This window comes from Falco biarmicus, chromosome W, assembly GCF_023638135.1.
Source record: "Falco biarmicus isolate bFalBia1 chromosome W, bFalBia1.pri, whole genome shotgun sequence".
In the NCBI taxonomy this organism is placed as follows: Eukaryota; Metazoa; Chordata; class Aves; order Falconiformes; family Falconidae; genus Falco; species Falco biarmicus.
In genome coordinates, this window is record NC_079310.1 from 22,687,255 (window position 1) to 22,809,150 (window position 121,896).

The 121,896-nt window shown below is 39.0% G+C and overlaps 2 protein-coding genes across 12 annotated transcripts; one reads left to right on the forward strand and one right to left on the reverse strand.

The window, feature by feature from the left end:
- Positions 1 to 38,580: 38,580 nt before the first annotated feature.
- On the reverse strand, positions 38,581 to 121,588 carry LOC130142017 (splicing regulatory glutamine/lysine-rich protein 1-like). 11 transcript variants are annotated; one of them, XR_008819262.1, is made up of 14 exons: positions 121,356 to 121,585; positions 111,819 to 111,952; positions 103,683 to 103,798; positions 99,318 to 99,482; positions 98,099 to 98,277; positions 97,054 to 97,184; positions 95,101 to 95,215; positions 92,739 to 92,858; positions 82,063 to 82,590; positions 77,163 to 77,249; positions 76,201 to 76,336; positions 69,275 to 69,389; positions 63,757 to 63,906; positions 38,581 to 39,500 (listed from the first exon to the last, which is right to left on the reverse strand). XR_008819262.1 is itself a non-coding variant. In XM_056323411.1 (12 exons), exons 1-12 carry the CDS (start codon positions 121,514 to 121,516, stop codon positions 69,360 to 69,362), a joined length of 1,902 nt encoding a protein of 633 aa, XP_056179386.1. In that variant the 5' UTR covers positions 121,517 to 121,585; the 3' UTR covers positions 68,406 to 69,359. The 11 variants fall into 11 exon arrangements, 6 of the variants coding, with proteins under 6 accessions (XP_056179386.1, XP_056179382.1, XP_056179384.1 ...); XR_008819261.1 differs by lacking the exon at positions 38,581 to 39,500 and adding an exon at positions 51,573 to 51,937; XR_008819263.1 differs by lacking the exon at positions 38,581 to 39,500 and adding an exon at positions 57,430 to 58,480.
- Positions 45,701 to 58,810, forward strand: LOC130141928 (uncharacterized). The gene is given in 7 exon segments (XM_056323226.1): positions 45,701 to 45,707; positions 50,609 to 50,651; positions 50,653 to 50,750; positions 51,851 to 51,944; positions 54,575 to 54,647; positions 58,327 to 58,587; positions 58,589 to 58,810. Coding segments are annotated over 7 exon segments (792 nt in total). The 3' UTR covers positions 58,805 to 58,810.
- Positions 121,589 to 121,896: the final 308 nt, after the last annotated feature.

The window sequence follows — 121,896 nt, forward strand, 5'->3', positions numbered from 1 at the left end:
GTAGTGCCATGCTACAATTCCAAACACCCAGGCACCGCACTGAATTGATCCACAACATATAGGGCTATTCTCAGAGATTTTAGAAGGGCTTCTACCACATCACCTCTGAATGCACAGTCAACAGAATTATTTTAAGTGCTATGTCTGCAGGAAAAAAGCCTTCAAAGTTAACTTCCTCCCATTTTTATTTACATAATTTAGATCTTTTTTAAAAATGTGTGTGTTTATGCTTATAAAAATCTTGCAGGAAGAGAAGAGTCATAACTGTCCTAAAGGAAATTAATACAGCTATACATTTCTATGTACAACTTCTGTCAATATACTCTCCATACTATCAAAAACAAATTCAAGAAGCTTCTTCTGAAGGTTTCTGATACATAAGTATCATTAACCCATGAAAGACCAAATATCTCCTACACACATACACTAAAACTGCAGTGCACTCAGTGAAATCATTAAATCCTGGGACCTAGCCTTATATTTACAGTAAACAAGTATCTATTGTTTTGGGAATGTCTTTTGCCCACAGGTTTATTTAAGCAGCTTAACTGACTTTATTTGAATGCTATCTGAACAAGTACAGACACTGTATAGTTATTAACACCAAACTGCAGGAGGCATCTGTTAGCAGTACCATCAGAGATGAAAACAGGCCAAGCCACTCTATTTGTCCACACCCCTTAGAGTATAGGGAACACTATGTAATTTTTACATGTTTATTTATGTATGTATAACATCTTTAAGGATTAACATCATGTGCAATGGTATTGCTTTGTGTCCTAGGAGACAGGCAAATCTGTTTAGAAGCAACTCTACCTAAACATAGGGAAGAAGCTGCCAAGTTCCTATTTGAAAAAAATCAATGCAGGCTGAAATCACAGCCTTTGACAGGCAAGACATCTAGGAGGTGGATTACTAAACTCAAATCTAGACAGAAAAGATTAATATACCAACCAACTGTTAATTCTCTCATGAAAGCACATTATCTCAACAATAATCAATGAGGACAGAGAGATTAATGACTAATTAAAGCCACCACATCCAACCAGAAATTTCAACTGAAATGATTTTATGTTTAGAGTATAACCAAAGCTACAACTTCAGCTCTTGCAGACACACTCAAGCTTATCCAGAAAAAACAGTTCATGAATCAACAGCTGCATGAAGCTCAACACAGACTAGAAAAATCTGTTCAGGCCCCAAACAAAAACTTCAGGTGGCTAAACTGGGCTGATCCAGGTACAACACCATCAGTGCCCAAACCAGCGAGGCTCCCACTGCCCTTCTGACAGTCCCTGAAGCATACCAAGCTCCTGTACAACTGGCAGTGTATCAGGACATCAGCCCATGGGATTGGAGTGGAGCTGGCCTGAAGTCAGTTCCCCCAAAACACATAGTATGAACACTGTCATCAACACCAGCTGTTTCACCCTGCAGATCCATTCCCCTTGCATTGCGCTACTTGTTTATGTAGGCAAGGCTCTTTCTACTGCCTCATTCATTTTGTAGGAACAGGATTACTGTGAAAAGTCTTTCTTCATATAAGGCTTATCATTACATAATTGCAGGATCCTTTTTTCAGAAGCTGCACACAAGAAGTTTTAGCGTCAAAATAATTTCTCTGCGATACAATCTATTAAAGCTCTCATACAGAAAAAAATAAAGGCATTCATGTGGTTAGGGGGAGATGACTAGCATTAAAGCCATTTGTTTATAACAATAGCAGGGGGTTTTGTTTGCTTGTTTTAAAGAAATTCAAAAAGCATGCAAGATTTCAGTAATCTAGCTACAGGCGTGACACCAGCACACACGTACTTTGAAAAATGTTCCTGACTTGTCCTGGCTTAGAGTCCAGGCTCTCAATAATGTTTAGTTTGCTAATTCAAATTCTGGATTTGCTTTCCACAGACAGATCTAGGACTTAGCTTTATCTACATTTGTTATCTGCAGTTCCCAAAATTTACTTTCTTCTTAATTTAATTACCATGCTAAAATAACACTTTTACAGGAGTCACATTGGGAAAGAAGACCTTGAATGAAAGTGTTTTAGCTCCTACACCTATAAAGCCTGTCTCTACCTGCTTGTAAGTCACCAGGGCACATATAGCTGTGAGGCTTTTCCTCTGCTGTGCACAAGGTACATTGTCACAGTTCCTGGCACAGCTGCTCTCTCCAGTAGCATGCGGGTGAGGTAATGTAGGGCTGTAACAGCATCTCCCAGCTGTTTGAATGGTTACCAGCATACCAAAGTTCCAATGTACTTTTCCTCACCCTCAAACAAGCTTACACCTAAAGTGCCTGACTGTGTAGCTTTTTTACGTATCTTTAATATTATTCCTTCATTTTGTGTATAATGGCCCTGTTAACACAGTGAAAATAGTCACATACTTAGAAGCATAAAGGTTATTGAACACTGTGGAAAAGGTTTTCCCCTAGTACAAGTCATACCCTAACTGAACCTCTCTCCTCCTCCCTTACCCTACCTGTAACTGTCCTACTTTAACTGTATGATTAGTACTGTCTGAATGTAACCCTTAACATCAGTTGCTTCAATTCCCAGACAATAGTTATTACCTCTGATGAGAATTTAAAACTCAGCATGATGATTTTGGATAGAAGTAAACCAGGGAAGATCACAAAAATAGCTGCCAGGAGGAAAGGTAATATACAGCATAGTGTGATAACATCATAAACCACTATATTCTTTAACCCTTATCTTCTTTCTGAGACCAGATGCCATGCAACTACCTTAACAAGTACTCAGTTTGAGCATATATACACTCTCAGCAAAATTCAGTGCAACCCTGAGCCCCACTCTATAATTCCAATACACAGTTCAGCAAACTCAAGAACTGTGCCAAAGCCAGACTGTCACTGTTCTGCAGTGATCAATAATATGTCCAAGTTTACCTCCTTGCTGTTTCAGCTACTCAGCCTGGAATTTAGACCCATATTTTCTAAAAACATGTACAGCCCATTCAAAATGCAGTACTATGCTTACTGCACAGCTCCTCCAAGGAAATCAATGGCAGCTTTAACTTTGAAACATAACATCCAGTGATGTAACACGTTAACACCACTGTTCCACAAATACAATAGTAGTTTACATTATCCCATGCACTTAACAAAACGATAAAGACCAAATTGAGCTAGATGTTTTCCCTGTAACTTATTTATTCTGTTAGCTAGCTCAGAACAAAACATATCAGGACCATTTTCTCCTGCCCTTCCCTGTCATGTACTACACACAAAACCTGAAATACAGCATGAAAGGCATCTGAGACATTTTTTGTTATATGGTCTGAATATCAGCTTTACAATAAAAGTATCCACTAAGCTGTAACTACAGCATTATTACATTCTAGAAAAAGTTTCCTGAGGTAACTGCTAAAGAAAATGAATTTTGAATTAAGAAATTTAAAGTGCTGAAGCTGCTAAATGGCAGAACCAGGCCTCGGCCCTTGTACAGCCCTAATCCAAGGCTGGTTTAAAACCCAGTCAAGCTAATCAGTGGAAGAATAGAAAAACAACAGATGATCAATTTGTGTACACAGGTGCTCTCAGAAATGCAGGTGTTTTTAGAAAAATTAGTATATGTGAATAGGAATTGCTTGTTCAAAGACTAAGTGGGCTTGAAGGATTGTGTGAGTTAAAGCAGCCAGAAAGAAGATCGCGGCCCGAGGAGGACCTTGGAACCGAGGCAGAGACTGGAACCAAATAGATGAATCAGCTGGGACAGGGTCAGGTGATGGATTCGCAGAACTGACAAGACCAAAGGAAACTTCTAAAAACTTTGGACATTGATTAATGATTTGATAAGTGTATATAAGCTGTGCTGTGTCCCTTTGTTCTCTGCCACTCACTGAGGTGGTGGCCCAACTCCGAGTTGTGATTAAAGCAAACCCAGTGGTACCCATGTCTGTGTAAATTTCTCCTTTAACAATAACAATGAAAATCAAACGAGCAGTTTAGTACAGTAGATCATGCACTCCATTCACCCAAAACTCTCTCTTTCTCAGGATTGCAGAGCTATTAAAAACAATGGGATCATTAAAAGTCAAGGTGCAATTAATTATACAGTCCCACCAGCATGGCTTTACAAAGGATGTTTGTTAGTATATAAGCACTACCCTCTGAGAACTGAAAATAAATGAAAATCAAAAAAGTAATTAAGATATATAAAGTTGTTACAACTGTGCAAAATGCCTCTAATACACAAGTTTCTCTGCCAGGCAAGAGGGAATTAATCTTTCTTGATTGGCTATACAGGTTGCTATCCTATAATCAGTTATTTTTATCCACACAATCATTTTGGAAGAGATCTTTTTAGCTTACGCATGGCTTTTTTCTTATTTTGCTTCTTCTGAAAGTCATTTCCAGAGCTATTTGAACAGAAAAGCAAAAAAAAAATAAATTCTTGTTTAAGACTGTAGGTGATATTGGTTAATTTTTTTCTTTTCTTTTTGTGTTCATCCCTGGTTCCCACTTGAAATGTAGAGGCACTCAGCAAAGAAAAGCTGTGGCAAGGGCTACCAAGCTATTTATACAGCAGAACACTTGAGCTTTAACCCTCTGATGCAATAATTAATTACTTTAAAAAAAGAAATATGTAAATATCTATAATGAAAAACAAGAAAGAATTTAAAAAACAGAGGATGTTAATTAATCCTTACAAATAGTTAACAAGACATGGCCTTGGGAGAAGGAATAGACACCATAAACACATCAAGCTAAGAAGTAACAAGATAAGCTCAAGGAGAACCAAATGGTTAATGAAACTAAGCAGAAAATTACTTGACTATCCTAATTAGCATACTAAAAGATCCACCCTCGGACAAAAAAAAGCCCCCTACTAACAAAGCCTCCTCCCCACAGAGCATTCGGGTGGGAAAAAAAAAACTGTACCTTTAAATGGAGCCGAGGCTTGTAAGAACCAATGAGAATTAAGTTTGACTAAATGTAATTGTAAACAATTGTTCAAAGTGTATAAAATGTTTTACTATTTGCTAGTTTTGTGGATTTACCATCTAAGCACTCATCTTTGTGCAGACATGCAATAAATATCTTGACTGTGTGTGTGGATCAGCTCTTGCATACCGGGTGAAGAACCCAGATTTGGGATAATGCCTTGACATACTTCTCGAAAAGAATTTAGAACTCCACAGTTGCAAAAGAATGGCTGAAAAAAACACAGATCTGAAGGCTGAAGCAAGAGATAACAAAAATTGGGTGTGTGTGTGTGTTAGACTGCAGAGTATTTGAATCCCACATCACAGTTTTTAAAGGGGCTTAGCAATAGCATGCACAGTACTGCTTGTGATACCGTAACACTGAGAAACTCCAGTCACAAGTTAGAATGCTGCTGTACTTGGTACCATATGAAAGCAAGAAAACCAAAATAAATAAAGCCACCCCAAAAAAAAACCCCAACAACCAAACAGAAAACCCCCAAACAAATCAAAACAGAAACAAAATCCCTAAAGAATATTTGTTCATCCTTCCTTCTTTACTTATCAGGCTGTTAAAATGACTGATATTTCTCAAGTGAGAACCTGAACAGGCCATTTCCCAATGCAGCAGCAGAATAGGCAGAGCCTGCCTCACTGAAGTTTTTAATAACAGGCATCTGCTTCACTGTATTGGGCATAAGAGAAAACCTTCAGCCTGGTGTCAGAATTCTGCCTAAGGAAGCTTTAATAGAAAAACTTTAAGAACTTTGTTCACATTAGTAATTGTCTCAGATTTATCACATCCTTTTTGTAAGTCCATGAATTTTGCATTTCAGATTTTTGCCTCCAAAATAAGGGTAAATATCTTCTCATGCCTTGTACAGAAGGGCATTGCTGGTTAGTGTTTGCCAGCACCAGGTAACCCAAATAGCAAGATCAGAAACCAAGTTAGTTAATATGTATTAATGCTTCAGCATGGCAATGTTTGAGACTGCAGTTGTGCTTTGGGGAGGAGGGGGAGAGAGTGCATAATGTGCAACAAAACCAAGATGAAAGGTACCCCATTACATAGATTGCCACAGTAAAAGGCTATCTAGCTGTTCAGCTTGCTAGCTACAGTACCTTTCTCATTTGCACTGCACTTGACAGTGCTTGTATTTTATGCCTCAAGACTTAGCACTCTTTTATCCCTTTGTGTAAACCCAACTTTAGACAAGCTGTTACTGCTAGCAGTGCAGCCCCATCATATGGAACTTTTTCATAGTACAAGAGTAGCACCACATTGTTACATATACTGACATTCAGTTCAAAGCAGCTTACATCTAGACAAAACGCCATCAAAGCAAAGGCAGCAGACTACACTGGACTAAGGCTGTCCTTGGACAGAGCTGCAGCTTTTTAGGAAAGATATTTCTCTACATTTGATTTCACAGTTGTACAGATACTAAGGGATCCTGAAGACTAGCCTCAGGACTATGTCCTCCTGCCCGTAAAATTTAAAGGGCTCAAAATGCCCACTCAACCATTTTCACAAATGCATTCAAATTTTGTTTTGAATTATCAGGTCCTCACCCACCTCCTTCCAGGAAGTATTAAAGTATCTAACTAGTTCTGGACCATAAAAACAGATATGCAACTCAGTATATGAATCTGCTTCTTCAGCTTTCGTTTATTCCAAGTGAGAAGGGAGATGCTCTAGTTATAGGCTTATTTATAACCACCAAATGTCTTGAAAAGAAGCTCCAAAGAGCTGCAAATATTACTATTGTACAGATAATCTAAAATCTCAGACAACAGCATGCAGCTGTATTAGATAAAGCCCACAACCACAAGGCTCTCCTCCTCACAGTGTATTTCTGGTATAATAAGGGTGCTCATCAGCATGTACCTTAAAGGCCTATCCTGCATGCAGAAAGTTTAAAGTAGGAGAAAAACATCAATTTTTTTTTTACTAAAAGCAAATTAAAAAAGTGTTTTAAATTACTATTTAGACAGCCCTACAGACTTAAAGTGTAAAGTATTTAACTTCATAGGTAATTTATTACATGTAGCAAAAAAAAAGGCATTGTTGTTTTGTGGCGTATGAAGGCATGGACTCAGGTTGTGGTGCAACCAGAGACACCTTATTGTACAGAGAAGGTCATATTTATATCTCTGAGCCCCGATACAAATTCCAGCTGTATGTACCACCAGGCTCAGGGCAGAAACCATTCATGCAGTTACATAGCTATATATCACTACAAGCATGCAGGCACCTATTAAACACTAGATAACCATGTTTATATTTCTTCCTTTCCTTCACAATACCCAGTTGTTCTCTCATCTCCTGTCAGATCAGACATTCTCCATCCTCCTCTCATATATCTCTCTTCAGACCTTCTCTATCCTCCTCTCTCTTATCTCCCATCAGTAATGGTTAGATGTTCTCTGTACTCCTCTCACTCATCTCTCTTCAGACTTTCTCAGTCCTCCTCTCCTACATTGTTTCTCTGGCTCACATGACACGAACAGTTTTGTGGCTCCGCTAGGCTAGATGAATGTTTAGTTAATCCCGCTGCAATAATTTTAAGATGGAGAAATATACATTTTTTGACTGCATTACTATTCCTTAGTATGATCTAAAGATCACACTTGAGCAATTAGGCAATTCATCTTTAGGTAACTGTAGCATTTAGGGTGTGCTACAAAAGGGAATGATCCATCACTGTCAGAGACAAGAAAATCTGAAACAAAATAATAATTATCTATGATGTCACCCACACTGTCTAAGCATGTCCAATGGTTAGTACTTTGGCAGGACAAGCAGGAGGGGAAAAAGAAAGGTAACAAAAACATTACCACCAGTTAGGCAACAGTGACATTTTGACAGAAATACAACCATCTCCATTATACATGAATGCACATGTAGACATTGCCATCACTTCACACACTCATTGCTTGCTTTATCCCAAAGCATTTTGATTTCCATCCATCTCCCAAATTACATTACAGTTTTGTTGTGGTGAAGATCTGGCAGACAATCTGTAATACTGGAGGTACTGTAGCTCTCTAGTGGACATACCCCTGGCTGCCCTGTCCCACCACCTGTCCCAGGTTGGTGGCAGCCCATGGTGTGGAGAGGGAAGCAGGATCTACCAGAACCCGAGGCCACCCGGGCTTGCCCCGCCCAGCAATGCACAAGATACACTGAGGTAGGATGGGGGAACAGCGAGCCATACTCCCCTCCATTACAGCATGATGCCACAGGGTTAAGTAGGGGCAGGTATTTCATGTGACAATGGGATTTTCTGTGCCACTCTGTTCCTTTAAAAAGGAGATATCAGCAGTTTATTGCAGTGGCTTTACTAGCTTCATATCACTTGCAAATCCTCCTAGACAACTCCTTCATCTTTAAGTATCTAAATGGCTTTTAAATCTAGTTACCCTGACAATTTTTTTAATATTCTTTGAAAATACTCTTTTGAAAATATTATCCTTTTTTTTTTTTTCCTGAGGTGTCTATAATGATAACATAGGTCTTAATCTCATGTACTGGTATTATATAGAAACATAGATAGACAGATATGTGTCATGGTTTCACCCCAGCCAGCAACTAAGTACAACACAGCTCACTCCTCCCTCCTCTGGTGGTGGTGGTGGGGAGAACTGGAAAAAGGTAAAACCCGTGGGTTGAGATAAGAAAAGTTTAATAATTGAAATAAAGTAAAATATAATACTAATAATAATTATAATAATTGTAATGAAAAAGGGAGACAACTATCATGGTTTAAACCTGGCTGGCATCCAAGCACCACGAAGCTGTTTGCTCACTCCCCCTCACCCAGAGGGATGGGGAGGAGACTCGGAAAGGAATGTAAAACACAGGGGTTGAGATAAGAACAATTTAATAGGTAAAGCAAAAGCCACATGCAAGCAAAGAAAAATAAGTAATTCATTCACCACTTCCCATGGGCAGGCAGGTGTTCAGCCATCCCCAGGAAAGCAGGGCTCCATCACACGTAATGGTTACTTGGGAAGACAAATGCCATAATGCCAAATGTCCCCCCTTCCTTCTTCTTCCCCCAGTTTATATACCCAGCATGATGTCATATGGTATGGAATACCCCTTTGGCTAGCTTGGGTCACCTGTCCTGGCTGTGTCCCCTCCCAATTTCCTGTGCCCCTCCAGCCCTCTCACTGGCAGGGCCCAGGAAACTGAGAAGTCCTTGACTTAGTATAAACATTACCCAGAAACTACTAAAAACATCAGTGTCCTATCAACATTGTTCTCCCACCAAATTCAAAACACAGCACTGAACCAGCTACTAAGAAGAAAATTAACTCTATCCCAGCTGAAACCAGGACAATAACAAAAAGAGAAAGAGAAATCAATCTCAAGAAAAAAAAAAAAGTGATGCACAATACAGTTGCTGACCAATGCCCAGCCAGTCCCCAAGCAGCAATCCTCCTCCCTGGCCAACTCCCTGCAGTTTATACACTGAGCATGATGTCATATGGTATGAAATATCCCTTTGGCCAGTTTGAGTCAGCTGTCTTAGCTGTGTCCCCTCCCAATTTCTTGTGCTCCTCCAGCCTTCTCATTGGCAGGGCCTAAGGAGCTGAAAAGTCCTTGACTTAGTATAAACATTATTTAGCAACAACTAAAAACATCAGTGTGTCATCAACATTATTCTCATACTAAATCCAAAAAACACAGCATTGTACCAGCTACTAAGAAGAAAATTAACTATCCCAGCCAAAACCAGGACAATATGCCAGAGCCTTATTTGTTTATGCCTGTACAGCCCAGAGTCTCCTGGGCTAATCCAGTTGTGGAACCAAAAAAGATTAAGCACTTTGGTAATGAATAAAGTCCTACAGCATCACTATAGAGTAGATATAATTTCCATTTTATAGAAAAAGAAATGTGAGCACAGACTAGTTATTGATGTGTAGATAATGAACGTAAGAACCAGAATGCAAGTCTCCCCTTTTTTCAGATTTGTAATTTGAACATCTTATCCTATATTCCTTGATGGTAAAAGGAAAAAAAAACCTTTTTTTTTGTTATAATGATTGTATGGATTATCAGATTGATAGTGGAAGGAAAAATAACTCTATAAAAATTCTCCAAATCTCAGTCCTTCTCTACTTTGAATGAGCTATTACAGATGGATATTAGGTTGTAACAATGCAGATAGTTCTCTTTGATTTCTTGTGACTACTTAGTTCAGGCTCTTCAAATGCCTATAAGTTAATTTGTTGGGAAAGAGGATTATAATAGTCACTAGGGACAGAATTTGACCCAGCCATTTGCCTATATCAACATTTAATGATAAGAAAATATGAGATATATGCAGGAAACACAAAATGAATTCTACACGTATACTACTCCAAACCTAACTATAATAATTTTAACTAACCAGGGAAAAGAGTTCCTCCTTAGTACTCAAAGTTCTGCACACTAGCTCTTGCATGTCCAAAACCCTGGACTTTCTCGTAATTCCTGAATCATTGGATTTTAAAGCCAAATATCCTCCAGTCTTATTCTGTCTCTGGTTTAGTGTCATTCTCATAGCAGAACAACTGGCTTAATTTCCTACCTGGGAATTTGCAATTTGTAAGAAAATTGCCAGGTGGTGAAAAGCAACACTGCAGATCTTTGTCACTTCCTTTTCTTTCTCTTACTGCCTGAAATGAGACTGGAAAAAATAGAGCCTAACCAAAGCACTTCTACACTTCAGCTATTACCAACTGCCAGAACAGCCCCTATAATCTGGGAGCAGGAAGGCATATATTAGAATAGTCACTGAACTGCTCTAATTTTTGTTATAAATTGAAGTATAAGAAAGCACTCAAAATTTACTATATCACCCCAGAGTTACAGAAGACAAGTGACAGTATTGTTCTGCTCTAGCCTATAGACTATGCCAGATCATATACTCTGCTGACATTATCTTACACAAACAGAAGAGGGATGCTATGCTGCATATAGTTGTTAAAAGGGAGCTAAAGCTAAAAGCAGCAAAGATAGAAGTTTATATTGCTTTCCATGCCAGGGAAAACACTGTTACTTGCACTTCACTTTCACAAATCAGTGATGTACTTCGTGGCATAACACTGAATATCTGGCATGACTTGAGAAGCTCATTTTGAAAACATTTTTTAAGATTATGTCCATATTATGGACAGGAGTCAGGTTCAGCTTTGGGACATTCACCCATTCACATGCTTTTGTTCTGCCTGTATGTTTACAAGCATCCATACCCTAATGTCTTCCTCAACTTTCCCTTTCTGTCCTCCCCCAGTACACACAGCAGTCACCCACTCTGCACCACACAGCCACAGCAGGCTACTCCTACACCACTGCTGCTCTTTCCCTCTCCTGCCTCTGCACTTCAGGAAAGGAAATGTCCCTTTCCTCCCCTTCCTTCCAGCAGGGTCTTACCTCCTCTCGACAAGTTGTGGTCAGCACCGCACATATTGAAAGTAAAACAGAGTCCTCACATAATTTATAATTAAGGAAAATAGTCCTATGGTTTGGTATGGCTGTTCACTGTGTGCACAACTCAATGCTTTCATGTCAGCTAATTGAAAACAAAATACAAGAAAAGAAATAAAATGCATCTAAATCCCCTTGATTCTATACCCAGTTTTTAATACTTGGCAAATGCTTACAATCTATGTGGTCTTGAAGGACTGGAAGAATGACTAGCTAACAGATTTATTGACAAATTTGGCACAAGATCACCAGGTGTAAGGCAAACACTGGAAAAAAGCATGAAGAGGTGTAAAAAAAAAAAGGTCAGTAAATCATGCTATACATGAGACAGCATAAAAAGACACATGAAGAGATAAGCATTGGTTTTGTTATTGGACCTTGAAGATAAGGATATGAGTGCGACAAGCGAGGGGAAGCAAGCAGCCGACTCAATGTGAGTGATAAAGCAAGCTTCGATTTATTACGGCGCAATTATGTCTTATATACAGTTCCAGTTAATTATGCCTACTAGTCATCTGCTGATTGGCTAAGCTCTAAAGGGTTACATTTTCATACGTCCTCCTACTTGCGGTTTCTGCGGATAGCTAGCTACATATTTTTTTTTCCTCTCTTGTCTACGCGGATTCCTCAAAGTTATTTACAACATTAGGCACAAGGTCAGTGTTTTTCTCAGCTTCCTTATCAGCATGCCTCAGCATAGCTGCAAGGCCTGCTTCAGCTAACTTACGCTAACTTTGTTTCACAAAGATCTTTAAGGGAGTCATGGCCATGATCACACAGCCATTCTGCAACATATGAGGCTTTCCCAAGAAACGATAGCAAGGAATCAAAGAAGTAGATTTATGGTTAAAATGACAAAGAAAGTAAACATTCATAGAATCATAGAATATCTCAAGTTGGAAGGGACCCATAAGGAGATTTAAACCAGAGAAAAGTCAGAGAAAAAGAATACACAACTCAGGACAAAATTAAGAGGTGGATTTTAGCAGGGCAAGCAACTGTCCTGTGTTATAGCTTTAATGGGTCAAATGCAAAAAGTAGTTTTATAGTTGCTATTACATCAGTTTTATGACATTAGTTGACTTCAAATCATTGCCTTTTAGAACTAGGCAGTGTTTTGCCGAATTCTTTTTTATACTGCTTAGAATGTTGTTCTTTCACTTTGATTCTGTGTATTTAGGCAAAAGTCCACATCTGCAAAAAAGCAATTTTCAAAATATAGAGTAAGGTTAGCACCTGAGACAATCCCTAGACAAGACTGACAGCTCTGGCAGTTGCAGGGCTCTTCAAAAAATACCAGTAACAATAATGAACTGCTTCCCTTTCTGTATAGTATATATACATCAATGCTGACCTGGAAAAACCACTTCTTTGGATGAATAGATCTCCATGCTTACTCAGTTCTTGCCTTCCCTGTTGAGACTGCAAACAATATTGCCAGTTAGTGCCAACCCTGAAAGCAAATTGTAATACGAATAGGCCTTTCGATTTTTAATTCCAGACTTTTGCATTGGTGATGTATAAATGTTTCATTAGTGCACACTCTTTTCTATGAGAGGTGGTTCATTCACTTGTATTTCTGCCTTACCTCTGGGAAAAAAGCTGTCTACCTGAAGTAATAGCAGAAAATGGGCAAACAGGAACTTGCACTTTTGAGTGCTCTTCCCAGTTCTAGCAGTAAACTCTGAAATCAGAGTCCTTTTCTTGAGAATCTAGATTTGTTGAAAAACCCATCTTATGGTGCCATGAAGACCACCTTAAATTTTTACTTTATGTGCTTTATCTCTACACACTTGCTCTCAAACAATATTCAAGAACAGGAATTCAAAAGCTTTTATTTGGTGGGGTACAATCCATTGGTGTTAGTGGCAGGAATACCCACTGATGTCAATTGCAGTGGTAGGTTGGAAGCAGGTGGCAACTCTCATTTCTGGGCGGGGCAGGCACCACCAAACAAACATACAGCATGACTTAGATGTCCTTTCTTCTCATCTTTGAGGGTCATCTTAGATCTTAGGATAGGATGAATTTCCTACTTCAGCATAAGCAGAACCCACTTCATTCCTTCCCAAGAGAATCAATTCTGAGACTCTCTCCATTAAAGAGCTTTTTTGACAATGAATGTGAAGCACAATTTACTTTCAATAGCACTTGCAGAGCATGAAGCAAGGACATTTGAACATGCTGATTAGCTTTAGATCATCTCAAAAGGCATTAACAGGCTGGTCATGTTACATTGTAAATCCTTAGGTATATGCATGAACAGAAATATCCCATTCAAGTCAGTCGAACACACAATAAACCTGAGAAAAATATAACATATTAACTGAATATGTTACCAGATGTAAGGTGTCTCTGCCAAGGGAGGAAAAATAGTGTAGGCCTCCATCTGCTGCAAGTGCATGTCCAAGTAGCGCCACCATCTTGTCAGCTAGAGATGATTTGATCAGGACTAAACAGTGTAATTGCTAAAGACACTTTCCCTGATTACTGGCACCTGAGGAGCTGCAGGAGCACTGCATGAATCACTGTCAGGAGACCTGCAGAAAGTTATGCTTAGAGGAAACCTCTTTACCTTCAGGGTAAAACCCAAGAATTCTGCCCAACGCTCTTCAGGCCTTTATATATCACTGAGCATCAGGAGGTTGTATGGGAATAGAGGGAAGCATACTCCACTGAACCCCATTTTCAGGTCTCCCTCAAGGCACTGCCATGGGGTCATACCATCAGAAACCCCTGCTCTCAGTTTTAGGCAGATTCAGGGAGGCTGTCAGGCTGTGTGCCAGCAGGGACCAGTAAAAGTTATACTGTCTTAGTTTGACTTCAGCCACAGAAATATACTGCCAGCACATTGTGCAGAGTTTTTGCACAAGTCCTGCTGACATGTGCTAGGTTTATTGATGGATAACCCTCGAGCAAGGAGCCTTCCACAAATTCTCCTTTACCTTCACAGCATCTGTGTAGCAGGGGCATATAGTGATATGCTGGCAGCAGGGAAGAGCAGTGTGAGCTTGGCACAGGCCTGTTACCAACTGGCATATGAAGAGAAGGTTACTCAGTCTGAGATCCCTGTTCCCAAATTCACATTCTGTTTTAGGAAGTCTGGTTTTTATAAAAAGTCAGTCAATGTTATGACTCTCATAAAATTATTGAAAAACTGTTGCCTCTCACAATACATTTTAACAAAGGTTATCACTGTTCTTTCATAGTGTTGTATCTGGGGAAGTAGGAAGGATATGATAATTTCTCATTTTACCATGCAGTATCCTAGTGCCCAGTCATGAGTTTTTACAAAGAACAGATGGACAGGAAGAGATGGTCCAGACTCAGGATGGAAATTAGAGATAACCAAAGCTCCAGCTGCAGATAGAGTGGGGAGAAGAGAGTAGCTCTTGAGACCCTTCCTGTGCTGTGGTTATGTAGCCAACCTCATGGTCTAGCTGAGAGGCATAGTCAGCTATGGACTGCTAAATATAATGTAGACCTGCATGGATACATCCTGTAGTGTATTCTGGTCACTATTTTTAGCATTCCCAAACCATGTTTTAACCTTTAGCTTGATAAAGTAAACCAAATTTACACCTGTAACCTGAGAAATGCTTGATTTTCCAGGCTCCATGGGGTAGTGGACTTCCCTGGGCAGGTTTAGATGTCCTCAGTTGGCTATACAGCATCCCTTCCTTAAATGTCAAGGCCCTAGTTGACAGTGTTAGTATCGGCTGTGAAGTTTATGGAGAGAAATCCTCCTCAGCAAATGTTAGTCAGAGCCTCTTTGAAAAACAACATGAAAATGGGGAACAAATATGAGATCCAGTGATTGCCCTGAATTGTCAGACTGTCCAAAGCTCCATGGCAACAACTGAGGCAGAAACAGGTTTGAGTCAGCCCACGAGGTTTCCATAAGCTCTGCCTGCCCTCATCCCAGGCCTCACAATTCCAAAATAGAGCAGGCACAGTGTTTGGGGAAAAGTTGTGATTTTCTCTGAGAAATCAACTATTGTATGGGAGCCCTAAAAATGGTGCCACAGTACATACACACTATGGTTTTGTTTGTTCAGACATTCTTGCTGACAGCAATAGTAAAAGCTAAGTACTCGTACATATAAATAGGATGAATATTCTGAGTTTCAGTCTTTTCTGCTCTCTCTCCCATTAATAACTAGGGTAATCTCTCAAAATGTAATGACTGCAAAGCTAGGAAGACATTACATGCTTAAGATGCATTCATTTTTTTAGTGTATATACCTTATGTGTAAAGTAAAATTTCCAAAAGGTATTTTTACTTGCTCGGTCTACCAGAATTAGAAAACAGGTGGGGTTCTCTGGTTTGGCTTTTTTTTTTTTTTTTCTCTTCTTCTCTTTTTTCTCTCCAAAGTATTGCTTTACTTTTTTTTTTTTTGCCATAAGTTCTTAACAGCAAAACATCCTTTGTGGCCTACTTTCTATTTTCAAAGTAAAACAATGACATAGGGATTTAGTTTTCTTTATTCTATTATTCTTATATTTAGTTGACTATATCTGCCTGTTATGGTTTAACCCCAGCCAACAACTAAGCATCACACAGCTGTTTGCTCACTCCCCCCAAGATGGGACAGGGGAGAGAATTAGAAGAAACTGAGAAAACTCATGGGTTGAGACAAAGACAGTTTAATAGGTAAAGCAAAAGCTGTGCATGCAAGCAAAGCAAAACAAGGAATTCATTCACTACTTCCCATGGGCAGGCAGGTGTTCAGCCATCTCCAGGAAAGCAAGGCTCTATCACATACAACAATTACTTGAAAAAACAAACACCACCAGGCATAGCAGTAGCCATAGCAGTCCCTTCTTCTTCCCCCCAGCTTTATATGCTGAGCATGTCATATGGTATGGAATATCCATTTGGCTAATTTGTGTCAGCTGTCCTGGCTCTGCTCCCCTCCCAGCTTCTTGTGCACCTGCTCACTGGCAGAGCACGGGAAACTTGAAATGTCCTTGACTTAGAGTAAGCACGACTTAGCAATAACATCAGTGTGTTACCAACATTATTCTCATACCAAATCCAAAAAACAGCATCATACCAGCTACTAGGAAGAAAATTAACTCTGTCCTAGCTGAAACCAGGACATTGAGTTAGCATTGCTCTCCTGTCCCTTTCAACATCCTCTCAGACAGGGGGTGCTCAAGCAGAGTAGAGGGGGAGGATAACCTCCCTCAACCTGCTGGCCATGCTCCTCCTAATGCACCCCAGTCTCCCATTGGCCTTCTTGGCCACAAGGGCACACTGCTGGCTCATGGGCAACTTGCTGTCCACCAGAACTCCCAGGGCATTCTCCACAGTGCTGCCTTCCAGCAGGTCAATCCCTAGCCTGTACTGGTGCACGGGGTTGTTCCTCCCTAGGCGAAGGGTCTTACACTTGCCTTTGTTGAACTTCATGAGGTTCCTCTCTTCCCAGCTCTCTAGCCTGTCCAGGTCTCACTGAATGGCAGTGCAGCCTTCTGGTGTATCAGCCACTCCTCCCAGTTTAGTATCATCAGCAAACTTGTCCCTTCATCCAGGTCATTGATGAACAAGTTGAATGAGACTGGACCCAGTACCGACCTCTGGGGAACACTGCTAGCTACAGGCCTCCAGCTAGACTCATAATACGGGAGTGTTTTGTAAATGAATTAATTTCTGATTGCAACGGTTCTGTGAGTGAAATAGATTTTATCTTTATTCAGTGGGAACAAGAGTTTCAACTGCTAGAGACACACTGATTTGGTGAACTTTGATGAAGATGCAACAGGCCAATTTTTCAAAGTGATTAGTAAAGCTTATTTAAAGTTTTCCAGTGGAGTTTTCCAATTCAATTTCTTTTTGACAGTATTGACTGAAATTAAACTTTGTCTTTTTGAAAAAAGAAAAAAGACAAAAAGACAGACTACCCTGACATTTCTCCAGGATATTCTGATTAAATTTTTAATTTTGCAATTATTTTGTTTCAATGTATCTTTTTAAAGTTTTATTTGAATTGTTTTGAAATACCTTAATTGTAGTAAAGCATAGTAATAAAGCAGAGTATAGGGTTTTATAGTTTAAGTAACACAAAGCAGTAAAGGATCGGAAAGCAAAACATATTTGCATTTTAATTGTTGCACAGGAATTTCTGTTCTTTTCCTTCTGTACAATTGCAGTTCTTGCCGAGCTCTAAGAGTTTTGCTTAGGCAGCTTCAGTGTCTGCTCACTTTCTCTCTAGCACACTGTTTTGCAGTCCCCTTATTCAGTACATGTTTTCCAGCTTCTGTTACAACTCCAAGAGGAGGCACCTACGTGATTGTCTCATTCCCCACCTAAATCAAATTAATTCATGGATTATCATCTTGCAGTGCATTGAATGGGGCTGAGTTTTTTTGAAAAGACTGAATGTTGAACACATTCTTAAAGATCACAGTAAGCACACACACAGACAGAGGCAAGCTAAGGTTACCAGGGAAGCCTCAACTTGGATACTTCCTAAATTTGGGGTGCTTAACTATGCAGCTATACTGCTTTTCCATACAGGTTGCATTGCAGAAAACCAACCCAACCTGCACCCACCATGAGAACTTTGCTTTCTCCCTTTTCAACCTCCATCTCAATGGCTTCTTGTTGAGCTAGTTTGCCAATTGTCAGGCTCCACAATACAGTCTTCACTCACTTGAATTAATATAGCAACTAAAACCAGTAGGGTACTGGGTGTGGGTGGCACAGGGTTGGTAGCAGAGGGCTGCAGGGGCAGCCTCTGTGAAAGGAGGTCAGGGCTGTCTCATACCAGCAAATTCCAACCATCTCCACAGTGGACCCACCACAAGACACAGCTGAGCCCATCAGCCATGCTGGTGGTGCCTTTGGGAAAAGGTATTTAAGAAAGGGTAGAAAATGGCATACAGGCAGAGGAGAAGGGAAAATAAAGAATGAGAAACAGCAGAGGGAACAGAGAAGTAAGAGGAGGAAAGGTGTTTTCCCCAAGTGTTTTAATGTTTGCTTCTTTCCTTTTTTTTGTTTCCCAATACCCAAATTAGTAATTAACAATTTATATTAATTGGCAATAAATTAAGTTAAATTACCTAAAGTTGGGTCTATTTTGCCCATGACAGCAATTGGCAAGCCATCTCCCTACCTGTATCTTGACCCACAAGCTTTCTCACTCCTGTTCTTGGGAGGGAGCAGAGGGACAGGCTGGCTGCTAGTCAGCCAGCCAGCGCCAATCCACCACAAGCATGTTACCTTTGATATGAATGAACCAGTAGCAGGGAAGAGACGCACTCCTTAAGCAAAGGATTCACCACAACTGTTTGGTCTCAACCTAATTGTAAGGTTTCACACCAGTTGTTTGACAGATAGATGTATTAACAGAGTGTGAGATTTTGGAATTGCTTGCAGGTGCTAGTGCAGGTTATGCCCAAGGGAGTCTTGACTCCCCTGTCCCTGTCTCCTATGGCCTGTAGCATTTTGGGGCTTGTACTTCTCTTTCTTCTTGCCTGATATCCTGCTCTTCCTTCTTTCCAACAGTTTCTGCACATATTCATTGCACCTGCCACACTTCTTTCCATGTTCTTGCTCTGACCCACTTTCTGCTCTTCTCCTTCCTGTCTCTGGTGTCTGATCTCTGTTCTTCCTGTGCTCCTGCTCCTTTCACTTCCCTCCAGTTTGGATCTTCATGCCCTTTGCTACATGGATTCAGTAGCAAAGGCAATGAAAGCACAGGAAAGACAACCCACAACAATTTTCAGCATTTTAAAAAGCAGTGTCAGTAAAAGCCTCTCTCATATATGGGTGAATAGCAGGCTGATTTCAGACAAACTGATCCAAAAAATTTGGGTTCTGGTTCTAAAGCATAAAAGCACAGGAGCTTTGTATTGAATGGCTGTGGGAATTTTATAGTGATTAAACAGTGTATTTCCTCTGATGTTATTCTTGGAAATGGCTGGATTGTGTTGGTTGAAAATTCCACAAATAAATAAATAAATAGAAATAGCCACAACAATAACAACAGAAAAAACATGTAGATGATCATAACTTCAGCTAAATTCTTGTCATAGAAAACTTCAACTTGATTTGGTGAAATCGTGCATAACTCTAAGCAGCCCAAGACAGATTCTTATGATACTGAAAATGTCCACTACTACATTTCAATCTGATATAAAGAGTGGATCACTCTTTCAATACATGTCCTTAATTATTTTTTATGTATTTTGTTAAAAAAAAAACAAAAACCAAACAAACAAACAAAAAAGCAAAGCTTAGGCTGAGACAGTAATTCATACAGGCAGCTTTTCTATTAATGTGTATGACTATATTTTTCAGTCTGAATATTTTTACCATATCTCTGAGGTCTGAGAAATCAGTGCATCCCCTATCATCCTCATTAGTTATAACAGAGAAAAGCTATCATTGGAGAAGCATAATCTCTCTAAAATTAAAAAATGAAGACAAGTTTGCTTAAGCACTTCAACTTTATTACATTGTTGCCATAAACAGGCTAGAAAGATGAAATATATATGAAAAAAATTTGGAGCACAAAAAATATTCAGAGTTTCTTTGAAAAGAGAGAAGACATTGAGAAGGTGCAAATTTGCTCTGCTGAATTATGGAATTAACTATAGAAAATTGCATTTATACATTAAAATCTTGTATTACTTCAGAATACTTTAAAAATTATTATTATTTATCTCATTTTGAAGCTCTTACTCATTTTTGCCTGAGAGAAAAACTTGTTTCATTAATACATTTGACAGTCTGGGTGGGTTTTCAGAATCTAGAACGATCTCCTTGGCTAGGAAGCCATCTGGCACTTGCCCTTAATCTTTTCCACAATTCATATTGGACAAATGAGCAACAATGTCTAATATTTTCACAGCTAGTTGCCTCAGATTAGCTCCCTACATAAAATTAACCTGGTTTCAGACTTGTAAGTCGCCTTTAAAGATTCTTTGTAGGTGTTTAGGAATCTGACTATAAGTATTTAATTTTTAAAGTGTTGATCACTACTTCCAATTTGAAACATAAATATGAAATGTTTGTATTTTAAGCATGCAGTATTTGGATAAATTGAGAGTTTCCTACATCCGTATTAAGTGGATTTTTTCCTTTTAAACTGGCAGTTACTAGTATAAATAGTACTGAAATTTTGGCAGTAAGTGAATCTAAGAATATGGATTTGTCAACTTCAGCTCCCAAACCACTACTTTAAAATACTTATTTTTAAACCTGTCTTAGTATGAAACTGCTAAGTGAGCAAATAGAACATAGAATAAAAATTGAAAAATGTATGCTTTAGGTAATTTTGTCAGCAAAGTATACCAATGGTCACAGAATAGTACTAAATTTTGATCTAGAATCCACTGAGTTAGTATTTATCCATATCTTAAGTCATGCATAAAGCCTGGGCAAACATACACAAGATCTGGAGACCAAGCTTCCAGTGGAGATAAGGTAAATGGAGAATTCAGTCATCTTTAGAAAACCTTCCCCTCACAGAAGTGTTTATATCATAGTGAGAATGATGGTTACAATAATGAATTTCCTCCCTGCTCAGTATCCCCATAGAAATATATAACTCAGCTTTGATATATGGTAGGACACTGTGCTGGTTTGGGCTGGGATAGAGTTAATTTTCTTCATAGTAGCTAGTATGGGGCTACGTTTTGGATTTGTGCTGAAAACAGTGTTGATAATACAAGGATGTTTTACTTACTGCTGAGCAGTGCTTACAGAGTCAAGGCCTTTTCTGCTTCTCACACCACCCCACCAGCAAGTAGGCTGGGGGTGCACAAGAGGTTGGGAGGGGACACAGCTGGGACAACTGACCCCAACTGACCAAATGGATATTCCATACCATATGACATCATGCTCAGCATATAAAGCTGGAGGAAGAAGCAGGAAAGGGGAGATGTTTGGAGTGATGGCATTTGTCTTCCCAAGTAACTGTTACGTGTGATGTAGCGTAGCTTTCCTGGAGATGGCTGAACACCTGCCTGCCCATGGGAAGTGGTGAATGAATTCCTTGTTTTGCTTTGCTTGCATGCACAGCTTTTGCTTTACCTATTAAACTGTCTTTGTCTCAACCCACGAGTTTTCTCAGTTTCTTCTGATTCTCTCCCCCATCCCATCTTGGGGGGAGTGAGCAAACAGCTGTGTGGTGCTTAGTTGCTGGCTGGGGTTAAACCACAACAGTCCTTTTTGGCACCCAACGTGGGGCTTGAAGGGTTCAAGATAATGACAGATTTGACTGGAATGTACTAGTTTGAATTTATAGCTGTTATTGCTGTTTAGTTATTAAATGACAGGCTCCTGTGGCTTGCTTGCCTTACTGTAAATTAGAATTTGGTGCTCATTAGTGGCTGCTTCTTGCTTTCGGTGCTTGCTGCACCACTGTGCTGCTGCTCATCATCTCACTGTGCTGGGCCCAGGAACGTTCTGATAACAGCAGTGGTGATGTGCCTGGGCTGGCAGATGGCCAGGGCATGGCTGCTTGCTGCGATAGAGAGACGGGACACAGCTTGATGCAAGCAAATGTTGTTTTATTGTACAGAAGCACGAGTTTCTATACACTTTCAGAAGCTGCGCGTTTTAAACAGATTGGTTCTTGAAGCTAAGCATTGCATACTAGGCAATCCTCGATTGGTGGTTAACTACCATCAATTAACAGCAAGGTGTTACCTTTCCTTGGCGCCATCCTTGGCGCCGTCTGTCCCCCACTCCCCTATGCTCTCTCAGCATGACTCATCATGTTAATTGTTGTGTGTCTATTCACACTACTTGTCCTCCTAGGGTTTGTGACCTACAAGCTCGAGCACATTCCCCTCAGCTAACTGATTGCCACGCATGGTCCTAATTTCCAGCCCACTCCTGCAGCTGCTGTTTCTGTGCTGCTGTACTGGACAGGATGGAACTCCAGTGTGAACTCAAGTGAAAGGGTCTGTGACCTGTGGATGAGTCCACGTGGGAGCAGGACACCCCAAAGCGTCTGTGGCCATGGACAAATCCCTGCTAGAACAGGTACATCTCAGAGCATCTGTGGCTGTGTTTATGTCTGTGCCACAGCAGGTATTCCTCTGAAGGAATTGTGGTACAAGGACAAGTCCATGTTGGAGAAGGTACACCTCAAAGCATCTGTGGCTGTGGATAAGTCCATGCTGCAGCAGGTACAGCCTGAAGCATCAGTGATTGTGCATGAGGTCATGCTGGAGCACCTCAAAGCATGTGGCTGTGGATAAGCCCACAACAGAGAAGGTACAGCCCTGGAGGGATTGCATCCAGGGGAAAGGTCACACTGGAGCAGGTGTCTCTCTGAAGACATTGTGGTCCATGGATAAGGCCACATTGGAATAGGTGCACCTCAAAGCATGCCGCAGCAGGTATAGCCCTGGAGAGAATGTGGCTCATAGCTGAGGCTCCACTTGGAGCAGGTACACCCCTAAGGGACTGCAGTCTGTGGATAAGTCCAAGCCGGAGCAGGGGCAAGGAGAGGAGTTCATTGCAATGTTAAACCCTACAGGCTGGCCCAATGGGACCAGGGGTGGAGATTGTAATGGATATGCCTTTAAATTGTTGTAACCCATGATTTGAGTTTCATGTTATCGGAATGACTATAGCAGCAACCACCTGAACCACTGGAGGACAAGCCTTACAAGAAGCTTGCAAGTGCAGCAGTGACCCAACCTGAGCTGGCTCTGGTGCCTGATAACTTCACGCAACACACCACTTCTCCTGCCCTGAGTGATCACCATAACAGATGGAACCCAAAGTCATGGACTAAATTAACTCAATGGACATTTTGTGGACATTTTATATATATTTTTACAGGGGTGGTGCATAGACTAGGGGAGTGATGTCTGTGTATTATATCAAAGTATAGGAAGGATGGTGGTGGTTAATGAGGTTGTATTGGATAGTGTGGGGACCCGAGCATGACGTAAATGGTATGGAATAAGGGGTGGATACTGTCCTGGTTTCGTCTGGGATGGAGTTAAATTTCTTCTCAGTAGCTGGTACAATGCTGTGTTTTGGATTTGGTATGAGAATCATGTTGATAGCAATAACTAAAACATAAGTGCGTTAAGTCATGCTTACTCTAAGTCAAGGACTTTTCAAGTTTCCCGTGCTCTGCCAGTGAGCAGGTGCACAAGAAGCTGGGAGGGGAGCATATCCAGGACAGCTGACCCAAACTAGCCAAAGGGATATTCCATACCATATGACATCATGCTGAGTATATAAACTGGGGGGGGGAAGAAAGGAAGGAAGGGGGGGACACATTTGGAGTTATGGCATTTGTCTTCCCAAATAACCATTATGCGTGATGGAGCCTTGCTTTCCTGGGGATGGCTGAACACCTGCCTGCCCATGGGAAGTAGTGAATGAATTCCTTGTTTTGCTTTGCTTGCACATGCAGCTTTTGCTTTACCTATTAAATTGTCTTTATCTCAACCCACGAGTTTTCTCAATTTTACTCTTCCAATCCTCTTCCCCATCCCACTGTGAGGGGAATGAGTTAGCGGCTGTGTGGTGCTTAGTTGCTGGCTGGGGTTAAACCATGACACTCAAAAAAAGAGTAAAAAAAGAAACTATACAAACATCTCAGTTTTTAGAAACAAGCTGTTATAATATTTGCTTGTCCCCAATCTTCAAACCACTGATCAAAGTTTTAGAACAAAAGCTTTTGACAGTAGCGTAGAGATGTTACCTAACCACATCTCATTAATATACTGCTACCCAATGGTAACGAAAAAATAAAAAATATTCTCCCCAAAAACTATCACCATGTCTGCCAGAGGCCATACAAAACAGTCAGAGGGTCTGGTCCCCAAGATGCAGGATCACCACCCCTGCTTTAAAGCTTTAGTCATGGCATCCCCTTCTCCCAGTGAACATCAAGAGCATTTCAAAGGAAGTCACTTGTCTACCAGAACAAAGTCATGGTGCAAACCATGGAACCTAAGCACATACCTGAACTGAATCCAAAGGAGGGTCCATCAAACAAAACAAATAGAAATACTTAAAAATAGTACCTCACATAGGGCTACAAATCAACCTGTAGCTTCTGATAGCAGCAGGTAGGAAAACAGAGGTAACAGCAGGGAGTTGGGAGGAATCTTCTGGAGGTACCATGAAAAGTCACCTATATATGAAAATTACAGAAAAACAGCATGCTGCTGAATTTCAGGAAGATTTTTATGCAGATGGAGATTTACACCTGCTGTCACTATGCATTAGACCACTGTGGTGGATTGATTTGGTTTGATGCCAGGTGCCCACCAAGCCACTCTAACACTACCCTCCTCAGCTGGACAAGGGAGAGAAAATATAATGAAAAGATCGAGGGTCAAGATAAGGGCAAGGAGATCACTTAGCAATTACCATCACAGTCAAAACAGACTTGACTTGGGGAAATTACTTTAATTTATTATCATTCAAATCACAGTAGGGTAATGAGAAATAAAACCAAATCTTAAAACACCTTCCCCCCACCCCTCTCTTCTTCCCAGGCTTACCTTTACTCATGAATTCTCTACCTCCTCCTCCCAAGCGGCACGAAGGACAGGGAATGCAAGTTGTGGCCAGTTCATCACATGTTGTTTCTGCAGCAACTTCCTCCTCAGAGGGAGGACTTCTCACACTCTTCCCCTGCTCCAGCACGGGGTCCCTCCCACAGGACACAGTTCTCCACAACCTTCTCCAATGTGAGTCCTTCCCACATGTTACATTTCTTCATGAACTGCTCCAGCATGGATCCCCCATGGGGTCATAAGTCCTGCCAGGAGTATGCTCCAGCATGGGTTTCCCACAGGGTCACAGCCTCCTTCGGGCATCTACCTGCTCTGGTGTGGGGTCCTCCATGGGCTGCAGGTGGATATCTGCTCCACCATGGACCTTCATGGGCTGCAGGGGGACAGCCTGCCTCACTATGGTCTTCACCATGGGCTGCAAGGGAATCTCTGCTCCAGTGCCTGGAGCACCTCCTCTCCCTCCTTCTTCACTGACCTTGGTGTCTGCAGAGTTGTTGCTCTGACATATTCTCACTCCTCTCTTCTGCTGCAGTTTTGTTGCGCATATTTTTTTCCTCCTTCTTAAATATGTTATGACAGAGGCGCTACCACTGTCACTGATTAGCTCAGCCTTGGCCAGAGGCGGGGCCATCTTGGAGCCGGCTGGCACTGGATCCATTGGACACAGGGGAAGCTTCTAGCATCTTCTCACAGAAGCCACCCTTGTATCCCCCCCACTACCAAAACCTTGTCACGCAAACCCAACACATTCCACCCCTCACCTCTGTGAACCACATATTTAAGAATTATCCTTAAAATCCACATTCATTACATGAACTTCACAGACTTCATTCACATCAACAAAAAGAATTCCCCAAATCAAAATCAAAATAACATCATCACAACACCAAATGAAAGTGGACAATTTACACACAACCCACACCTCGTCCTTTCACCACAGTCAGAACATCAGAAATTCCCCACAATTATTCTGCTGTCTAGCAATGTTCAGTCCATGTTTTGCCCATTATCTCTCCCAATTACTATCCTTATCTTGAATTCCTTGTGCCCCATGTTGGGTGCCATAAAGGACTGTGGTGGTTTGACCTTGGCTGGATGGCAGGTGCCCACCAAGCCGCTCTAATCACTCCTCTCCTCAGCAGGATGGGGGGAGAAAATAAGATGGAAAAAAACCCTCATGGGTCAAGATAAAGGCAGTTTAGTAAAGCAATAGCAAGGGTTACACACACAGAAGTAAAGGAAAACAAAAGATGTTATTCTCTACTTTCCATTAGCAGGCAGTGTTTGGCCACTTCCCAAGAAGCAGGGCTTCAGCATGGGTAGAAGTTGCTCCGGAAAACAAACATCATAAATAACGAATGCTTCCCCTTCCTCCTCCTTTCTTTTGGCTTTTATTGCTGAGCATGAGGTTATATGGTATGGAATATCCCTTTTGTCACTTTGGGTCAGCTGTCCTGGCTATGTACCCTCCCGAGATCTTGCCCACACCCAGCCTTTGGGGGTGAGGAGGGATGTTGCAGAGACAGCCTTGATGCTGTGGGAGCACTGCTCAGCAGTAGCCAAAACACTGGTGTGTTATCACCACCTTTCTGGCTACCAATACAAAGCACAGCACTGTGAGGGCTGCTGTGGGGAATAACTCCATCTCAGCCAGACCCAGTACACCTATACAGCTGAATTATTTGCATGTCTCCTCAGACACTGAGATGAGAATACAACGAGCAGCCAGGTGAAGCATCCCTGAAGAGCCAGTAGTTAGAGAAGGGTCAAGGTGAGGGTCAATACAATACCTGCTAGAACAGCAGTGAAGTCATCATTTTGAATTTATTCTCAGCTGAGGGACAACCCCATTTGCTCCTGTATATTGAGGGAGGAGAGAAAAAGGGAAGAAAGTAGGCATAGGTGGAAATGATAAAAAGGGCAGGGAAAGACAACTCATGGAAAGAGGGAAGATGCAGAAGAAACTGTGAAAGTGGGAAAGAAATCCCTAAAAAAGCAATATATTCTGAAGCAATGTCAAGAACCATCAGCTCAATTTGCTCTTCACTATCTCAGTTATCTTTCTGCGTCCGTCTCCTGAATGTATGGCTCATGCTGGGGCTGGAAGAGACCTCAGGAAAACCTCCAGTTCACCCCTCCATCTGAACAAAGATCAGCTACATCTGTATCTGTTTCATTCCTGGCAGATGTTCATCTAACCTGTCCTTAAATATGTCCCCAGAGACCACATATCATCCCCAGGCAGCCTAATCCAAACCATTATAAACAGTTTCTAGTCTCTAACTTGGTGGTCTTAAATATTTTCCTTGAAAGACTGCTATACCTTTACATTTCTAATTGCAGGTGCAGGATGTAGTCAAATGAAACCCCACACCACAGCTTGCTTTTCTTAATTACTTTTCACAAATCATATTAAGGCAATTCACTTAGCAACTTTTGACATAAGTGAAGAATAAAACAAATTAATTTAACCTGTTTCCTCATAAGTAACATTTTCTAGACCTTCTAACATTTGAATCCCCTCTACTCCCACTCCAAATGTTTTATTGGACTAAGGCAATACTCCAGTGGGACACAGCAGTCTAGCTGAGACATTGTTGGCCCCAATGAAAGGAGGAGTATATCTTTGCACATCCCCACAAGCTGAAGTTTACATTATTCGCTGCAGGGTTTCTGTTCTTGGGTTTGTTTGTCAGAGGAGGAAAGGTAGGGCATGATGTTGTTGACTTGCACTCAGCTTGTGAGCCATAAAACCTACAAATAAGTATCTGCTACTTAAATAGTTGTTCCCCTCTTTTATTTGTGCAGCTGATTATTCCTGCCTAAATGCAGTTCCTTACATCTATCCCCAGTGAATAGCATTCTATTTATTTCAGACCATACCTTCAATTTGTCAAGATCACTTTAAATTCAAATTCTGTCCTCCAACATACTCACAGTCGCTTGCAGATTAGTATCATTAGCAAATCTAATAAGCATGTTCTCATTCCTTTCCTTTTTGGAGATCCCCTGAGATTACACTTTTATGATTTTGCTAAATTGTAAGGATAAGGTACATGCTTTTCTGTAACACTTTAAAACAGCAACAAATAAATGGAGTTTGAAGACATTTGTCCTCAAGAATTCAATACAGTTCTCTAGGAAAATGGGGTATGTCTACACTGCCTTTGACGGAAATCCCAAGGCCAGTGTCAAAGTGTTTTCTCCAGCTCCCTTATTGACCCTCCTTCACAGGCCCAAGCATGCCCAGCTACCCAACACTCTCTTCTCATACCAGGAAGATCTCATCAGGAAGGCATGTCCAGGGAGCTCACCCACAGTTTCCCTTCAGACAATGTGCTAGCTGCCTTTACAACGGCTTTCTCAAAATGGGGAAGGTTCAGCCATTCTGACACAGCAGAGAGCTAAATCTCTAACAGTGCAAGACAGTTTAAAGACATTTGGCCTGCACCACAAAAAAGGCTGCAGCTGCCTGCTGGCTACAGAGGTGGCCAAAGATGCCAGATATAGCCTGCTCTGGAGTCACCAGTCCCACTGGGGCTGGGAAAGAATCCAGCTCCCTGCTGGGAGCACACAGAGCCTGCAGTTCAGGGAAGCACTCCTGTACTGACTAATATTTAATCTGACTGTGACTACAACAACAAGCTACAGATCTGGATCTGAGGGTACCTGCATGTTGTTCTGGTCATAATAAATCATCTCTTTCACAGCTAGTTCCTTCAGGTACTGGATACCTCTCTCTATTGCAGTCCACTTGCCTGGGAGACATGAAGGGATACCTTTCCTTAATGCTTGACAGGAGTTGCCTCCAGAGACTGAAGATTTGTGTCCCTCTTCCAATTGCCTTGTCAATGACCCCTTCTCTAGAAAGTGATCCCAGCTACTTAATTTCCTACCCTCTAATTCCAAACTATTAGCACCATTATCCCAGCATCAAATCAGCCAGGTGACAATGTGCTCACCTGGGTGATGGCTGAAATCTTTCTGCATATCCCGCAGATCACTCAGGGATAGGGATTTAGTGACTACCTCTTGTTATGCCTCTTCCTCTGGTTCTTGTGATGGCCCTGCTTCATCCTCCTTTACTAAATGAGATGATTTTCATGTCCATTTCTTCTTGTGTATAGGGGCAACTGATACCAACACAGGTTGGTTCTCAGGTTCAGCTGCATCACCCATTGTGGGAGTTGGAGTAGCCACAGTGCATGTTGTCAGGGTTGGAGTAGCCGCAGTGCTTGTTACTTGCTTTTTATAGACGTGTTTCTTGGGTGAAAGGGGCGTGACTGGTAATTGAAAAAAGAAGCAGCAGGATTTGGGGTTTTGGTTTGGGCTCTGCATAAGATGCATCAAGACAATACGCAGCAGGAGCATATTTTTTTCTACGCTTTGGTGACGCACGTCTTGGGTTTTGATGTATTACATACATGTTTTCAAACTTGGATTTTGAATGTGTGTGAAAACTTGGGTTTGAGGTGTATGCATTTGTAATTATAGTGTATGAAACATTGTATAATTATTTTTTTGGTACTGAAATGAGTTCCTCCACTTCCATAGAAAAACCCCTTTGCATTCCTTTAGAATGTGTCCTGAAAAATTGGAAGTATTTTGATGGGGATCCCTTAACTAAAAGAAAATTACACAGATACTGTAATCAGTGATGGCCAAAGTATAAGCTGGACAACAGCGAGAAATGGCCAGAAAATAGGACTTTGAACTATAATACTATATTGCAGTTAATGCTTTTCTGTAGAAGAGTGGGTGAATAGGATGATGTACCATATGTTGATTTGTTCTTTGCCTTGCGTGATAATCGTGAAATGAGAAAGAAATGTAAATTGCTAGACAATGATCTGAATTGTATCTATGGCTGAAAGTGGATTACAGAAGACTCAGAGGTGCTGTTTGGCTTGTGATATTGGGAAGGGGTATATTAAGAGAAACGAGGAGCTGGAGGATGTACAGTTGTTGGTACCACTGATCAGACAAGAAGAGGCTAGTAACAATTTTGATGAACAATCTCCTCAAATGGAAGAGAGAAATTTCTCTCCCATTTCAGAAGAACTCAGGCTCAACACCCAGTGATACAGGCACCACTCCGGCAGGCAGTGGGAGTTGAAGGTTTACCAGTGTTTTTGCATGTCCTGTTTACCAGCTCAGACTTACTAAATTGAAAACTATCAGTGGAATCGTATAGAGATAATCCAGATAAAATGTATCAGTTAGAGGAATCAATTGTGCTGAATCATAATCCTATCTGGAATGACATGCAAACACTGTTAAACACTTTTTACTCCACAAGAAAAGCGATTGGTTTTGGAAAAAGCCAAACAAGAGAATCAGAGGCAAAATGCTAATGATGATCCTGCCAGATTTATGTCTAAAACTGATCCAGAATGGGACGCAAATTCTGGTGCTGGGAAGGAAATGATTAAACAATATCAGCAATTGATTTTATATGGTATACAATATGGGGTCCAGAAATCAAAGAATGTGTCAAAGTTATATGAAATTAGACAAAGAATTTATGAGAATCTCTCAGTATTTTATGAGACATTGTGTGAGGCTGCTAGAAAGTGGACTGATTTAGATCCTGAAGATGAGACTAATAAGAGAATGTTTAATAAGCTGTTTATTGGACAATTGGCTTCAGATATAAGAAAAAAGTTACAGAAAATAGAAGGGGTAGGAGGAATGACTATCTCTCGATTGATAGAAATAGCTTATAAAATATATAATAATCGAGATGAAGCAGAGAAAAAAAAGAAAGAAAAAGAAAGACTAAAAGATCAGAAAATGCAGGCTAATTTGTTGTGACTGCTGAGAATTCAGTGAGAGGCAAGGGAAGAGATCAAGGATGTTATTGAGAAAATATGTGGGATAGAGGTAGAGGCTGGGGCTGGACTCCATTTTAGAAAGTTCCATGGGGCCGAATCAATGTGCCTATTGTAAAGGAGAGGGACATTGGAAAAACGAGTGCCCAAAAAGAACAACTCCCCAAGGGGTGTGGGGTGTGGATGACCCCTGAAGCTGATCTGATTATGCTGGAAGCTTCAAATTCAGACTGAAGGGGACTGGGGGACAATATTAAAATTTGCCCAGCCAATCCTCTGGTTCCAGTTCAGCTGGGGAGTGAAACTATTGATTTCCTGGTGGATACAGGAGTGACATATTCAGTTGTAACTAGTTATAAGGGTCCTTTAAGTAATAGCTATATGCTGATTGTGGGAGTCATGAGAAAGCAAGCTTTGAAACCATTTTTAAAACCACTGGAATGCAAAATTGGAAGTAAAACTGTAACTCATTAATTCCTCTATATGCCAGAGTGTCTCTTACCCCTCTTAGGGCGAGATCTGTTGTGTAAATTAAGAGCACAGATAGCTTTCTCTGATAAGACAATACAGCTACACCTGCCAAAGGAAACAGCTTGGAAGGCTCAAATCTGTTTATTAATAGAGAAACAATGGAGAGATGCAAACATCCCAGAGGAAATTTTGCATGCTGTAATACCCACTACATGGGCAACCAACAGACCTGGAAGAGCAAAGAATGCAGCACTGGTAAAGGTTGAATTAAAACCTGGAGCACAACTGGTAAGAAAAAAAGCAATATCCTATTAAGTTAGAAGCTCATTTGGGTTTAAAACCACTAATAAATGATTTTATTCAATAAGGGCTATTGAAGGAGCGTCAATCTGAATATAATACCCGATCTTACCAGTTAAGAAATCCCAGACTCAAGAATACTGATTGGTGCAAGATTTGAGGGAAATTAATTGAATCACAGTCAATGCACATCCTGTGGTTCCAAACCCTTATACTTTGTTATCTTTATCTAATAACGATGTCTATTTTACAGTACTGGATTTGAAAGATGCCTTCTTTTGCATACCCCTGGAGGAGGAAAGTCAAAACCTTTTTGCATTTGAATGGGAAAACCCAATGACAGGACAAAAAGTTCAACTCTGCTGGACTGTGTTACCCCAGGGATTCAAGAATAACCCTACTTTGTTTGGTAATGCATTGTCCAAAGAACTGGAAGATTGGTAAGGTAAGAATTCTTCGATTACCTTGCTTCAATATGTAGATGATATCCTACTGGGAGCCACAATGAAACAGGAATGTTAGGCAGCCACCATTAGTTTATTGAATTTCTTGGGACTTGCTGGGTACCCAATATCACAGAAAAAAAAGCACAAATTGCTCATCTAACTGTAGAATATCCTGTTTTAGAGATTTTGCAGAGCGAGAGAAGATTTGGAACAGAACAAAAAGAGGCGATATGCTGCATAGCCCCTCCAAAATCAAAGAAAGAATTAAGAAGATTTTTAGGAATGACCAGATGGTGTCACCTGTGGATACCATATTTCAGTTTAATTGCTAAACTGTTATATGCTGCTATCAAAGGGCCTGAAGAAATTCTTGAATGCACTCCTGAATGTTGTAAAAGCTTAGATACTATAAAATTGGAACTTATGAGGGCCTCTGCTCTGGGATTGCCAGACTTGAGTAAGCCTTTCATTTTATATGTATATGAAAAACAACATGTGGCCTTAGGAGTTCTGACTCAAACCCTTGGAGACTGGAAAAGGCCGGTGGCATACTTCTCTAAGCAATTAGATGAAGTGAGCAAGGGATGACCAGGGTGACTCAAAGCTGTGGCAGCAATGGTATTATTAATTACAGAAGCTCGAAAAGTGACTTTGGGATGACCCATTATCACTTTTTGTGCCTCATGCTGTTTTGGCAGTATTGGAGCAGAAGGGTCATCACTGGTTGTCCCTAAACAGATCGATTCAATATCAGGCATCCTTGATCAAACAAAATGATGTCACTTTGAAGGTGACTTCTGTCCTGAATCATGCAAACCTACCTCCTGTTAATGAAGATAATGAATTGGAACATGACTGTCTACATGTCATAGAACAGGTATACTCCAGCTGACCAGATCTGAAAGATATACCCTTAGAGAATCTGGACTGGGAGTTATTCACTGATGGAAGCAGCTTTATGGACAATGGGCAGAAAAAAACAGGATATGCTGTGGTAACTTTGAAAGATTAAATAGAAATTAAGCTGTTACCTTTCAATACATCAGCTCAGAAAGACGAAATTATTGCACTGATTGAAGCCCTATAACTGTCTGAAGATAAACAAGTAAATATTTATACGGATTCAAAATATGCATTTGGGGTAGTACATGCTCATGGGACCATTTGGAAAGAATGAGGTCTTTTATCCTCACAAGGAACACCAATCAAACACAGTAAAGAAATGTTAAGACTCTTAGATGCAGCTCAAAAACTAAAAGAAGTACCTATGATTCACTGCAAGGCTCACCAGAAAGGAAAACCAGATGTAATTAAAGGTAAATGAAGATCAGATGAAGCTGAAAAACTAATAGATCTATCAAATTCTGTAATGGGAGCTTTGATTCCTGTTGAGAAGTTAGCATTAAAGAGCCTCCAAATTACTCTGAAAAGTTTGATCAATTGGCAAAACTTCTGAATTGTACCAAAACTGAAAATGGATGGTAGACAATGGACACTTGACAGATTATGGTTACTGCTCCATTAATGAGGGAATTATAAAGAAAATCCAAGAGGAAACCCACATGGGAGCCAAGGCAATAGTGGCAAGCATAAGACATTATGCTGTACGGCCGAGAATGCAACAGCTTGCTAATATTATCATGAAACAATGCCTGATTTGTTGCAGAAATAATCCAAAAATAATATTGGCAAATAGATTTCTCCAAGTTACCAAGATGTAATTGGTATGTATAAATAGCTGCTGCTATTTGTAGATACATTTTCTGGATGGGTAGAAGCTTTCCCATGTCGAACCAACAAGGCAAGAGAAGTAATCAATGTTATTTAAAGAAATTATTCCTAGGTTTGGAATACCCAAGGGGACAGCATCAGATAATGGGCCTCATTTTATTACTAAGGTAGTGCAGGAAATTGCTAAGTTTTTACAGTTTGATTGGGTCTTACACCTTGGAGACCACAACCTAGTGGGAAAGTAGAAAGAGCAAATCAGACTCTGAAAAGACAAATCTAAAAATTATGCCAGGAAACACAAATTAAATGGATAGATGTCTTACCCATAACTTTATTATGAATCCAAATTACCCCCGAGATTTGAGAAGGAATTCGTCCTTTTGAAAATTTATATGGCAAACCATACCCAGTAAGTAGCTTAACAGGGAAAGGTGATCAGATGCATATAAGCGGAAATCAGATACTTACTGAACACATGTTATCATTGGGATGTACTTTATCTTCACTTCATAGGTGCCTGAACAAAAGAGCACCTGTACTTCTGGACACCCCAGTACATACCTTCCAACCAGGATATCTAGTTTATATCAGAACCTGGAAAGATGGACCTCTGAAAGAACGTTGGAAAGGACCATATTTAGTATTATTAATCACACCCACAGCAATCAATGTAAAGGGAATAGACTCTTGGATTCACTATACTTGAGTGAAGAGTGCCCCTCTGGAAGAGTGGAAGTCAAGAGAGACCAGACGTTTGAAATTAACATGGAATCAATGAACTGCACCTGGACAAATTGGGAATCAGTAGTTCATTTAGAGAAATTTTATTATACTTTGTATTATTAGGAATAGTAACATTGTTATTGTATCTTTACAAGTATACCAACTTTTAAAATTAGAAAAGAACAAACTAAACAGGTTAGTAGTCTTCTTTTACTTGATATTACCAATACTCAAAGGGAGCAAGAATAGTCTTCCAAGTCCATGGGACCATAATGTCCACCTCAAAATAATTGAGGTAGCAATTAAAATTGCAAATAAGACAAATTTTTGGGTCTGTACACACTTCCCTGAAATTCAAAAAAAGGAACCTCACTTACAGGAATCCTCATTCCAGCAGAAACATCTTGGCAAAACTTATAGAGAAATACTTCTTTCAATACAAGTTTAGATAGCCAACAAGAAGAATGGGATATAGACATTCCAAATCACCAGAGTGGTTATTTTAAATGTGTCCAGTTGTGTACTCCTCTGAAAGGCATTGGTAGATTTGACTGTAATAATAACATGGTAGGAAACTATTCTAAGTGCAGTTAAATTATTAATTGGGGAGGGAATTTTCAAAAGTCCTGGCCTGCTCCAGAAGGAAAAGGCTGGTATTAGCTTTGCAGGAAAAAGTCTAGAAAAATTTTACCAAATAATTGGGCAGGAATATGCTATTGTAAATATCTCTGCAATTATAGAAAAAAATTGGAAATGAAACTGCTGATGCCCTTGCAGATTTACAACAGGAAGTTAGACAATTAGCTGACATTACAATTCAAGATAGAATGGTTTTAGCTATGCTTTTAGTTTCATACGAAGGAGTGTATACTGTACTAAATACTAGTTACTGTGTATACATGTATCAAAGTGGACACATTTCTACTGATTTGAATGAAATTTGGAAACTAAAATTTTACAGGAAATACAAAAGGATGATACCTTTAGGATTTGAAGTGATTTAAAGAACGAAGTCAAAATTTCTTGGTGACTAAGTATCCTTTATTGGCAGCGCTGGATGCACGGGGGATCCTTCCGCCTAACGTGCATGTCTAAAGTAACTAACTATCTTATATTTATACCATAAAACAATGACTACTCAATTAATGCCTATACATAGTCATTACCTAAACCCGCCTACTCTTGCTTCGTATGTTAATTAGCTTATCAGTCTTTTGTGCTTGTGCAAATCCTTCCAAGAACTGTGGGCAGGGGTCCTCGGGATGTGGGTGGTGGTCTTTGGGAGGAAGGCCGTAGGTCTTCCTCAAGGTGTACTTTTCACCTTTTGCCAGAAAATGCTGAGTTGGGTGAGTTACCAGTTTCAACCAGCTCTTGCTACCCGTCTTTCCTCCTTGGGTGTGTTTTAGCTTAGGATGCCGACAGATAACAGGATGTCCACAGCCTCACAAGATGTTGGCAGACACAATACACAGGGGATGTCATGTATCTTATATTCATTACATTTTAACTACAAAATTCATTCTATCCTAGACTGAGTTCATACAATATCAGAAGAAACATGGAAATGGTTAATATTTTGGTTCCCTAATTTAACCACATGGATAAAAAGGTTTTTAAGCATATTAATAATTGGATTGTTAGTATTTGTATTATTTATGCATTGATTCAATGTGCCTGTAAATGTCGTTCAATTTTGATAATGCGATCAGGAGATAAGGTGAGACTTATCTAAAGAAAAGTATTCGTAGATGGTCTCAAAGGGGGGAATTATAGTCAATTGGCTCACAGATACGTGATTATATAGAAGGCCAGTCTGTTATTTAACTTGAAATTTAAACAAAATATGTAAATATCTATAAGGAAAAACAAGAAAGAGTTTGAAAAGCAGAGGTTGTTACAAACAGTTAACAAAACATGCCCTTGGGAGAAAGGATAGACATCATAAATATGTCAAGTTTGGGCACAAGATAAGCTCAAGGAGAACCAAATGGTTAATGAGACCAAACAGAAATTTACTGGAACTAAGTGTGAACTAGCCTAATTAGCATACTAAACGATCCACTCCCCGAACAAAGAAAGCCCCCTACTAACAAAACCACCTCCCCACAGAACATGTGGGGTGAAAAAAACAGAATACTGTACCTTTAAATTAAGACGAGGCTTGTAAGAACCAGTGAGAATTAAGTGTGACTAAGCATAATTATAAACAATTGTTCAAAGTGTATAAAGTGTTTTACTATGTGTTAAGAGGAGAGTTAGTTTTTGTGGATAACCACCTAGCTCCCTAGTCTGTGAAAAGTAGAATAAAAGGATAGAAATACCTCTACTTGGTGTGTGAATTGCACTGAGCCCCATGTAATAGACCCACCTACAGGACATCAGCTTTGCCATCAGATCCAGAGACCTTCTCTTCCCCTTAAGAATACTGAAGTGTTAAACAGGACTTCGTAGGCATGGGCATGGCTCCAACACATTGCAGTAATTTGTGCTCCTCTGGAATTGCCAGGGTGACAGTATACTTTTTCCAAATATTTCAGTAGTTTTTCCAGATTCTGCACTTGTTCAGGGGTGAAGCTCCAAAACACTGGACATGCCCACTGTCCTAGGCACTTGCCCATACTATCCGACACACCCTTCCACTCAACCCCATCCAACTTTGGGCCAGATCTTAAACAGTTGCTTAAACTTTAAAAAGACCTGGAACATATTTGGTATTTCTAGCAATAGGTTCATGCTGGTTTCAACAAACCAAGGGTATTCAAAATTTTCAAAGTTCTCAAACGCTACTGTTATTAAACTGGTGGGGAAGGGCAAGATGTGGAAGGACATCTCCTTCATAGATTGACTCTCCAAGGAGAAAAGGCAAAAGTTGTAATTATTAATAGTTCCCATTAGATGACCGAAGAGGGTCCCCCGTGGAGAGTCGGCCAAGTCATGACAATCACACCAATATGGCTACATACCGTGCTCACTTTATTAAACAAACAGGTCATATTTATAACTTAAACCGACCGCTCACACGACTTTACACACAGGTGATTGGATAAAAGTCTCTGGCCACGTGGGCATCCGTGTCGCTGATTGGTGAGCATGCTGCAGACGCCTGATCAGAGTGTGCCGATGAGAGTGTGTTGATTTCGCAGTTCCAAGGACTTGCTCTGCACCTGGCTTCTTGTTTGTGCATAGCTTGTTTTCTTTCTCCCACTGCTTGTCCCCGGGACAATTTAAAGCTGCTCTGCAGCTTCAACTAACAGGCCTGGGTTGTCCAACCCAGACAATGGTAACATATGTCTCGGTCCTTTAAAAATCCCTCTACATATCCCCCTTTTTCTTTTTGGACAACCCATGTCTGTTTCACAATAGATGTTAAACCTTTCTTCAAACAAGAAAATAAACAGCTAAAAACTAAAGACATTACAATAATGATTATAACAAAGCGTATTCCTTCCATCAATAACGTCTTTAACCAACCTGTTATCCCCAGTCCTCTCAACCATTCATCAAAAGGATTATCATCAAGAAGATTATTTCCCTTCATGTTTCCCTGCAGTTGTGACAACTTCTTGTGGATAGATATGGAATGATCGGAAAGGTTCACACAACACATCCCTTCAAAATCCTCACAACCGTGTCCATGTGCTAATAACAAAAAATCTACTGCAGCTCTATTTTGTAACGTAGCATGCCTAACACTATCTACGTCAAGCGATAACGAACTTAAAATCTGTGACGTAAGATTAAATTGCTTCTCTCCCCAACACGCTAACCTTCGTATATTCTTAGCGTTTAATGCAGCCATTGCCCCCGGCATAAATATGGAGGCTAAGACATTTGTTGTTACAGACTGTAGATCGACTCGGTCATTACATGTTTCAGCAAAGGTGCGCAGTGCCCTCCGTGATCTATGAAATTGTGGAGTCATTTTCAGTAAGTCTTTCATACGAGGAGCAAACAAAGTTAAACACCCTAAATAACATGGTCCACCGACAGGATTCAAAGGAATCCCTGGCCATGCTCTATCTCCACATATCAAAAAGACTCCCGGTGGCACCTGATAGCCCCCTGATACATTTACATGTAAGCCTCCAGCTTTCAGTTCACCCCAATTAGGTAAACCAATTAAATTTTGAAACTTAGTATCAAACTCCCATTCACCTTGTCGTGCTAGCCAAAATCGCCACGGTTCACCAAACCAAATTACTCCAGTGCCATTTACAGGTTGAAGTGGTGGTACCGTGTCCTCGCATTCTGGCATTCCCGTTGCAGTCACGTTAACGTTTTTAACGGGCGTAATGCTACCTAATAGGTCTAACTCCTGCAATGGCAAATGATATGGTCGATTCAAATTCTCAATAACCGTTTTCTGCCACGCTGCATTACACATAGAAGGCCAAACAAATTGCCCATTCGGACTCATACATGTACCATTCTGATTGGAAGTCAGATCCACTGTTTTAACATTTCAAAAAAACATCAAAATTTGTTTCATTCTCTTGCAGGGGAATACCAATTAAACAAGTTCTAAAGGGGTTGTCTGCTTGCTGCAAACTTAAACAAAAGTCTGTTACCCCTGTGATATTTGCCCATGTCACCCATATGTTTGTTCTAGGCAAGATGTCAAAAATACTTTGGCCAATGGGTAACATATTCATCAAGACCGTAAACCAAGACCACCACTTAAACATGTTTACTCCTACAATTTCCACCTTTTTTTTTTTTTTTCTTTTTCATTCCACCCCACACAATCTGTGGTGCTTTCACAGATTCTGATGATGTATACTGTCTCCAATCAGCATGGTATTACACTAGTCGTATGCTTTCTCTTGTTTCATATGCCCAGTTACTAATCAAACACATACACCCTTCACACCATTTACATTTAAGCTTTGGCTTACAGAACCGTTTTACCCCACATAGCATACATCGGCACAATACCCACGGGTTACATCCCTTACAACATAGACAGTTTATTCCGTCTGCTCGCTCTGAGTCTTCTCTTCCGACTTCTGATCTTGACATACAGGTCGCACAAACTTGCTAGGGACCCATATAGGTCCTTTATCTGTGGAGATACAAAAATAACCTCTACCGATAAATAACACCGGATTAGGCCCTTCCCATACGCCTGAAGCCATATTTTTATACAGAACATTCAAACCAGGAACTGTAGTTGCTTGGTTCCCCTCTTCTGCATCCCCTCTTCTGCAGCAAGTGTCATTATCAGCCGACTGACTACAGTACATCAGGCAGTTTTACCAGCTGCAGTTCTCGTGGTATGAAATGGACAATTGACAATCTTGAATTTATATTGAAGGAGCCCACAAGCAATTTCAATGAGCAAGGTGTTACTAGAGTTGTTTGTGTGAAAAATAATTCTATCTAGATTCTGAGAGAAAGAACGTCTACAAAGTCCAAGAAGTTCACTATAGGGAACATCCCCAGCAGTAAACACAGAGTCTGGCAGAGTTTTGAAATATCAGATGATGTAGAAAGTTTTGTAGTTGCCCCTTGAGTTTTTGTTAAGGGAAAGAAAAGACAGCAGAGGAAATAAATACCTCATATCCTGATAAGGATGAAATATCCCCCTTTTCCCTTATCTCCCAAGAAGAAAGAAAAGCTGCACAGTAAATGATTCATTTTGTAATAAAGCAATTGATTGTATATGCCAATTTAAATGTTAAGCTAAGAGAAGAAATTATTCTCCATCAAAATGCTTTAGTTAAAAATTACATAATATTAAATATAAGATCAGGCTAGGACCTTCATTCAGGTTAACACTTGTACTAGTCTTATACTGAAAAATGTTCAAGTCCATATGGCTTCATCAAATATCAAAGGGGCAGAGGGAAGGACTGCACTCAATAATTAATATGTTAAAGGGGGAGGGAGGGGAAAAAAATAATCTTGAGTTCTGCTGCCATATTTGTTTAAGCCAATCTGAAACAAAAAAATAGTTCTAAGATGTTAGAGGCTAGCCATAGCTCCTCTGCTTTTTTCAACATTAAGTGATCCAAACTGTGTAGAGGTTACTGAACAGGCACAAGATAGCTGTCTTCAGCTCTAAACATACAACCAGGCAGTGTGTATTGCTTTCATGGCTGCAAATAACATGGAGCCTTCTACAGGATTATTCAAGATAGGGCAGTGCTAGCCTTTTCCAGTCTCATTTTGCTAAGCTAAGAAAGCTAAATTCTACTAGTTTCTTCTTGTGTGATAGACCTCATATTTCATATATCCTAGGAATCATTTCTCCTACACAGAAACCTTTTCCAGTTTCAAAGCCTGGTGAGAGAACCATAACACTATTCCCCCAGCAGCTTTACCAGAGCTTCAGATAATGGCACCAATTCTTCCCTCCCTATCCTGTGAAAGATTTCTGTTTCCATTTTAAGTGCTTCCAGCTTTAGCAGAAATTCCTCTCAACATGTATGTCTTGGCCTTTTAAATTACTGAATGTCATCCTACATTACTCCAAAAGTATCCAATTATTCATTAAGCTAACCCAGTCTCCTAGCTCTGTGGAGTTTTCACACTATTAATTTTATGCCAAGAAATAACAGACAAGCTTGATATCAGAAGTAACCTTTGCATAATTCCCAGACCTTCATATATTGAGTTCAGTTTCTATCTAGACTGCAGCAATTTCCATTTCTGTGCACTCATTTCCTAATCTCTCATGAAGATTAGTACAGTAAAATAATGAGTGAACCAGAACCACTTAAAAATTTGGATTGATATATAACATCTTCCAAAGTTGTAGTATAATTACTAGCATTTATCCACAGAGATCAGATGCCTAACAGAGCCTAGTAGGTGAAGATTCCCAGAGGCATATATTGCAATTAAACACCTCTCATTAACTTTCCAGTTCGTTAATTATGAGGGGTATGTTCCAGTGAAATGCAGAGAACATTACAGCTGCTTCACTGCCATTATTACTAATTGGCTACACATAACTAAGATCCCAATTAAGCAAAACAATCCTGTGCTTAAATCCTCTCAATCTAAACATGCTCTTAATTTTAAGGACATGCTTTGGTTCATTGATTCCTAATAATCTAGTTAAAAGTATCTTATCTTCATCATTAAAGGCGACATACTGTTTATATAATTTCTCTTTATTTTCTGCACAGGATGTTATAACATTTGTAGAATAATAATCTTTTTCCTCTTACTAGGTAACACAAAGCAAGAATGTGGATAACTGGCTAGCTGAAAAAGGTCACATAGACATAGTCCAGCTGGCTGGACAAAAATGCACATCGCTCTCAGCTTATCTGAAGTAAAGCAAAAATACACTGTCTTTGGCTGTCCTTGTTACACAATAACAGGAAGATTTTGGTGGGAAAAGAATGTTGCAGGTGGGAACAGAAAACTACCGAAGAGAAACTAGGGATGGGCTTGGTATTTAGGCAACTAACCAATAATGAGCTTAACTTTTGTAATATGTATGAGCTAATTATAAGAAGGCATAAAAGGTGACTGTAAGAGACAATAAAGGAAGTCTGCTGATCACTCATATTGAGCGACTGCGTCTTCCCTCCGTCGCAACACAAGAACATCCCTGGATATTATGTTAGTGTTGAAAGAATACCCAACAGTTGCAGGGATTCACCAAATCACATCATTCTGAAGGACAGAAGAGTTCTTCTAAATCTCTCCATGGCTTATTATAGAGTTAATATTTCTGTCTATAATAAAGCAGGACAATCTCCGCAAACCATATTGTCCCAGATTTCTCTGCAACAGGTACTTACCTTATCATTCATTCGAGTTTTATGAGCAATTTCTATGCTACCTTTTGACAGTCTTTGGGATAGGGATAAGCATTGTCTTGAATATTCATTAGGCTTATATTTTTGCATAGTGAGTGTCAGTATTGTTTCTTAAGGATTTTGATAGAAATTAACAGAATTAACAGACTGAGCAATTTAACATTCCTTGTAGCACTTGTTTTCTCAAGCTAGAGAAATAACTGTGCACTAGATTTACCTATCAAAAAGGCTTATGGAATGTACTCAAAGCTAAGTAGATGCCAGAAGTTTAAACAAAGTTCTCAGAGTTATGTGCAAATCTAAGGTTTTTGAGCTTAGTAACTATTAAGAGACCCGCTACTGTCCTTTATTTTAGTATTACCCCTACTGGCACATGGGAAGAGGAATAGATAGGATGTACACATATTCCAATGAAGATGTAAGCTTTTATGATGCCTAAATACACAGGTTTTTCATTTAAACAATAAAACTACCTAACAATTTTTAATAAGTTAGCTATATAAGAAAGCTTCTTTAACTGCTTCAGCACTCTCCTGATGAAATATGTACTATCACCTCAAGCCATCTTTTGACTGACAGTTGCTTGTTTACCGAACCTCTCAGACCATGCTTCATGGCTCTCTCCAGACACCTGTTTTAGTTTTGGTTTTACTTCTATGCAAGTTCTCCATATCTATGATGAATTACTGGGAAGATACTTGCATTAAGTGCGTTCCCAAAATAAATTCCTTCTCAGCATGCACAATTCTTTCTTGGCTAGAACAGCCATTTTCTTTAATTCCACTTAATTATATTGGTTTTCAGATAGGAGATAAAATGAAGAATTTTGTCTGTCTGCCACAAGATCCATTTCTTATCCCAAAATGACAGGTTGTTCTTCCCCCTCAGTTTCAGTTAGAATGTCTTTCCTTCCTAGTTTGATAATCTGTCTTTAAAAAATTGTCGAAATGTTTAGAATTCTTGCAGAAAATTAAAAGTATATAAAAATACTAAATTATATAACTATAATCCATAATTAGCTCCTCCTCTGCCAGGTAAGCACCATTTCACAGTTGCTCCATGTTAATAGCAGTTCACAAGAGGTTATTTAGCAGTGTCAGGCTTCCTCCTCTTCCTGAAGCTTGGAACAGCCATTTCCCCTTTTCCAATTGTAAGAAATGTAAGGTCATGAACAGCAATTAACACTGGAGCTCCCAGAGACCATTGAAAAATACTAGATGCTAAATTCCCTTTATTGACATACTAGTGTAAACCTTACTATATACTGGTCACCTGCAATGATAACTACTTAATGAATAATCTTAGAAAAAGAGCAAAAGAGAGAAAGTGAGAAAGAGATGAAAAGACTGCTTTCCTGCTTATTGATCTCTAATGGTATATTTGTTCATAGACTTGCCTAGTCAAATTCACATAAAACATCAGGGAACTAATGTGGTTGTTACCTGGACTCCAGAATACAGTCAAAAATGTTTTGTGGTTAACTGGGTCACTGGTAAAGAGGATATGCACATGAAAATAGTAACTATGGCTACTGGAAATTTTACACCAAGTAACAGCAACAACCACATCTACTGATGGAGGCACCATTTACTGGTTATTTTTTGTTGGGGAGGGAAGGATTTTCATCCTGTTTTTCAAAGCAAACTTAAGATTCAGATAAGTGCAACTTGTATCTTTGTCTAGCCCTGAGACAACATCTAATTTTTAGAATCACCAAAAGAAATTAGAGTTTTCAGTAGGATTCTTCTGGTCACAGTTGGGCAACAGATGTAGCTAAGCTGCTGTTGCTGTATGACAGGGGTCCTCAAACTACAGCCCGCGGGCTGGATATGGCCCCCACAGGGTCCTCAATCTGGCCCCTGGTATTTACAGACCTCCCCCTGCGCCCCCCCCCCCCCCCCCCCCCTTGCCGGGGGTTGGGGGGGGGAACCAAGCAGCCGCAGATGACTGCCTGCCACTTCATCCGTGCGCCGGCCCCCTGGTTAAAAAGTTTGAGGACCCCTGCCATAGAACGTCACGCTCAGTATATAAACTGGGGAGAGTTGGCTGGGGCCTGCAGATTGCTGCTTGGGGACTGGCTGGGCATTAGTCAGCAGGTGACGAGCAATTGTATTGTGCATCACTTGTTTTCTTTTCTCCCTTCCATTTGGATTTCATTTCTCTCCCTTTCTCCCCCATTTTCATTATAATTGTTATAATTATTGTTTTTATTTTATTTCAATTATTAATTTTTTCTTATCTCAGTCCTCAAGTTTTACATTCCGATTCTCCTCCTCTATATCAATATTTAATTTGAGATTATAAGAAAAATTTTCCTTAAAGCTTAAATTTCTAAGACTACTACAGAATTCTCTAGTAACACTGAAAGGAAGATGTACTCTCAGTACTTCTGAGGTATTAAGATTTCAGTCACAATATTTTTATATTTCATTGCAATTCAGTCAAGCTTGACTGAGTGAGAATTACTGTAGGACTTAAGACATTATATATTTCTTTTTTGAACTAAATTAGCAGGGAATGCAGTTTGTATTTCTTACCCATTTTCAGAGACACTTATTAATTTCATTTTTAGAAACACTTTCTTAAATTGATAGCTTTTTATCTTTAACTGCAAGGGACTAAACTTCTACACATCAAAATAAATTAATAGTTACAAGCTCAAACCACTTAAGTTTACAAAAAAAATCCCCATATCTCTTTTGATAAATATTTTCCTTCTGGTCTGCAGTGGAAAGTCTTCTTGCCATAAATAACAATGCAATAACTTCACACATGCTGACTTTCAAATAAAATTAAAGATATGTTATGGAAGACAAATAGCACCTAAGACCCAGCAAAGGAGAATAACGAGTTCTATAATTCATGTTGGCATATGCCTTTACAGGATCATAAAGAGTAACAAAAGCTTCACGTATGCAACATTAGCAGGAGGTTTGGCACTGTCTTCAGGGGGCTATAATCCACCCCACATACCTATCAGAGAGTACAAGAGGAGACCAGAAGGGGAGTGTCCAGGACTGAACTCCCCATCCATCAGTAAATAAAACAGTGACACAACACTCAACTGCCATATTTTCCAGGCAGGAAGAAGAATTTTACTGGAGAATTTGGGATAGAGAAGCCTATAGGGTACAGCGCCATTTCCACTTCCATGAAAATCTTAAATTCTCAGAGGCAAACTTGAAAAGTAATTTCTGCCACGTTAAAGGCATTCTACAGCATTGATGGTTATATTATTCTGGCCAGGGGAAAACTCACTGCACCATCAAAAAAGAAAGATGAACCCAAATCCGTAAAAGTAGATGAAGCAGAATACAAATCATTTTTTCTGTACTGAACACTAATAACACTGATATTAATCAAAGCAAATAACTACCCATTACTGTAATGACAAACACAGGACTTTACATGGACATTCATTCTATTACTGCTGTGAAAACCAGTCCTTATTTTAACTGTGTACAGACAAGGGTATTCACTGTTCAGGATGTTAGGTATGTTTCCCTGTCATGCGTTATACATAGCCTACTGCACTTGCCGCCTAAACATCCTTGATATGTTAGAAGCTCATGCTTTTAACTTTGGATTCAAAATGTACATAAATATTTTGGAGAAATCTTGTACACATCAAAAAGATATGCACAGTGCAGCTTCTTCCAGGTGTGAATTAGCGTACAGAAATTTTGCCTTTTGCCCATTTAGCTACAGTGATACAGACTCAACCATCAGAGTTCATCTAATAATCTCGTTCCCCAACTGCGGCGAATGAAGAGACGGGACGCAGCTTGATGCAAGCAAGTGTCCATTTATTAGTGATTTTCTTACAATTATATATGTTTCTACCTTCTACATATTACACACTGATTGGTTAAATCTTAAGCGTAAAAAACACTGATTGGTTGATATTTAAGGCACACCGTTAGAACAATAGGTACTTACTAGTTTATCTTGACCTAGCAATAATTTCTATTCCAAGGTTAGGGAGTTTCTTTCTACGCGGCTTTCTTAATTACATATTGGCGCCATCCGTTCCCTTATCTGGCTACTTGTTTCTCTGTCCGTCTGGTTGCCTCCTCAACTGTGACGGCTCAGGGGTCTGCAGTTAGCTTGTTCCTTTGCTCCCAGGGCTTGTGCCCTACAAGTTCTAACAAGTCTCTATTCATCAGGCTATCAGTACTTGGACTCTTGTCCTTGAGGCCTTGTCCTACATCTCCCCCTTCCTGTTGCACAAAAAGAACCCCTGAAATCGAGCAAAAACAAGGCACAAGTAATAGAACAAATAAAAAACCAACTAAGACATATTATCAATGTCAAAATAACCCACTGTCTTTGTTCCGTACAATTTTACAATTTCCCCTTTTTGTTTTTGAACAGCTAGTACCAGGTTTGCCATGTTCTGCAGGGCCCTTGCAAACATGACAGCAACCAAGGCAATAGCAAACAAACAATACTGCCAATTGAGTGAATTGATGCCAAAAAAGGCTGAAATTTTCTCAGATTTTGATAACATGTTGCTGCAATGGGGCGCCTAAAATCCACGCAGCACATACCATCAAAATCCTCACAGCCATGTCCTTGAACCAACAACAAAAAGCAGTGGCAATTTTGACTCACATTCTTAACTGCCTACCAAACAAGGTGATTTAACTCTTTAATGATTTCCCTGCTGTTACTCTGGATAAGAGAAGAACCGCTGCGACACGTTCCCATCATAGCCTCCTACTACATTAACATCTACAGAAAGACAATTATCGACATTCAAAGTGTAAACAATATCAGCTTCTTTTGGATTAACATTATACATAGGTGGAAGGGCACACCAAACAAGAACTGGTTCAGTCAAAAAGTTCAAAACATAGCATGCCTTCTCTGAACATACCTCGGGGTCATTCCCTTCATTCCCTCTCTTTTTTATGCAAAGAGAAACACTTTTACCATAACAGAGAAGCCCCTATTTACATCTCTGAGCCCAGACACAAACCGCAGCTGTATGCTCCACCAGGCTCAGGGCAGAAACCATTCATGTAGTTACATAGCTATATATCACTACAAGCATGCAGACACCTATTAAACACTAGACAACCATGTTCATCTTTCCTAGTCTCCTTCACAATACCCAGCTGTTCTCTCATCTCTTGTTAGGTCAAATAATTCTCCAGCTTCCTCTCCTATCTCTCTCTTCAGACATTCTCTATCCTCCCCTTTTTTGCTTGTTAATTGCGAGGAGGCAAAGGGTGTGTGTAGCTGGGTGACCATGATCTGCTTTAAGTTACAATCAACTAAACACTGAATACAGAAGAAAAAAGCATGCGAGACATAAGGCAAACATCAATAAGGTGGTTAAAGATAATTATAATAAATCCTGTAATACTTTTGAGTCATGGCCCGAAGTTTCCCAGCCGTGAGAAGAGACCAAAGGCATCCCGCCCCTGGCTCTGTTGCAGATCTTTGTTTTAAGGCTTTTGAGTCTTGTATACTTTTGTAAATTAATTCACAGTGGTCACTCAGATTCACGTAACACATCCTATCAAAGTCTTCACACTTGTGTCCCTGTGCTAATAATAAAAATCAATAGCAACTCGATTCTGTAGCAACATATGATGGACAGAATCAACATCTGTTAATAAGCCAGAAAAAAAAATAGTATTTGTAGTATTACTTTGTTTAGCAAGCTAGCAGCCTAATTTACTAAGCAAGTTAAGAGCGTGTACTATTCTTACAGAAGAGATTAGAGAAGCAAAAATCCATTATGCTGCATTCCAGAACTCAGCCTGAGAATTACAGTCTGCTGTGAGTTCTGCGTTACAATCACTTGACACATGTTGGGGTTGCGATTGTGAAAGTCGCCCGTTTACAATTTTCATTGACATTATCACAGCTAGTTGTTTTAAAAGCAACCCTTGAGCTTCCTGATGTTCGACTTGTTGCAAAATATTCTGAAGCCAATCAATAAAGTTAGTATTAAAGTTAGTGACTCTCTAGGACCCGGCAAGACTGTGGCAAGACTCCCGCATCCGGACTGCCTTAATAGCCATCTCATTCATTTGCAAACAGTTGTCCCTGGGATACCTTGCCTGAGTCACAGAATCAGCACAATTATTTTCCCCAGCTGACTGCTCATATTTAACAGCAATTCCCCGATTAAGGTTTTCAGTCAAGGCCACTACACATAGCTCACAAAAATCAAATAACCACATCATATACTGTATCAGTTAGTACCATACAAAGCAATAACTTCCAATCATGCAGTGTTGTAGGACAAGGCCTCAAGGACAAGAGTCCAAGTACTGATAGCCTGATGAATAGAGACTTGTTAGAACTTGTAGGGCACAAGCCCTGGGAGCAAAGGAACAAGCTAACTGCAGACCCCTGAGCCGTCACAGTTGAGGAGGCAACCAGACGGACAGAGAAACAAGTAGCCAGATAAGGGAACGGATGGCGCCAATATGTAATTAAGAAAGCCGCGTAGAAAGAAACTCCCTAACCTTGGAATAGAAATTATTGCTAGGTCAAGATAAACTAGTAAGTACCTATTGTTCTAACGGTGTGCCTTAAATATCAACCAATCAGTGTTTTTTACGCTTAAGATTTAACCAATCAGTGTGTAATATGTAGAAGGTAGAAACATATATAATTGTAAGAAAATCACTAATAAATGGACACTTGCTTGCATCAAGCTGCGTCCCGTCTCTTCATTCGCCGCACAGTGTGAGTGTATAAGGCTCTGCCATCACTTCAAGAAGGGACATAGCAAATATATTATGAATCCTCCCTTCCTGCACTGCTTTGCTTAACTCTGTAACAGCCTCGTATTGCACAGGCTGCCACTCTGCAGGTTGATCTGTCTGACAAAATACTGAACATGCCCTAGCGACTCCCAAAACCCATGACTTAAGTGTTTCCCACTTGCATTCCTGCCACCAATCCCTCAGACCCCCTTTCACTCTCCCCCAAAATACAATCAATGCATCAGGAGAGACAAGGGGGTGGGGGAAAGGTCTAGCTCCTTTTCCAGATCTATAGGACCTGGATCAAAAGGTTTATCAGTGTCAATAAAATCATTGTCCGAGTTGTCCTGTTCCCGTGCTTGGTCCTGTGTTGTGAGGGTCGCTGCAGTCAGTGACAGAAGCTTTGGGGGCAGAGGAGGTGTGGACGGAATCGCCATCGCTGACAGTGTGTTGAGAAGAGTCGCGCTGTCGGTGGAATTTACAGCTTCCTCTGGTTTAGCACCGTTAGTAGAATTAGTCCACACTTGGCAAAGAGTAGTCAGAATTTGCCACCAAGGTGCTAAATGCATTCCCGACACGGAGTTCCCCTCTGCGGCAGCATCATACAATTGTCTGCTGACCGCTTTAATTTCTTTCAAAGTCTCTAAAGTTTCTTGACTGCTCGCCTGTCTCAATGAGTACAGGTTTCTAAAGCTTCTTAAAATTTCTTCAAATATTTAAAATCTCTAAGGTTTCTTGGCTGCTCACCTGTCTCAATGAATACAGGTGTTATCCTCGGGGTTTAGGTTGTCCGCCTGGTCCAGACAGCAAGACGATCGTTCAGCCAAGCCGTCTCCTCCGGAACGCAGCCCTCTTCCACGAGCTGTCTTTTTTCCGTCCTTATTCTTCCAAGGCTTCGGAACACCACCATAGGGGTCACCATTTGAGGAGACTGAGGCACGGACTCGCTGATCTGACTAGAAGACCCTTTATGAGTCCATATACGTCTCTTTCTGGGGACGAAGCCTGATTCCCCGTTACAGATTTCCCACAGCTCACCTCTCAACTCCGGAGGGATCTATGGCCAGCCGGCTCCTGCTTCCTTTCAGCAGATCATTCAAAGTTCTGTGGGATTCGCTGCATGTCGCTCAGATAGGCGATTCGAGAGCCCTTCACGTTAGATCCTTAAACGGATCACGTCGGGGTCACCAATTTGCGGCGAATGAAGAGACGGGACGCCACTTGATGCAAGCAAGTTGTCCATTTATTAGTGATTTTCTCTACAATTATATATGTTTCTACCTTCTACATATTACACACTGATTGGTTAAATCTTAAGCGTAAAAAACACTGATTGGTTGATATTTAAGGCACACCGTTAGAACAATAGGTACTTACTAGTTTATCTTGACCTAGCAATAATTTTTATTCCAAGGTTAGGGAGTTTCTTTCTACGCGGCTTTCTTGATTACATATTGGCGCCATCCGTTCCCTTATCTGGCTACTTGTTTCTCTGTCCGTCTGGTTGCCTCCTCAGCTGTGACGGCTCAGGGGTCTGCAGTTAGCTTGTTCCTTTGCTCCCAGGGCTTGTGCCCTACAAGTTCTAACGAGTCTCTATTCATCAGGCTATCAGTACTTGGACTCTTGTCCTTGAGGCCTTGTCCTACACCCAACCTCTCTTGTTTCAGCTGTTCTTCTCCTCAATTCTTCTACCACAAATCACCATCTTACTGAAGGAAAAGACCATATACTGTGTGCATATTTCAGGGTTCACTAATTCTGGCAAAGGACCTGTGACTCTTTTACAATCTTTCAACACTCCAAAATATGGTACCATGGAAGCTCTATGCATCTGTGTTACCCAGCATGAATCTTTGCTTTATGCACAATATATGGCATTATTCTCTACCCTTTCCTGCTTTTTAAGGAGTAACAAAGTGCTCATACACAAGATTTATTATTCAGTCCTTAGTTAATGATATCAAACACACAAAATCATTCCTTTGTTACAGATAAACTGTATATCGCAGAACAACTCTGCCTATATTTCATTACCCAACATGCAGGGAAGGCTTAGCTAGGGTTCCTCATCTCTGAACTGTTTTCTGACTTTTTTCTGCTAGCTATATATTCACATATCTTTATTGCAGATTCCTATCATAGATTTCAGCAGTTTAAAAATTCTGTCTGTGATTAGTTAAGCTCAGTAGTCTGTTCTTGGCAAAATCTCAAGCAATCTTGTAGAACCGTTTTCCAGTTAGCCCCTGAGCCATTAACTATTCTAAAAAGTCTCTCTTTCAGTTGCTCTTATTGTGCAAGACAACTAATCAAAGTTATCTTTTGTTTTCTAATAATTTAAGTACATTTTATGTAACAGGTCCTATAGTTCACTGGCAAGAGTTTGCTTGTTTCAAAGGTGACTAGATAGGCTAAGATCAATACAGTTATGTTTATGAAGTCTCATATATTGTATCATATACAGTTGGCTAAACATGGACTCTCTTTTTTTTTAATACATTAGACTAAATCTAACACTGCAGTAGACCCTTTTTTGGTTTGACCACAGCTTCACTCAATTGAAGCTTAAAGAAAAATAAATGGGCTAGGACAGTATCATTAAACAAGCAAGAACTCACACAATAACATGGGGAGTAGGAATATTTCTTTTATTATAAACCGTTTGTCTTTGGATGGTGGATTTAAAAACTCAGCACCATATATCTAGATATCTTAAAAATACAAACCTGAAAGCCTCAGACCCTACCCCCAAAATCCCAAGTCTTGTTTGAACTAGATTTCACTTACAGGAATCCCAAACCATGTATAAAGTTTGATTTGAGTTCGGTTTGAAATATTTCTCTCATGGAGGCAATATAGGCTCTCTATACTTGATACCATGAGTCTGATTCAATCTCTCTGTTTCCCATCAGAAAAAGAGTTTGAAGGTTTTGTGACTGGCCTTTGCTTCAGCATGATGTTCATTCTGTTTTTTGCACCCATCACTTGTTCTCTGGTGCCTAAAAGGTAAGAAAGGAATATTGACTGAAGCTGTTATCAGCACTTCCTTTTTACTTAACCTCAAGTTTCATAGCACTGGACCTTTTCTGTCATTAAAAGCAACTCAACTCAAAAAGCACACAGCACAAAACCACCCCACTCATTTACATAGTGAGAGCAATTACAAACCACTATAAGCTGATTAAAATACTTTGTCAAAAATCTATAATCTTTTGCTTTTGATGCAGTTATCCAACTACTTCCCATCTCAACAACCATTTATCACAGTGGAAAATAGTTATATGGAAAAAGTGTGCATTTGATTATTATGCTCTTTCATTCCCAACTGATAATCATGTCTTTTCTACTGAAATACAAAAATAAATTCTAGCAGCATACACAAGTTTATGTTGCCATCTAAACAGTTTCCTTCAAGCACATTTGGATATTAACTGTATAAATTACACACATAAGCACATAACGAGAAGGAGTAATGGATGGATGAGTAGGGAGAAGAGAGAATAACAAGGATGCCTACAAGATATGAATGAGGTCCTCTTATTTTAGGAGAAATTATTCTCTGCAGTAATAAAGTATATCCCCCCTCAAATTAATCTGGGGTACAATATTAGTGGCATACACTACCACTAAAAGAAAAATTGCTTGCATAGTGATCAGTTCTAATATTAATTTTCTCATAAACCTAGCTTCATACAACCATTCATATTATTATTTTGATGTCCTAGAACACTACCCTCCTTTTACAAAGCACCAGCCCCAGAAACTGAAAGTGCAGCTGTTAAAGGACAGAACAGACAGATGGTACAACCTGTGACTTGAAAGGCATACCACACGATGTAACTTGCTTCAGCTTGTACATCAGGCTAAACTCCTGCCTTTGCTGTTGGGAAACAGACCGTACTTACTCTACATGAAGTCTGCTGTGCACTTTCCTTTTCAGGTTTTATTTTAGTATCTGATCTAGCCTTTCTGACAAGAACTTGAGACCTACACAGAATTTTTGCCCCAGAAATAACTTTATTTTGTTAAAGATAAGATCACACTTCATTGTCTGGGCCCATTAGAAAAGAATTCTTGGAAAACTAGAAAAAAAACCAGCACACACAAGCCCAGCATAGCACTATAAAGTAGCAATGAAATACATAGTAGCATTGAATACCTGGAACTGAGATGAAGGGTCCCAAGGATCTCCTCATCTTATTGCCTGCTTAATTTGTAAAAAAAAAAAAGGACTCACTAGCCAAACAGCCATCTTCATAGGATCAGCAAAAAGATCTAGTAACTCTACAGCCTCAGGCTTCACCTCAAACCACAGCCTAAACAGAGGCAAAGTACTTTACAGCTAATAAAGCCTAGATTTGACTCAAAGACCAAATAACGCTGAAGTAGATACTGAGGCTGGATGATGGACTACATAACCTCCCACAGACTCTCAAAGCTGTGTTGAGGGTTTTTTTGTTATGGAGGTGAGTCATTGCCCAAAGGTCACAGGGTGCTGCTCTGACAGCAGCTGCTGACAGGGTGGTGATCAGCTCAAAAATACCAAGAGTCTCTCCTTGCTCCTGCAGAAGCTGGTAATAAGCAGTCAGGGGTGACTGATGCCAATAGGATCATAGTCAGCCCAGCAGAAACTCCTTTTGAAATTATCCCACTCCACTGCTTCCCTTCTGCAGGGAAATCACAGCCTGCTCCTGCTAGCTTGGGGGGAGAGCAGCCAGCACCAGCAACCCAGGAAGCAATGGACATACTGGCATCGTGGCCTGCCCTCTTGAGAAGGGCCAGGGAGGACAATGCCTAAGGTGATGCCCACGGTGAGGGTGGCTCAAGGAGGCTGGAGAGCATAGCAGCTTGTTGCTGGATTTGTTGTTTCTGAAGTCCCTAGGTAGAAGGAAGGGGCTTGAAAGAAAGGGCTCTGATGAGAGGTCTGTCAATGAGCAGCCAGCTCATTTGTATGGCCAATTTGTATGGCTCAACTGGCAAACTCAACTATGCCTTACAACCCACTTCCTCCACAACAGAAGCAACTGGTATAAGTTTTTAGTAAAGGTGGGCTTAGGTTCATGTCAGGTGAAACAATGAGATACTGTAATAGCTCCCAGAAAGAGCCAAACTCAAAACTATCAGGAAAGAGCAGGAGCTGCATGTCTTGTCCTGTCAGTTGTAGGGAAAACTTTTTCCAGGCTACTGGCTTCATTGCACAGAAGCTAAAAACAGAAAAAAATTGCTCTTTGAGGGAAAGTAAACTTCTAAGTAGAAACCCAGAAGCAAATACTTACTAAAAACAAACTTCTTTGTATGTGTCTGAGTCCTCAAGGAAGACAGAAGTTTTGTGGAAATCATAGCAAATTAGTAATATGCAATGATATAAACACAGAGGAAACATTATCAGCTCCCGTTGCAGTTCCTTTGTTCTTAAACAAAGATGCTAAACTTCACTAACTCAGGATTTTAATGTAGACTGCCAAGCTTGGTCTTCAGTTTTTAATTGGTATTATGCTTAATAGTCATTGTAGAACCCCTTGTTTTGATGGTCATGAAAATGCCAATAAAATATATGCATAATTGGCAGTTAATTTAAATGCAGAAGAAATGTCAGTCATTTAAGCTGACAATAAACTCAGACTATTTCTTTATAGGTTGAAAATATCACACTGGCCAAGTGTACCAAATCCAAGAAACAGCAGTGCTATCCAGGATATGGCAAGTACTGTTCTGATGTTGGGAAAAAATATACAATGGAGATCTTTTCTACTGATTAATTAGTAATGCTAGTTATTAGACTTCTCACACTCCATCCTAGTAAATGTCTAATATCAACAGTTGGAAAGCTAGGGTAATATTACAAATATAGGAGGGGGACTGTGGTTGTTTAGGCAGAGGCTGTACACACTTTTAAATTTAATAAAGGTTCTCAGACTTTTTGAGAACATTATAAAGCATATTTAAAGGTATGGTTGTTAAAAGAACAAAGCAAAGCTGAATTGGGGGGAGATGGAGTCTAAAGGGAGAAGTTCAGTTTTTATATCCAGTCAGTTTTCAACAACTGGATTATTAAGTACAAGTTATTCAAAATACAAATTAGGCCACAACATGTGTTACTTCCACAAAAGCATCACAAAGGAAGTAATGTATATGGTGTTTTCTGAAATCCACTCCTCACCCCTCAGTCTCTACCTGCTTTTAGAGCAATCCAGGGGTTCTGGCTTGTCAGCTGGTAACTGTCTGAGGAAGCATCTACTAGTCAAAAGGCACCAAGGTTCAGTAGCATGTTCAAACCTTGCCCACAGCTTTCCCATATGCTTTGGTAAGGATACCTGAACTTCAGGACTGAAGAAGTGCCTGGAAATTAGCTGTTAGGAGGCTGATGGAGACCATGTTATTTGCTTTTGCCTTATAGTGGACTTTCTTGCATCTTCCTCTCCTTACATGCTTCTGCTCCAATTAGACTAAAAGTCCTTCCTCTAGGACACCTCAGTTTATCTCCCAAGTCTCAGACCACCAACCATTATGTTTTTGGAGCAGGTATTTGTACTGCTTTCCTTTTTAAATCACTTTGATTTTACTGGCAGACCTGAACTTAATTTGGCACTTGTAGATCTAGTTTCTCAAGCCTTTAACAAAGCAGACTTCTATCTAAGGCAAAAGCATGACAGAGAAAAATTATCCTAAATAAGCGACCAAGTGAAATAAACATTTCTCTGTGGATCCTGATAGGTAGAGATACAAGTGTGCCACTTTCTCATTCCCCTTTTTCTTAAGCATTAGGATGATGACAGGAAGTATATGCCAGTGTCAACCTAAGCTGAAGGCAAGGAACTGGAGACTTCAAAGTTATGTATTCACATAGGAATAGGCAAGAGCACAATCAAAGATCAGGCAGAAACTCAAAGGTATCTACAGCCAGACACTATCTAAATATACGACACCAGAATGAAATCATCAGCAAGAAAATTTCAAAAGACTCTGACAGGCTGCTGGTAATCAAAAGTTTAGCTGAACATTAGCATTGCTTCCTTTGACAGAGCAATTCTGGACTTTCATATTCCAGATCAGGACTTCCTTGCCTGCTTTCTTCCTTTCTTCCACCTAAATGTAGATGAAGTGATGAGCTCAGAGGTAGTCTCAGATAATCATTTTGCCAAAGCCAGACAATGCTGAACAAAGGAGGATCAGATGTACAAATGTACAGCTGTACAAAGACAGTTTCAAAAACAATGCTATTAGAAGATTGCAATTTCACTGTTTCGTTCAGTTAAAGAACTTGATCTGCTTATGAGCACCAGGCAACTTCCAGTTCTCAATTCTGGGATTCAGATGTCCCTCACTGACCGCTCCAGTAAAAATTACTACACTTGATGTTCTTGGTTCTTTTCCACCATGCATTTAGAAAGTAGGAGATCTGCAGATTCAAAACTTGTTCAAAGTGAGACTTCTCAAAAGGGAAATGAGGAATCTATTATAAGGGAGAAATTCCCTAAATGCTGAATAAAGAAAGTGCAAGATTTGAAGCTGTTTCAATGTACTAATAAGGTTAGGTGGAGGAGGGACTGGAATTGCAGGACAGAAGTTCAGCAAGAAAGGAGTAAGAACTACCAGCCAAAATAATCTAATAGGTTCAAATAATAATTTGCCATTGTGAAGAAGTACAGGTGAAATACATTGAGGCTGCATGTTATAGAAAGGACAAATAGATTTTATGAACCAAAGTGCCACTGACATAAATACTTTAAAAGCAAAATATAGCTATTTAAAATGCATTTAACTGTTCCTGCAGAGGCAAAGCAGCTATAAAAGGAAATGAAACTTGTATTAGCTAAGTCTGGCAAAGAAATATAACATTGATAATGTGGCAGAAATAGAAATAACAGATATCAGATAAGGGTTTTGGGGGAAGGAGAAAAAGCTCTATGTGAGTAGACAGTACAATAAAGCAGTTATCAGATATATTGCCTAGAAGTAATCTGATGTTATGAACAGTTCGTGAAATGTGGAAAAAGGTATTCCCCAAATGAGCACTGTAAAACTGAGGCAACTAGTAAATTTTACAATATTCTTTATATTTATTCTGTTTGTAGGTTGTTTCAAGACTGAACCCTGTCAGTTTAGTTGAGCAATGTAGAAACTCTTGACAGAAACATATATATAGCCCAGATAGGTGGCAAGAGAATTTGTACTTTAAATCCAGATAGAAGATTCATTACTGCAATCTAAGGCAATAATACATCCCATTGTACAGAGCAGCAGGAGGAACTGGGAACACTCTCAATTCAGTCAGCACACAGAGATCAGGAAAATGAACTATGGTGACTAACATGGTCACCCAATCAATGTCCTGTTCTTCATGTTTAGACAAGATTCTTCAAAGATGTTGCTTCTTCACCCATTAGTGCCTCTTTCGGACAGAAGCTCACACAGGGCTTATTTTAGATTTGTTAGGTGTAGATATTAGGCTGCCACTCATAATAAACAAGATAATGGAGGTACAGATCAGATAGGTCTTTATTCAAAATAAGGCAAATGCTGACCATGGAGATGTGTCTACTCATCCCATTACAAGTGTCAGTTAGAAAAATAAAGGTATTTTATGTGGTATTGCTGAGATTTCAAATAACAGCATATTCATTTTTGAAGTCAGAACAGAAATTGTAGTAAAAAAGAAAATAAAACTTAATACATCCTTATTTATTTCTTGCAAAAGAACCATAACAGTTTAAACAAACTTAGAACAACTGGGGGGGGGAGCTAATACTTATATCAGAGAACATACCAACCTGGTTGTAATTTAAAAAAATATGACAGGAAAAGTCAGAAAAGCCAGCAGAACAATCTAAGTGGAAAAGAAGGATACTTTGTGTCGCAAACTGTTCTCCATTTAATCATCCAGAATTTGCAAAAACTTGTAACACAAGGTATACTTGGATCACAACATGGCATTAAGGTGAATAACAAACTGCTTGCAGAGGCTGATATCAAAAGCTATTTTGGCTGCTGTTCAATTCAAGCTGCTGCCTTTTTATTGACTGCATTTTTATTGGTTAAACTTTTTGAAAACTGTGGGACTTGGAACAAAACATCGTGAAGCTTACATTTTATTGCCACTACATTTTGTCTTGAGCACGTGTAAAAGCAAGAAAAACTTTGATTAAATACTAAAAGAGAAGAGAAGATGATCTTCTGAATTAGGGAAATAAATATTTTCTTTCATGTTTCTAAAACCACTGAATATGAGACAAAATGGATGTTAGCCATATTATATAGGCCAGACCAGGCTGCCTGTCTCAGCTTTATTCTTCTGGCATTTATTTCATTAAATTGCCAATTGCACTTTGCAAAAGTACGATACTGAAATTAGAGTCTTTCTTCTTGATTTGTCTTGCAGACTAATTAGAAAGCCATTTCAAGATCACTGCTTCAGGCCCTGCCAGACAATGATACCACCAGCCTTTATGTCATAGAGCATGAGTCAAAGGCTCCTTTGAAGCGAGACCTCTTTACAGATGATGGAGAAGACAGCAAGTATGACACTTGTCAGTCAGAAGAACCTAGGAATAACATAGACATAAGCCTAAGGCACAAAGAAATCCCTGAAAAAGCAGTTACAACCGAAAAGGAGGGAATCATTTCCATTACAGTGCCACTCTTGAATGACTAACACCAACATGGAGTTCAGCCAGAAAGTCTTTATGAGTCTGACAGTGACGCTGCCTGCAAGAGCTGCTCAACCTCATCTGGAAATGGAACTAAGCAGTAAGCCAGCACAAACTAAGCATCAGGGATTTTTTTCTCCCCAAGACTACCTCAAGCAAAGCCAGTTGATATTTTTGCCATCTGGACCAACTTTGATGGGACAAGTAAATTTGAACTGAAGCATCTTGATAGTTTCCCATACCATAAAATCAAGTTCCCAAAAACTCTGATTCTTGAATGGAGCCATTAGGACCATATATGTCAGTGAGCTTGTGACAATAGTTATTCTCTATTTCCATAAGCTTCCTTAGTGAAATAGATTAGCTATTTCACCACAGTCATTCTGTGGAAACTCCTACTGTCTTCACACAGGCAAAACTTTCAGGGAACTGTATGAAAAACCTTCCAGTAAGGTATATCTTGCTAGTTGCTTAGATCCAGGGCACTCAGGAAGCCATTTCAAGGCTTCTACTCTAAAGTGTTGTTCTAGTCATCAGGAGAGTTCTCTAATCAGTGTGATCAGTTCAAGATCTGATTTTCAGGTCTGATAAGCTCTTCAGTAAAAATTCCAGCAAAAGTGTCTACTAGTCCAAAGAAGCTCTCCAGTTGATCAAAGTTGGCCAAACAAAAGTGTGAGAGGCCTTGGAATTTAGGAATGGAGAATGATGCTTATCCATCTATGTAAAGCACTTAATCTTAGATTAATAGTGTTGTGTAAGTGAAGATCATACTATGTATCATTATTATTACTTGAGTTTTTATTTGCATTAAAATAAGGCTATTTCTATATGTATCTATACATAGAAATTCATTTACATTCTGTTACAAGATGTAGTTGAAGATACAATTTCACACTGTATGCAATGACAATATGTTGAACAGTCTTCAGGAGCTGAACAGATAGTTGTCCTGGTTTCAGCTGGGATAGAGTTAATTTTCTTCTTAGTAGCTGGTGCAGTGCTGGTTTTAGATTTGGTGGGAGAACAATGTTGATAGGATACTGATGTTTTTAGTCGTTTCTGGGTAATGTTTATATTAAGTCAAGGACTTCTCAGTTCCTTGGGCCCTGCCAGCCAGAGGGCTAGGGGGGCACTGGAAATTGGGAGGGGACACAGCCAGAACAGGTGACCCAAGCTAGCCAAAGAGGTATTCTACATCATATGATATCATGCTGAGTATATAAGCTGGGGGAAAAAGAAGGAAGGGGGGGACATTTGGCATTATGGCATTTGTCTTCCCGAGTAACCATGTAACATGTGATGGAGCCCTGCTTTCCTGGAGATGGCTGAACACCTGCCTGCCCATGGGAAGTAGTGAATGAATTCTTTGCTTTGCTTGTGTGTGCAGCTTTTTCTTTACCTATTAAATTGTTCTAATCTCAACCCTTGAGTTTTACATTCCATTCCAATTCTCCTCCCCATCTCTCTGGATGAGGGGGAGTGAGCAAGCGGCTATGTGGTGTTTGGTTGCCGGCCGGGGTTAAACAATGAGAGTCCTTTTTGGCACCCAACGTTAAACCTTTACCTCAGCCGGCAACCAAGCACCACGTAGCCACTCGCTCACTCCCCCTCACCCAGAGGGATGGGGAGGAAAATCGGAAAGGAATGTAAAACTCGTGGATTGAGATAAGAACAATTTAATAGGTAAAGCAAAAGCCACATGTGCAAGCAAAGCAAAGCAAGGAATTCATTCACCACTTCCCATGGGCAGGCAGGTGTTCAGCCATCCCCAGGAAAGCAGGGCTCCATCACATGTAATGTTTACTCAGGAAGACAAATGCCATAATGCCAGATGTCCCCCCCTTCCTTCTTCCCCCAGTTTATATACTCAGCATGACACCATATGGTATGGAATACCTCTTTGGGTAGCTTGGGTCACCTGTCCTGGCTGTGTCCCCTCCCAATTTCCTGTGCCCCTCCAGCCCTCTGGCTGGCAGGGCCCAAGGAACTGAGAAGTCCTTGACTTAATATAAACATTACCCAGCAACAACTAAAAACATCAGTGTCCTATCAACATTGTTCTCCCACCAAATCCAAAACACAGCACTGCACCAGCTACTAAGAAGAAAATTAACTCTATCCCAGCTAAAACCAGGACAATAGTTCAGTTAGTCATCCCCCCAAAGCTTGCATAGAGGAGGTGTCATTGGAATATAGGGTCAAAAAGGGACTTCCTTAGTATGCTCTATGTGATTCCATCATGTATCTCCATGATGCAAGGAGTCTGAAATGGTTTTCCAGCTTACAAGAGGTTCTCACCTATGAACTCTGTAGGCATTAATGGTTTGCAGTTATTTTAGAAGATCCAGTTTATTACTGTCATCTCTAGTTTATGGAGCATTTTATTAACATTATTTTGTGGAGAAAGAAATTGATCAACTGTACCCTAAGCACTGGAGGCTCCTTAGGTGGACATCTAAAATTCTCTCATTAAAAGTTAAGGATGAGTCACATTCACACAAATATTTCAATGCTTATTAGGCAGTATGAGTTATAGAATAGCCATGCTTGCAAAAAGCTCAAAAAAATTGCAATTCCCCCACTTGATTGATTCAGTGAAGCCCCATAACAAAACCTATTTTGTTCACTTTCCTTATTTATATTCAGTTTTTCTTTATTTATATATCTCTGTGTCCGTTAGGACTGGCAAAGACCAACCTATATTTCACTGTGGGTTTTGCATTGTTTTTTCTTAGCAGTTAAAATGCATTTTTTTGCACAAAGCAATGTACCCGTTACCACCCATGCTTGTTACTTCTACTCCTTGAAAGGAGTAACAGGAGCACTCCCCAAACCACCTCAAAGGTTTGAGCAATCTTTTAAATATATTCCTTTATTTGTTTAACTTCAGTCAGGTGACTTTGCCTGATTTGAATTTAGGAGAACACACATGATTCTGAAATTAGCAGAGCTGTTGGTACTTGCAATATCTAGTAGAGGAGCTGAAATGAACAGTTGTTATAGACAATAAAGTCCTCAAATCATATACAATCATTATCAATTAGTCATCTGAACACAGCCTAATGTGTCCATTTCCAAAACCTAAGAAATATCCATGCTCCCTGCCTATAATATTTCTTTCATTTCTGCTCAGAACAACTTATCTTCCTGGTGGAGTTGATACCTTCAGTAACTTATTTATCCCTGTAAACATTGAATTCATTTTTTCTTACTCTGCACCTACCAAAACCAGTTTTAAAAAGTGTGCATATACAGATGTATAATGACTGCAGAAGGCTACCTCTACTAATACACATGCAAGTTATTTCATGTGATATAGTACTGTTCAAGTGGTTTCAGTAGTGTTCTTAGCTTCAGTATTGTTGATGTGTGCTACATCGAGTGAAATTGCAAATATAATGGCTCGAGACCATAAATGCCATAGCATTTTTGAATTATTTATTATTTTTTGTCAGCATAGCTCTAGATGACCACTGTTAGCATTAGTGAGAATTTAAACATTGTAAAAGATTAGACACTTCATTGTAGGACTGGAGGCACAGAAGCCTATGACCTGGTTTCAGCTGGGATAGAGTTAATTTTCTTAGTAGCTGGTGCAGTGCTGTGTTTTGGATTTAGGATGAGAATAATGTTGATAACACACTGATGTTTTAGTTGTTGCTAAGTAGTTCTTGACTTAGGGTAGGCACTTTTCAGTTTCCCATGCTGTGCCAGTGAGCAGGTTCACAAGACGCTGGGAGGGAGTAGAGCCAGGACAGCTGGCCCGAACTACCCAAAGGGATATTCTATACCTTAGGATGTCATGCTGAGTATATAAACTGGGGGGACTTGGCCAGGACACACCAATTGCTGCTCAGGGACTGGCTGGACATCAGTCAGTGGGTGGTGAGTAATTGTATTGTGCATCACTTGGTTTTCTTGGGGTTTCCTTTCTCTTTTTTTCCTTTTCATTACTACTATTAATATTTTACTTTATTTTGATTATTAAACTGTTCTTATCTCAACCCACCTTTTTCTGATTCTCCTCCCCATCCCATCGGGGAGGGGAAGGAGCCAGCAAGCAGCTGCATGGTACTTAGTTGCTGGCTGGGGTTAAACCACGACAGCATAGTGATTTATAGCATGGGGTATTATATTGCAGAGTTACAGTGTTTTAGCATTTTATAATTACAGATAAATTAATGTAGTGTTCAGTCCCTAATATGGCCTGTCTATTGAGCAGTAGTTGATGATTTAAAAAAATATCCAGCATCACCATATAGGACAATAATGAACAATGAGGTAAAACTGGTGAACGCAAAAGGTAAATGAATTTGCCCTATATTCAAATAACAAAGGATAATAGCTGGCTGTATGTTACCATTTAAATGGTCAGGATATGACCATTTTCATATAGCCTAGATAAGGTCTATGGCTAAATACCTTGGTTGCCAGCAGCATAGTGCATGATGCCAGAGAAAGAATTAGACAAACATGCCAAATCTGTTTCATGACAGGAGTGCTTCCATACCTATGTTCCTGAAAACAAATTCTTCTCAGTAAACACATTTCTAAAGTGTATCTAATAACACAGACTCAAAAGCTAGGTAGGTAACCAAGAAAAAGAGACTTGTGAGCACCAAGTCATGGCACATTACTGAGTCAGCTGTGACACCAAAAAGAGTATAGTTATGGTAGTGAGTACATCAAAGAGCAAAGTTAGTACATACCGAATTTTTCTGGTACCCAGAGTAGATCAGTTTTTTTCTTGCATACTTTAATGTAGTATGGACACGGAGATATATTTTTCTACACTTTTTATACTTAAGGTCAGACTACAGTGCAGTAGCTAGACAGCACTGAAAATTATTACAGTGTTTCAGATGTAAGATATACAGCCACTCAGCCTGGAACAGGAGACTGCAGTGACCACAATATTCCAGAGTTTTTTCACTCTGTATTAACTGCCAAATATAATAATAACCACAGATTACCTATAAATCCCCTAAAAACTTAAGCCTTTGGGGTACTTTGGCAACCTTAGCCACCTTTATGGTACAATGGCACCTGCACTTAACAGAGTCCTCTTGAAAGCAGAGAGCACAGGGGGATCCTGTCAATCTGAGTCAACCCCAGTTACTGATACAAAAATTGTAAAATAATGAAGCATTTCATCAAAGCCCTCTACTTACAAAAGACACTTGTCTTGGAGCTTTTGACTCTGTCACAGGCTTTTGATTTGCCTTTTTCTCTGTCTCTCTCGATGGCACTGTTTTCTTGAAGAACTGCATGTCTACTGCTGGAATGATGTTAACTGTGTTCTAGTACTGTGTTGATGGGATCTGTATGAAAGTAGGTAATAAAACAGGACAACTTGCATCAATGACCTCTGAGCACTGTTTACAGAAGGTTGCCACTAAGACAAATCACTCCATGTTCTATGGGGGGAAATAATCTTATTCCCATATCTATTTTATTTCTACAGTGAAAGCACTAGTTTAATTAATAAAACTGAAAACAATCTGCAGCGCTAGAAACTTTCAATCACATCACCCATCCTCAGAGACCCCTTCAGTGTTTCCCAGCACAAAGCCTTCCCTGGGCCAGGTCAGAAACTTTACAGAAACAAACCAACCAAGGAAGTAATTTGTATTTGTTGAAGTGGTACACAGGCAGGACAAAGAAAAAAATCTTAAGGAACAACAGGCACAGCAACAGTCAGGGAATTTGTGATGAAACAGGTTCAGGTCCTTACTGGAGACACTGGAGTCTAGGCAGACTGGAGAATAGTAGACATGCTACTTTACCTGGAAAACTGCAGGCTGCAGCCAGTTTTTGATGGATGGCTAGTATGGAAATGTATAGCAGAACCATAAGGCTCTCATAAGTAGTCTCTGACCTTTTCCAAATAGTAACTGCTATTGTTTAACTTTGCTGGTAGCAGTTCAAGCCAAGGTACCCAGCTATTTAGCAACCTTCATCTTTCTTGTGAGTAGCAATTAAATAACCATTCTGGTATTTATTTCAACTGAATGGTTACTGGGAGTCACCAGAATTAGGATCCATAAGACTCAGTAATTCCCTTTTGGTATGACACTGTGGCTGCGTTCGGTATCTGGATGGCTTTGGTGAGTGGGTTACATTCTGTCTTGAAATGAACTTTTGGAAAGGAGGCTACCTGTGTTTCTGCAATTTTTAATTATCATAGCTGTGTCAAACCAGTTGTAACTGCCAATGCCCATAAAACAAACAAACTATCTATATAGGCACAGAGCACACTGTAGCTTTTCAACACTGCATGGCTTAGTACCTCATAGCTAAAAAAAGCAATAACAAATTAGAACTTCAATGTGAATATGTGCTAGCTCCAGTTATGCTGGGTCATACATTCTTCCAATCCTACAGAGTATTTGTGGAAAAATTAAGATAAAATTTATGTACACTGACTCAATGAAAATTAACATAGCTATTAAAGATCCTACTAGGAAAAAATATTTCCACTACCAACATAGAGATTTTGTAGACACTGAGAAAAGTCCTGGCTCCAAAAACAGTTTAAATGCAAGCCAGTGGAACAAGATTCTATTCACCCTATTTCAATGCCCATTCAACCTTGGTCAGAAGACCCTCAGGATTTTGCAAAAAGTAAATAAGAAAAGCCAAGCTCTAGCAGTATACTTAAATTCACTATATATGGGCCATATCTCAATTGGAATGATTGAGTCATCTGCAATTCCAAAGAGTTGTGTGTGTACTCATAAACCAGATATACAATTGCTTTGATGCCATTTGCTGTAAAAATGTTTTTTAATCTTACATTTCACAAAGCATCAGTTTCTCCTCTGTTTCCATATTTGTGTATTTGAAGTTATAGAATTGCAGTGAACGCTACTTTAAATCCAGCCTTTTGTGTCCATCAAATATTTTATTGGCAAATAGTGATTTTGTTTGTAATACTGTGACTCAGTTTCTGCTGTCCAGATCTCGTAAAAAGGTATGCTAATCCTAGCATGTGGAGAAGCAACACTGGAGAACCAGTTGCAAGTATAACTGCGAATGCTACTTTTTCATCTTCTAAAGACAACATCTTTTATAAGGCTGTGGGCTGGTTTTGTTTGGTGTTTGTGGTGGGTTTTTTTTTTAAATACTGGTTGGTTATTGGAAAGTTTCAAGGAACTTGAAACATACTGCCTGGGAAGCCCAGTGTTGCATACTGGCACCATGGTACTCTGCCTACTGCCATGTCAGCAGAATCCAACCTTACAGTTTCCGTCTCTTCTGTAGTTCCCATATCTTTTGGAGTTCCTACCTCATTGCAGTCAAAGAGTAAGGACTACATAGTTCAGATCTACTTAATTATCTCTTGGTTTAGATTAAGCACCTTCCTGCTCCCAAATATTTTAAATTACCCTTTCCCCAAAAAGAAACAGTTTAAACAAATACATTTAATCAGCTATGATGTTGCATTGTAATCAAATGCAAACTTCTAACACATATGTCCTGGTTTCAGCTGGGACAGTTAATTTTCTTCTCAGTAGTGGTACAGTGCTGTGTTTTGGACTTAGTATAAGAATAATGTTGATAACACACTGATGTTTTTAGTTGTTGCCAAGTAGTGCTTACTCTAAATCAAGGACTTCTCAGCTTCTCATGTTCTGCCAATGAGCAGGTGCACAAGAAGCTGGGAGGAAGCAGAGCCAGGACAAGCTGACCCAACCTAGCCAAAGGGATATTCCATACCATAGAACATCATACTGAGTATATAAACTGGGGGGACTTGGCCAGGAGCCACCAATCACTGCTCAGAAACTGGCTGGGCATCAGTCAGTGGGTGGTGAGCAATTGTATTGTGCATCACTTGGTTTTTTTTTCCTTAGGTTTAATTCCTCCCTCTTTCTCTCTCCTTTTCATTGCAATTGTTGTTATAATTATTTTTATTATATTGTACTTTATTTCAATTATTAAACTGTTCTTATCTCAACCCACAGGTTTTACCTTTTTCCAGTTCTCCTCCCCATCCCACTGGGGATGGGGTGTGTGAATGAGCAGCTGTGTGGTACTTCGTTGCCTGGTGGGGTTAAACCACAACAGTCCTTTTTGGCACCCAATGTGGGGTACAAAGGATTGAGATTAATTTGAGCATTAATTTCTGGTGGTTAGACCTTGGCTGGACACCAGGTGCCCACCAAGCTGCTCTATCACTCCCCTCCTCAACAGAAGGGGGGATGGGGAGAAAATAAGATGAAAAAAACTTGTGGGTCAAGATAAAGGCAGTTTAATGAAGGAACAGCAAAGGTCGTGCACCCAGAAGCAAAGGAAAACAAAAGATGTTATTCTCTACTTCCCATCAGCAGGCGATGTTTGGCAACTTCCCAAGAAGCAGGGCTTCAGTACACTTAGCGGTTGCTCCATAAGACAAATGTCGTAAATAATGAATGCCCCCCCCTTCCCCCCCTTCCTCCTCCTTTCTCTTAGCTTTTATATCTGAGCATGATGTCATATGGTATGGAATATCCCTTTGGTCAGTTTGGGTCAGCTGTCCTGGCTGTGTCCCCTCCCAAGATCTTGCCACCCCCAGCCTACTGGTGAGGGGGAAAGGTTGGAGGGACAGCCTTGATGCTGTGGGAGCACTGCTCAGCAGTAGCCAAAACACTGGTGTGTTATCACCACCTTTCTGGCTACCAATACAAAGCACAGCACTGTGAGGGCTGCTGTGGGGAGAATTAGCTCCATCTCAGCCAGAGCCAATACACTTTGTATTGATTTAATAGTCACTGGTCACCATGTTGATTTATTTGTTCTCAGAGTTATTGTGCTTGGTCTCAGAGTTGCATTATGTAACACCTTACAGCATACATTCGCTGTTTTGGTATTTATCACCATTGGGGCCTAGGCCAAGGTTCTCGCTTTGTTGTACTTTGTAATACTGGCTTGTGATATGCTAGAATCATTGGTTGTGAAACTGGTCTGGTCTATGTACTCAGCACTGCAGTCACCTACGTACTTCGGGAGCCATCTATCTGGAACTATTAATAATTACACCTTTTGCCTTTTCTCCTCAGAGAGCAAACCTATGGGAGAGACATCTTTCCCTTCTCCTCCAGGCTAATTACATAAGCGTTTAAGCATTTTGAAAATTTTGAATATCCTTGGGATGTTGAAACCAGCCAATTGCTGGTCCTGATTCTATTGCTAGGAATGCTGAATATGGTTCTGATCTTGGTTAGGGTTTAGCAACTAGCTGCAGCTACTCCAGCCCTGGTGATGGGTGATGTAGAGGACCAACCCACCACCAGCTTTCTGGAATATCATGTTCAAGATTATCAAATTACAGTGGTAAAGCCAAGTTTCTGTATAAGCCCCGAATCAGCATCCTGCCTAAGCATCCCTATAACAGCAGGGCCTCATTGCAAACTACTCATTCTTCTGTCTCACATTGCAACTAACCCACTTCTACACATGAAGTCCTCTATAACTATTAATCCTTCAAGTTCACACCTTCATAATACAAAAAGGAATGGGGAGACCGAATCATATGCAGTTCTCAAAAAAAAAAAAAAAAGCCAAACAACAAAACAACCCCAAACATACACCCCCACCCCTCCAAACATTGTCACAACTTCCTAAGCTAAGCACCAAGCAGCAGCAACAGTTTACATGGTATAAATAATCATATTAACATAGCCAGAGATGTTTGATCACAAAATATTAGGCATTTTACATCTCCCGTGTGTAACTAAGTCGGAAGATGAATCAATAGTGGAACCAGCAGGCTTGGACAGTTATGCATCCCTTTGTGCTCTTCTAAACTTGTGAGGCAGGGAGAGGAATGATGCTTGACTGTTTTCAATATTATTTTAATTAAACTTTTCAACGTATAAAAATAAACCTAAGGTACAGGCTGAAAATTTTTTCCTGTTACATAATAGCAAACAAAGTTAAGTTTTAGATTCTCTTTAGGTAATAACACCAATAGTATCTATAAATTTCAACTGTCCACACTCCATTCTCTGGTGAGAAAACTACATCTCTCTGAACTGATCACCTACTGATTTACATTATTTTAGCCATTTACAAATCTCAGCATTAGTGTCATTAAGTCAAATTCTCACTTTTAAAATTACAAAACCAGAGGCAATAATCCATTGCTATAAAACTGAAGGTATCACCAAGTGGCAGGTGGGATCCATAATATGCCCCAATCTGCAATACTTTGTCGTTCAGAATTTGTGGTTTTAATATTATTTGGTTTACCATTATAACACAATTTTCAAACTAACAAAAAAAAAAAATCATTACAAACTAACAAAAAAACAGTGATGCAGAGATGTTTCAGACCTAAAAGTAGAAGATACACACATCACTATGTCATTACTGCTTGCAACAATCACACACTAATAAAAAAACCCCAAAACTGGTCACAGTAATAAGGACAAGTATGCATTATATAAACATTTGTATCATACAAAGCAGCCTTTACTTATTATCTCTTCCTTAGACCAAAAGAAAAAAAAAAAAAACAAAACCGAAATTCCTAAATCTAAGAACTACTACAAAATACCAGTTCAGGCTAAGGGCAACACAGATAAACTACCACATAACAAATTGATTTGCAGAGTTTCAAAATAATTTCAGGTATTGCCTTAGATGTAACTGGACTGGAGAACACTAGCAAACAACGACAAGCATGCTTCAGACGACAGAATTTACCTTAACAGCAGAGTAAATACATTCTGGTGCCACAGTCAGCTCATTTCAGAATCCAAGCTGTATGTAGGTTACCACTGTTAGCCATCTAATTTAAAGGTGGTTCAGATGTATCTATCTGAAATTTCAATTAAAGAAATTAGCAGGCAGAACCCATATCTCACCAATTTCTCAGGCATTGTTCAGATGTTTCTAGTTTCCAGCTTAAATGCTTTTTCCCCCTCTTAGTTTTGGTTGAGTTTTGTTTTGGGTTTGGTTTGTTTGTTTGGGGATTTTTTGGGGGAGGGGGTGTTTGGGGTTTTTTTATGTTGATTTTTTTTTATTATTTTTCACACACCATACTACTAACAGTGTTTGCAAGAAAAATTTCATCCCTCACAGCTGGGTTTACCATTTACTTAAATGAATTTATCTAAGTCACAGCCACTTCTATTTTGAGCTTGGAATCCTGCTTCATCCACCAGCAGCTGTCTTCTGCTACCTTTTTATTTTAAAATCCAAAGAAAAATCCTATCTGCTTTCCAGAAACACTGTCGTGAAATAACTGTGGTTGCTAATGGAAGCTTCCATGTAAGTGCTTTACACGGTCTTAGCAAAATAGCACCATATCATCACTTTTCTGAGCAATTATGGGTCACATTTTCAAATAAAGGCTGATTAAAATGAAATTACATTTAAAACAATGCAGCTATCATACACTGTTCTCAAAATCTCCACTCAATTTCATCTCATTTATACAGTGCAAAACCAAACAACCTGACATGGCAGCACAGTATGCAAACTTATTAACAATGAAGGCAATGGGCTTCCAGTGGAAGATGTACACATTTAATAGATGATGCACATTATCATGGCGGAGCAAGCAGGAACTTTATTATTGTGCTATGCTGCTGGTTTCAAAATGAGCTACCCTCTGCAGAGATAGGCATTTTGCAGAATATTAGTTCTCCAGTGGTGGCTTTTTAGGAAGAGGGGAACCATAAAACACCTAATATGAATAGATATAACTTAAATACTTTAGAGATTTGCACAGTATTTACAAAGCAAAATGAGAAAATACAGCATTTGTAAGAAAATATGAGTTGGGGTGGGGTAGGGAGGAAATTTATGTGCTTGGTGCATTTTCTTTTTTTTGTTTGTTTGCCTTTAAAAAAATTTTTGTAAGGGAACCATTAATTCACATACAATATAACAATGTGCTGCATATTGACTTACACGTGATAAGTTAGCTAGTAAGGCTACCATCCTTAACTATTAATTTTCGTAAGGCATGTTTCTTAGCTAACTGTACGCAATCCTTTACATATTCTTTAACCACTATATAATAGAGCTATTCAATTTCAGGATAAAATAACTCCAGAAAACAAACTCATCTCAGCTGAAACGTGATACACTGCAAGAACTCTAATTTCTCTCAAAGGAGAAACTTAGTTTTTCAAAGATATTCTAAATAACACATGTATATTTTCACTTGTATCCACATTTCAAATCAAAGAAGCTGCCTGAATAAGACCAGATCAACTAAAAGTATGTAATAGCAGAAACTTCCCTCTAAAATACTTAAATTTTATTAGTGAAATGGTACCAAAAATAACAAGTATACAAAGAATCTCTTTACTCTATGCTACTTACACATCATAAGACAGCTGTTGTTGTAAGACACAATCCTTCACAGTCTTTCTATAAGCATACAGATTTGCCATTCTTTTATCAGAATAAGTTGTTTACCAGTCAACAGCATGTGGCTTAAACATCACAGAAATGACTGTCTATACTTTACATAGTAAAGCATTTTCTATAGCCTTAAACGTACACAGTAGCAAGAACATAAAATCCTATTAAAAAAAAAAAAGAGTGATTAAGCAGCTTCACAGCCAAACTGTGTTGCAAATAGCTGATATGCTATTAAGATTTTTTTTAACTGAAAGAAATAACACTTCCCATGAGGTAAGGCAATGAAGTCAGTTGATTGTATTAAGTTGTATTAAAAAATAATCTACTTGATTTTAGGTATAAATTTTAAAGGTATGACTCTTAAGAAATCTTACAATGATGAAACTGATTAAATTAGTTCAGAGAGCACAAGCCATGTTTTACCTTGACAAAAGTATTTGCTTTGTCATTCTTTTCTTACATGCTTTCTCTTTAAAGAATGAAAAAAGAATCTCTACCATATAACTCTTATGTAAATTAGATTTTTTTGCCCAAATTATTTATCCCCTCAACTTTGCATATGATTCCTTTTATATCACTCAACAAGTATTAGAGATTATGATGGAGAGGTTACAATTAAGGCCACCCAAATGTAGATTAAATTTCTAAAGGGCTGTCTTTGATGCAGGTGATCAGAAAATGCTTTGTATCCAGCTACTACTTTTGTACAGTGGTTGTCCCCAAAATGCACCTTTGCTTTCACCTATAAATCTCTTCTAAAAATAAAAAACAGAAGTAAAAATGGAGTTTTAGTATTTTAACAAGTGAATCAATCATTCTGACAAATCACTTGCATTCTTGTCTACAGCATGGTGGTGGCAAAATGGCAATAGAGATCATATAAGATTTAACTGAAAATGAGTAATAGCACATATACATTTCTAGAAGATACCACATTATTTTAAGAAGGCACTAAAGCTTCTGCTTGCGGTCCCATATTTTTTTTAAACAAATAAGAAAAAATTATTTTCATAATGGCACCTGTACTATTTACAGCTGAACATACACAGTACGGCTCAAAACAAAGCTGTAGGTTGTAATAATATCATGCAGATGTGCTCACTTCTATAAAGACAAAAATAAACAACAAACCAACTCCAAAATAACCCAGTAAGCTAACCTATTATCTATAACACGGCAATGTTCCTTTTTGGAACAGAAAAGTAACATGCATTGTTCAAATACTTTAAAAGAAATATTATTTTTAGGGATATTAGTGAGAAATTGTCTTAAATAAAACCCAAGAATCTCAAGCAGTGAACAAATGAAAAACAAACTAGTCATCGGGCATTTAAAATAAGAACCATAAAACTGCATTTATGTTTAAAAAACATTTTTCTATAGTTTTAATTTATAACAAAATAAAGAGTATATTTATGCACCTTTTCCAAGCATATCAAACAGTACACACTGAAGTTTTTGTGAGTTTTTTAACCCATAAAGTAAAACAATACAAAATTCATCAACAAGCAGTATTTTAAACAACCTTAAATGCATATCTTCAGCTTTTTTTGGATAGTACAGGTTTACATCTTTTAGTTTCTATGTATTTGTAACAGCTTATGGCAAAACTTAACATAAATCATTTTAAAAATTAGTACAGCCATCATGGAAATGCATGGATTTTCAGAGATGAATAGTTCTGATGGCATCTGACTTTTCATGGTATAACTACTGGTCTGTGCTCTCTTGCTTTACAGCAAGAAATCAAGAAAGCTATCACAAGAATTGGAAGATCTACTAGTACTATCACCATATTCAGGCTGATTGCTTTGACATTTTCTTCCTTGTTCTGAGAAATAAGAAGCTTTGGATTTCATTCCTTAATTGAGTCATAGGTCCATTCTTTGCTTTAAACCTCTTCCATTTTAATTGAGAGGTTTTCATCATTTGGCTGACAGTTCCCATTCTGTTGTAGTTTGACTTCATCTGTCTCTTGCGTATCTCTATTGCCTACTTCCTTGTCAGTTTCTGAATTCAGATCTTCTTTAGTGTGATGTTTGTCCTACCAAAGATAAAATTATTTTACAAAAAAACCCCAACCAAACCCAACAATAAACAAACAAAAAAATCATACTCTACATCACAGGATATTACTTCCAACCAACTCCTGGTATTTTGATTGCCTCAATTTTTACACACTTATCTTGTCTCAGCAATTTTCAGAATAGAGATGTCACCTTTTCTTTTTTTTTTTTCCCAAAAAAAGTTTTCTTTTCAATTGGCTGAAGTTAGGCAATCATAACAACACGTCAACCAAGAAATCATTGCTATAAAGTTATCTGTCTTTATCATTAATATTCAGGTAAAACAGAAGAAACAGTATCATGGGATCTATGAGAAATGGTTCAAAAAATTAAGATTTCACCATATATTTTGAATAAAACAGGATTAAAATTTTTCTTTCATATTTTTTTGTCAGGTAATTGATAAATTTTAAGATAGTTCTTTGGTAAGACAATTACCTAAGTATATGGACAGTCACCTAAATCAGCTGTTTTATAAAAGTAGATAGAATAATTGAGTACTACAAACTACTCCTTAAAGGCATGCTGCTTTTAAAATTCTAAGATTAAACAATTTGAAGATGTTTCTTTTCTTATTCACACCACCTTCTATTTTGCAAGGGAAAAATCCCATACTATTCCTTAAATATTCAACTTTACTCCTGCAGAGTCCAATATGCAGCCCAAGACAAAAGCAACCAGGGAGAGGCTGAACTGCAGAGTGAAAGTTTATTAATAATCTTTTCAGCTTGACAGCCTGTGCTGGTTTTGGTTGGGATAGAATTAGTTTTCTTCTTAGTAGCTAGCATGGGGCTATGTTTTGGATTTGTGCTGAAAACAATGTTAATAATACAGGGATGTTTTAGTTATTGCTGAGCAGCGCTTACACAGCATCAAGGACTTTTCTGCTTCTCACACCACCCCACCAGTGAGTAGGCTGGGGGTGCATGGGAAACTGGAAGGGAACACAGCCAGGACAACTGACCAAAGGAATATCCCAGACCATATGATGTCGTGCTCAGTAAATAAAAGCTGGGGGAGGAAGGGGGGGAATGTTCTGACCAATGGTGTTTGTCTTCCCAAGTAACCATTACGCATGATGGAGCCCTGCTTCCCTGGAGATGGCTGAACACCTGCCTGCCCATGGGAAGTAGTGAATGAATTCCTTGTTTTGCTTTGCTTGCGTGTGTGACTTTTGCTTTACCTATTAAATTGTCTTTATCTCAATCCACGAGTTTTCTCACTTTTTTCTCTTCTGATCCTCTCCCCCATCCCACTGTGGGGGGAGTGAGCAAGCGCCTGTGTGGTGCTTAGTTGCCGGCCAGGGTTAAACCACAACAGTCCTTTTTGGCACCCAACGTGGGGCTTGAAGGGTTCAAGATAATGACAGATTTGATTGGAATGTGCTAGATCAAATCTATAGCTGTTATTGCTGTTTAATTATTAAGGGGCAGGTTTCTGTGCTTGCCTTAGAGTCTAGTGCTTGTTACTGGCTGCTTTTTGCTTTTGCTGCCTGCTGTACCGCTGTACTGGTTATCATTTTACTGTGCTGTGCCCGGGAACATTCTGATAACAGCAATGATGATGCATCAGGGCTGGCAGACAGTCAGGGCATCGCTGCTGTTTCTGTGCTGCTGTACTGAACAGGCTGGAACTCCAGTGTGAACTTGAGTCAATAGGACTGTGACCTGTGGATGAGCCCATGTGGGAGCAGGACACCCCAAAGTGTCTGTGGCCATGGAAAAGCCCATGCCAGAGCAGGTACATCTATCTCAAAGCATCTGTGGCCATGGTTATGTCTGTGCTGCAGCAGATATGCCTCTGGAGGAATTTTGGCTCAAGGGCAAGTCCATGTTGCAGCAGGTACACCTTGAAGCATCAGTGGCTGTGTGTGAGGACATGCTGGAGCACCTCAAAGCGTGTGGGCATGGATAAGCCCATGACAGAGCAGGTACAGGCCTGAAGGGACTGTGACCAGGGATAAGGCCATGCTGGAGCTGATTTACTTCTGAAGGGACTGTAGCTGTGAGTAAGGCCACACTGAAGCACGTATATCTCTGAAGGCATTGTGGCCCATGGAGAAGGCCACACTGGAATAGGTGTACCTCAAAGCAACTGTGGCTGTGGATAAGTCCATGCTGAAGCAGGTATACCCCTGGAGAGACAATGGTTCATCATAAGACTCCACTTGAAGCAGATATACCCCTAAGGGACAGCAGTCTGTGGATAAGTCCAAGCCAGAGCAGGGGCAAGGGGAGGAGTTCATTGTAATGTTAAAACCTACAGGCTGGCCCAAAGGGACGAGGGGTGGAGATTGTAATGGAAATACCTTTAAATTGTTGTAACCCATGATTTGAGTTGCATGTTATAGAAATGACTGTAGCAGGAACCACCTGAACCAATGGAAGACAAGCCTTACAAGAAGCAGCGCAAATGCAGCAGTGATCCAACCTAAGTGTAGTGGAATGAAGCTGGGCTAATTAGCATTGATAATATACAACTGTGGGTTGGCTTCAGGGGCGGTGGGTTGGTCGATGTAGATAAGGTGCAGCTGTGGCTGGTTCTGTTAAGTGGTTGGGCAGCCAATGAAGAGAGAGCAGCCGAGGAAGAAGTAGGAGAGGAAGACACAAGAGAAGAGAGAGTGGGCCCTGGATGAGGGAAGACAAGGACAAGGACGTAGAGGGACTGTATGAAGAGTATGTTGGATGAGATGGTAAAAGGCCTTGTTGCAGCTTGATAGCTTGGAGAGTGCTGCAACACTGGCTTTGGTGCCTGATAACTCCACAGAACACACCACCTCTCCTATTCTGAGTGACCACCATAACAGAGGGAGTTCAAAGTCATGGGCTAAATGAACTCAATGGACATTTTGTAAGCCTTCTACTGATATTTTACAGCTAACTCCTAACATATGGCACAGAACAGAGAGCAAAAATAAAACAAAGTGTATCTGTAACCTATTCACACAAGCTCCTATAGGTCCAGTAAAGTTCAAACACAGACTTCTCCAACTGGCCTGCTAACATCAACTGGAGAATGACTTTCATGTCTCCAACTAGCAAAACCTAAACTCCAGTGGCAATAATTTGGATAAGGAAAATGGGAGGGGGGGGGGAAGGGTGAGGAAGAGAAAGAAAAAAGAAGGAGGGAATTCCAATAATCATTTTACTTGCAGCACTCCACTTATCACTTGGTCACACAGCTTCTTACCTTGAAAGTAGTGGTGCTTTTGTCAGATTTCTCCTTTCCCTCTTTTTCTTTACTACTTTTTTTCTTGGAGGTAGAGTGTTCCCCTTCTCTTCTTTCATTATTTGTATCCTTTTCTCTTTTCTTTTCTTTCTTGTTTCTGTTTAAGAAAATTTTTACTCAAATCAGAATTTGATCCAACAGCAACAAATGTACTCCCAATGCATACATTGAGTATACTGTACAATAAATTGCACAGTACAGTAACTAAGAATGTTAGTATCCTGGTTTGCTTTCCTTCAGAAAGGTTCAGTCACCCTCAAACCATTTAACTGCAAATTAAACTCTCATTTGGGGGATTTAAAAAAAAAAAAAGACCAACCCAAAAAACCCCAAACCCAACCCCCCCAAAAAACACCCAAAAACTAAAACCTAACAAAAACCTCTTCAGAAAGACAAGGGAAGAGAGCTAAAGAATGTGTTCAGTACACATGGTATTTGCAAAGAGAAAACCAAGTTAATCTATATCCAATGAAGGGCTTTTATTGATTTGAAGCAAATTTGTATCACTAAGATTTAAAACTCTCCAGTTGAAAGCATACCAAAAATCAAATACATGAAGGGTCTTTTTTGTTCTGTTTTAAATTATAACTGAATCATACTGACCAACTGAAATTATCTGAGATGACTAGTGAAAAGGCAGTAAACCAATGAAAATACTTCCCAAATAGTTTTCAATATATGTATCTGCATCCACCTTTGAGTGTTCTGTTTATCGGAAAACAGACCTTTTCCTTAGAAAATTATTATTAAAGAGCTTCTTGCATAGCAAAAAAAAAAAAAAAAAAAAACCAACCCAGAAGAAACACAAACTGACTTAGCTCCTTTCATAACACTGATCTCTATCACATTTCAATTTAACAGAAATACTGTAACTCTTTGCTCCTTTACTGCTCATTAACTTTTATGTTTTACATCAAACTGACCTTCTTGGAGAAGGAGTTTGTGAAGACTTTCTTTTTGTTCTTTTAGGAGACTTGGAAGGACTTCTACTCTTCCTTTTACGCCTTTCTCTGGAGGACCAAGAAATTGAAGATCACCAAAGAAGAAAAAAATAAACTCAGGAACTGCATAAAACCAGAAAGCTCTTAAAATGGTCTGACATAACTAATTAAATATCACTGAATTTAACATTATATATCACCAATAATATATGAACTGTACAAAGAAAAAACTTTCATGTTTCAGTTTGATGGGAAAGGGGAGAATGGAAGTGGGAAGTAGGGGAAAAATTGTGTCCTTTCAGATTTTAGTTTTATGTTTATCTTCATATGCTTATACCTGATAATGAAAACACACTGAATTCACTAATCCTGTATTAAGTAAGAGTTTCTTCAGTCAGGAAAAGAATCCAATTAAATCCACATTAAAACAAAAGGCATAACTTGAGCAATACAAACTTTAAAACAACATTACAAGCTTAAGATCCTTGGAATTTCAGTTCAGTGTGACTGAAGTTTAATTCCTGAATACATGAGCTAGCATTCCTATTGGTTTAGAAGCAAACAGAGCAAAATGAAGCTCAAACTGTTGTCAAAATCAAAATAAATAAGTTAATATCAATTGTTTTCCTAGCAGTCCATGCTCAGCAAACCTATGTATCATTCTATAACACACTAAAGAGCTCTAGTATTTCACAAAACAGTTGTTTTACACAGATGTATGGAATGTGCTGAAGTTGCTGTTATGGAGCCTGAACTCAAACAACAGAACATTAAACAACTGGTTGCAAACATACTGAGACACATCTTAAAATAAAGTAAAAATTGAGCAAGTAAAGCTTCATGTGATCCTGTGCAACCTGCTCTAGGTGAACCTGCTTTAGCAGGGGGTTGGACTAGATGATCTGCAGAGGTCCCTTCCAACCCTGACCATTCTGTGATTCTGTGATTCAGTGTAAACATAGAACCTATCTCTGTCAAAGTAAGATGACTCTTTCCTATCACCTCTTCATAGACCAAGAAAAGCAGACAAGAAGAACCATCAAAGAAAAACAGGGAAGTTAAAAACTAATTTACAGGGCACTTTAAGATACAGCAAAAACCCTACACTTATGCATACCAGCTTTTCCAATTCACACCTAATTTCTTTAATATTTAGAAAGACCAAGAAAACAACAGTTATTAGATAAATTACAAAAGGATATATTAAGATATACCTAGTATCACTATCTGGATTCATACTCTAACAATATCATCTAGCCTGACCTCCTGAAGCTACACAGGACAAAAGTTCATAACTATTTTGATCAGCAAGCTCTTAAGTTTGATACAACCTTTGGTAAACAAAACAAAACAAAAAGTAGCCTCAAAATCACAGGGAAAAAAAACCCACAATCATTGATCATTCACTGTTTAACACGCACCTCACATTTATCATCACCTTTTTTCAAATGAGGTACTGGAAATGAATATATTATTCTGACAATGCTCCCACTTGGTCTATATTGAGTACATCCCCACTTTATTTTGTTTTCCTGCATACATATCTGTGAGCAACCAAGTGCCCTAGTAATTGTGTTCAAACTAGAAACTGTTTATGCATTAAAAATAATTTTCAGTTTCTGCTTTTCATATTTCAAGCTGCCTGACAGCATTCCTACCTCTGTTACATTTATCTATACAAAGATTTTTGTGCACCTGTTTTTATTAACACTCTTAAGCAACACTAATACAGCAAAATTTAAGAAAAAGAAGTCTGAAAACTTTGATAGTGATCCCGTGTCTCTAATTCATACACAAAATTACTCCTAGAAGACCTTGTAGCAGCCTTCCAGTCAGTATCTAAAGGGAACCTACAAGAAAGCTGGAGAGAGACTTTTTACAAGGATATGTAGTGATAGGACAGAGGGGAATGTCTTTAAGATGAAAGAGGGTAGATGTAGACTAGATATTAGGAAGAAATTCTTTACTGTGAGGCTGGTGAGGCACTGGAACAGGTTGCCCAGAGAAGTTGTGGATGCCCCATCCCTGGAAGTGTTCAAGGCCAGGCTGGATGGGGCTTTGAGCAACCTGGTCTAGTGGAAAGTGTCCCTGCCCATAGCAAGGGGGTTGGAACTACATCTTTAAGGTCCCTTCCAACCCAAACCATTCTATGATTAAAGACAGGTAGCTTTCAGCCTCTTCATATTCTGTCTCCAATTAAGGCACAAATTTTGGTTTTGACCCTGATGGAATCTGAGCCTTGCTAATGCCACCAGAAATTGCCAGTTGAATATATGGAGTCTCTCTGCCTTGTTTAGGTAAAAGAAAAAAATTAAGAAAAAATCCCAGACAAAAAATATTTAATGGATAAGACTGACTGGAATTGATATTACCACTTTCAGGTTGGGCCATTACTGGGTTATGAAGGAAGATATCAGTTCAGCCATCAAGAAGTCTTTGGACAAAGTCTACCTATCTTTTGCTAGCCTATAGATGTCTCTTGCAAAAGGATCCTGATTCTCCTCTTCCTCTGGTCTGTGTCTCTTTCTTCAGCTAGGAATCAAAAATAGCCATCTGATTTCTAGTACCTGCATGCTGTTTGTCAGTAAAACATGGTGAGCTGCCATCTAGTTCTTAGAAGGTCCTGTATGTTCTATTCCACCTCTACCTCTTCTCCAAAAAGAAGACTATTATTACAATATTTTACACTCTTCAGAAAAAGGATCTTCATCTTCAAAAATGGTCTCAACTCAACACTGCAGTGTAAATCCAGACAGCTGAAATGCCAGGTTGCTGGGTAATCTTCTCCTGAATGAATGGTTTGTAACCATTTCAACTAGGCTAAGTCAATCACCAAAGGAAACAGACACCCTGAAATACAAACTAACCAGGACCTGGTAGCCCAACCTATTGACAAATACTTTTCAGAATAACAGAATTGCTGAGGTTGGAAGAACCCTCTGGAGACCACCTAGTCCAGATCCCCAACCTTCCAAAACAGGATCAACTAGAGCAGGTTACTTGGGGCCATGTCCAGTCAGGTTTTTAATATCTCCAAGGATAGAAACTCCACAATCTCTCTGGGCAACTGATTCCAGTTTGCCCAGAAAACACACAATTTAAACATTAGAAAAAACTTTTATTTCCCATATGTCAACATATGCCCATTGCCTCTTGCTCTGTCACTGGCCATCACTGAAAAGGGTTGGGCTTCATCTTCTTCACACTCTCCCATCAGGTATTCAACATGGACTGATATACTCCCACAGCCTTCTCTTCTCCAGGCTAAATAATCCCAGCCCTTTCTGCCTCTCCTTGTATGACGGATACGTATAAAAAATTATGTATTTCTCTCATCCTACATCTTCAAAAAGAACACTGTGCCTGTTTAATGGCATCTATACAACAAATTATTTTCATATCAAAGTAGGGTTTTGTACTATGAGTTCATTTGTTCTTATTTCTCATTACCCTACTCTGATTTGATTGGCAATAAATTAAATTAATTTCCCCAAGTCAATTTTTTTTTGCCTGTGATGGTAAGTGGTGAGCAATTTCTCCCTGTCCTTATCTTGACCCATGAGTCTTTCATATTTTTCTCCCCCTGTCTATTTGAGGAGGGGGAATGATAGAGCAACTTGGTGGGCACCTGGCATACAGCCAAGGTCAACCCAGCACAATTACTTATCTAATTCAATACTCCTGAGGCATACAAGCATAAAATGTTATGTTTTCAAAGCTAACAGAACTATTTCTACTCTGTGCAGCTATTCAACCCATGAAATAATGCTAACATTGCTGCATATGCTTAAAGAAACCACAGTATTTTGCCCATAAACCTGCAAAACAACATGGACATTTCATATAACCCAAACAGAATGTTCAGAAACCATTACAGCTTTTTCTGCATTATATGAACCATGAACTCCTGAATTTTGAGGGCTATGGAAATTTTGCTTTTGTCCAGGGAAGTGATTATAATACATAGAACTTTTCCCAATTCATCCAGCATTTCATTCTCTCAAGGTAACAGATAAAATTTGGTATCTAAATTTGACACGCAATATTATTGAACTCTGTTGAGGTATTCAGAAAGTACTTTTTCCACCAAAGCTTCAGTTAGCTGCAACACTTTTGGAATATGCCTAAGTTAGTCCACTTACAGAGCTAATTATCTCACAGCCTCTTTTTGCTGTACTGAATTTATCCAGACTTCTACGCAGTTTACCTTCCCTCAGAGGCAAAAACAACAGCTAGATTAACCTTGACTGCTTTCCTGTTTACTATCAGCATGGTTAAAGAATGTTAATTTTTACTTGTATCTGGCCATCTAACCAGCTAAACAAGGTATCCTTATCTTCCAACTGAGATACATTCACTTTCTGAACGGCTAGCCAGCCAAGTGACATGCTTGCTTCCTGCTGTTCAGCCATCTAGTCAAGAAAATTAATCACTCGCCATCCTTAAGGTAGCCAAGTGGCAAATACTACCACCCAACTGTTCATAAACCCAACAAATTGCTCTACAGACCAACACTGTACAGTAAGTAACCAAGGAACTATGTAACAGTGACTCAAACTTTCAGCAGGACAAAGATGTTTTGGATGGCCTCAACACAGAGAAATGGCATAAGAACCATCTACTTACTATCCTCAAGGACTATACTATACAGTTATGTGAAAAGCAAGCACCAGCTGCCCAACAAGAAACTATTTTCTATCAAGCATCATACAGAGCTCTTTGTAATAGACATTACCTTATAGGGAAATCTACAAAACCAGAAAGAATACAAATTGAATTAGTGACACAGTGATGTTGATAAATAAAAATTAAAATGTACATTTTTCATGGTGTGTCACTGTACTGACAAGCCCAAAAAAACATGAAAAAATTCTAAACAAACCTGCTGGAGCTACGAGATCTTCTTGAAGAGCTATAGCTTCTTGGGGGTGTTCTGGATCTCTTCTCTTTCTTGTTTTTATCATCTCTCTCTTTTTCACTTTCTTGCTCCTTCTTCTCCTTATCCTCATCTTTTTCCTTTTCTTTGTCTCTGTCCTTCTCTTTGTCCCCTCTGCCCTTATCTCCCTCTTTGTCCTTAATCTTCTCTCTGTCTTTCTCCCCCTCTTTCTCAACATCATATTTTTCCTTGTTCTGGTCTACCTCTTCCCTGTCTTCTTCCTTCTCATTATCTTTGGCCTTTTCCCTGTCCCTATATTTATCCTTATCCTTGTCCCTGACTCTCCCTCGATCCTTGTTTCGCTCTTTCTCTCTCTCCCAGTCCCTCTCCTTGTCCTTATCCCTGTTTCTCTCTTTATCTCGCTCTCTTTCCCTTTCTTGGTCTCTGTTCCGGTTTCTCTCCTTCTCTTTGTCTTGGTCTCTCTCTTTGGCCTTTTCTTTTTCTTTGACCTTTTCTTTGTCTCTTTTTTTGTCCCTGTGAAAAGCCAAACACAAATCCATCAATTCCTCTTTGAACTTTCCAATAAAAATTACAACTAACTCTAGCATACATTAATTGTTCAAGAGAAAATATGTATATCTGTTGAAAAATAGTAATTACTCAAAATTTTAATTTTCCACCCCTGTTCACCATGAGGGAGAGGCTATGTAGCTAGGAAAAATTTGGAAACCAAATTGGGGAAAGGGGGGCCAAAATCAAATCAAACTGTGATCTTCAAAGTGATATTATTATACTTTGAAATAATATGTCTTTTTACCTCACAGCTACGTTACTATACATACATAAATTTTCTGCATTTTGTCAGGAGACAAAGTCTCCAATTTGTAAATCCATTTTTTACTAAAAGAATGTCCACATAAAATGGACTTCAGATTAACCACCCCCACGTGAATAACGACAGCTGACTAGACAGAAGTCTTTATTTTTATTTTAAAGTGTCCTCTCACATAAATATCCTGGAACTGCTTGGAAGTCCAACATCATTTAATACACAGAAACGAAAAAACAGGGATAAAATCTCACCAAATTCCCCTCAAAAGGCAAATGTAAGGTCAAAACTCAACTAAGACAATTCAATCATCTGTAATGTCATTAGGAATTTGAAAATTACTGAAAAATTAGTAAGACAGTAAAAACAGAAGCAAAGTAACAGAACAAGCCAGCTTCTTTGGGATAGGCAGAATGATACACATTCATAAAAACAGTGAGGAAAATTCAAATGGATGTTCTAGTAGTCAAGCCAAATAAAAATTTATTAGATCACAGCTTTGGCTAAAAGATTACATTTTGGTAAAGGATTATTTGGAAGTGCGAGGCTCTGAACCATCTTTCCTTTCTAGCAAAGGGAAGAGAGACATGCCTCCTAGACCTGCCTCTAGGACACAAAAATGAACAATTGTTCAGAGAAACAGGAGAAAGCACAAGAGTTGATCAGCAGGCCTTTTCATGTCCAAGAGAACCAGACTGACAGAAGTTGCTGTCTATTGGTATTGGTACCTATTCTAGGATTTTTAAAGATTCTCAAAGAGACTCCTTCAGACATGAAAGGCCCTACACACAGCTCCCACCTTTCTTCATTGGAACAAGTGCTTGGCTACAAATAAATAGTAGGTTTGTTTCATGGTCTGTGACCTGAAGACTTTGGTTCCCATCAGGTTTTGGGCAAGTACCTCTTTAGATGTCTCACAGAAGGAATGTAAGTTCATAAAGATGAAACAGCACACAATCTCTGCAATAGCAAGGGGTCTCACAATGACTCAAGAAGCACCTTCCAGTTATTTATCACTGAGATTTCATTGGACTTGCCCCTTCCAGTGAACAGATATCTCGAGAAGCTCCAGACAGCAACAGAGTCAAAAGGATCCATCAATGAAGCCCAGCTATGTAGCCTGCTCCCAACTGTTCCCACCGCGGTCCACAGATCTACAGTTCTCTTTCCCAAAAAACTTATCCCCACAGAAAACAAGAGACAACTGCCCAACCTAAGTATGAAACTCCCTTTAAATGATTCCAGGGAATTACAGAGATGAAACAGAAAGAAAAGTACCGAGGCTTCTATTCACGAAGATACTTTCATAGGCACTTTTGTTTTGTGAATATTCACTATTTCATCCCTTGGAAAATTAAGTTATCATCCAAGGAGATACAAGAATAATCTTGTTAGAATATCACAGTTCAATAATTAGACAATCAAACGTAAAAATTAATAGACTAGGTAAAATACAGATGTATTAGATCCTGAAATGTAAATATACCTGTGGGAAAATCACCTTGAGGGGGGAAATTAGAGAAAAATTAGGTGCTAATAGAAGCATAGTATTACAGAAAGCTTTGTAGGGTAAAATACAGCTATCACCTTCAGGATGGTTGGCATGCATGGAATCTACATCACCACAGTTCCCTAAGCAAAACATCCTGCCAGCTCAGCACATGCTGATGGGAGTGATGGAGTGGAGTGGAGATGTTGTGGCCAGGCTCTGTAGTGCTCCCTGCAGGAATGGGAACTTGATGGCACCACACAGCTGATAAGCTGCATAGCAGTTGTAACATGAGGAATCCATGAGATGTCCGTGGCTGAGCCAACCACTGTGGCGAAATGACTTTCCTCAGATGAAATAATCTTATTGTAATACTAACACACACCTCCATCTCAAAGTTACCTGCCTCCAAGGTACTACTACACCTCGCTGGGCACATGATACCAGTTAGTAACAACAATATGTATGACTAGAGTCATTCAAGCTCCACCTAAATGTGATGGAAATGGATTAGTCCTGGACTTGAATAACAGGGGGAATTGTTGCCTAAACTCCTGGATTACCCAACTCTGATTCAGTGTTCACAAAGCTAGGTCAATCTGACTCACTCTCTAAAGTTGTTATGAAGGGACCTCTAATCAAGGGAGTCAGCCTTGGGGAGGATGAGAAACAAAGACCAGGTAGTGAAAAGAACACCATTATCTAAACTACATGGAAAGAAGCCTTCAAGTGAGAAAAGTTCTGGCTATGAGAGGCAACAGGATGATAAAGGTGTTGCAATCCACTGACATCAACAGAAAAGTAGTTGAAAATAGGACAAAGATAATAATGGTAGTGGGAGATTGCGACCTCCAACTCATATAGCCATATAGCCCGCCCCCCCCAAAAAAAAAAAGAGGGCAAAATCCCACTTGAGGAGCATGCATAGTTAGCAGAGAACTTCAGTAGTACTGAGGATGCGTACTAATTTGCATTAGAAGCAAGAAACTTGTAACCGATCCTGTGTACGATGAATGAATATACAATGTACTATGAAGTATAAAAAATGGACAGATGAGGGGAGAAGTCGGGGGAAAATTCCATCATAACTTCTAGGATCAGTCGACAGGCTGAAACCATCTTCTCCCCCATATGGATGCCTATTGGATAAGAACTTTATCTTATGCATGGTAAATAACTAACTCATGCTAGCTTTTATTAGTGATTATAATTTTGTAAGGCACGAAAATAAGTTGACCTTGTAGAGAAAGAACACCGAGTACTTACATAAAGAAAGGGTTTTTTAATTGTTAGTCTTGCCATCTGTCATTCTCAGATTTATGTGGTAGAACAGGAGGGAGAGAGGAAGTGAGATAGCACCACACCGATGAAGTGAATACATTGTGCAGGGTGCAAATAGTGCACAAGCCAACACCCATCAGAGAAGGGATGGGTTCATTTGTAAGGAACAGTGAAAGTTTGTGGGCTGCAGTAAAGAGTTTCGGAGCAGTAAGTAGTCCAAGGCTTGATAGTGCACAGAGAGGTATAAAGTCTGAGATTAATGGTTAAAAAGGGATAGGAAAAAGACTGTATACAACAGATATTATACATGTTTGTTATATACATTAATTAATAAAATATATTTGATGCCCTTTTCCTCTGTGCAGGACCTGAAGCTAGCTGCAGAGGTAAATTCTGTTGGTGGAAAGTCAGATTTTAGTTTGCAGCTGAAGTCTCCCACTATGTCTTATGCATACCTGTAAAGAACGTAAAAGATTTCAAGAGTAATTTCAAATTTCATGATGTTAAGTCTTTCACTTTATTAAGAAAATAGAAAACAAATCTATACTTTCTTTGGGTTCGAATGTGTCATTATTAGTAACTGTCTTAGGTTAGTAATTTGGGCATCCTTTGCCTGTAGTATCTGGGATGGAAGCTGTTAAACCTGATGAAAGATCCTCTTAGTACATCATGAACTGTGGATACTTTCAGAGTTGTGGGAAGTATAAGAGTTGCAGCAACAGCTTGGAGAACATCTGATGCCCTGGTCACTAATGGGCTTTTCCAGCTGACTGAATGCTGCTGTCTAGGTAGGTCATCTGCACCACCTAGCCTGCAAAGTAAATAATAATTATCTCGGCAAACTGGGGCATTCAGGTATCCCCACCTAAGTGTAAGGGACTAAAATAAGTTGACCTTGTAGAGAAACAAGGCTGAATTGGCAGAGCTGTTAGTGTACAGATAAGTGGCCAAATTTGGCAGTGAAACCCCAAGAGTGTGAACAGCTCGTAATGAGCAACTACTTTGCTACACATAGGTGCTCTGCTGCACGTAGGCACATTCCAGGGCAGAACTTGGGTAGATAAGCAATTGTATATAACCAGCACTTATGTATGCATTAAACTATCTCACTTCTTCACTGCCTTGGGGTCCGTGTCTTCATATGCCACAAATGGTGCCCGAACAGGGACTTGAGGGATAAAAACTGCAACTCTGGTGGCATAGCCCAGCTGAACCAGGGAAGGTGGATACACGAGTGCTCTTGTCACCACTGCTGGACGGCAGGTGAGTGGCTGGGAACCATGGGGCAATCATTAACACGGGAACAGAAAAATCATATGGATGTTTTGCAGAAAATTTTAAAGACTTATGGGGACAATTTGTCTCAGCTGTCCCTTGTAACCCTCTTGGCATGGGCTCCAGACAATTGTTCTTGGTTCCCAAAAGAGGGCACGCTGAATATCACTGTATGGAAACATGTCAGGGATGAATTGGGACAGCGAAATGATGAGAAATCAAAGAGTTTGCTGATAACGCAGCAGCAAGTGTTTTTGGCTCTTAGCCGCTTACAGACTGTTAATGAGGCAAACCTCCCACATTATATAGCATGGCAGCCTCATCAACAGCAAGCGGAGATAAAGAACAGCAGCTGCTGTCTTTGCATTACGATCCCCAGCCTGATGATCCTTTCGACCCAGGCTTAGCAGATCCAGAAAGGGAGCCAGATCTCTACTCATTAGATGATAACGATGCAGGTGTAATCCCTGTGCCTCCAACTGAGCCAACGGCTCCATTTAATGCTATGACCGAGGAGCCTGGACCAAAACAGCCGAAATCGCCCCCACCCACAGATCCTGCACTTTAGGCAAAACCGGCTGAGTTGTCACATTCCGATGAGTTGTCTGAAGTATACTACTGTGCCTTAGATCAGTGCAGAAAAGAGGCTATGCGAAAGGGAGATATGGAATTACTCGGTGCATTCCCCATCCAGTACCAGGCAGGGCGACCAGCTGTGTGGGAGCAACTCCTGTACGAAGCTGTAAAAGAACTCAGATGCTCAGTTAAAGATTTTGGACTCAGGCATTTACCATGAACTTGTACACTGCTGTTCCAGAAGGATATGTTATGACCCCATATGATTGGAAAGTGCTGTGGTGTATGATGCTCACCTCTATGCAGTATACTGTAGGGAACAGAGACAGTGGGTTGTTTTGACATTGATTATGTGCAGCTGTGGCCTTGCTTTGACTATGTGCAGCTGTGATCCCGCAGCAAAGAGGTAAATAACATTGAGGGAGTATGAGAAGAAACCCGGATGAGACAGAAACAAAGGAGGAATGTGATCTCACCTCTAGAAGAAAAGGAAACAGCATGAACAGCAGAGAGTAGCCGATAGTGAACAGCGGCTGGGCGTATGGACAAGAGTTTGACCAATAGTAAAGCTTTTACCAGCGCGCGTACAGAGTATGAACTTATAAAAGCTGTAACTAACAATAAATGTCTTTGCTTCACAATCCTTGCAGTCTGTGCCTCGTACTCCACAGTATACAGTTTGGATAACGGAGTACCAGGACTGAGCTACTATGCAGACAATGGGTAATTTAAGGAACATGAAAAATATAGGTATGGATGAACTGATGGAGGAGGGCAGATATTCTGCTGCAGTAGCACAGGTACAATTACCTAGAGAGGCACTTGAACAAGCCACCCAGATAGCTCTTGCCTCCTTGAGAAAGGTCCCTGGGGGAAAGCCTGAACATTCGTTTGTGGCTCTCTGGCAAGGATCCCAAGAACCTTACACAGACTTTTTAGATCTCCTACAAAATGTGATAGTTCAACAAGTAGAGTCAGAAGAAGCCAAACAATTAATTACTTCTCATGCAACTCGCAGTTGAAAATGCAAATGCTGAATGTCAAAGAGTTTTGTGTCCTCTTTGGAACCGTAACTCTTCATTAGCAGATATGATAAGGGCTTGCCAGAACGTTGGCACCGAGGTCCATGGTGCAGATTTACTTGCTGCTGCCTTGTCACAGCAAATGGTAGTGGCAAATGCACAACGAGGTTCTTGTTTGACTCCTGGTCACTTATAGTGATTGATCTTAAAGACTGTTTCTTTACCATACCGTTGCATCCTGACGATGCACCTCGGTTTGCATTTAGGGTACCAGCAATTAATCATCAGGAACCCACCATGCGTTTTCACTGGGCTGTGTTGCCACAGGGCATGTTAAACAGCCCCACCATGTGTCAAATGTTGTAGCGCAGGCTATCAGTCCTGTTCGCAAAAGGTACCTGCAGGTTTTCATCTACCACTATATGGATGACACTTTGGCATCGGCATCATCCTCCTCATTGGTCACTCAAGCCGTGATAGACCTAAGACCATCATTAAGCAAAGACAGCCTCTGTATAGCAGAGGAAAAGGTCCAAACTCAAGTGCCATGGAAATACCTCGGATGGAAAATTGTTGAGACAGCTATTCTTCCTCAACCTCTACGCCTTGCTACAAATGTCAGGACCCTCAATGACCTGCAAAAGTTACTGGGTACCATCAATTGGGTGTGACCATAGCTGGGAATAACTACACGAGACCTGGCACCTTTGTTTACCCTGTTAAAAGGAGATGCTAATTTGTTGTCGCTATGTACACTCCACCTTTGAGGCCAAAAGGGCTTTGCAAACCATAACCAATAACGTACAGGAGGATCAGAGTCATCACATTATACTAACTTTGCCTGGTTTGTTGGTTTTGATTTATAATGAATTTCAGCCTTTTGCTCTCTTGTTTCAATGGGCAACTGAACACCAGGATCCATTGAGAATTTTGGAGTGGATCTTTTTGCCTCACTCTTTTTCCAAAACACTGACAACTCTTATTGACATGTTGGTGCTCCTCATTCAAAAGGGACGACATCGTCTGCAGGAACTTATGGCCTGTGACCCAGCCACCATTTTTATGCCTTTGGCCAAGCAGGACTTTGACTTTTGGGTTAAGCAAAGCCTCTCACTGCAGTCTGCTCTGGCCGACTTCAGTGGAACCATTGCTTTTTCTATTCCTCAACATAAATTGCTTCACTCTTTAACTGATTTACCCTTACAATTGAAACTGCATATTTCTCATGTACCTATCCCAAATGCCCTGACTGTTTTTATTGATGTCTGGGGACCTTCGGGAAAGGCCGTTGTATCATGGAAAAATGAGCAAGGGCATTGGGACTCGGACATTACCTTTGTTACTGGTTCCACACAAATAGTGGAGTTAGCTGCAGCTGTTCGTGCCTTTACATTGTTTAGACAACAACCTTTAAACCTAGTTGCAGATTCTTTATATGTTGCAGGGATAGTGTGTAGGTTGGAACATTCATTTTTAAAAACGGTTCCTAACCAACAGTTATTTGTTTTGTTGAAGCATCTTTTGTTCCTATTGGAGCATTGCTGTCATGACTATTTTGTTTTACATGTGCGGTCACACACCTCATTGCCTGGTCCCATTGTTGAAGGCAATAATGTGGCGGACTTTTTTACCACGGCTGTTGTTACCCCCAGTGCTTATCAACAGGCTAAGCTTTCACATCACTTTTTTTTCACCAAAATGCTAAGGTGCTGCAACATTCGTATCACCTCACACAAGAACAGGCCCGGGAGATTGTGAGGGGCTGTCCCGACTGTCAGAACTTTACCCCTTTACCCCTTTATCCCAGTCTTAATCCTCATGGCCTCCAAGCCCGAGAAATTTGGCAAACTGATATCACACATATTCCCTCGTTTGGGAATCTTAAATATGTTCATGTATTGGTTGACACTTTTTCACACTATGTTTTTGCCACTGCTCACACCGGGGAGAAAAGGTGTGACATGTGCCGTCATTGGCTTGCTTGTTTTGCTACCATGGGAGTTCCTGCTCAAAATAAAACCGACAATAGCCCAGCATATATAGCGCAACCCACGTGCCTGTTTTTGCAAAATTGTGGCATTACCCATGTGATGGGCATTCCCCACTCGCCCAGTGGACAGGCCATTGTTGAACAAACTCATCGGTCTCTTAAAGACATGCTGCAAAAACAAAAAAGGGGGAATAGCCCGGGTACCTCACCACAGGAGCAACTGTGGAAAGCTCTATGTGTGATCAATTTTTAAACTGCTCTTCCAACCATAAACATTTCTCTTGTCCTGCTTGGCAGGAACTGCCTTGGGTCTGCTACAAAGACCCAGAAACTACCCAATGGAGCATTACAGTAGAATTAATAAGTTGGGGGAAAGGGTATGCTTGTGTCTCTACAGATCAAGGGCCTCAGTGGATCCCTGCTCGGCTTGTTCGACCAGCTGATCATGGACCTCCTACCAACGATGAGCCAGAGAACAAGCCAGAATAATGCAAACAGACTAATGCGACTAGTCTGATGCTTCAAAAATTATTGATTGATGTACAATCAGTGTGACATGCTACTTTGCAAAGCAGAGCTGCAATTAATTTTTTGTTACTAGATCATGGCCATAGATGTGAGGAGTTTGATGGAATGTGCTGTAAGAATTTGAGTGATAATTTGTGTCAATTCATCAAAGTTTGAAACAGCTACATGATTTGATGAATAAGTTGAAGGAAGCTTCTGGATGGAATCCTTTTGAAGGTTGGGATTGGACCACAGGATTAGGTCCTTGGATACAAAATATAGTGATCTATGGGTTTGTTACATTGCTAGGGGTTTTGGTCATTGTTATATATCTACCATGTTTGATGAACCTGATGCAAGCCATGATACAAAGGGCTGTCCATCAAGCTATGACGGTTCAAATTCACACAGCCTTAACCTTATCCAATTTAACAAAAAAAAAAAAGGGGGGGGGGAATTGTAAGGGACGAAAATAAGTTGACCTTGTAGAGAAACAAGGCTGAATTGTCAGAACTGTTTAGTGTACAGATAAGTGGCCAAATTTGGCAGTGAAACCACAAGCGTGCAACAGCTCGTAATGAGCAACTGCTTTGCTACACATAGACAAATTCCCAGGTGCTCTGCTGCACGTAGGTACATTCCAGGGCAGAGCTTGGATAGATAAGCGATTGTATATAACCAGCACTTATGTGTACAATAAAGGATCTCACTTCTTCACTGACTTGGGGTCCATGCCTTCATATGCCACATAATTTAGTTGTATATAGTTTGGTTGTGTATCATTTCAAGCTTGTTTTTGCAGACAGTCCCTATCGCCAGCAATCACGAATCTTACTTTGTCACGATTTCATATTAATAAAGAATGTTATTCTGTAAATTGTTAGTGTTAGTCCTTTCTGGGCGCTAGCAGCTGCCAGCAGTGGGTAACACATTCAAATAAAGTGGGCAGACCCGCTGAGGGGTCCCCCTGATGCTGTTGGTGTGTTTCCCTGAACAAGGCAGTTGAATTGCTCTCTGATCCAGTGAGACTGTTCAGTGAAGGGTCCCTATAATGGGATGCTGACAGACTGATTGGGCACAAGGGCCTCTGCTTTCCTGGGGCCCTGATAGACAGATCAAACACCTGGGGCCGAGAGGATTACCCCCCCCACCCCCTTTTCATGTGATAATACCACATAACAGACACATGCATTTGTGCTACAGCAGTGTATAGCCAATATGAAATAGTCAAAGGCAAAAATAAAAGTTCGTGCACAAAAACTTTTACATGTTCTCAGAATGTGGGATCAAGTTCAACCTGAATCAGATCTGTATTTGTTGAGAAGGTTGAAGAAGCATCATCCACTTTTTTTGTGTGTTGCACAGGCTACATGGAACATACTTAATCCATTGGTTAAAGTCTGACAATTAAAGTTACCTATTTTCGATCAGCTTGGACATTGGTATCAAAGCTTTGGTACCTCAGTGTTGTGGTTTAACCCCTGTAGGCACCATATGAGTTACTATGAAGAAAATTAACTATATCCCAGCCAAAACCAGTACACCTCAGCATAAAAATTTACTTTCTATACTTTTCTCCCACAAAGCCTAGGGACAGGCTAAAGCATTTACAGATTCCATCCTTTGCCATCACCTAAAAGGTTTGCTAGATTTTTTTCAAAAACTCTGTACTCTGTGCAAAGAACAGTATTGTTTCTTAGGAACGGAACTCACCAAGAATGAGAACGACTTCTTGACTTCTGCCTTTCCCTAGATCTAGACCGTTTTTTCAGGGGACTTCTGGATCTGTGTCTGTCCTTGTGTCTTGAGAGCAATCTGTTGCCAGATCTACTTCTATACAAACAATGCCAGAAGAAAAATACTTAATATTGAAACTTAATTAAAATTGGGTCAACCAAGAAGGGGAAAAAAACCACATAAATCTTGCCTCACTACATAAAATTATATAGAGTTACACCTCAGTAATATACTGCCTACCAACATTTTTGTAAATATGGATACTTTAAGCTTCACCAGGTGCACGTGCCCTCCTTTTAAACAATGTACCATTTAAGTAATATTCATGTTTCATAATGACTCCCATGAATATTCTGAAAAATGGATTTGAACTATAAGAGTTCTAAAGAAAAGGAATGAGCATTTACTACACAATAAACAAGGAATGCAAATAACGTGCAGATACTCCAATAGAAATCCAATTAAAGACTTCTGATAAACTTATATTGTATAGTCTCAGATTTGATGAAGAAAACAAGACTTTTAAAAATTACTATACTCTTTTTTTTCCAAAATATTCCCTATATTTGGAAGATCGTATTCCATAGGAAAAGAAAAATTAAAAGCTGAATTTGAACATTAAGTTTCAAAAGAACACATAATTGGATACTTTGCCTGAGAGGTTAAAGTACGATGAAGTTAAACTTACCAAAGACAGAAATTCATGTATATTACTCAATAAATCCTGAAGAACAGGGAGATACAAAAAAATACCAGCTCTACCCGTCTTCTGCAGCTCAAGACGCACAGAGTAACATATATCAAGAGGAGAGGAGAGGCAATCACTTCTTACCTACAGCTTTGCTCCATGTATCAGTGTAGAAATACAAACTAATTACAGGGAAAATTAATTACAATTTAGTCCAAATAAGACTTTGAATAAGTTTTATATCATAGAGATGAAAGCAATTTAAGGAGTTTATAAAACAGTAGAACTGGGAAGTGGTAAGGACAGTTTATTCTTAGTAATGAAGTTGCCTCGACAGATCAGATTGGCATTTTCTCAAAACCGACAGTAACAGTGGTAAAATAATTAAAAAAAAAAAAAACCAAACACAAAAAACACCACAAAACCAGCCATTGTTTAAAGTACAGATTTTCTGCAAGTAAAAAAAAAAAAGCAAATTCATGTTCTAAAAATCAATTTTGTTTGTGTCAGTACAAAACAGCACTGAGATTACTGCAGTGTTACACAAAACAGACTGTTTTTCAGTTATGTCCTGAGTTAGAGAAACAGAAGAGAAGCAAGCAATAAAGAAATGAACAAATGTTTCTTCTTGCATTAAAATGTACCCAATATTTTGATGTCATTAGATAACATGTACTGTGTAATGCTATTACAAAACTGAAGTCTCCACTTAGATCATATTTGTTTGGTAGTGTAACTGATATGGTGTGTCCCTCTGGCCAGCTTTTCTGTATGTAAAAGAATTCTAGTTGCCCTGTTAAAAGACAATGGATGAAAAAAATGCAACAGTGCTGTCACTGCAACACTGACAACACTCACCTTTTTAAAGTGTAAGCCATCATACATTGAGTCTCTTTTTTTATTATTATTTTGATACTTAATGGAGCCAAATATCTTTAGATTGATTATGTAAATGATCAGAAAACATTCTTGACATTGAACCATTTCAGGAAGCATTTGTAAGTCTCACATTGCAAGACTGTCTCATTCTTGGAAAAAAAAAATCTTAATGGGTAAACTTTAATGGTGATCTAGTAATTTCATTTCCTCCTATATTTCAAAGCCTGTTTCAGAGCTGAACAAATTAGCAAAGCAAACAAACTCTGAAGAATAAAAAACTGCCCCTAAAGCCTTTTTCTTCTGGCTTTTAAAAAAATATAGCTTTACATTTACAGTACAGTAAATAAAAATACTGCATTTGTTAACTAGATGTTTAAAAGTTCAGGACAGCAGAAACTTTCTACTAGCAAAACCAGCCAGCCTATCTGTTCAGGGTGTTAACAGTAAACTAAACGTTCCCTCCACAAAACACAGTTTCTTTTTACAATTTCATTTTTGACCACTGTATTATGCTACATATCACAAAATGTACCATGAAAGCATAGAAATGATTATGCTACATGGCACAAAAAGTACCTTCTAGTGTGTTTTACCTGAAAGTAATCCTGAAAATATTTAGCATTTAGAAGGAAAGAGTTCAGAGACAAAGGTCCTAGTTACTCTGATCTGGTCAAGGATACTAGTCTCATAACTCCATAAATCTCAGTAACCACCACCACTCAAAAAAACCCAGTATGATCGATTAGTCCAAAATATTAAAAACATACCTACCTGTGTTTTGAGTGTGATCTTTTCCTTCTAGACCAGGATTTTGAGCTAGACCTGGATTCTGAACGAGAATGGGAACGAGATCGACCACCTTTTCTTTCACTGTTCTTTCCAGACTCTGAGAGGAAAAAAACACTTTGCAGTGTAAGCTCAGAACATTTAAAGATCCCAGTTAGTCTGGCGCAAGTGGAATGTACCACACGTATAGTGCAAGGGGCCTGTGCTTTGCACATCTTCCTTCTTTGCAAATATCCTTCAGAAACATCCAAGAAAGTCATTGCATATACTCATTGAGTGCAACCATCCTGCAGCAGTACACATAAAACACATAAACAGCTAGCTCTGTTAAGAATGGGATTTATGTTGCTGCCACAATGCACAAGATTACAACATGTTCTCCTCTGGTATATTATTTAATATAACTACTGTTGGTGGGTTTTTTTAATAAACTTGGAAGAATAGATTAAATTTAGAGAGCATAATTTTATTTTTAAAAGCATAAAATGTAAATAATAATTAGTACTTTTTACACTTTTAGATATTCCAACCACTGTACAAATATTGAAGTTCTATTCCTCAAACACTGTTTGGGGGGAAGAAGGGATGGAGAGAAGGTGGTGAAAAGTTTGATCCAAGGGCCAGGAAGTCAACAGAAAGTTTACCAGTAACCTCAGCAGACTTTGGTTGAAACTCTAAAAATGTATTGTTCTGCTGCTTAACACTGAAGAAATGTGAGAACTATTTTTAGGGTTGGGAGATAAACATCCCCCACCCCCCAAAAAAATAAAAACACCAACCCTCAAGACTCTCCACTATCTAACCTATGTAAATCAACATCAGGGTTTCTTACTATGAAGAATGACAAAGTCTTGCTGATGAAAAGAAATAGAGGAGTATTTCAACTGCAAGTTTAACAAGTTGAGAATTTTTTATGCTGTGGTTTTGCAATCAGTATAATGCAGCATATATCAGCACTGAAATGTCTGTCTAACCACTCAACCCACCAACACCTTCCTCCTTGACCTAGCATTTCAGTGTTAACAAGGATCAGGGAACCAATCTGGATGAAAAAAAGTCCATTACAATATGCTAGGTTTTATTGATTCATTCTCTGATCCCATTTGCTACGAAGATACACATAGTCTTGAGCCAGCATGAAAAAGAGCATAGCTGTGGATAACTGGCTAGCTGAAAAAGGTCTCATAGACATAGTCCAGCTGGCTGGACAAAAATGCACATCGCTCTCAGCTTATCTGAAGTAAAGCAAAAATACACTGTCTTTGGCTGTCCTTGTTACACAATAACAGGAAGATTTCGGTGGGAAAAGAATGTTGCAGGTGGGAACAGATAACTACAGAAGAGAAACTAGGGGCGGGCTTGGTATTTAGGCAACTAACCAATAATGAGCTTAACTTTTGTAATATGTATGAGCTAATTATAAGAAGGCATAAAAGGTGACTGTAAGAGACAATAAATGAAGTCTGCTGCTCACTCATATTGAGTGACTGTGTCTTCCCTCCGTCGCAACACATAGCACAGTGACAAAATTAACCTGCTAAATGGAAACATAATATTGCTGCTTTCAGCAGCATGTTAGTTCCCTCTCATCATGAAACTATGACATTAATGGGTGCTAGAAGAGGAAAAAAAAAATAAAAGGCATTTTTTTTAAGTTTGTAAGTACTTTGAACTTTAAAAGCACCAACATTAAGTATTAATTTAGTATTGACTTTGTATTTTTGAAAACATTCAGTGAGCATATATCTGAAAATAAGATATGATGAAATAAAGTCAGCTTCATTCCACTGCTTTGTTACATGAAGATAATTTTGGTTATTTTCTTTTGTTTTCCCACACACATGTTCACCTTTGAGTACCTTTCCTGTGTTCGAAAGTGCTCTTAAAAAGCATGTGCCAACATACACACAGAACACACCTGTTAGGTAATGAGCATACCTGGCTCAATAGCAGCAGATATGAAAGACTGGGCTTCCCTTACTCTCTTCATCACTTCTTCCAGTTCCTTGGCAGCAGCTTGTGGTGTCATTTCGGGAGGCTTCACTATTGCATTATTGGAGTGATTTATTCTAAATTAAGGGAAAATAAAACAGTTAACTCCCAAACACTTTTAAAGGGAAAATGAAAAACAAATAAGAAAACACCTCAACTTCCACATATGACTAAAAACTTCAAAGTTCAGCAAAACTACAGATTTTTCCTAACACTTGTGGCATATGAAGGCATGAACTCTGTGGTTCAACCAGAGACTCTTTATTGTACAGAGAAGCTCATATTTATATCTCTGAGCCCCGATACAAATTCCAGCTGTATGTACCACCAGGCTCAGGGCAGAAACCATTCATGCAGTTACATAGCTATATATCACTACAAGCATGCAGGCACCTATTAAACACTAGATAACCATGTTTATATTTCTTACTTTCCTTCACAATACCCAGCTGTTCTCTTATCTCCTGTCAGATCAGACATTCTCTATCCTCCTTTCCCACAAACACTCATCTGTTCTAAGCATCTGAAATATCTTTTATTGCTTTCAAATCTTATCACTTTTAAATAAATGCAGCACAATATTTCTGAGTTAAAATATTTCCTAGTAGAAGTCTAGAAATCTGTTTCTCTATTTCAGATCAGATTTCTACATTAAAGCCTACTAATTACATACACAACATATATAAAGCTTAATTAGTACCAAAGACTTTGCAGATTTTCTCGCTGTTATGGCTTTCACTAACTCAAAATTAGATGCAGAAATATTTTAGTCTATGCCATCCATATTCTTTTTGGAGAAAATTATGCCCAACCTTGAAATTGTAGTTCATAAAAGTATTCCAGTTTACTAACAATAGGTCCTTATTTGGAAAAATATATTCATCACAGCAGTTTCCTGCACACCAGAGTCATAAACGTATAAGGAATTAAGGACGCATAAGGAACTAAGAAATCTCTCATTCAATATTTGTATGAATAATTAATTTCTTACTTCAGTGGTCTGTCTCCAAACATAACTCCATTAAAGGCAAGAGCTCGAGGTACTGAATTTTGGTCTGCAAATTCCACAAAAGCAAATCGCGTTGGTTGTGTCTCATCACCTGCCATTCGCACAAATTTGACTTCTCCAACTTGCTTAAAGAATTCAAGCAGCTGATCTGCTGTTGTAGTCTAGAAAGAGTCAAAAAAGAGCTCAGCTAAAGTAAAATATATAATTGAAAACAACTTATCCAACATATCAGGTAATCCAAGAACTACAGATTTTGGAAAGACATCTCACCATTATTACACAGGCAATGTGAATTTGGTAATGTTACACTTTAAGAGAGAATGGTATTTTTTTCTTCCATTAGTCTAAAGAATATACTACAATTTAAAATAGTGCAACCACAAGCCCTGAAGACCTACATGTAGGTTAAAAAAAGAACTTGCACAGGATTTTGCACTTTTCAAGCAACTCATTTGAAATAACTGATGAGGAATTTTCCTTATACACCTATGTCCAAACTAGTGATTGTGAATTTTGATTTAAAAAAATATTCAAACAATATTACAAGACTTCACTTTTATCTGGTTTTCTATTAGCTTCTAGCTCATTTTATTTTATTGTGATCAATAGTACTTTTATACTCTAGTAGCTACTTTGGCAGTCAAAAAAAAACCCAAATCAAATACTTCCATTGCTATCAGTCAAAAGCAAATTGTTTTTCAATACAATCAGTTGATGAAAAAATAAATTTCTGACAGATCTAACTTTTCTTTCAGAGAAACTCAAAGGTATTTATGCTAATTTTGCAACTTCTACTAGGACAAATAATTCCTTCTTACTGCACTTAAACAACTGTACAGTGTTGTGGGGGATAGCTACCATGATCTCATGACTTCTGAGGCATTGTTCAGCTATCACAACCCAGCCGGACATTTGATCAACACACACAATCATAAGTATGCTTCTTGAATTCAGCTACAGTGTGATTTCTCTGGTATCCTCCTAGAATGAATTCCACAGTCTGATCTGGTCCAATTGGCAAAGGAGCATTTAGAATCTGAAATATCACTAGTAAAAAAAAAAAAAAAAAAAAACCAACCCAAAAACAAAAAATAGTTTTCTGTTTTGTTTAAATTCCTATTGGCATCAACTAATGAAAACTCTTAAAATGCAAGATTCTGAATCTTCCATTAGTACTGCCAGTAATAATAAAAAAAGCTACCTGTGAATTCAAATTTCCAACATAGACTGTTCTTCTGATTTCATCAATTTTAGATGGATCCACATTCCCTATAATTGGTGGCTGTGGTATTTCTCCCAGTGCCGTAATGTTAGGGTCCAATGCTGCTGCTGGTATAGTCCCCAAAGTGCCAAGTGAAACACCAAGCTGGAAAACACAAAACCAGAATATTTTGTGCAACCAAGCACTAGTGGAAGATACTTCACTTGTTAATACTTTCCTGCCTTGTGTGTTTCTAAGTATAAATCCAATGAATATAGGCAAGACTTTAAACTGTAAGGTCCCAGCTGAGTACTGTATTGAGTTTATATGGCAAGGTTTTCATAGCAGAGAAGGGAGCCACAGGGGTGGCTTCTGTGAGAAGATGTCAGAAGCTGGCCCCATGTCAGATGGAGCCAGTTCCAGACTCTAGAAGGACCCACTGCTGGCCAAGGCTGAGCCAATCAGTGACAGTGGTAGTGCCTCTGTGATAACACATTTAAGGAGGAAAAAAACCTGCTGTGTAACAGCAGACGGAAGAGAAAGGAGTGAGGATACGTGAGAGCAACAACTCTGCAGTCAACAAGGTCAGTGAAGGAAGCGCTTTAGGCACCAGAGCAGAGATTCCCCTGCAGCCCATGGTGAAGACCATGGTGAGGCAAGCTGTGCCCCTTAGCCCATGGAGGACCCCACACTGGAGCAGGTGAATGTACCTGAAGGATGCTGTGACCCTGTGGAGAGCCTGCACTGGAGTAGGCTCCTGGCAGGACCTATGACCCCATGGAGAGAGGAGCCCATACTGGAGCAGGTTTGCTGGCAGGGCTTGTGACCCCCATGAGGCACCCATGCTGGAGCAGTCTGTTCCTGAAGGACTGCACCCCATGGAAAGGACCCATGCTGGAGCAGTTGATGGAAGACTGTATCCCATGGGAGGGATCCCACACTGGAGCAGGGGAAGAGTGTGAGGAGGAAGGAGTGGCAGAGACAACATGCAATGAACTGACCACAACCCCCATTCCCTGTCCCCCTGTGCCACTCGGGGGAGGGGGGGAAGAAGGTAGAGAATCCAGAAGTGAAGTTGAACCTGGGAAGAAGGGAGGGGTGGAGAGGAGGTGTTTTTAGATTTGTTCTTATTTCTCATTATCCTACTCCATTTTTAATTGGCAAAATTTAATTTCCCCAAGTCGTCTGTTTTACCTGTGATGGTAATTGGTGAGTGACCTCCCTTGTCCTTATCTCAACCCACGAGCCTTTTGTCATATTTTGCTCTCCCTGTCCAGTTGATAAGGGGGAGTGATAGAACAACTTGCTGGGTACCTGGCAGCCAGCCAAGGTCAACCCACCACAAGTACTTTTTTTAAAGCATAAAAATCTAACCATAAATAACCTTCTATAATTAAGATTTTCTGTGTGCTATCAGTTACCATCTTATCAAAGAGGTCTGGCCAGGGATACAGTATATCAATCAGAAAACATACAGGCTTGAATTTCTAATGCTTGCAGTCAAATTGAGTAAGATGCCTTCAAACACTGCCAATATTCTTATTTTTTTGCCACAAAAAGTATTATTAGTGGATAAGGAATTGATAAGGCCTTGTCCAGTGAGGGAAGAAGGGAATTTGCAGTGCCCAGGGCCAATTTGTTCCATAACAGACATACATCCATCAAAGGGACAGATAAGGTACCTTTTAGACAAGCATATCACCTAAGACAAAATTAACTACAGTTGAAACACAAAGGATATTAAGTCTAAGATCTTTCCCTACACACACAGTAACTTCCTAGAGAATGAGAACAATACAACTCTCACTTTTAGAATTGAGAATTGAAATTTCTCCTAGGTAATGTTATAAAAAAACTTCACTTAAAAGCACTACTTAATTGGTCTGCTGAATTCCTGGTTTGAATTTTATTTTCTCTACCCAGAAAAACAACTGCCTTTCCAGCAAACAGTTTCTAACAAGTGTTAGAAATTCTCCACAAGGCACTAGTAATTTTTTTTATGTAACAAGATAAAACTACTCTGTCTTTACTTGGAATCATCCTTTTATTATTGAACCAGAGGGTTATACAGCTTGACTTCCTCTTTGATATTCTAAAATTCACAGATAATTTATTAAAGATATATATAAAACCAAAGTGAATTTACCTTAGAAGGTTAGTTTAGAAACACGTCTCTAAACACTGCTCTTACACCAATTCTGTTTAATATTTTTTTCTTTAGCAATGATCTGGATGAGGGGATCGAGTGAATCCTCAGGAAGTTTGCAGATGACACCTGGGGGGGGGGGGGTAGTACTGATCTGCTTAAGGGTAGGAAGGCTCTGTAGAGGGATCTGGACAGGCTGGATTGATGGGCTGAAGCCAATTGTATGAGGTTCAATAAGGCTGAGCTGCATAATATGACCCTGCATTTGGGTCCTAACAACCCCATGCAACACTACAGGCTTGGGGAAGAGTGGCTGGAAAGCTGTCTGGCAGAAAAGGACCTGGGGGTGCTGGTTGACAGCCAGCTGAACATGAGCCAGCAGTGTGCCCAGGTGGCCAAGAAGGCCAATAGCATCTTGGCTTGTATCAGAAATAGCGTGGCCAGCAGGACTAGGGAAATGACTGTCCCCTGTACTCTGCACTGGTGAGGCCGCACCTCAAATACTGTGTTCAGTTTTGGGCCCCTCACTACAAGACAGACATTGAAGTGCTGGAGTGCATCCAAAGAAGAGCAAGGAAGCTGATGAAGGATCTAGAGCACAAGTCTTAGGAGCGGCTGAGGGAACTGGGGTTGTTTAGCCTGGAGAAAAAGGAGGCTGAGGGGAGACCTTACTGCTCTCTACAACTATCTGAAAGAAGGTTGTAGCAAGATGGGCATCAGTCTCTTTTCCCAAGTAACAAGTGATAGGACGAGAAGAAACAGTTTCAAGTTGCACCAGGGAAGGTTTAGATTGTATATTAGGAAAATTTTCTACACCAAAAGGTTGTCAAGCATTGAAACAGGGTGCCCAGGGAAGTGGTTGAGTCACCACCCCTGGAGGTATTTAAAAGACGTGTAGACATGGCACTTAAGGGACATGGTTTAGTGGTAGACTTGGCAGTATTGGGTTTATGGTTGGACTCAATGTTCTTAAGGTCTTTTACAACCTAAATGATTCTATGAGTATTTATGCTTCATTAGCAGCAATTATGCAGTAGAACCATGAGTAAGCACTTTTTTTTTTTTTATTAAATGCCTAAACTATTACTTGAGGGTAGTATCATTAATTTTAAGACAAAAAAAGCCAACATTTTTGTGAAATAAATATGATTTTCAAAGTCATGTAATGTCTCATACACAGTTATGAACCATAAACAGAATTAGCCTAAACCTCTGATGACTTTGGTCCCGCTATATAAGTTGTACACTCTAAAACAGCTGTTGGAGCACAAGCTTCAAAAAGGATGCTGAACTTTGTGCAGGTTTTTGAAATAGTGCAGAAGAAATTAAACTTGGTTAAAACAGTGGTTTTATGGAAGGAAAGAAGGAAAGAAGGAAGACACTAAATACATTCATTTCTTTTAGGACGCTGATCAGTATCGGCTAAGAATATGAGAGTGGGAATAATGTTTCTGGTAATGGAGACAGATGAGAAATCATTTAAGAACAGATAGGTTTGGGAATCTGCAGGATACCCTTAACACAAGTCAAAAATCCAGGATGGTACCAGTAACAACATCAATATGCACATTGCTGCAATATGTTTGGAAGACTCAGGACTTTCATCTTCAAATAACATGGGGTTAGTGACATTAAGCCAAATTTTTTTGAAGTAGGATTTACTAGTTCCAGAATTCTCCCTGAATATGGCACAGCAGCCTGCTGATGTCAAGAAGGACTTACAGAAGCAAAAGGGAACTGAGCAGAAACAATAGCAGCTAGCTTCTATACTTTTTGCAGTGAAAAAATTGTTAGACTAACAGTCAAAAACCCTGTCATAAAGATATCGAGTAAAAGCATCCTAATGTAGCATTTTACTATTCTGAAGAACTGTGTCAATTTAACTATTATGTTTTAACAAATTTTTAGGAAGTGGATAGCATTGCCGCCGGATCAAATTAATGGGTCTAGGGAAGGGACAACAATTGAAAAGGACACGACCAAAACCAGTATTTACCCACTATTTTGCAAAACAAGAATCTGAAAGAAACACTCGGGAAAGGCAGCACATGGACATCTTGTGATCTACCCTCAAAAGAGGCACCACAGCTAAATCCTCGCTGTTTTAGCATATGAGAGGACAAGATCCATGGATCAGATAGTTCTTGTTCTCCGAACACAGAAAGGCTACCGAGTATAGAGGGAAACCAGAAATCAAACAAGGACTGAATTTTACTTACTGTAGTCAAAGGGGTTGGCGTAGGTATAGGAAGCAACCCTGCACCAGGCATCAGGCTTGTCATAGTAGGAGCAGGTGCCAATAGAGAAAGGGCTTTGGCCTCATCTGGGATTTTACCTGAAGCAGCAAATGAAAGTATTACACAGAGTTGGAACACTACACAGATGTTACTCTTTCTATGACTTTACAATTACCCTTACATTTAAAAAAGTAATAAATAAGAATGAATCTATCTACCAGATCCTTACAAAGAAACAAATACAAACTTAAGTATTTCCTTTTACCCTGCCTCTACTAGGAAAAACAAAAGTGAGCAAAACTTCAAAGACTAGCAATCTCATTAATGGATTATTATTTTAAAAACTGAATCATGTACACAATTATTTAACACTTTGAGCTATGGGTCACCTGTACTGGAAACTTAATGTTCATGAACCAAACGATATCAAGCATGGACGCTTTCCCAGGGCGGTGTTTTCATGGTGATCGAAAGTTGTTTTACACATGACAACCGTTTGTGTTGGCTGCATCACTAATAGCACACAGAACATCAGATACAGAAAAGAAGAACATTTTTTAAAGTTTAATCCCCAGAAATGGATAATAACCAGATCAGTTAAAAAAAAAAAGTATGTGCTAACTGAAATCAGTGCGCTTTTTCTCCCTCTGGTGTTACGTACTTTTGATGCAAAAATAAATAAAAAATAAAATAACAATTACTGTGACTCTACACAAGACATACTACAAGTGAAGTTGGGAGTGGAAGAGGGGGCGACAGAAAAATTCACATTTGTACTGTCTTACATTCTAGGTCACCTCAGTTTATCTGAAACTTTCATAAATTAGCTTTAAATTTAGTGAGATTGAATAAAATCATAACTGATCACCTAAGCAAGCTATATTTTCCTAAAATATGCATTCCCTACTATTTCAACCATATTATATTTCCCACCATGCTAAAAGTTTAGACTATTACCTAACCTGAATTAACCACAGGTTTCATTCAAAGTTAGTTACAATTACACTGCTAAATGAATCCAAAAAAAATCTTCAAAAAATCAAAATATGTCAGTTAATTACAAATACAATTAAATGTATGTATTAAATTTGAAATGCAAAGGTATTTAAACTGGTACAAACATTAAATACTGAACTGAAAAACTACAGAAAGGAAGTTATCATTTTACTAGGTATCTATGATCTATTCCAAATTACTGGTGTAACTGTATATATGCTATCCAACTGAGCCCTTTGGTATTATCCCATGCAGCTTAACAAAATGCTTTAATTTAAACATTATATTAAAAGTCAAGGTATATACAAATACTCTGCCAGTGGCTTATACTGCTTTGGTTCAAACTGTATGGGATTCATCCTGGTTTCAGCTGGGATGGAGTTAATTATCTTCTTAGGAGCTAGTATGGTGCTCTGTTTTGGCTTTGATGTGAGACTTTTCAGTTCCTCAGGCCTTGTTAGCAAGAAGGCTGGAGGGGCACAAGGAATGGGGAGGGGACACAGCCAGGTCAGCTGACCCGAACTAGCCAAAGAGGTATTCCATACCATGGGATGTCATGCCTGGTATATATACCTGGGGGTTGGCTGGGGCGGGCAGATCATTACTCAGGGACTGGCTGGGCATTGGTCAGTGGGTGGTGAGCAGTTGCATTGTGCACCACATGTTCCTTTCTTCCTTTCCCTCTGGATGTTATTCTCTCCCTTCCCCTTTTCATTATAACTGTTATTGCCATCATAGTTATTACTGTTCTTTCATTTTCATTCTATTTCAATTATTAAATTGTCCTTATCTCAACCCTCCAGTTTCACATTCCTTTCCAACTCACCTCCCCATCCCTCTGGGTGAGGGGGGAGTGAGCGAGCGGCTGCGTGGTACTTAGTTACTGGCTGGGGTTAAACCATGACAGATTTACATATAAACCCCCATAACTTCAGGATTTAAAAAATAATATATAAATATTATCAAAAAGAAAAATATGGTATGTTTCAAAACACTATGCAATTTTAGCTATAAGCATTCCAACAAACCCCATGGGAATCATACTACTTTTAAAAAAAATAAAAAGATGACAAAAGTATTGTAAACCTGTTCTACAGATCTGCAGCAAGGACTAGGTTACAGTTGGATATGACCAAAGGATAACACAAACCTAAATGAAATCTAATTTATATGTAGTATGAGTGGAATAGAAAAGATAAAATAACAGTACTTTTTTTTTTTCCCCCCCTCATGCCTCCTATTTAGATTTATGTTCAGTTTTGAGATGCTTGCTCCTTAACAGGTAACAAACCACTTGATTTTACGATCTAAAGGAGAAAAATAGGAAAGTTATTAGCACTTAAGAATTAACTGTGCAATTATGTCTTCCAGGGCTTTTATAAAAAACATGCATGAATTTGAAACATTGTCTCTGTGTTCAGCACTCTTTACAGGTCTCATTTTGAAGTCAGGTATGCAATGAGAGGTGCATCCGATTTGCCTGACTGCTCATGAGAATCGGGTACCTTGCCTCACATCCTGCCTACTATGTAGCTAACTAACAGGCTTCCAAATATACAGTTCCAGCAACTATGCATGCAAATTAGGTATACAATTATATACCAGTTCTTCTGAAAATCAAAATACTCAAGTGTTTTCAAATGACTGATGAACCAGACCTTATCCTGAACAGCCAGCATCTGGATACGCATACAGGTTTCTACAGGATCAACAGACATGGCTCAAGTAAATCCAGTGGCAGAAATGGCTCCTAAAGTGGTGCATCTGCATTCTAATTTAGATCCTTGGTCAGTAAAGTTAGGCATATGCTTATGCACATAAGTATGCACTTACATACAGCCAATTCAATAAACAATCAGATAAGAGATGTTTAAGGCATTTAGCCCTTTTAAATAGGAACTGAATTATACACATAACTAAACAGACAGGGAGTAAAGTTCAGAAAGGCACTTAAATAATTCTAAACTTTAAGCATATGGGTCATCTTACTGAAATAAATGGAATTATTCACTTGCTCAAACATTGCTTAAGGAATAAAATGAACAACTTCAGTTAAGTATTATAGCAGCTCAAAAAATTAATAACATACTTATCTAAATTATAAAGTTAGCAGCATTATTTCCAGAATATTTTGGTCCCTCAACATAATGTTTTGTTTTCAATAAAACTTGGTCAGTTCCATGTCACAAATATCTGCTCATTTATTTTATTCAAGAATGAGGAAGGGCCTACCTCTACAGAAAGAACCCTGAAAATTTGCCTGTATTTTCAGAGATACTGTCTTTTCAAAAGATCCCACTTTAGTTTTTAAGATCAGGTCAAACTTTTTAACAATCCTATAGAAAATAAACTGTTGTCGATTAAAAAATAAGAAAATCTGTAATGTCTTGCAAATTTACTTCCCTGTTCTTTAGATAGTTTTGAAAAACAAATTAAGATGCAAGGCCAAATAACCTCATAAGTTATGACCTTTAAAAGTTTTGGAGTGTTATTTTCATGAATTTATTTATAAAAGGACTACAAGCCCACAAAGATACAGCAAAACATGTGGGTAACAGCATAACAAATTAGGACACTTCAGTTTAAGAATAACTGTTTTGGTTTGTAAACTCATGGTATTTAAAAGCTGAATGGAAATGAGGTAAAGATATTTATTTTCTAATACAGGAAACAGACAAAATTATGCCACATGTATATCACATCCTCAGAAATATTTCTTAGAAGCTTATGAGTGTTTAGTAAATTACAGATTCTATGATCATTTATTTATTCTACACTTTGCAAAGGAATCTGGAAGCAAATGTAGATTAGCTCTGCATTGCCTAGATACCTTATGCTTCTTCAGAAATGTACAGCTGCCCTAAAAATCAGTTATGATTGTTATTTTTTTGTATCAAAATGCTTAAGAGCCCTAGTCAACCTATTCCATACCAGAATATTTTGCTAAATGCTGAACAGAAGTATCTGTGTTAAGCGGGTACTAATCACAGTATTTTTATCTCCCTCCATGTGCTCAGAAGAAATTAATTTCCTACTCTAGTCAAAACATAATTAAAGGAATTGTTATTTTCCTACTATTTTAAAGCAATGGAAAATGTACACTTACAAATAAAATAATTTCTTTGTGGATTTAGCAGCAGAGATTAAGAGATTACAACTACTGCTAATTACCTCAAATGGCACAGCTAAATCCAACAGAGATTATGAAGCAAAGCTCTTCCCAGCTGCAGTTCACAGCCTGGTGCATTACCAGAGTGAAACCAATTGGTCCCAATGCAGCTGGCTGGGAAGAGCAATGCCCGAGGACTAGACAAACCACCTGGTCCAGCACTTCTGCTTCAGGGCTTCCATTTCACAAGAAAAAACATCATTTAGGGATGAGAACCTTCTCAGTCACTCCAGCATGAACTGCCAGTGCTTCTGAGATTGTGAGGTGACACTTTTTTTTTTAAAAAAAAACTCTTCTTGAAATAATCACTACTGGAGCATGTAAAAGTGCAATAAACGCACACACATACATACACACAGAACTTTTCAATCTTCTCACAAATAACAGTGTTAAAAGACAATGTGCCTCACATAACATATTCCAACCAAAACCCCAGGCTGCATTTGTACTTATGAGTGGTAAACATTTTTTTTCTAAAAATTACAAAAACAAAGAGATGAAATCTTACTGCCACTGACCTCACTGGAGCAAGGTTTCATCAGAAGCAAAACAAATATTTCATGTCATTCAGTATTCATGAAAGTTCAATATCAGAAATAATTATTTTAAACTCTTCATGTTAGATAAAAATAGAAAGCCTTCTTTTAAACAGATCATGCAACCTAAAATAAAACTACTCTGCTGAGAAAAGGAAAAACAGCAGAGAAAGATCATGATTTTACTTTGTAAAGTTGATTTCTCCAGAAAGTTTCAACTGTCCTCTTCCAAGATAAGCTCATAAAGCAGAACAAATGAAAGAATGCATCTTAAAACTGATATATTTTTCACTATTCCAGTCTGACACAATGTTCTCATCTGTTGAATTTAGATGCTTAAATGTATTCCAAACCAAATTTATCCATAATTCACAGCATAAAACCTAGTTTAATCATATTCTAAATTCTGTGTATACCATCCACAAGCAGCTTCAGGTCAACTTCAAAACGAAACACTGAACCCCTTTACAAATCATCATTTTTTCAGAACTGAATAACCAGTTCACAAGTACAAGGGAAAGAGATTCAACAGAACAAAACAAAAAAGGGAAAAATAAAATAAACAAAGGAAAGAAAGCAAAATAAAATAAAAATAGAGACAGGGCGTCCATCTTCAGCAGGCCAGACTTCGATCTCATTTCCCCAGTGAAGGTTTCACTTGGTGGCAGGTTTAGAGGCATGGCAAACAATGCCTAACTCAGGCAAGTGTAACAGGTCTGCCTTGGCCAGTCTAGTCATCTAATAATGCACAAATATCACACAGAGAAAACATACAAAACCAAATTAATAGTCAAAATCCATCTACCAGACAATGTGGACATAAAATTTAGAATTATTAGGGTGGCATCGCTGTTTATTTTTCAACCTTTGCATTCTCAAAGTATAACATTTAAAGAATAACCTACTGATAAGCACAAAAGAAAGTAATATTTTGACAACTCGATGTTACTTCATTTACATTTTTGTTAGTGTTTATTAAATACCACAAAATTAACAATGTTTTCATTGTTTAGTGATTCCCTCCTCATACTCCCTTGATTTACTACTTTTTAAATACACTCCAAATTTCAGATTTTATTCTCATTTTTAAAAACCAAGTTTTTAGAGCTCCATTTTACACCTCCTCTATGTTCTATTTGGCACATGAAAAGTTTTATTACTGGCACTGTTGGCCATGGATATAATTTAACCTTCCAGTAGAATATAGCCATTGCTACTTTTAAAGCCCATGATTCACGCCACTGACTGTTAACAATGATACATAGTGAATAAAAAAATGTTGCACTGTGGTCTTCAAAGCCATGCTTATTCCACAGAATAAATTCTGAAGAAAGTTAAACCTATATCAATTCACATCTTTACAAATTAAAATTAGTGATTTTGTTAGAAAGTTATACTGAAACAGCATTCTGACTTTTAAAAAAAAATTACCTCACAACCCCATCACTTTTTCAACTAATTATGCATAAATCTCTGTGGGGTCCACAATGATCTGGAACAGTGACAATTTTTCTGTAATACATTTTCTCAGAAATTCCTGATGAGTCAGCTACAAACAGGATTGGAACAAGATTTCTCAGAACTTTGATTTTATTCTCCTTCCACTCATTGTCTACCATCAATAGAGACAGGAAAATGTAGCTTTACCTGCCTGTTACCATATCACGTCAGGAAGTGATCTCATCACAAGAAAAACATCAGGAAGTGCTGTTCATTCATTAGGCAGCAATCTTTCCTCTCTGGCAGTACTGAACCAGTGTTAAAAGTCTTTTCAATTAAATGTAAAACTAAGATCTTGAAGAATTTGTAGTCAATTATTTAAGGGCATTTTTTCACTAAGGACTCTGGTCTGATACATTTTACCTACTCAAAGCCTCTACACAGCTTTAAGTGGATACAGCAATATCCTTTGTGGTTTAAGAACAAGTTCAAAAAATAAAACCAAAAAGCCCCCAAAACAAAGCATAAAAGTGACTAAAAATCTAGGCTTCACAAAGACCTGTTAATATGTTCATATTAACAAGGCTACAAGAAAAGACAGTATATTTTAAGTAATTTTACAGTCAATGAAATTTTGAAGACTTGTCAAGAGTTTGCCAGAAACACCCCAGACCATTATTATAGCAGTACTAATCTCCTGCTATCCAGATCATGATGTGGCAAACATACCAAAAAAAAGGGTACTCTGGGACCACTGTTAACAAACTCCAAGAAGTCAACAGGTTTTTTTGAACCAAAACCCAACTCTTGCAGTTAGAAAAGTCCTGTTAATAGGAGATATTTCTGGACTTGCTGCAGTTTATAGAACAATCATTCTAAATATTGTTGTTCATGGCAAAATAGCTACCATGTTCAAAGTGAAGTTAGCTTCACTCCACCAGCTGGAATGTTTCCACTCCAAAGAGGCAAAAAGTCTAGATCCAAATGGGCAGATGCTCAATTCCCACAATGATCCCAATGAAGTCAATGGGGCTTTGCCTAACTCCAGCGAACTGTATTCATACCTAGGATACTATACAAACAATAAGAACTACCTTGTAATCAACACACCTGTAAAAGCATGACCTCAAAGCTAAAGTAACACTTGTCAATTTAGTATTCACCAAGCATTTTATTTTATTAAGAGTTATAAAAATATTTTACACTAGAAGCATTCTGTACAGATGATTGCATTTTTAAAAGAGATATCTAAAATCAAAAAGGAGTACCAGTATGCGTAAGAAAGCCTTTTTATTATTGCACATAACATTTTCCACAGGAACAAGAACAGAAAACTGATATATATTTTTTTATTAAACTAGCAGGTAAACATTTATATTCAAACAGTAACTGTCACCACAACTGCAAAATATTTTAATTAGATGAATCTAAAATGGTCAAATGCATATCACATGTCTAAAAGACAATGGGATTTAGTCAAAAAACCCCAAACTCAAAATCAGAAAATTAGTATCTTAAACAAAAAAAACCCACCCAACACAAAAAAAATTAACAAAACCAATAAAACACCAAAAATCACACACCAACAGCAACACATTAAGATCCAAACTGCAGTGTTATCGGTACCAGGAAATTGCCTAATCTTTTCAGCGTTCCATTGACTTCAGTGAGAACTTTGTGTGGGAATAAGCTTGCCAACATAAACCATATTGAAGGGAATTATTTTACCTTCTTTTCCCCAAAAAATATGTAATAAGTATGGAAAATGGAATTATCCTATTTCAATCCACTATTTTTTTCTAATACTGAATTTCAATTAAATCTATATAATTGGGTTTCTTCATTCAATTTTCAATTTTGGGTGTTTTTTTTAAAAGTAATAAAATAACAGAGCAGCACCTCCTTACATAGGAAGCTTAAAACAATTAGCAGACAGGACAAAGACCAACATTACAGAAGAATGTCTAAAACACTAACCTTCTGCGCAGGGCACAACTATCAAAGCTCTGTCAATAAAAACCGTGTTTGTTAGATGCTGGGCCACACCGACACTTGATGCTTCACGAAACTTAATATAACATACTTTGGAGGAAAAAGCAAGAGGTGCGTTGCTGCAAGATAAAAGGGGGGGTGGAAATCAATTAGCCATATTAAAAAAGTGTATGCATGTATTTTCAACTATTATTTCTTAATTTAAAAAATAATAATAAATTAGACTTCCTGGAAAAGTTACCCTGTGGTGTATGAACGCATGGACTCTGGTTGTGGTACAACCAGAGACGTTATTGTACAGAGAAGGTCATATTTATATCTCTGAGCCCCGATAAAAATTCCAGATTTATGTTTCACCAGTCTCAGGGCAGAAACCATTCATGCAGTTACATAGCTATATATCCCTACAAGCATGCAAAAACTCTTTTGGCTAGATAACCATGTTTTTCTTTCTTACTTTCCTTCATAAGATCCAGTTGTTCTCTTATCTGCCATCAGTAATGATCAGACATTCTCTATCCTCCTCTCCCACATTACCCAAAAGACAAGAGTATAGAAATTTATTCATTTGCCTACTATGTCACTAAAAAAAGCATAGCACAGCCCCTCCTCCTTTTTAATGGAAACCTACAGCAGCCAAAATCCCAAATTAACAAGGCTGATTTTCTTTACAAATCTTGCTAAACAACATTCACCAGTACATTCCAAATTACTATTGTAAGTAGCACATTTACTCAACACATTTGTCAAGTAAATAATTTATAGTTTATCTTTCATCCTCCAAATAATCCTTGTTTAAGAAAGTCAAACAATAAATCCAGTCATTTTTTTAGTGGGCCCTTCAGATATTAGCCCATATTAACTGATACTCTTTCTTAGGCCTTCATGAAAGAAGTTTTGTTAGTTCATATTAAGATAAAAGCAGTTCTTGAGTTCTTTCAAATGTCAGGTCTTAGTTCACTAATGTAACAAAAATCCTTTTTAACATCTGCCTTAGTTTGGCATAGTGTAGTACAGGATAACACTGGAGGAGGTAGGAAGAATTCACTATTAGGCTAGAATAAGGAAGAAAATTCAAAATACATATTGTTGGGTAATTTGCTTTTCCATTAGGAAGTACACCAGAGACATCAGAAAGCATAATACATAGAGTTTGTAATCTTGATCAAAAATAAAAAAGTTTGCTTTAAAAAAAAAATTTATACCCTAGTCAAGGTTATACTCTTTATACAAGCAGTTTATTTATTCATATGAAGTAAGTACAGGTGAACCCTCCAAAGAGAGAACAGGACACATCCAATAGGACATCGTTGAAACATCTGCAAGTTCCATTTGAAAAAAACACCTGTCTTCTAGCAAAGTAGTAAAAAATGGAAAATATACTGCATGAACTGTTTAATCCTGACCCTCCCTCAACTGAAACACTTGTCAATGTTCTGGAAGAACCAGAAGCAGTTCAGGTTTAGTCCAATCCATCTTTTAGTCCCTCAAATTCCAAGCAAATACTCCCAAAGTTGTTGTATGGAATTAATTAGGCTTTAGTATTTAAATACAAACTCAGAAGTTTTAGACACATTATTTCATCATATTAATTGCATAAATTAACCATCAACTTGGTCTGAGGCAGGCAGATCTGTACATTTCTGGTTACTAGAAAGGTAACATCTATGTAAAATATCTAGAGCACCAGTCAACCTCAGAACAGCAGTTAGAAACATTTATGATGGAAAATTATGTGAAAACAGAGACATTGAAGAAGCAAAAAAGAACAGAGAGAGGGAGAAACATAAATATGAAAGTCAACCTCGTAGAATTTAGAAAATATTCTAAATTCTTGCAATAGCAAGATGACTACATTACTTCTGTCCTTTTAGTTTGTCTGTAGTGGACAATGTTTTCACAGTTCCAAGCTTTCACGTTCAGGAAGGAAATAAACATATAAAATGGCTTTTGAGCCATCTCTAAGGTCTTGGTTCAGAACACTTTCTATCAGAGCTGACAAAGAGCCATGACTTTCTCAGTACTCAACAGAAATGTTTGCATACAACTTGTAATCTTACATATTCTGAAGAGCCAGACTTTGCTCACTGCAAAGATTTATTTTTTTTTTTAATGGCCACAGGTTTTTTTGTTTCTTTAGGTTTGGGGGGTGGGGTCTGTGTGCCTGGGTTTGGGGAGGAAAATGTTTTGGGTTTTTTATTTTTGTTTGTGATTTGTTTGTTTTTAAATACACATGCCAGTGTTACAACCCAAATGGCTGAAGCATCTCCAGTGAAGATTCTGTGGTCCAGACTTCTAATATCTCTTGGCTTTTTCCTTTTTTGTTTTCATTGCTAACTCAAAAACATCATTCTGTTCCAGACAGTTCCAGGCTCAATAAATGATCCTTATAAATTTCAACATCTATAGAGCCGGCTATGACAAGTGTATTTATAATATTTCCCCCCCGGACTTCAATCACAAAAGCTATATGGAAAGTATGTTAAAAAATATTAACATCAGAACACTGCTGCAACAAGACTCTAAAAAGAAGTCTTGGTACAAAATGTTTTCTGAAGGTTAAGCTAATCATTCAGTTCACTGGAGAAGTGATAAAGAGGAGAAATTCTCTTATAAGGAGACCACCTCTGCTAAAAAAACATCAATGCTGCATCTACATCAAGGGAGATGATCAAGAACAAAAAAAAATTCTAAAAGGTTTTACAGTGATTGAGTCCTCTCCTTTTACAATGTAGGCCTCAAACTTCCCCAGTAGGCTTCATAAGCCTTTCTTAAAACAGAAAAGTCCTATTCTGTTTTAATTCTGTTTGTTCCATTTTTTTCTGCCAATCTTTTCTGATGCTGAAATGAGGTAGAGTCATAGTCTTCTTCCTAGGGTTACAAAAAAGAAAGTCCTACATCTCTGATTTAAAGTTACTATAATGCAGTTTCTTTAGGAAACCAAGAAAACTCAAAAAGGAAATAAAGATCTGAATAGTATTCAGATGTTTCTGCCATTTTTGTTTTCCTTTGTAGGGAGACAGTAACCCCCATCTCCCAACAGAACAACCACCAACCAAAATCATAAGAATGACCTACTCGGAAAGCTATGGTGAAAAATCAAATAAAAGGTGACAAAACATCCCTTTAAGGGTCTAAATTTTCTCAGGGTAGTGGTGGAGACAACAACAGAAATGAATAATCTATCAAAATAAGATGTTCAGGAATAATTGTGCAGATCACATTTAAATAAGGCTCTGTGTGTTTTATCTCAAAGGCCTTATCTATACTGCAGTCACTGCAGGATATAACGATGACTAAAAAAAACCTCATGTACTAGCCTCCAAGACTACTCCAGAACATCTAGAAGCAATCAGTATTATAGCAGGGCTTTCAACACCCAATGCAGACAGTTTATGCCTCCCTGCTTACAAACAATTCATTCTGCAAAAATTTAATTGTTGCTCAATAAAGCTTTTCAATATTTAACTGTTCAAAAATCCTCTTACGGCCACATTTGAAGGCTCATCACTACAACTGTAATTTTGAAGGCTTCCCTGGAACACAGACTTCAACTGGGTAACAAGTGTAATGCAAAAGCATGACTGGGACTAAGAATCTGATTACAGACGTTGCTGGTCTCCTAGTGTGCAGAAAAACAATTCTATAGCTGTATGAGTAGTTGGCATACCGAAGTACGTACCCAAGGCAAAAGACCTGTCACACCCTGAAAACCAGCTTCAGATTTCAACTGTACTGCAAACTAAAAGCGATCTATAAAGACTGGTCTCAGACTTGTTCAGAACTGTGAGAAAAAAAAGCCATACTACATCTTCACACAAAAGTCTATTTAAACAGCCAACAGAAAGGTATCAAATTAATACCTTCTTGGACAACATGTTTTGTAAGTCTAAGTGTAAGTAACTTTAGGCTGATTAAAAGAAGGAAAAAAAACATGCAGCAAAGAGTTTCAGAAAATATTCTACAAAGCAGGGAACACAACATACCCTCTCATGCTCCTGGCATCACCACACAAGCGTGGTTTCTCAGAAATCTTTTGCACGTACAGGCTTGCAGAATGCCTCCCTCCTACCTCCTTAATGGCCTCTGTGTATTCCCACTTGAGAAATCTCAATAAGCACTTAAAGTTTTGCAAATGGCAAACCAAGAAGCATTTGTTAAACAGTGACAGTAATTCTCCATTATCAACATGGAGATTCAGATCTCTAGCCAAATCAGGACCATACACAGATATTCAAAACTTCAGGAGTTTTTCCTCAGACTTTGATTACAAAATATCACTATAGTTGACAGCAAAGCCCCACTAAAGCCACCCTCTTCTACGCAGAAGTTGCAAATCCACACCAAGGCCCTGACATAGTAACAACTAATAATTATTAAATAAACTAATTCTCTTACACAGGCTGTGACTGTAATATTATTTTCTGTTCTTGTTGACTGTTTCACCCTGACCATAATTTTCAGTCACATCCATATACACCTTTAACTTTTCTTTATGATATTTAAGTCTTTAGCTTCAGGAAGAAAACAGATCTCATTTGGTAAAATTAGAAACCTGCAATTCAGTCATCCTATTTTCATCAAGATGAAAGCAAAAGGGAAAATACTAAACGTACAAGTAAATTAAAAACCTCAACAACACAGAAATCCTGTTTTCTGAAAGGATTTTACAACCATCCCTTACTTTCATTTCCGAGCAGTTGGTTAAAAAAAAAAAAAAAAAAAAGAAGCACAGATTCTCTGAATATCCTTCTCAAGGCTAAAGCTCTGTTTATGGGACAGGGGAAGAAGAGGTGACCAAAATGCTTGGCAATTGTAATGAAATGGAATAAAAAGGGGTCTTTGAGCACTGAAAGCCACCTACAGGAGCCTTTGAGACAAGTCTTAAAACGAAAGGGTTAAAAATCTCATTAAATCAAAGTTTCTTGGGCAAGTTTTGACACCAGTTTTAAAACAATACAGCACACAGTTGCAGCATGATAAAACAAACTCAGCCAGTCTCTAAGATTTGATAACCAAATACAAATTACTTTTTTTTTTAATCCAAATTCTCTTAAAACAAACAAACCGTACTACCTCTTTTCCCACCTCCACATAAGTTACACTTGTTTACTGATGTTATTCATCAAATACATGCTTTCAATTTTTAATTAAAGTTTCAGTGGAAAGCCTTCCAGAGAGCAGAACAGTATATAGCTGTACAATCAAGTCAAATTTAGAATATTCTCGTAAGAAAATAGGTAAATACATACAGCTACCAGTAACAATCATTCTGACTCACTGAAAGATGATTCATGTTAATGGTTTTTCAATAAAAAGAAATATTGCTTTCAGTGCAAATGAAGCCTCACTGACAAGTAGCTAAAATCAGGATGATGACCATATGGAAACGATTTCTTCAGTGCCAAGAGTTTCCAATGCCCTCAACACTGAACCTGAAAGTGGACTACTCACAGTTCACACAGGCCTCTTTGGAAAATAACAATAATAATAAAGTAGTATTTACTGCCATCTGAATAAAGCGTGAAAACCTCTAATACACAAGATAGACACTTCTTCACGGAGAACTAGGCTTTCAGGAACATGACAGGTATGAAATCCATCCTTCTTAAAGGGATACCTGTTTAGCAGTGACTGAAAAAACTGAAGGGCTTTGATGAATGAAGATAAAGCATGAAGTGACAAACTACCAAAGAGCATAGTGTGATTTAACTCAACATTCATAAAAGTCCTCCCAAAAAATTCAGTATACAAAATAAAGGACCCTAACAGAAACTGCTACTTTAAAATCACAGTCTTAAGATATTAATTGCTGGGAAAAGTCACTAGGTTCAGGAAGCTCACTCGGAATACCAAAGAGTCATCTTAAAGAACCTGCATTTTATTTAACACATTAAGAAACTGATGTGGTTTCTCTCTCTTCCCCTCCACATTTTGCATGCTTACAAGAACTTTAAGTGAACTAATCTAACATTAATATGCTATTTAATGTAATCTGTAAGTCATTATATTCAACAATTGAGACTTCCTGTTAGTTTTTTAAAGAAATCCTCTGTTTCACCCTATAAAACCAAGGGACATGTTAATGACAGGAGACTGGAGAAATTTAGAAAATGGATAAAAAAGAACTCTTCTCTCTCATAATGCAAGTTCAGACAACCATAGCATAGCCCTATATTTTGTTCTACAATCATTGAAGAGCCTATAGGTGACAGATACATCATCCTCACTCCCCAGTAAGTCATAAACGTTATCTTTTTATTTTTTTCATTCAAGTTGGAGTAGTGCTGCAAAATGAATTAAAGTATAACACTCATCAAAGGAGTGTCCTATAAGGTTGAAATGATCACCTGATCAAATCCACCATTTCTACAAACCTCTTGGAATGTTCTGACAGACCAAAATATCAGAGGATTAGGAAGAAAAAAAACAACCAATGCTAACATGTAATGCTGCATCTTCCAAGAATGGGAAAAATATTTCAAAAATAAATTAAATTATCAAGAGCAGTCCTCCAAAATGTCCTTGTCCGTGTCCTTGACCAAGTTAAATCACACATACCAGACTGAGATTTATTTCCTATTTAAAAAAAAAAAGTGTTTTTATTATTAAAAAAATTTAGTATTTAATACAATCAGATTTTATGGATTAGACTTCAGCAGATTAAAGGAAAAAGGAGAAGGCTAACAAACATGACTGACTTGAAAGAGGTAAAGAATAATTTATACTTTTTATTTGGAAAGACCATAATTCTGGATTAGAAAAATGGACATTTATATGCTTTATAAAATGTGTATATGCATGTACATATACATACATCTAGTCTGTTTACTGTTGAGCATCAACAGAACTACAAGTTCATATTCATTAGAAATAAACATGCCCAGCAAAGGCAATGGGATTAAATACTATAGTAAATCTCTTAATTTGAATGCCCCCCCCTTTTTTTTTATACATGAGATGATGCATACAGAAGAGAACACAACTTTACTCTGCTCTGCAAACTCATGCTTGACTACATAAAAATATTTTGTCTGTACACTGAATATTTGCAATACAGAATTAGAGAGAAAATAGGTTACAATTCTACACAAAACATAAAGTGATGTGATGAAATAAAGTTATCTATAAAAAAGTTAGGATAATACTCTTTTAATATTAATACTATATATTATTCTTGAAACAAGAACTGTTGTCTTTATTTTTTTAACTATGTGCTTCTGTACAAAGGCTAGCAAATGGGGTCCCAATCTCAGTGAAAACTTTCACTTAACTTTGGTAACACAAATATTCTGGAACTGAAAGCTACCATGACACCTTCCTCTTATGCCTCAGCATGAAATAAATTTAAAAGAGTGCATTAATATTTGTAGTTTAGTAGTCAATATCCACAAGACCTGTAATTCACTAATTTAATTTACTGAATTATGTTTTTCAGCTAGAAATCTGACTGAAAAGCAAGTTTTCTGCTGTTCCATGAAGGTAACAAAATTCATGCTCTAGAATACATTGGAAATTTGGATTGCTTACAGAAATGGGATTACATGAATTTTTGTCTGATGTTGACTCTAATGTAAGAAGCAAACTTCCTTTTTAATTAAAAGAAAGAATTTATTTTTTAAAAAAATCTAAGCCTTAAATCATTAGATACCTAAGGAAAAAATAGGAGCAGAAAATAATTTTAAGAAATTGCAGACATCTATTGTAGCATCTTTTTGCTTAGGATACCTTTGTTACCTGTGCACTTGTCAATGAAATGCTATTTTCTGAACTTATAATATTATTAAAATGTATTTTCAGAGAGCCAATAGGAAACATGTTTTTACTGCTACACAAGAAGGGCGTTAGATTTAAATACTTCATTTTTTTTCAAAGGTAGTAATTTCAAAGTCAGGTCAAGTGTCCAGAACTATCTGTCAAGGAAATGCATATTTCTAAAAGTTATGCATTAAAATTATAAATAAAACCAAGAGTAAAACAGATAATCACAGTCCCACATCCTATTTCTGAAAACTAAATTAATCATTTAGAATCAATGTTTACTGCATTATAACCTTGACGTTTCCAAGCCAAACCCTGCTATGGTACTGGATTTTAATGTTATTTGTATACAGACTGGCAAAATTTTATACATAGGCACAAAGATTATTTGCATATGAATGTCAAGAAAATACCTATTTGCCTCAAAATCTGCTATATAACTTAGTGAAAAATAAGAGCAACAGCTATAACAAAAAATACATTGTCAGCAGTAAACAAGTGTATTAAGTGTATGGTGGAACAAGTCCAAAGTAAAAACGTAGAAAACAAAACCCACCATAAATCTATTAGAGTGTTTAAAACTTGGTAAGATTGTTTTATCTTTACATGAACGGATGCCTACTACATATACTTTACATACATATTAAATCACATTTTTCTGAATGGTCCTCATTCAAACCTAGCCAAGTATAATCCACTAACAGATAAAAATGGACAAACAACAACTTTTTTGCTATTTAGCTTAAAAAAAAATTACTCCTCTGTCATCTTTGTATTAAAATTGAGGTATTGATGTGAATGACTCCCCCTGCCCCTTTCTGCTATTCCTATATAATCTTCATAAGGAAAAAAGAAAAAATTGTTTGAAAGGGCACGTCTGTCATCCACTTCCTAATACAACAGATGCATTAAGAAAAAATTATTTCTTTCCCTCCCCTGTTCTGTTGGCCACCATCTGCTTGGAAGGAACACTAAGGTTCACAAAAATAACTATATTATCTCCCATTTGAGCGGTTCCCTCGCATACAGATAACATAATGAGGACAGCTACAATTTAAAGAAATGTGTAATATCCATTAATAACTTTAATTTACTGCAAACGTCTTATCGGGGACATTTCTGAGCACAGGGCAGGTTCCTCTGTTAACGGCCATGCCAGCTTCGGCTCGAGCGGCCCTTTCTCAAAGGGGAAAAGAGCCCTTCGAACAAAAAGGGTTGGTCCCGCCAGCACGCATCGCCCAGGCGGCGCGGCCTAGCAGCCAGCCGGGTGGGAGTCGAGCCTAGGACACTCCCGCCCAACCCCCCTCCACTTGGGATGACTCCGAGCGAAGAGAAACATGGGCCACAGAAAAGAGGGGAAAAAGGGGAAAACGAGATCTGCACTGGGGAAGCCTATAAGCACGCTTCTCGCCAAACCTTTAGGCTATGACTCAGTACCGGCAGCTACCACCACAAGAACACAAAACCGGCCGTATGTCTACAGACCGCTCCGCAGATACCGTGGCTGCTCCCCTCCTCCGGACTGGGGCCCGCCATCTTTAGGTCCGGGCAAAGCCCCTTTCCCCAAACCCTCCTGCTCCATACAAAGAGATTGCACCACGTGACCCCCCCCCTCCCTCTGCGGGAGACTCTGATGCCCACACTCAAGATGGTACATAAGGCATTCTGCCTCTTCCCTTCTCTCCATCTTCTCGACCCCTCTAGGCCTTTTCCTCGTCCCAAGTCTCCATCGCTCCGGAGGCCGGCATAGACCCTACTTACTCTGGTGGATAGAGGCGCAGCTCCTCGATATCTCCCAGGAAGCCAAAGAGAGTCCGCATCTGCTCACTGGTCACTGCCGAGGACAGGTTCGTGACCTGGATGACAGACGTGGGGCCCAAGGGGAAGCCAAGCGGCACCCCGATCCCTCCACTGTTCATCATGGCGGAGCCGGCACAAATGCTCCACTCGCGGCAGTGCCACACACAGCCGGAGAGGCGGGCCTGACGACAGAGGAGCGCGCGGCGCCTGCCAGAGCGACCTAGCATGTGGACTCTCTAGCAGCGAAATCGACTGCTCCCTGGAGGTGTTTCTGGGCGGGCAGCAGTTCTTCCCGTGCCGGCTGGGGCTCACAGGGTAGCGGGCGCCCTCGCTCCGTGCAGACGGGACTACGAGTTCGGGCGCCAGGGTCCCCCTGCAAGAGGGGAGGGGGAAAAAAAACTGTCTTCCCTCCGCTTTCCCAAGGAGTCGTTACAAGGGCGGGGCCAACGCGGATCGCCCCCTGCCCTGGCCTCCCTTCACGCTTACGCTACCGCCCCAGGCT

What these genes read in the sequence shown, in the direction of transcription:
- LOC130142017 (XM_056323407.1), bottom strand. Translation starts at nt 121,516, where the DNA reads ATGATGAACAGTGGAGGGATCGGGGTGCCGCTTGGCTTCCCCTTGGGC. An exon ending in TTGGAAATTTGAATTCACAG is followed by an intron (nt 98,278 to 99,317) that starts GTAGCTTTTTTT and finishes GACTCTTTCTAG; the next exon opens with ACTACAACAGCAGATCAGCT. An exon ending in AGATCACACTCAAAACACAG is followed by an intron (nt 92,859 to 95,100) that starts GTAGGTATGTTT and finishes TTGTTTGTATAG; the next exon opens with AAGTAGATCTGGCAACAGAT.